We start from the raw sequence: 144,179 nt of genomic DNA, 5'->3' as shown, positions 1-144,179 counted from the left end.
TTGTCATGCAAATTTTGTTTGCCCATCAGCCATACCTTCATAAAAACTGTGAGATTTTAGCTCTGTTGTTTTACATAAAACATTTGCGCATCCAAATAATATTAAAAATCATTCAAACTGACATAAAGGCAATCCAGTCCTTCTATAAATGATAATACCTATAATTGCACTGCATTGTCAATGGACATTCTTCATTTTTCATGAAATGTTGATGCATTAGCCTCTTCAGTGTGTACACACCGTATCTTATCCCACTACCCGAATACAATATACCATCAATAGCCACACCAGCAAAACCGTCCACAAGAATACGAGTCCCATTCGTGCTCGTGTGCAAGCCCTCATACTTGAAGAGTGTTGACGTTGCCCAAAAAGAATACAGGTAACAAAAGTTCACCCTCCAAATCGAGCTCAGCTGTGAAGCATTCTTTTGTGTGTACTTGGATCTAAATACTCTTTTGCTCATAGCACTGGGAATAATCCGGGATTGAAGAACTTTAAATTCTGCCTTATAAAATGTTTCCTAGTATCATATATCCCTGTTTCAGGATCTCATTACTTTTTCATCAAATATATGGGATCACAATATGGACAAAATTCTCTGATTTATTTTCCCCTCAACCCTTCAAAATTACCTGTAGCTGATCAATTCTATCCATAATCCAAGTTGGAGAAATCATGTCTAACGTAGCATAAATGCCAGTCGTGCAACGCAACTTTGAATCCACTTCGTCTATTACATTCCCTCTTATAAAACTGTGATTTAATATTTGTAACTTGGGTGCCACTTGCAGTTTTTTGTGTATACGTTCGCCAGATGAGAATTTGGTTGGCAGACATGTCCTCCCCTTTCTAGGAGACATCCGCAAAGCCATGGTGCTTCCTGCACTGTGTCAGTTGGAATTGATTTGGTTTCATACCCTTTGCTTTCGTTGGTCAGTTCCACTTGTTTGTTGCAGTGGATGATATATTGCATCCAGATAGTCAAATTTATTTTTGGACTCAGCGGATGAGTGTCAGGCTTCCAGGAATTTTCTGTCTGTCCACGGTTTCACTGTTGTGTTGTCCCTGTCGCAACTCTGATCTTGTCAAATGTGTTTCTTGGTATTCTGGATGGCTGCGCATGCCCTTTCCTGACTACTTGATGCTCAGGAATGCAGATGATTATTTCTCTGCCTGTTTATTCTAAATGTTTTTTTCTTGCAGTATCTGAATGGAATGCTTTAAACTTTGTTGTCCTGCACATGAAGGTTACTTTAGTTGTTTTTGGATTGTGAGTGTTGCTATATGTGGTTTCATAAATCAGAATCGTCGGAGGAGTCTGGCTGTCGCTTTGGATACTTTTTTACGATAGGGAAAGTGGTTACTGTGTTGGGTTGTGACAGGTTCTCGTCACGTTGTTTCTCTGCCAAGCATGTGCATATGAAATTGCGGGGATATGCGGTCTTGGAAAATATTTCGAAAAAATTTTCTTGTTTGTCTCTTCACAGATCGGAGGTACTCAAATGTGTTGTAGCCCTTTTGAACAAGGTCCTAATGCAGGTTCCCTTATGCTTGGCGAGGTGATAGCTATTCGAATTCAGAATCTGGTCATGTGCGAACTTTCTCTTCAAACTTTGATTGCACATTCCACGTTCTGTGTTATTTTTATCATCATATCTGGGACATGGGAGTTGGTTGTTAATATCCTCCTCTCTCACAAATGTGATGGTGTTGATAATACGGTGTATACTCACGAACTCTCATCTTTTAATTTTTACAAATATGCCGACCATGTACCTGTTCGAAAGTTTGAGTCTTATTTATAGACTGGCTGTTTGTTCCAGACTTTGCATACTCCTTTTGCCTTGAGATGGTGAGGCCACAGGTATTCCATTAATTAGTTCATTCATCGATCTGTTGTATATGAAGTACACAGTCAAACATAAGTTCAATAATTGAGTATGCAGACATTATTGGTAGCTTCCAATCGTGGCATCTGTTACTTTTGTCCACGTGGTTGACAGACAAACAACTCGACGAGGACATGCCACGATTCAACACACTAACCAGTCTAACTTACAGAAAACAAATCTCGGAACTGTCAGCTAGATTCCTCCGAACACTCAGAGTTGTGACAGCACATAAAAACACAGCCATGCTCATGCACCAGATTATAAGAACTATATTCACATCATGTGCAGGACAAATATGGTGTGCAAGATTCCATGCCAAGACGTCATGGAACACTATTTCGGACAAATAGGCAAACAATTAGCGATCTGCCTTCAGTGACATAAAAAAAATCACTAAATGCCACACATCATTATTATTTAGGGTGTAGGTTTGGTCGCTGAGCTGTAGGTTTGATATCCAGACGTTTCATTACCTAGTTAGGTAACATCATCTGTGGCGAACTCCAAGTGAAGCGAAGCTGTTGTCTCCTGCTTTCTATTTATATCTTTCTCCTGGATGGGGTTCTTGGGGACCCCAGCCAGGTGAAAGATGTAAATAGACAGCAGGAGAAGCTTCGCTTCACTTGGAGTTCGCCACTGATGACGTTACCTAGCCAGGTAATGAAACGTCTGGATATCAAACCTACAGCTCAGCGAGCAAACCTACACCCTAAACCTCAACCTGAGCTACAAACCTTCACAAACCTTGTGAATATCATTAATATCTAAAAAAAAACACTGACGACAAGAAAAACGAAATCGACTGGAAAAGCACAGAATTGATAGGACCGAAGCAATGCAGAGCCAGATAATTCCTCGAAGCATGTGACTCAGCCAAGGTCTCCGTCACTAAACACATTTAACTGGACAAAATATAGATGCCATTGTAATGAACAACCAGAACGGGCAACAGAGAGCAGCTGAAATGAAACTAAATTACCTTCAATGACACAGTACAGCAGTGCTTCGCGGCACTGAGGATGTCACCGAGAAAGGGAACCAAACGACTGCAGCCAAATTCCCATCTCGGTGAGCATACCATCCCTCTGTTTCTGCAATATTCCACGCTTTTTGTCCCTCATTTTCTGCAGCCGTGCTTTTTTTTGCAAACGGAAATGGTGCTTTTATCCAATCATATTGCAATTTTAAAAAAAAATCATTGATAAAGCAATCAAATGATTTAAATGAGGATTAATGTTCAGAAACTTCTATAGATTCCGTTGCAGTCAACTAACTTTGTTTTCTCGTGTTTCAGAACTAGAAAACTTGAAAAAACAGATCAAAGAAGCCCGTGAGAAATGTTACTGATTAATGAACTTAACTCTGTTGCATTTCGTTTCTTGCTTTTTTTTCACATTTCTGTCTCTCCAGTTGTTTTTCAATCACTTAATGTTAATGGCCACTGAAAAGCCGTTTCGCTTTGAACTCTCGTTTCTTTACTGGACATTGTGGGTTTTCTTTTTACCCTTGGGCAAGAACAACCAAAAGGAATTCCACCTGACCCATCTTTCTTCTTTCTTAATACAACTTAAATTGTTCTGTAATAAGTATTGCTAGTCTTTTCTGGATTAACATCTGCGTACATTTATTTATTTTGTTGTGCCTGTCTAGATATTTTAAATTCAACGATGATTCCACTCAATTTTCTCAAAAAAGCTATTATTTATTTTATCCTTCATTGTTATGAATTTCATTTGTGTTTTCCTTCAATGGTAAAATAAACATTTCTTGTTTCCCTTCTACTAATTATGTTGCAAAAAAAAAGTTCCAACACTTTGTATCGTTCAGTCTCACAAATCTTTCTTTCATTTACGTAGTGCATATTAATTGTAAATGAAAAATATCTAATCAACAAATGCACGGAAGTATCTGCATCAAAAATGATTTATATGTAGTTTTTTTTAAAATAAATTCTTGTGAAGGAAAATGACGTGTAAAAAGTTGCCAGGTTTGAAACTGGACTTTGTTGACACAATTATATTTTGACCATCCTTCAGAAGACAGACTCGAAAAATTTGAGAAAGGTAAGAAAGAAGCCTACATTAAAACATTTTTGTTTAAACTCACATGACAAACTGTTTCGAATATTGTTATCAATTTGAATTCTCATTTCTTCATGAAATTAGTTACAACTAATATTCCTTTAAAACATCGGCACCCCTTTGTTCACTCAAAATATGAATGCAAGCACATTTAATAAAACTTGGAGAATCATACCAAAATTAGGCACAGTCCAATTAATAACAATATGCTCAGTTTTCAATCGTTAGCGGGGAGTTACATCTGATTTTTTTTTTAGAAAAAGGCATCACACTATTGTTCCAACCATTTGTTGGATGCATTTGCATGCAACATGAATCATCTGCCACGGCATTATGTTCAATCACATGTATGTCATCCGGTTTGAATTGCGTTTGCACATAAAAAAGTGCTACTTATACATGTTCTCACAAAAAAAGTAAACAATTTTTGCTTGTCTACCTGTAGAACTAACTTTAATATTGTGCTTTTGCAAAGATTACTACAGAGTACCATAAAAGTTTAACAAAACGTAGCTCCAATACACCTTTGTTTTCGTTTGTTTCACGGGTGCTCGAAGCTGATAGACTGATTTGAATGTCTTGGTAATAGGTTGATCACCGAAACATATTGTCTCATTTTAATGCAGACTGCTGCATTTAATAAGTATATCACTAATAATGGAGTTTTCTCTTTGACCACATTTTAGGGACTGCAACATAAGAAATACATGTCTTTCTGATTTGGCTCACAGTTATAAAGCAGCAGAATGTCTAAAGTTTGCAGTATTGGAGTACTACACACATTTAACTGCGATGTTCTAATTAAATGAGAAACGTCTGTACACTCAACAGAATCAATACATCCAATTATCATTGTTCCAAAACTAGAGAGAAGCCATGATTAATAAAATTGACCCATGAACGTTGATGAATCATTGCGTCATTAATTCCTTGCATAATCAGGCACATTTAGCAAGGATGTTTCCATTATGCTACCTTCTGTAAGAATGGTGATAATGCTTCAGTTTTCTTAGTCGCTTGTTATCTTCTTTAAAAAAAGATTACATTTCTGAAAAAAAGAATGTATACCTTTCAAATTATTTAAATATAGTCTGTATCAATTCTAAACTCCTAGTTTATTCTCCAGGTGAAACCCCACCCAAGCTAATATCAGGTAATTCCATGCCATTGTTCTTCACGTTAATATCTCTTCTTACTTACAGTACAAGTAAGTCACGCCCTTCAGCAGAACACTCCCGAAAACCTTTGATGAGGTGCATTCCATATTGCCATGGAATGCATTCTTGATAAAGGGCTTATGCCTGAAGCATCGACTCTCCTGCTCCTCTGATGCTGCCTTCCCTGATGTGTTTTTCCAGTGCCAGAGTTTTCGAAGTCAGATCTCCTGGCATCTGCAGTTCTCAATTTCTCCATAATGTCATGTGGTCGAAAATTTCATCAAGCGATTTCGTTTCATAAGGTGGAGCATATTTTGCACGGATTATGGGATGGAAGTTAGAAGTGAGGCAACAAATAAATGAATAATGTTACGTTTGAAAGTTGATGAAGATTAGAAAACATCCAACAGTAGCGGTTAGGAAAGAAACTCAGTTGTCTTCATGTGAATCAGAAGAAGAGAAAGCGTGTTTAACTTTTAAATCTTCAAATGACTACTCGTGTATCATGCAAATATAATTTAGAACTCAACGTTCTCATTAACATACAATTACAAAGACTTGAAGTACAATGATGTTACTTTCGTACTGAGACTTAGAGATATCTAATATTATGTTCAATTATTGTGTGAATAATGAGAAATGCAGTGGTCACCTATGTTTGTACCATTTAGAAATAAAGCAATAACAAATTATTGATGTTCAGTTTGCTATGCTCCTTCCATCAGAGCAAAGCATTTCTTCTCAGAGCGAAGTGATTACGACATTTGTTGTGAAGTGAATCAAACAAAACGAAATAGAGAATGGGGTTGGTTCGTTCTGGCTAACAGAGACTCCAAGTGAAGTAGAGTGGGAAAACGTACATATGTTTTGTTATTCATCAAACTGATCTGATGTTTCTTTGAAAACGTGCATCAGGCCCAAAATGGCAATTTTCTCAACGGATCAAGGTGATTTATTAACATTGAAAGCAATTGGAGGTGGTAGTCTATCAGATTGAGGAGCACAACAAACTGATCGTCCAATCTCCATTTTATGTCGTCTGCAAACGTGGTAACCACAGATCCTCTTTTCTAATCCAAATCTTTTATATAAATGAAAGAAAGAATTGGACTCAGCAATAATCCAGCGATCTACCTATAGATCTCTAAAGGAGATTGCATTGTTCACAGTATATAAAACAGTTGAGAATTGAAGAAAACACAAAGTACAAAAACATAACTGGGCAGAGAAAAGAACCTCATAGCAAGGCTGGCTTTATATGGAAGCTCAGCAGTTGGGGCAGATTCTAAATGTGTGCTTTGCGTCACTGTTTACAGTGAAGAAGGATATCGAAGCTAGAGAACTTTGGGAAATACATAGTGTTATTTAGAAAATGTCAATATTCTATCAGCAGATTTGCTGAAAGTGTCAAAATGCATAATGTTGTATAAATCACCTGGACCTGACCAGGAATACCATCGATACGAGGAAACAGGGAAAGTAATTGCTGCGCCTATTGCTGAGGATTTTTTCATCATTGCTAGCCACTGGTGGGATTCCATAAGATTTTAGATTGACTAATGTGGTACACTATTATCAATAAATGTGTTAATGTAAAGCCAGTGAACTATATACCATGCTCACTTGTCCCCACACCCATCAGTGTTCACGAAGTTTAAAAAGGAATATTGACTGACAGCATTTACATGTACTTGGAATGGGGAAACTGATTAAGGGTAGTCAATATCGTTTTGTGCATGGTAAACCATTTCCACACATGCTTCATTAAGTTTTGGGAAAAGCAACGAAGAGGAATCTTGAAGATAGAGTGTCAGATTTGATCTCTATGGGCTTCTGTGCAGCTTTCGGGAAGTTTCCTTATGGTAGACTGTATAACAAGGTGATTCCACATGGAATACATTCAAAATTAAACATTTAGATTGGAAAAGCGACAGAGATAAGATGACCAACCTGAAGACACATTTAAGTAATAAAACCAATCGTCAGGGCGTTCTGCCATTTTCACTTTTTTTGCGGCAGTCGAAGTGAGAGGAGCGAGGATGTAAAGCCCTGCGGGAAGTTAAATTTAAAGTACATAAACATACCTCGTGGAAAGATGGTGGGTAAGTTGAGCAGGATCAGATACGAGACTATTGGGTAAGTGAGCCTTCAAACTTGGGCGGTTGGTTTACCCGAAACTCTACTCGGTTAGTGTACCATCCGTCTTCCCCCTTTAATTAAAAATATATTCTGTGCACTATATTGGTAATTGCACTAGTTCTTTTTTTTTCAGTGTTCAGTCATCTCATTGGGAATTTAGAATACTGGGAATGCAGGTTACGTCAGTTGAATGTTCTTCCTGCAGAATATGGGATGTAAGGGTCACCATTAGTGTGCTTGCTGACTGCCTCTGCAGGAAGTGCACCAAATTGCAGCTTATGGAAAACAACGTTCGGGAACTGGAGCTGGATATGTTTCAACTTGGCATCATTGGGGATGGGGAGAAGATACCTAAGAAGACATGCAGGGAGATGGTCACACTTCAGTTGCAAGAAGAATGTAGAAGGGTCGGCAAGGGAACCAACAGGAAATGAAGGGATCCCCTGTGGCCGTTCTCCTCAACACCAATTATACCTTTATGGACACTGTGGGAGGAACCCCTTCCCAGTGGAAAGCAGTGGGGCATATTTGCCTGCAACAGAGTCTATTCTTATTGCTCACAAGGAAATGGTGAATAGGCGAAGAACATTAGTCCTTAGGGAGTCCCATAGTTAGTGGGCAGATAGGAGGTTTAGTGGGAATGAGACAGACTCAGCTGGGTGTGTTACCTCTGAGGATTCCTGATTTATCTGACCATTATTTCGGGATCCTTCAGAGGGAGTGGGAGCAACCCCGAGTCGTGGTTCACATCGGCAATAACAAGATTTGTCAGTAGACAGATGCTAACTTTAGGCAGAATTCAAGGTGCTATGGACCTTGAAGCGTAGAGATGGGACAAACAGATTTATTATATGTGGGTTGTCGCCTGTGCCACGTGCTAACGAGGGGAGGTACAGGGCGACGTTGAACACATGGCTACAGGGACAGTGTAGAAGGCCGGGTTTTGGATTCCTGGATCTTTCAGCCTCTTTCGAGGGTAGATGGACCACTACAAGCAGGGCGGTCTTCACCTGTACCAGAGTATAGCAATGTGTTCGGCGGAAATTTGCTGGTGCACTTTTGGTGAATTTAAACTAATTCATCAGGAGGATATGAATCCACATTGTAATTCGAGTAGAAAGGAAGTTGTGAGTAATGAAGTCTGAAATATATTTTCAACATCGCAAAGGGTACCAGCCCAGTACCAGCAAGCAATATGTCGTTAGGAACTGTGTCTACGTAAATGACAGAAGCGTCCAGAAAATTGTAAAATGGGATGGTATCTGAGACGTCGACGCTGTGTCCATTTCGGAGACATGGGTAGAGAAGGGGCAGGAATGATTGTTGTGGGTTCCAGCATGCGTATGTTTCAGTAAGAACAGAGAAAATGTTAAAAGGGGTGTGGTGCGACATTGTTTGTCAGGAAAGTATTACGGCTGCAGAAAGGATGTTTAATGACACATCTACTGGGGTGGTATGGGCTGAGGCTTTAATCAGGATAAGATATAGGTCAGCCTGTTCTGATTTGTCTACAGACCTAGGAATAATTCCAGAGATTTGGAGGAAAGGATAGCAAAGACGATTCACAATAGAAGCGACTTGTTCCAGGGGAATTTTGATGATACACATATGAATTGAGAACATTATAGTTCAACCAATTTAGATGTCAAACATGTGCAGGTCCGAAAAGGAAAGATATACATAGTGTCGGGAAAGTATTAAACCTGTGGGCTTTTGCCAAATATGCGCAGGACCGTTTTGTGATAAAGTATGTAGACAAGCCAAGTAGGGGTGATATGACATTAGATTTTACTGGATAATGAACCTGTCCCGGTGTTAAATTTGGAGGTCAGTGATGACTTTGATGATATTGACCACAATATGGTTATGTTAACATGATCAATCGAAAGGGATAGATGTATAGAGTAGGGCAAGTGTTAAACCTGGGGGAAGGCAATTATGATGTGATTAGCAAGATTTCGTAAAAATAGGATGGGGAAGAAAACTTCAGGGGATGAGTACACTCGAAATTTGAAGCATATTGAAGGAACAGCTACTATCGGTCTTTGCTCAGTATGTACCTACCAGGCAGGAAAACATTGTTGGACAAGGGTGAGTCAAAAATATCAGGAGGTGACATGAGAAGTCGTTGGCGGATAGGATCAAGTAAAACTCGAAGGCTTTCTCTCGATGTATCAGGAATATGAGATGAATAGAGTAAGATTAGGACAGTTCGATGATAATATTGGGATGTTGTACATGGAGTCAGATAAGATTGAGGAAGCGCTAAATGAATACCTTTTGCCAGTAGTCGCACGAGTAAAAAAGACAATGTTGTCGAAGAGAATACTAAGATGCAATCTACTAGATTAGATAGGAATGAGGTTCACAAGGAGGAAGTGTTGACAATTCTGTGAAGTGTAAAAATAGAAAAGTGCCCTGGGCTGGCTGGGATTTATCTTAGGATTCTCCTGGAAACCAGGGAGAGGATTGTTGAGACTTTGGTTTTGTCTTTTATGTCGTCATTTTCGACAGGAATTATACCAACAGACTGGAGGACAGAAATATCGTTTCCTTGATCAAGAAGGGCCATGGAGACAATCCTGGCAATTATAGACCAGTGAGCCTTATTTTGGTTGTGGTTAAAGCGTTGAAAATGTTTAGCAGAGATAAGATTTATAATCTTCTGAAAAGGAATACATTCATTTGGGATAGTCAACACGGTTATTTGAAAGTTAGGTCATTTTTCACAAACATTTCGGATTTCTTCGATAAAGTGATCAAACAGGTTGATAACGGAAAAGCAGTTGATGTGGGATATATAGATTTCACTAAATTATTTTATAAGATTCTCCACGGTAGATAATTGCATAAAACACGGAGGCATGTGTTTCAGTGTAACTTAGCGGTTCCAATCAGAAATTAACTAGTTAAAATAAGACATAAGGTCCTAGTGCTTGTGGTTTAACATAAGGATCTGCTTTGTTGCACTGCTGTTCGGCATTTTTATAAATTATTTGGCTGAAGACAGAGAAAGGTGGTTTAATAAATTTGTAGATGAGATGAAGGTAGTTAGTGTCGTGGATAATGTGGAAGGGTGTTGCAGGTTACAGAGGCACATAGATAAACGGCAGAGCTGGACGGAGAGGTGACAAATGACTTTTAAAGAGAAAAACATGAGATGATTGACTTTGGAAGGATCATCAGGAAGGCAGAGTACTGGACCATTGGTAAGACAGTGGAGATGAGCACATAGATGCCTATGTACATAAATCCCTGGAAGTTGCCACCATGATTGATAGGATTATTAAGTAGGCATAGGGGTACTATTTCCGTTTAGTAGAGGCATTGAGTTTCGGAACCATGAGATTATACTGCATTTGCACAAAACTCCGGTGCAACCACTCTTGAAGCATTGCATTCAGTACTAGTCACGCCTGGTAGAAAGAAGTTGGCAGCTCTGGAAAGGTATCAGAGGAGATTTACTAGGATGTTAACTGGTATGGAAGGAGGTCATACCACTAAAGGCGGAGGACTTGAGGCTGTTTTTGCTGGAGAGAAGAAGTTTGAGAGATGAACAAATTGAGCCAGAATGATAATCAGAGGGCTAGATTGGGTGGACACTGAAGGCCCTTTTTTTTCTCGTATGGTGATGGCTAGCAGGAACAGGCATCGTTTAAATTGAGGGGTCATAGATATAGGACAGATGTCGGAGGTGGTTTCTCTACTCAGAGAGTAGGAGGATCGTGGAATGGCCGACCCGCAATGGTATTGAACATGCCACATTTAATGGCATTTAAATGTTAATTGCATCATCATATTCACAAAAGTGGAATTCTGGAGGTTCTATGGGCTTGATATTGGTATTGCAAGTCGGTGCAACATCGAGGTTGAAGGTTCTGTAGTGATTTAGATATTGAAATCGCCCAACGGACAGAAACGGAAGGTGATGGTGGATAAATGCTTTATAGACTGTTGGACTGTGACCAGCAGCATGCCACAAAGATTAGTGCTGACTCAACTCCTTTCTGTCACTAATATAACTGATTTGGATGAGACCACAGAAATATGTTTATTAAGTTTATGGCGACATCAATTTGGTGCTGTCGTATACAGGTAAGAAGATTACGTTCGAGCACAATGTCACCATATTCAGACCCGATAATAGAGTGAGGCGATTCAGGTTTAATTTAGTTGAGATAAATGTGAGATACCACATCTTTGAAACGTAAATGAGGGCAGGACTTACACGAAACATGATAAGGTGTGGTGAAGTGGAGTTTTATTGTTGCTTTAGAGTAGATTGGCAAATATACAGGATACGTATGCTTGTCATTATTGATCAGTGCATTTAGTTTAGTATTTGGGAGGTCACCTTGCTTTCAATTCTGGTCCCTGTTTTAGTTATGAAACTTCAAATGGTTATGTAAAGAGTTGCAAGGATGCTATCAGGATTAAAGAATTTGATCTGGTAGCAGAGACTGAATTGGATCGGGCTATTTTCCTGCACCTTTGTAGGTGAAGGCATAATCTTACAGAAGTTCATCAAATCTTGTGGGACATCAGTATGGTAGATGGAAAAAAAAACATATATTCCTCTAGTGTAAAACCAGGAAACAAAGATTTAAGGTGAGAGAGGGAAAAAATTACAAGAGATCTAATGGGAAAACTTTTCTTGTTTGAAATGCACTGCTGGGGAAGTGGTGAAGGCTGGTGCAATTACAGCATTTAAGAGACATCTGGATGCGTTCCTGAATAGGAAGGATTTGGAAAGTTATTGGCCAAACATTGGCAAAAGGGACTAGATTAAAATTCGATAAAATGGATCGAATGATCTATTTCCACGCTGTACATTTCAATAACTCTATAACTGAACATACCCATTCCTCGGCATTCATTGTTTCCGCCCTGTTCAAAATGGTATTTGGCTATATTCTCGTTCAAGTGATTTAAACAAAACATAATGAACGAACTGAGTACATTTAGAATCATAGAATGCTAGAGATGTATAGCATGGAACAAACGCTTTGGTCCAACCCGTCAGTGCCAACCACATATTCCAACCCAGTCTAGTCCCACCTGTCAGCACCCAGGCCATATCCCTCTAAACCCTTCCTATTCAAATACCCATCCAAATGCCTCTTAAATGTTGCAATTCTACCAGCCTCGACCACTTCCTCTGGAAGTTAATTCCATACAAGTAACACCCTCTGCTTGAAAAAGTTGTCCCGTACATCTCTTTTATATCTTTCCCCTCTCACCCTAAACCTATACCATCTAGTTCTGGACTCCACGAACCCAGACAAAATACTTTAACTACTTACTCTATCCGTGCCCCAGATAATTTTGTAAACCTTTATAAGGTCCCCCCTAAGCCTCCAGTCCCAGCCAGTTCAGCCTCGCTCTCTAGCTCAAATCCTTTAACTCTGGCAATATCATTGTAAGTCTTTTCTGAAACCCTTAATAAGACATGTCAGCAGATATTTGGGGCTAAGCGAACTTCTCTCAAGAGAGTTGCAACAGAATCCGTCACATCCAAAGAGTTTTCACATAGCACCATGATTAAGAGTAGAATATGTGACGTGGATCTCCATGGTGCTGCCAGTCGTTCGTTTCTGCTCTACATCCTCGAGTTCCTGCTGCGTCCATAATCTTACTGTGAGAGTCTCCCTTTGCTTTCTACTCTCCTGTGTTGTGCTGCTTGTATTTCACTAAATGAATTGGTTTACTGAACTTTTCCACTTATGTTAGTTCAGCATTCTATGTCAATCTACCAAGCAGCAGGAAACCACTAACGATAAGGAAACAGGTCGATCATAGAACACCTACAAAGTGAATTCAGGCCATTTGGCTATATCAACCCTCTGAAAGCCACCCAGGCACATTCCTGTACCCTACATTTCCCATTGTGAATCTACACAACCTGGATATCACTAGTCAGTATGAACATTCTAGCAGGCCAGTCCACGTTTCCTAGGCACTGTTGGACTGTGGGAATAAACTGGACAACTCAAAGGTAACCCTGCACACCTGTGGAGAATGTTCAAGTTTCACACATACATCACCCGTGACAAGAATCGAACCGGAGCCCATGCCTCTTTGAAGCAGTGAGCAAGTGTGCCACCATTTTCTGAATTTATGTGGCAGAGATGTAGTATCCACATGTCTACTATATGGATATTAAAAGTTGTTTTACTTTCGCCGAGAGATAAACAGTGACTGCTCTATTTGAATAAAAATGCAAGCACCTCACGTAATGTGTATTGAATATTATGAACCCAGAACGCTATTGACGGATATTGTGATTTTTATCTATGTATTATTTCATTTGCCTTGCATTTATTTCGTTATCCCTTTAAGAACTTGATGCTCTTCTTCATGAGTCAGGTAGGAATTGCGTTTTTTAACGTTTCTTCTTAAGAATCATTCAGATATATAATGTTTTACTTAAATTGTGCCTTCTTAATAATTGAATGTGACACTCATCATGGGGAGAAGCAAACAGGAATATCTAGCTGATCTTGCCTCCGCTTTTGTCTGGACACAGGTAGCTTTCTCTCTCTTTGGACTCTATTGCCTCCGGTTGCTTATTTCTTCCTTTTTCTGCAGAAGATTCACTAGATTGGATCCAAAATACTCTGTGTTTGTCCGAAAGGTGCTGACAGATCTTCTGTGATTTCAAATCAAGTAATTTCTGTTTTATGCCACCTGACACATTGAGTATCTCTCACACTCTGTTTTACTCAAGTTTAACCATTTTTTCTTGTTGTATCACAGAAAAAAATAATACACTTTTGTTCAATTCCAAGAAGGGTTATAAGAGCGAAAACTGAAAAAGCAGACACTTCCTTATACAGCTGTTATATCGGCAGGCAGAGAAAAATAACGACGTCTTTATTGTGTTACATGATAGGACTGTTAAAGAGACATTCTATCGTACTTCCAAAAATACACAAAATCAAAATACATCAGAGGTTCTTGTAGTGAAGACATTTGCAATACATCTAATCATAAACACCGCTCTCATGCAAATATTATGCAAATAATTTTTTAACTTGTTCAGATAATCAGGAAGAAATCATTTATACAAATGTTATATAAGTTTCAAAAAATGTTTACAGCGAAGTCAATACTGGCAAAGGAAATAGGTATGTTCATTATTTTATACCATTTGCGCACGGGAGTATAGAATCGCCAAGGCATATGTAATTCATGTTGACATTTTACAAGTTCAGAAAGAAAATTTCAAGTTTTCCATTCAAAATATGAATACAGACAGCTTATTTCTACATGCAGCTAGCCATTTCGTACTGTGTTTTTTTTTTAAACAATGAAACCTCTGACTTAACAGTATCAGGATAGGGAATGAGCTGCAGGTTCTCTGACTTGTGAGTTGAGGAAACACTTTCTTTAAAAACCTCTGTAACTGCTGCTAATTATGCCATTACTCGATTCAATGTTTTGCTTCAAACTCACACCAATTAATCTATCTTTACCAACGATTTAGTATTTGACAGTTTTTGGATGAGTCAATATATATTTTTTTTCATTTTATTTCTTTAACCTTATTGGTGTTAAGCTAAATAGAATGAATCTTGTCGGTTACTGCTATCAGCTCTGAATTTTTGTAATTTGTTTCCTGCGTGGAGTGAACAAATTTGAATACATTGAAGACTGAAACGTTGCATTCAGAGGAAGGCATTCCCTCTTGCTTTTGTGGCAAATAAATGCATTTCCGAAGCCAACAGACCCATACTATTCATTTAACTACTCTATCTCATGTATTCAGAACAGCCATATTATCCTAACGTGGAAATTTGTCAGACTCCCGATACTTGTCAGTTTTAGATGTGTTTCAATCTCCGGAAGAAAAATACTGATTGTTTAATACCAAACATTTTCAGTAAGCTTCTACAAAACTTACTCAATTGCAAATCCAGGTGGAAAATGCTGGGAAAGGATAACACGCTCATCTGAGAAGGACATAATGAGTTTCATTAAGTATCAAAATATCAGGCTGGGGTGAAAATCAACATGAGTTATAATAGAATGTCAATAATTGGAAAATATGGTCCATAGTGGTTGGAGAGTAAATATGTTGAATTGCATAAATATTGAGCCTAATTTTAGCAAAGAATGTAAAGCACTGAAATGACTATTGCTTCATAGAGGTATAACGTGTGAAACTGGCGGTGAGACAAGTTTGGCATAAATTATGCAAATTGAAATCATGCTGTGAGCATTATACTTGGTGAACATTGATAGCTGTAAACCCAATGCAAACTTAGTCGAATTCTTCAATACACAACATCTTGCTGGGCGAGAATTCAAACTGTTATGGAGTATAGCTTTGACACGGCCAAGAAGGCAACGCAAAATAAAATGTGTTTTCTTCTATGCTTCAGTGCAGAAGAAAAGCTATACACAATGGACATGTGGATTTTAATTTGTATGCTGTTTCCATCAATGTTTATATACCCAATTGCCCTAAAATTATTTTTCATCAACAATGTTCAATTTGCCAAACTGCCACTCATTTATTTATTCCAGGGATATTAATTATTGCACAAATGCGTCTTTTTTTTTGCTTTTTAGGGGTATCAGATTATCCAGCCTCCTGAAAAAAAACTGTATAATTTTTGAAATTTTAGCCTGGTTCTACGATCCATACGCTGCAACTTTTCTACAGTTACAATTTTGGGTTTACCTCGTTTGATTTTTTATATTTGTTTATACATATTTAATGTTTACACGTTTCCGTAGATTAGGAAGCTGACAAAGTGCTCAAGTTGCATTTGAAACATCCTAGAAGAATCTTCTGACTTGCTTACTGAGATTACATTCGCAAATTATCATGCTTGCCGATTCCCCAAAATTATCTGCCTTACCGTGTTTCCAGACTTCTTGAACAGCATTTCGCTGTTGGCCTGACTGTGCCAGTTAAATTATTCACCATTTAGAGCTGTTGAACAAATCATTGTATCTCACTACATTCCACTGTTTCGAGGAAATCAGAAAATTGCATGGTACTGCTTGCTTCTGTCTTTCTCACAATTGTTTTCAGCAGCACTTTGAAACATTGTTACCATCCCAAACACATCTTTACTTTAGAATATGAAATATTCAATTCTCCTCTTCCTCCAATCTTATTCACTGTAACCATGATTACACATCGCAATCGTTTCACTATTTGTCAAACGCAGGCAAATCAGAATAATTTCATTTAAGAAACTTATTTGGCATTGACAATTTTGGACCAAAGAGCCTGTTTCTGCACTGCATAAAAATCAATGACTCTCTGACACAACAATTTTCCATCTGCTGCAGCTCGCTTCACGCTAAAGATCGACTCCTCTCAACAACTTGCATTCACCCCCTCTGAAAATTACATCAACATGCATTTTCCCTGAAGATGCATTATATGTGCGTATTTGTATATTTTCATTTTCTAACGTAACGAACATGCCATCGCATTCTGACGACATCAATATTGTGAGAAGCCTTCCATCAATCATGAGTCAATCATTCGAATTGCTACAATTTCACAGAAAAACGCAACTTGCAAGAAGCATGATTCATACTACCATAATTGTACATAGATGCAATGCTTTTGCACTTGTTATTGATACTTCATTCATTTTCGTTGAAACTTTACAAAACATTGCTTTCAAGAGATTGAAATACTGAAACGAAAGCTTGCAGAGACAGGTAAATATGAGTAATTTCTTCTGTAAGTTTGTAATTTAAATCATGGTGGTTGAATTAGAGTCATTTGCAACTGCAGAAAAGCCAAAGGTTTCCTTCTCATTGGGCAGCGTTGAATCAAATGACAAACATTTCGTTATTCTAGGGACATTATTGAAATTCATTTGGTAAGAAAACATTTGAAATGGTTCGCACGATACATGAACATTGTAAATAACATATATAGTTTTGAAGTATATCCTCAAATTCAGGATGAAATTCCTCACATCAAGTTTAATAGTAATAATAGTTGTAAACAAGTACAGCACAAGGAAATTCAGCAGATTTTCGAAAGCTAAATCTTTTTAACTCAAGTGTAATGAGAAGAAAATATTTTGGATTTGAAAACACAACAAAGCAAGGGCTTAACAGAAAATTGGTTACCATCGACGGACACGTTAGATTAAATGATTGTGTCATTGAGACAGAGCAGAAAGTAATAAAGCAACATTACACAAAAGGGAGAATTGGTATTTTCCAGGAAGACATAATGGAATGGCAGATCAATCATTACGGATGAACTCGACTTAAGGTTTGGGTATAATACATTAAAATAATAAATTAATAAATGGAAACACTTTAAGTATGAACACTGAAGGCGGAGTGAAATCATTAATTGGAAGGGAGGAAGGAACACAATTAGATCACAATACCTACAGAAATGGCACTGGGTGAAGTTTTGCAATTGCTGCATTCCATGTGCCAGAAACTATATCTTGATAACCAACAAAAACAGCAAGTGTTCGAAAAGGTCAGCAGGTTTTGCAGTATCTATGGTGTGAAAGCTGAGTTCACGTTTCAGGTCCAGTGACCCAGCTTTAAAAGACAGCTATGTTTTGAAGAAGTGTTAGTGGACCCTTAAAAAAAAACCTCAGTTTTCACTTTTGCAGATAAAGTCATTCGTTGATTGATTTATTGTCATAGCTACTAAGTATAGTGAAAGGTTCTGTTTTGCCAGCAGTGCCGTCATCGGAAATAAGAATACATAGATCATAGGGTGCTTAGACGGACTGAGGAAAACAATGTAAAAACAATGACTGTAGATGCTGGAAAAAAAGATTATGGATTAGTGGTGCTGGAAAAGCACAGCAGTTCAGGCAGCATCTGAGAGCAATAAAATCGAAGTTTCGGGAACAGCCCTTCATTAGGCACACAGGCAGAGTACCTGAGGGATAGGTAGTTAAATGAGAGGAGGGTGGGAGCGGGGAGAATGTAACCTGGAGTACAATAGATGAGTGGGGGAGAAGAGAAAGGTCAGGGAGAAGGGTAGAGTGGATAGGTGTAAAAAAAGATAGGCAGGTTGGAAAAGTCATGGGGACAGTGCTCAGTTAAAAGTTTGGAACTAGGGTGAGTTGGTAGAAGGGGAAATGCTAAAACTGTTGAAGTCCACATTGATGCCCTGAGGATGAAGTGTTCCAAGGCGGAAGATGAGGAGTTCTTTCTCCAGGCGTCGGGTGGTGAGGGAGCGGTGGTGAAGGAGGCCTAGGACCTCCATGTCCTCGGCAGAGTGGGAGGGAGCGTTGAAATGTTGGGCCGCAGGGCAGTGCAGTTGCTTGGTGCGGGTCTCCCAGAGACGTTCCCTAAAGCGCTCTGCCAGGGGTCGTGCAGTCTCGCCAATGGAGAGGAGACCGGATCGAGAGCAATGGATAAAATAAATGATATTGATGGATGTGCAGGTAAAACTTGGATGGATGTGGTATGCTCCTTTCGTACCTAGGATGGAGGTGAGGGAGGAGGTGTTGGCGCAGGTTTTACAATTCCTGCGGTGGCAGGGGAAGGTGCCAGGACGGGAGGGTATGTTGTGGGGGGCATGGACCAGGTAGTCAGAGGTCTCCTCTGTGTTGGGGAGACTGTACGCTTCCTAGCAGAGCATTTTCTGAAACATCTTATGGACACCCGCACCAATCAACCACTCCCGCCCTGTGTCCTAACATTTCAACTCCCCCTCCCACTCCATCGAGGACATGGAGGTCCTGAGCCTCCTTCCCCGCCGCTACCTCACCACCCGACGCCTTGAGGAAAAACTCCTCATCTTCCACCTCGGAACACTTCAACCCCAGGGCATCAATGTGGACTTCAACAGTTTTCTCATTTCCCCCTTCCCACACCTCACCCCAGTTCCAAACTTCCAGCTCCGCACTGTCCCCATGACATGTTTTACCTGCCTATCTCCTTTTCCACGTATCGACTCCACCCTCCACCCTGACCGATCATCTTCATCCCCTCCCCCAGTCACCTATTTTACTCTAAGCTACTTTCTCCCCACCCCCACCCTCCTCTCATTTATCTCTCCACCTTCAGACAATCTGCTTGTATTCCTGAAGAATGGCTTTTGCCAGAAACGTCGATTTTACTGCTCCTCGGATGCTGCCGGAACAGCTGTGCTTTTCCAGCACCACTAATCCAGAATGAGGAAAAAAGGAAACAGCTAAGCAGGAGGTGCAGAAACACAAGATCAACTTTATGTTTGAAACTAGCGAGCTCTGTTCAGTAGCCTGATAACAGTCCAAAGGAAGCGGTTGTTGAAAATGTTCGTTAGTGTTTTCAAGCTTATTAATCTTCTCCAGCACGGAAGTGTTTGTGGAAAAGTATTCGCGGAATGAGAGGGGTGTTTAATGATTTTGGCATGCATTCTGGGGAAATTAAGTGTAAGTAGACACAACTGATAGGATGTCGGCTTTCATGAAGATCTGGGCTGTGCATATAACTTTCTGTAGTAATTTTCAGATCCTGCATTGTCAGCTTTGCTGATCTTGTCCTGCAATCTCTGGTTATATTTTCGATTTCCAGCAATCACAGTTTTTTTTTGTTGTTATCTGGATCTTCAGACTTTGATCGGACTAGCTTTGCTTCGTTAACATTTTTATATGTCATTGCTGTGATTATGAGAGAGCTAGATTAGGTTTTTGTTACGAAATAATTGATAGATGAACAGTAGGTTATTTTCAAAATTAATTTGACATCAGCCACGTTCTTACTAAGTTATCGTGTAGTCTGGAAGCACTGAATCGTTTATTTTTTTCCTGAAAAAGGTATCTATCATAAGATAAGTGGGTATTTGTTCAATTTGTTGCATCAGGGAATGTATCGTTGCTTTCTATCATACGTAAACATTTCAGAAATGACCAATGGGCTTTGGAGAGGATGGTTTATGAACAGAACATCATGATAAAAAGAATAATAACTGCGCACAAACAATGCATCTAAACGATATTTGCTACTGTACAGTGGAATTATTCAGTTTTTCCACAATGATTAGGTCAATTTCATCGAACGTTTTACCATCACATTACTTGAGGCAACAAAGCGTATTAAAATTGACCGAAACATTAATATTACTCCAGAAGATTTGACCGTAGAGGGCAGGTTAGACTGGAAACACACTTGAGATCTAAGTGCAGTCCACGGTTTGTGTGAAAATTGCTGTGATTATGTCAATTTAGATTTATTATTTGAATGTTGAAAGGTTTTTGTTTATCAACTATTAAGTGTTCATAGTCAATATTTGATTGGCAATGCAATCACCCAATGAAGTCAATGATGCAGTTTAAATCGGAAGAATGAGATTTTTTTGTCAGTGGTTAATATCTCGCAGTTTTACATGAGATGCTGCTAAAGCGAGGTTGAAATTTAATCAGAAAAGAATGTTCAGAGTGAATGGTGCTGGCATTAATCAAAAAAGGAGTGGAGCAGGACGCTTAACTCAAACTCGTCCACTGGGATCATTTCCTTCTTCTCCCTCTTTTTGTTCTTCACTTTTCAGCTTGTTCTTCCCCCGGCCATGGACATAAATACTCTAATGCCCAGACAATGACTCCAGACTTCGGACTCAGCATATATCGTTTGATGCAGTACCCTAGCAGAGCATGGCAGTTTCCCACCTTGATGTGCCGGCCTACCTGTCTGGCGGTATGCCAGTTTCCCAGAAGATGTCATGGCCATCCTCCATCCTGGAGAGAAGCCTCGTGGCCAATCAAGGCACCGCACGGTGGACCCTCACTCTTGTGGAGTAGCCCTTTGGCCCAACCTAGCGGATCATGCATCTGGTGTGGGGAACGCCTTTTGGCCAAACTTCTCTCAGCCTGGTATGGCGGTGTTTTGGTGGTATATGGTGATCTCTCAACCCAGTCTGTACTCCCAACGAACTCCTAGTTGCAAGGTAATTCCTAAAAGCCCCACCGTGGATAAGCACATAACAAACACTGAAACGTATTTTCAGCTTTATTTCTTTATTTACTACTTAAAATGGAGAAGATCTTCAAAGTGTAACTTCAGCTTTATTGCGTTTGTTTTGCACTATGTTACAATTGCTTCAATGTTAAATTTTGACGTTGTTCTATCTTTTGATCTTCTTAATATTCTGTGTCTTGCTCCTTTCACCTAAGTTAGCAACAATATTATACACTTATGTCGGTACTCCTGTCCATTTTCTTTCTTACTTGAGTACACATGGAAATAAAATCAAAATCAAGAATGATAAGGTCAGGGATGCAAAATCAAAATCGTCGAACTTTTCAAACAAATGACAATACACATTACTTGGCAGTCATGGCTGAATTAAACAACAGAATGAATTCAAGAAGCATGGATGTCCAATTAAATGTTTGGCTTGCATTTTATTCTATATAATATTTGCCTTACAACCTTATATGCTAAACTTTCATGATAGTATCATAGTTAACAAGCTGCATTATTAAACTTCATCAATGATGTAGCTGTAAATTAAGGCATTTGTTTTACTCGTAAGTCATGTGTGTATATTAAAAAAAAGAATCAATTCGACTGCCTTATAGCGTTGAATGTGGTATAACTTTAAACATGGTGATTGTGGATGGTGCACAAATTGTGTAATACCGAATTGCAGCTATTGATGAGTAATTCCAGTCTCAGAGTTGTTGCCTATTAGATGCAAGTTACAAAATGAAGCAGTGCTCCAGCAAGAGAACTGTTCATATTCCTGTACAATATTTGAAAATAGACCACTTTTCATTACATTTTCTCATTTAATTTCCCAAATGTGCGCACAGTACAAAAGATTGATATCATAGCTCATTGTTTTACATTAGTGTATATTAGCTTTTCCAGAATACAAAAGATTTAGCACTTAGCAAAGTGATGACATTAAGCACTTCATTTTATCATCTTGAAGACTGAATTTTAAAGAAATTCTGTAATGACAATAAGGTGCTTGGTAAATGAACAACATCCATATCCTGCGCTCATGGCATCTGTTCAATTTCAGAACGAATGAAGAGATCAATCACGACAGGTAATCAAAGAAGACTGGCATGTTCTTGTCAAATAGCTCTTGTAAATATTTGTGTGATAGTTCTCATTACCATCACGAGTAGTGGAGCACACCAGTTACTCAATTGCATGAATGTCAAAAAAGCAAAAATTGGAGGATCGTGATGTAATGTGGTTCTGTTTCCTCAAAGATTCATATCGAACAATTTAAGTTCTATTTCATGGAGAATTTGCATCCAATTATTTAAGATTGACAACTGTTACCTTCGTGAGGAGCAAGCCGTGTGTGAAGTTGTTCTATTGACTTATTGCTTGAATTATTGCCAGTGTCATTTATTCCTCCTGATGTTTATTTACATAACTTAGAAATCAATACAAAGGTTGGAGAAGATGGTGAGTCAAGGGAATGGAATTAACTCCACATCGTGGCAATGTTTCCTTCATTTGTAAACATATATGCTTTCATATTAAATTGTTTTGGAAATAAATGAACACTGATTTTCCCAGTTGCACCATTTTTGAAGAACAATGGAAAGTCACTGGAAAGTTATCGTCCATAAACGTCAAAGTATTTTTAAATATTGCCAGCATAACTTCTTTTCTGGTTAAATGCGGGCCAATGTTCAGAAGAAATGCATTCTCATTGAACCTAAAAGAATTGATAGAGTGCAGTGCATTGCAAAAAGATGAAACAAACTGTGATTATCTTTGCAAATAAAAAGTCCCACATTTACTCCACTTGATTAAATTTATCAATGTATTTAATAGAAGCAAGTTGCCTTGGTGAGCATGCTGTGATGCCAGAGAAACATCACTGATCCTGGAAGGAACCATGTTAGATTTTGAGAGACTATTTTTTTTTCTATTGCGAGAGTAGTTAACGACGCATCACTAAGTTTGTTTTTAGTGTGACAGCATTTCAAGAGGAGAATGAGGACTCAATGAACTCTGAGAGAGCAGAAGGAGCAGGTAGATTTTTTTTTTAAAAAATGATTTCATACTGACATTTAACTAAATACATCCTTTTCTGAACGGCGAGTCAAAGTAATAGTGCCAGTAATTAAAAATAGAAGGAAGAAAACAATCACCAAATAATTTATGGCACACTTAAGTACTCTAACAGCTGAACCATATTGCTGAATGTGATGTATCCAGTATAAATTTGTTGAAGAGTCCAATAGTAACGAAAAAAATCAAAATGCTTAAATTTCATAGAAACGTATATTTTTAAAAAATGAGCATTCAGCTCATTCAAGCCTTCTTCAACATACAAAATAATCATGGCTGCTCACCCTACACAGCATCCTGTTCTCACTTTCGACCCATATATTTGCGACTGTCATAAGTTCATCACTCTCTGGATGAGGATTTTTTTTCTTCCTTCATTCCTAATCGACTTTTTCTTACCATTGACAGATCATAATAACGCAATGAGCTATTTGATTGTTCATTTATACTTATGTTGATGAAGGGATGTCCCCCATGCTTTAGCAAACAAGAGTGTATTGTTCTTTTTGTACGCCTGACACAAACAGATAATGAATTTGTTGATTGTTCCATGGGAAATGTAACATTTTTCTGTGATCCAGTTTTGCCACAGTATTGACCCTGTGCTTCCAGAACTATTGCTCACATATTCCTTTAAGAAATTTACTACAAGCTTAAAGACAGGTTTTCATCATCTTACCAGAAACTATGCAATGCTACGAAACTGAACACTAAATGGTTAGACGTTTCATTCATTTCAGAAATGAGTGCATTGAACCGAAAGAGAAGAGACACAGGTTGGTAATACATGCAAACAGTGCATCATTTGTGACAAATACGTATCTAAAAGTTGAAAGAGATTTGCTAAACTTGCATTATGTGAACATGTAAACATATGTGGTGTATTGTTTTATTTTTGTGCTATATTGTCCAAATATTGACATGAGGGTATCAATCAGCTAATTTTAATAGGCAACATTTATTCGAGCATTTTAATCTTCCCTGAGAGGGAATTTCCATAGAAGATCATTGCAAGTAAAGAAAATTTTGAAATAATACATGAGTATCTATGTCCCAACTCCGACCAAAGAATTGTCTGATTGAATTGGGCCAAATGTAATAATTAATTTCTCTATATTCTCTGCTCCCAGTCCTGGTAAAATGAAAAATAGAAATACTTATCAACAAGACCGATGGAAGTTGAGTTATAAACTTAACTGAATGGAAGCCATGTAGCACAAGAAGTTTTATGTGCACATTATAAGCATCCATTTCTTCACCGTTACCGTTTATAGGTTGTTCATTCGTGAATCCATGTCACTTCCTTGATGCTTCCAGTGCTATTAAATATCAGACTTTTTTTGTGTTTTCGTCTCGGTTTCCAGTGCTAAAAATGAATATCTCTATAAGAAACATTGATTGTAACGAACCTTTTTTCCCAGAAATGTGACTTCAACAAATTCCCACACTTTAATAACTGCTTTCTTCACTCAATCAATACTGGTTGATTACAGCAAACTATTCGCTAATATTGTTCAGTATAGAACTTCTCTGCTCATGTTTCCATGACTGAAAATGCATATTTTTAGGATTTTTGTTCTTGCTCTTCTCAGCTGCAATCGCATGAAGAACAACCAAAGAGAAAACAAATTATACAAATTATGAATGGAGTGGTCTCGTTATTTGGCAGATGGATTCTGACTGCCAGAGCGGTGCCCTGCTCTGTTCACTATATAATAACGTTTGGCAGATGGTGGCAGGAATTGAGTATCCCGTGCATTATACCACAAAGCTATAGTCATGATGCGTCAGTTCTTTGCTGTGATATCTGTACGACTAAATGCTGCACCTTCTTTGTTTATTGACTCTCGGGCCAAACATGTAGATTATTGACAATCTACAAGGAAAAAAAGCTCCGTCCATTAATATTGTAAAGGTTTGCATATTCAACTATGCCACCCTGCTAGACACATATGGATAGGGTGTACGTTTACTCACTGAGCTGGCAGGAACGTTTTCAGACGTTTCACCAGCACACTCGTTGAAATGATCAGTGAGCCTCCGCTGAAGTGCTGGTGTTATGTCTCATCTTCTATTTAACTTCTTGAGGTTTCTTTGGATTGGTGGCGTTATTTCAGGTACTGTTGTCATTTCCTGTGTTGATCATACAATTTCCTGCTTTTCTTTTCAAAGCGTGGAAGATAGAGTTTAAGTCGACATGTTTGATGATAGAGTTCTGCTTGAAATGTATTATTTCTAACAATTCTCCAACATCTTGCTGTTTCACTAGTCCTAGTATGGATGTATTGCTGCGATCCATGAGGTATCCATCTACATTTGTATGTAAGCATACTGGCAGTAGTGGCTCATGTCTTTTCGTGACTGATTGAAGTTCATGTATCCTGGTGGCTAATTTTCTGCCTGATTGTCGTTACAGTTCTTACAAGGACTTTTGTAAAAGACATTGGTTTTGCTTGTCTCTATACGGTCTTTTGTATTCATTTGCTGATCTTTTAATGTGTTGCTGGGTGTGTGGGCTACTATGATGGCAACAGTCTCAGTAGTCTGGTAGTCATTTTCGAGTTGATTTTGATGCAGGAGACAGCGGCTAGTGTATGTGGGCGCTTTTTATCTGCTTGTTTTTGCTTGTTGCTCAGAAATCGGTGTATGAGTCCATTGGGTCGCCGTTCTTTGTGAATATGCTGAAAAGAAGATTTTTCTCTGTGCTGCGTAGTCCTTCCGTGCAATAGTCTGTTGTAGATCGTTGAAATATTTCTCTAAAGTAGCTTCCTCTGTGGGTGTTGGGATGATTACTTCTGTAATTCTTTATTTTTTCCCAATGTTTTCTTTTCCTGTAGCCGCTGGTTTGAAGTTCTCTATTGACATTTCGCTCAACATGTGACATTAAGGAATGACAGTTTGTTGTTCATTTCCTCCTCTTCTGTGAATTTCAAGCCAGCAATAACATTACTGATCATCTTAAAGATTTATTGAGTGATGAAAAAGGTGTTATCCATAGAGCGGACCCACAGTTTGAATGTATGGTTTGAGTTGTATATTCGAGGCGCTGCATTACGGCCTCTACTAAGAACACTGATTTCAAAGAGACATGAAAAGGAATCCTACGTTTTGTCTCTTCCTTTCTGTCTGGGAATTCTTCAAGTCTTCAGCAGTTTCATTTGTAAATATTGGAAAAATGTGAAAACGTAAAATGAATATGGATTCAGAAAACTATCTGCAGTCCAGATTATTAGCAAAAAAGTTAACTTGCTCTGCTCTTCGCTATCAATTTTCACTTGTTCCAGATTATGTAAAAACAACAAAAATGCTTTGGACACAAATTTCATATAATGTTCTGCACTCACTATCCATTTCTTTCTTTGTCATCAGAATCATCGAAGATAAGTATCAGGAACAAATGGCCCTGTTGGTCACGAAGATATTCAGATACACCACTCCATCTATCACACTATGTAGTGCCAATCACACCGAATCTGGCTCTCTCAGATTTTGTTGCCTTTTCGCTTGTTTTTATTGATTATAATTTTTGCAACATGTGATATGGCCGCTCCTGGCTAAGGCAGCATTTAAAACAATTACGAGAGCATAGTTAACATGCAAGCTCCTTCATGTCATTGTGAAAATAATAACGCAGGAAGAATGGTCTGAAATGGCAAGGTTCCTATCCCAAAATGCATTAAGCAACTTTATGGCCTTTCAAAATAAACAGTCCTTATTCAGTTGCAAATTTTGATTTGATTTATTGTTTTTCCGTGTATCTGAGTGAAGTGAAAAGTATTTTTGTCGTCTTGCACAATATATCATAAAATGCAATAATATACAGAGAATAGGTTATTAAGACAGACGATATAGGTTGACAGTTGCACTTGAGGTACACGAAAACGTGATCAAAAACTACATTTGAAATTAGTGAGGTCCATTCAACTGTCTATTAACAGCAGGTAAAACGCTGTTCTTGAACCTCATGGTGTGTATTGAAATTATTGTGTAACCTGCCTGACAGAAGAGATTTGAAGAAAGCATTACAGGGGTGGAAGGAAGTTTGACGTCATTGTCAGCTTTTCTGTCAGAACCAGAACTTGCATACAGTCATTGGATGGGAGCTCGGTATTCTTAATGGTCTGGCTTGTGCATACAAATTTCTATAGTTTCTACACGTTCTGTGGAGACCTGTTGTGGTACCAAGGTATTAAGCACACAGACAGAATAGTTTCAATGCTCCAACGGTAAATTTGGTGGTGGTTTCTTAAAGACATTTCGAATTTCCTAAACGTCTGGAGGAAGAAACATTTTTGTCAAGCTTTCTTGACGGCCACATATACGTGGAAGTTCAATAGTAAGTTTGTTTGATAGCGTCATTGCTATGAACTTGACGCTCGCGAATTTCTCATCCTCAGTCCATTGGTGTCGATCAAGGTGTTCCTCCACGTGTCTTCCTGAAGTCGATGATCAGTTTTTTTGTTTTTCTGACATTGACAGAGAGGCTGATATTCGTGCAATATGAAACCAATCTCTCTAATGCATTCTGATATTCTGACCCATTACTGTTCATCAACCAAACGGCAATGTCAGTGTCATCGGTGAACTCGTCTATGGCATTCATACGAACTTTGGCTCCAGAGTCGTGAGTAGACAGGGAATACATTGTCAGCTGAGTACACATCCTTTTGGGGTGCCACGCTTGAGGATTATTGTGGAAGAAGTGTTGTTTGTTCTTGTATTTGATTGCAATCTGTGGGTGAGGGAGTGGTTGTCTCAGAGTTTTGAGATAAGTTTTTGGTGGGATTATAATGTTGAATGCGATGTGATAGTCAATGTATAAACGTCTGATCAACGTTTTTGAAAATGAACCAAGGAATGCCAAATGCCCATATGTAGACCCTGGATGTACATCCTGGGCAAACGCGTTGGAGCAAGTAATCACTATCATATTTAACCTCTCATTGATACAATCTGAATTTATTATCAACTTCAAGAAGACCATCATCATCCCAGTACCAAGAAAACTTATGCTACATCTCTTAACAACTAGCGCTCATTCACTGTAATCTCAGTCAACAGGAAGTGCTTCAAGTCCTAAGTCGTAGCCCACATCAGCTCTAACCTCCCAGCCTTCCACGGTCCCTTAGAGTTTTCTGATCAGCAAAACAGTTCCACAACGAAAGTCATTTTCACAGCCTGACAGCGACGGGTGGAACATCTGGATAATAGGGGTACTTATCAACTACCGCTTCATCTTCAACACTATAATCCTAAGCAAACTAAACTCAACATTCCGAGACCACCAAATCCTCATCCACATTGATGACTGAAGGAAGAGATGCGTCCAAAGCACTACGGGTAGCTAAAACCTAGCTACTGGCATTCTGCTCAAAGCTGCATGAAAAGTATTGAACACATCAGGGAGAAATGTCTTTTATCAACAGTTTCGTTTTGGTTCATTTTCTTATCTGGTGTATCTTGTAAGACATGTTAAATGTGCCAAGCTTTCAATGTGGTTAGTTTGCGTGTCAACCTGGTCCTGTACTGCTTCATGGCATCTCAAATGGTCTTGCAGAGGCAATATCAAAATTTTCTGTAAAGGTTTGAGTCACCTGACGTGAATGCCGCATGCCTGGTCTTCAGTAGGCAGTGGATATTCAGTTTCGAGTTGGGGAACATGCATATTACCTTCTTTGCCGCACAGTCCTATATACACTTGCTAATGTATTCCCAGACGCTGGAGGTGTACTCGTTTAGGTTGTCTCTGAATTCTTGCATATGGCTTAGTTCACCGATTCCAAGAGACCCAGGGAATCTCGTCATTTGCCTCAGACCATCGCTGCACAACCTTCTATTGTTAACACAGCTAAGTATTGCAGACATACATTTGACTCATAATTCACTATTTGTCATGTTATTATTCGAATATATGTCCCCAAAATATCAGCCCGAATTTCTGAATTACTGTTCCGTTCTCAACAAATGTATACCAGTAAATCCACAAAACAAATGCCTTCCACTTCTGGTCCTCAGATTGAAATTTTCTGAGATCTATCAGATTATTCCTCGTGTCCAGCATGATGACCAATTGCTTATAGAATGCATGATTTATCTTAGAGGTTATATCAACTCACATTAATTTCATACCTGGCTGATTGCAATAGTATTTTCCCTTTCTAATATTTTTCTCGCCATTGCTGTGTCTACTATCTTCGTGATTCTTGTTTTTGCTCTTGCATTCCTTTCACTCTCCATTGCCTCATGCCCATCATCTATCTTTACTTGTTAGGATGCTATATTTGTCGCCAGGCATGCAACAACTATTCTTCTTTAGTTCACTACGCGATTTCGTATCATTTCCAGTCTTCTGTGTGCTTGGTGATCACACTTCTGAAAATTTTATCAAGCTTTTTTTTGATGCTGACAGGTTATTTGATTGATATGACCAATTCATAGAAAAGAAGGCTCTGATAAAGTAGATAGAAGAATGACACGTGAAATAAATTAAAAGAGTATAAACAAAACATGATGGACGAATTAAGATGTCTCACCACAAATAGAGACATATCGTTTTAAATACTGTAGTGATTCAATCTTAGTTCATCAGTCACCATTGTATTATATTTTTCATTCAGTTACTATCTTGAGGGATTGCAACTGAAACTTGAAACAATATTGGCATTAAATCTTCCTGACTGGGACAATTGGGAGGACGTGAATATGACGATGTACATGAGTGCAATTGTTTCACCTGCATCAGCAAACAGAATCCGCTAATTTTATGTTCAGACTCCTGACAAGCATCCTTACATTTTTTGCATTCTTTTGTAATAATTGTTTATTTGATTACTAAGTAATCAAAAGTTGTTGCCACTGATATTTCAAATCATTTGGTAAAAATAACATTAGCACATAAACACAAGAAGGTGACTAGTTCTGATAAGATTTCTTTAGAATCCAACTGGTGCATCAGTGCAGGTCGATGTTTTGATTCTTTCATTATTTTTGAAAGAAGGACTCTTGGCACCCCTCTTTGAATGAAATCTATTGGTATTCTTCTCATTTTAGAATAGGCAATTATTCATCGAGACACGGGAAGATTTCTTAAAAATTCCATGAACCTTTATGGGCCTGATACTCATTATATGGTATCTCGAAAGTATCCTACGACAATGTCTAAAATTCAAACCGCAACTAACGATTCACTGCATCGGTGGATCAAGCATACTTTGTCTTCATTTTGGAACAATTCTGTCATCCTATGTAAGTGGAACAGATTCTTGTCAATTTTCCAAACTCAGTGGAAAACATCAACATTTTTATAATGGGTCAAATCACTATTATAGCCTTCATCATCCAGTAAGCAGGCATACAACACAAGTCCATACTTCTTTCTCTGAAATACATTCATAGAATATAAAAGTTTCCACATATGGCATAATATAGATGCAACACTGAATAACACCAATCAGCAGTTAATATCACTTTTTTATGTTGCTCATAAAATTTTGAATTTTATATCAGCAGCTTTATTCCGACAAATGTCCCTTTGAATGCTTTCCCAATCAAATAATACTCTATATTTGTAGCTGTAGATTTATCATCCATTATTCCCAACATCTGTTTTATTCACTTCCAGGATACTGAAATTCACTTGATTTCGTGACGAACATTTCTCAAGCATTAAAATGAGCTTGTAGAGGAAGGGGACATTACTTATACATTATGCTAATTAAATGCATGGATATATATGTTTTCATATGACATGTTTAGTTGTTTTCTCACATTGACGATAATCGAAACATTAAATAATATTTTATTGAGTAAGATGACTGGATTCGTGAAGAAGGAGAATTGTGACACTGTAGCATCTCTAAAGATGTTGAAGGCGTGTCAAAATTTGAAGTGCAAAGGGCACAATAAATGCCACATTTCAACTAACGATAGAACACTGGAACATTTCAAAAGCAAATTGGAGAGTAACCGTGTAAGTCCAACAAAGAAGAAAACAAACCCAGCAGGAAGTCCTACAGTTCTTACAGGAGGAACTTTTGGAGTATTTACAAACGATTCCCACAGACTGACAGGCATTAAAAAATGCCAATACCGTCACCTCCATAATATATATAGATAAGCTAGACACGGATTTACACAAATCAAAGTTGAATTATTCAAGGTGAGAGGAGTGAAGATGTTGCAAAGAAAATTAAACTACATTTACTAAAGTAAAAGATCCCTACATCCGCAATGCATTGCCACAATCAGATATTGAACTCTGTTTTGCTTCTTTAGTGCAGTTTTATTTAGAGTGCTGCTTCAGTCAAAGTAGTTCTCACCTACATTATGTTTTACCTTTATCTTTAGGCATTGAAACACGTCAGCAAAATACAGGTAAAAAGAAAACAACTTTTGCACGTTATCGCCGAAATTAAATCTGGTTTAAGTCTGCATTTTTTTTTCGAGGAGAGGTAATATTCATCAAGGTGACATTGTATATTAAAGGCGTCGGGCATATATGTCATCCAGACAGAAATGTTTCAATAGACATTGAAAAATCATAAAATTGGAACTAACTATTGTTTTTAATCTTAACTGCACTAAATTGCAGGGAAACAGTAAATAGTCTGTAATGTCAACATTTCCGATGTCTTTTTTGGTACAACATTACCTAGATACACAATTGCAGGCACAAAAGCAGACACTCTGAGGAAATATACTTAAAAAATACAATGTTTAATCCATAGTATAAAGTACAAAACTGAAGTTTACAATTCAACATTGCACAATTGAACATTGGTACTTTATAACAAAGTTTTGTTAGCCGTATTGATTGCAAATCATACAGGCCAATTGCCCAAAATGAAACTTGGCAACCAGCCAAGTTGATAACTCCTGAGAAGGGTAGGGCGTCAGTAACATGATAACAGTTAATCAGTGACGTAATCAGACAAAAAAAAGCATCTGAAATGTACAAAGTTGTTCCCTCAGGCTGTTGAAGTTTTATCTGCGAACATTTGTTGTCAGTAATTTGTTGTCAGTATTTTTAGAGCTGCTGAAGCCCTGAGAAATGTATATGGTAAACTTAGGATACACCTTCCATTTAACGAAGTAATTTCACGCCTTTGCACGTTTTGACCTCACATCGTAATGTGCTTGGAATCAGTGAATTTTTATAGATACAGCTTCCCATGTAATGCCTTGTTCAAAATCATTTGATTTCAATTCAGGATCCAAATGCCTGAACTTTTTGATGATCAGAAACAAGTACCAAGAATAAATGCACCGAAAACAAGATAAATTAAGTTCAAAACTATCCATAAGCTGTATATTCACCGTGATTGACACTGAAATATTTCACTCAAGATATTCCGCATACTTGCATGTTCTTGGCATTGTTATTTCAATGATGGATGGCCTTGTTAATTGAGCCTATGGTAAAAATTACAAAATACCCAAGTGTTGTCAAAAGTGTACAATTTCTGTCAAAAGCTAGGATTCGGCTGGTTTCAGGATTTTAAACGACAATCAATATTGAGTAATGTTAGTTTTCATTAGAGTCAGCTGGATAGTATGCTTATGCTTGAATGTAAGCATATCTAAGATCAGCAATTATCATCATGCCATGCTATTTTTGATCAGAATGACACGGAACGTTCCTTTGAAATGGTACATTCTGCAAAAGGAATGCACACTTCGACTTCTGTTAGTCATACACTCCCCACATTCAGGAGTAAAAGAGATTCTATAAATGTAACTGAGGTATGATAATGATAATGGGTTCACATTAGTTGACATTTTTCACCATAAATATTCTATTTAACGCATTGTAAATTATGTGGTTGAAAATTTCTAAACAAAATTACCAATATTCTTTGAAATTGGAACATGCTGTTTGCGTTGTTGCGTCGATTTAGGAACTATTTAAATAACTATAAATACTTCAGGTAATATTTGATTTGATGATTTAATGTCACCTGCAAAGCCTAAGTATTAAAATGACATATTGATATTTAATCAAGAAAATGATGCACATATTCTCCCCGATTCATGGTTAACTTAATAAATAGGTGCAATATCCAGTGATCTCCATACAGGTGACATTAAAATTGAAATAATATAATGGCATTAAACGAAGTCTGTAAAATCTCAACGTCATGGAACATCAGTTTTCAAAGAAAAAACGTCATTATGTGTAGCATATCGAAATGATATTGAAGCACCAATTGACATAGTGTAAGCAATGGAATTGCAGGTCGTTCAGTAGTAAACAACAAAATGCAACCGATTATGGGAAAATCAAATTAGAATAAAAATAGTGCCACAGAAGATTGTCCAGTTATCGATATTCTGAATGCATTCTAAAGGATCAGCATTCTTACAACGTCAGCTATGTTTTTAATAAAAACTTGAAAATTATGCATACGAATAGAAGTAGTGCTGCATGGTACACTTCAGAAACTGATAATTCGAAAACAGCATTTTTACCAGTTTTTTTAATCAAATATATTGTGTTTCGATCATGGAAGTTTATTCAGATGAATTGAACTCCTCGCCCCACTACAAGAAAAATGTTCATCCAAAATCCAAGTCAATGATTAGAACAATAGGAAATTATGAGTTGAATAATAAAGAATTCCGATGGTGTCCACACGTTTAATAACCAAATAATATCAATCCTGAACTGGGTGAAGGGATTGTCATAGGACACAAAGTAAGGCAACCTCCACTACTCCCCTTACACTTTCTACTCATTTTTAGTATGAAATAATCTACCTGAATTACGAGTGCTGAGGTATAATATTCAATTGATCTGAATTGCTCAAGAAAGAGCTAAAAATGCAACATGTATAAAAGTTACAGATCTTTTTTTGCCGTGTTCTGTTAGAGTAAACGTTTTTTGTACGATTGTACACTGCACCAGTGTTTGATTAGAGAGTGAAATTACCCAGCTTTGTTTTCACATTTATTACAAAATTGTAAAGCTATTCAGATATAAGGAAATGGCCATACCGACCAAGGAATCATATGGTCACAAGCAATACGTTGTATGAACGGAATTGGTGACCTATCTACCATTAGCAACCTCGAGTGGGATAGCAATTATTACTGATTACAAAGTTAATGGAATTGGTTATTTTCTTTATTAAGTAGTGTAGAACAGAATTGTTATAGTCAGCCGGGTCTAAAAGACTTCTCATTTCCTTAACACAATCGACAATTTGTTTGCTCATTTCAATAAAGGTCCTGTAGCTTGAAAATGTTTCGGTCAACCAAAAGCCAATATCTGTGAAAACCAAATTCATTACACAATTGGCACATCATGTGCTTTTCATAAGTTCACACCTTCCTGTTGACATATAATGACTAGTATATTTCCGATCTAAAATACACTGCAAAAAGAATGCATTCCATTTTTCACAGCACTTTCCAAACGATGGAATTCTTGGAATTGGCCAGTGAACAGTATTTGGTCAATGAAATATTACAATTGTCAATTTCATTTTTTGCTCCCAGATCTTTCAAATCCCAGATAGTTCCAAACGTGCACACATAGGAGAGATTGGAACTAAATAATAGGAATCATTGGAGAGACTCAAGAAGTCTATCAAAAAAATAAAAATTTAGCTCGAAACCTTAAGTATCTCCACAGATGCTTTCAGACATTCTAAGTTTCTTCAACACTTTCTGCGTTAATTATTAGCTTCCAGGTGGGGAACTATATCACGTTTAGGATATCGTAACTTTGTAAATCTGTGGAAAACCCAAAGAGCTTGATGTTGCAATACACGAGCAAGTATTTCAGGAGAATGCATCGACTTCAAAAACAAGCCAAATTATTTTGCTGAAATGTTCTTAATTTGCTGTTGTGGCACAAATATTTAATTGATAATTCAATATATTTAATCAATTCGTGTGTTCTGAACAATTGGTCATAACCTGTAAAGGTCACTTGAAAATATGACATTTGAGAATTGTTCTTCTTCTCTATCTAATTTGCTTCATGGTTACTGTTTGTGTTGGGCTGGAAATTAAATACCGTACATAACAGGATGCCTGCTTGCCTACCTTTTGGACTGCGAAACTTCAGAAAGAATTGCAACAAATTCATCCTGAAAGCTAATAAGCAGTAATTGCATATGAAGGTCTTGTCTGCAAAGTACAATTTCGTGGAAAAACAATCAACAAGTCATATAAATGTTTGTCGATCATTCTATTCTGCACTATAGACTCTAAATCAAAGCATTTACAAATCCATAAAAAAGGCAGAAAACTCAGGTTGAAATGTGTACACTACCATTAAAATATAATAAAGCTTTAGGTTTAAGGGGCGTGAAGTACAAGACGATATGCACGCTTAAAACGTTTAATTGATGATACTATTTTTTAAACAATCAACATTTTTTTAAGCTACCCAAACCATTTTTTTGCAATGGTTCTTGAATATTATATTGCTGAAAATTTAGCTTACCCGTTTTATCAAACTTGTTCTGAATAATAGTCTATCTGTCACAGAATATTAATTTCAATGAACATATGGCATTAGATAGCATTGTAACCTAACCATTCGTCTCTCTCATTGTTTTGAAAACGCATAAAAGCAGTCAAAGCAAAATGGTTGATTGCAAGGACTAGCACAGGCATATAAAAAGAAAGGCAAATCGCTGGAGAAACCAAATAAGTCTGGCTCCATTGAGAAGAAAATACAGAGTATTCCTTTCGTGTTAATTAAATCTCCTGAACAGCAGTATTTTTTTCTCCTTTGGTTGTGTCAGAACAAATGAAAAATGGGAGCATTCTATTATTGAATCAAATTTACCGGGAGCAGAGTTTACTTGGCTTGAAAGCGAAATGACTGTAGGAAATATAATTGCCGTTATGCATAAGGCAAATGAAACATATGAGATTCAGGACCAAAGAGACCATTCTTAAGATAAAGATTGTAGCATTCTGAAATGGGCAATTATGACATTTCTTGAAGCTTTTCAATTTGTATCTCAATCGACCATGCAAATAACTAAGCTTACCTTTCACACTCACGCCCAACTAAGATAATAGATTTATTCTCTCCTTCTTCTGATGTGTATTCAATGTTTTCGAATTGCTGTTGTCCAAAAGAATGAGGAGATAATTTCGAAATGAAGATAACATATTCTAGAATAAAAAGGTCCCGTGAATCTCAATTCGTCCTTTCTAACAAATGTACTGTCTTTGTACTGAATTTCTGTTTTGAATTAATGCAACGTGCACCAAGTTCATGAAGAACAATAAATTAAAATATTCCAAGTCTCCTCAAATATCAGACAGAACACATAACACTCAAACTACAAAAGAAATATGAAAAAGTCAAAGGAACTAATTGGTCACTTGACAAAAAAAAAGTTATTCTTGTGCGTGCTGTTACTGGCATACACGGATGCAGAATAGGCCACAAATCGGGAATACAAGGCATACCATTGAATTAAGGGTGATTTTTTTTGACTTCTGTTAAATCATGTGATTATTGCAAATTTACAACCTTCAATAGTACAAACTCACAAGCAATCAAGTGGTATAGATATGTTTTTAGATCGAACTGAGTGAAATGTGACATGTTACATATTACATGACAAGACAATTGCCTTGAGGTTATTTGGACAGTACCCGGATCTAAGTGAAACAATCTAGTAGCATTATATTTTGAACCGAACAAGGGAATTTATAACATGCTTCCTATATTTTGCCTTGAGAATTTCCTTCATTGAGTCCATATGCTGTAGCAAATTGCTATCATGAAATAGGTGCTTTTAGAACCCAGCCAGAAGGTACTGATACAGACATGTCTTTAAATAAATTTTTAATAGTTGTTCAAAATAGAATAGGGAATAATTTTAAAGTATTCTGTCAAAATACATCATTAGCCTAATTACAATATATCAAAACACATTGCATGCAATCTTAGACATGCAATATAGAGAGCTTATACAAGACACAATTAACTACAATGAGCTTTTGAATCCTAGGTATGGATTAAAGAAAAGGATGCGGGACATATCTGTGAACACACCACTGTTTGGTGAATAGAGGTCTACGCAAATGATCGTATTAATCTCCATCAGTTTGGTCATTGTGTTCATGAAGATTTGGGGACGCATCACCGAAATAGCTATTCAACTCTCACCACCATGTCATCTATTCACGATGTATAGGTAAAATGAGAACAATTTTGAAGGACTATTGCTTCATGCTTCAAATGGATGACTAGCCACATCGAGAAAATGCATCTTTGAAAATTTTGCACGATTGGAAAATTATGGCAGGAACGAAATATAACAATTGCCCATTACCGTTTCATGCAATTCTACTTTGTGACAGTCGTAGGATGCGTAAAATTAACACAGCTTCGCGATCAGTTCTCATACTGGAACGTAATAGAGATGAAAGCAAGAAAACAAATACTTTTTTAAATTCTTTATAACACTCCTACGGTAAATCATACATTGTCTTGCATTGTGGTGTTCTTACACTTGAAAATGTCAGCATACATGACAAAGAATTTTTAAATCTAAATGTATCCTTTTGGATTTAGCAGTTGTCGAGAGGCAGCTAGATTCATGAGGAAACACACAAATATCTCTGAGAGAAAACTGATAAATAAGATTATATTGGTACAAGTAGTGACAATGTTGGAATAAAACTAACGGAGTAATAGAGAGTACTAGTGCAGTGGTATGAAAGCATGGACTCCTCATAGTCACAGAAGTTGGTTGAGTCTAAATTTAATTCATTAATCTGAAATTCATCAGTATGACAGAAAAAGATCATGAAGTAATATAAGGTGTTAAAAGTATGAAGATATTCAGTTTTTATCTTAACTATCTACAGTTCTTTGGTATACTGATTGACATGTGACAAGGGACCAATTACGTTCTGGTTGAGTCTTGAATGGTCTCTTCCAAGAGGAATGAGTCAATTAGTTCACTACGAAATTAGACCTAAAGGAAACATCAGAACTTGAATGTTGGATTAATGACCACCTCCTATTCACTTATAAAATAAAGTAATGTGAAAGAAATGAAATCAAATTGTTGCAAAAGCAAAACGCTGCTTACGATCTGATTTTTAAGTATATTGAATAAATTAAATCGGTCAAATGACAGATTTGGAAATAGATATCATACGTTGTCTGGCCCATGATTTTGTTCGACCACATGCTTGCTGCTGCTGCCCAAGTTTCGAATGGAAGCTCAATGAAAGTCAACATTTCTATCTTAACTTTCAATTTCATGGTGGAAGCGATTCTGAACAGTGAATGTTTCAGGGTGCCTCACAAGTTGATGGCGTAATGAATGCATACTGCATCCTTTGCTTCATTTTTTAAACTTTTTCTCTGGTATGACTTTTGCTTGAGCTATTGCAAATATAATAATAAAGTACGCATGTTTGTCCTCCAGGCCGAACGGAAAATAGCAATCTGAAATAATTGATTGCTCGCCCATAAAACCATCAACCTTTCATTGAAACCCCAAAGCATCTGTACGTCATCCAATCGGTGTTTAATCCTCTTCCGTCCACAATGCAATCATATCTTATGCAAGTAGTTGTTGCACGATCCTTGCATTGGATATCAGTTTACATGCTTATTAAACGGTGCACCAATCCTTTAAAACTGTTCTTCATTTCATAGTCGATTTTTAAAAAAAAGACACTGTAATTAAAATACGCAAACTTTTCATATTACTTCAATTGAAACTTGTGCCCTGATGTGTTATTTCTACGAGGGTCATAGTACCAAAGTCTTCTCGAGACATTCAAATTAATAATACCGTATGTGATGCTTGTTTTTGCAAAATCACAGTTCATATGATATCACTGGCAAATATGATGATATGCGTGAACTGATTATCATTAAAATCATTGATGATCTTTTCAAGGGGTTAGCTGCTGAAGTTTCCAAACTTCTCGACATATTCAGCACATAAAAATGGCTATATTGACTTAATCTATCATTTGCAGTTATATGCATCTTCTTTACAGGACAATCACAGATATATCAAGTTTCCTGTATTCAGACATATGAAGGATTATTACGCCTCCATTTCCATGTTGTTCAGTTGAAGGTTGTAAATTTAATATTGAATGGGGGTGAGCAACATTCATGAGTGGCCAACAACCAATAACACATTCATTGAAAGTATTAAATTGAACTAGGGAGCAAAATTTTGTTTTAATGATAGCAAGCATTAGCTATTCATTCAGCGTGCCCAATGATTAGTACAATGAACAGGCAATCTGAACGAGACAGAAAGCAAAGTCACACACGCCTTTAATTAAAAGTATGGCAACATAAAATTGCAGACAGCAAACAAATGATATTTTACATCTTCATACTCATGCATGCATATTTTCAGGGTGGCCATTTCATTGCAATAGCATGCAACTACTTTATTTTTCTATGAAGAACGTCTAGCTGTTGGCAAGATGTGTAGCAAAAAAAAAACGTTCAGGTTAGTCAGACTGTCGATTCAGCTTCCTTGTTCAACTTTTTAAATAAAAATTCTACACGGCAGTTGTGCTCTTGTTGCTTGAATATGCAGAAACACATCAATGCAAATTTTGACGATATTCAAGTATTGAACCTCTGCAACCCTGTGAGTGACAGATTTTTAAAAAATGAAAACAACTGTATCAACGTGCAGAATTTCCATAATATCTCAGGAATAAATAGTCGTCTATTGAATCGAACTCTGCATCTATTGGTTGCTCACGCCAGCCAAGGGAGGCATTCTGCGTGCATCAACCCCATAGACACATTTAAGAATGTTACGTCATCAAATATGATTACTTTTACTCCCTCTAATATACCAAAAACTTGCACTCGGGCAATTTTAAATCTTCACACTGGTCAATGATGCCCTCACAATCCTGACTGACCATTTCCCGTTTCTCTTCAGTTATCTATTTTGTACGTTCCACAGAAAAAAGGGCCCAAAACGGCGCTGAACAACCTTACTCCTGTCTCAGCGATGCACAACATGCATATTTCTTTATCACTCTAACGTTTCAATGATTTTGCAATAAGAGCCAATCTGCCATTTCACTTTTTCTTTGACTTCTAACCTGAACATCTATGCATTGCGTCTAACATGCATCTCAATTCATCCCAGTCACTTGCCGTTTATCACTAAACATTTTATTTGGACTTTTAAGTTGATATCACAGTTAAAACAGTATTATCCAATCACTTAACAACCACATCTATTTGAAGTCTATTTTTAGCATCCTCACAACTCTTCTCCAATAATTATTGCATTGACTGGAAAATTGGAAATTCTAACCTAAATCTCTGTTTAGGAATCTTTGATATAAAGTTTGTATAGTTATGACACAGGCATCTAACTTCGTAATCACCAATAATTTACAACATTTTAAGATTAAAACGATGCACGCTGTCCTCTGCTAAATTTTATATTCGTTAACATGTTCTCAATCCATTTTCACATATTCCCTCCTAATATATTTTCTGAGATCAACCTATTCATAAATGTTATTACGTTCTGCTGGAGCCGCTAATTCCTGTAGCTAGGACTACAATTTATGGACACCTACACTGCTCCACAAGAACCTTTCTGTATCCATTCCTATTTTGTTTAACTTTTTTATCCAATCAGTCTGTTCAGTGAAGTTATTATAGATCTTTGAACAAATGTGACTTGAACCCAGGTGCCTTGGTTCAGAGGTGGGGATACTCGCACTGTTCAAGTATTGTATTCACATGGCAGTCGTCTTAGTCCTGATTTTAAGAAAAAAACCCGTTGTAAACATCCTTATACACCACACCATCGTGTCTCTATCTAAGATCATGCACAGGCCTTGCACTGTGTTATAGATCAGGGGAAGCTCGGGCTGCAGGTACATAATTATTTGATGTTTGTGTTACATGTAGGCATGGTGTTTAAAAAAAAAGAGTTTGGCATGCTTGCCTTCTTTGCTCACTGCTTTGAGTTCAAGAGTTTGTAAGTAACTTTGAGGTTGTACAGGATTTTCTTCAAGTTTCACCTGGAATTCTTTGTCCATTTCTGGTCGCCCGGTAGGAGGAGGGGTATTATGAAGCTGAAGAGAATTCAGAAATTATTAGATCAGATGTGCAGAGTATGGAATGTTTGAGATATAAAGAAAGGCTGGATAGGCTGGGACGTTTTTCATTTTAACATAAGACGTTGAAGGCAAGCTTATAGAAATTTGCAAAATAATGAGAGATTTAGGTGGAGTTTCACACAGTTTTTTTCGTTAAGATGGTGAGTTTCACCACTAGGAGGCACATTCTTAAGGTGAGAAGCGAAAGATATTTAAGAGGCATAAGGTTCTTTTTTACAAAGATGGTCTCTGTCATAGTGTTAAAGGTGTAGATGGAGAAGACTTTCTTAAGTGAGGATAAGACAATTTTTCTGATTTAATATGTGGATGTACCTACCAGTGAAGGCGCAAAACTTGACCTACTGTTCGGAAATAAGGCAGGACAGGTGACTGAGGTAACAATGGGGGTGTACTTTGGGGTCAGCGACCACAGTTCTATTCGTTTTAAAATAGTGATAGAAAAGGATAGACCAGATCTAAAAGTTGAAATTCTAAATTGGAGAAAGGCCAATTTTGATGGTATTAAGCAAGAACTTTCGAAAGCTGATTGGAGGCAGATGTTCGCAGGTAAGGGGACGGCTGGGAAATGGGAAGCCTTCAGAAATGAGATAACAAGAATCCAGAGCAAGTATGTTTCTGTCAGGGTGAATATGGAATGCTGGATGACAAAAGAAGTTGAGGTTTGGTTAAGAAAAAGGAGGAAGCATATGTTAGGTATAGACAGTGTAGATCGAGTGAATACTTAGAAGAGTGTAAAGAAAATAGGAGTATACTAAAGAAGGAAATCAGGAAGGCAAAACTGTGACATGGGATAGCTTTGGTAAATAGAATTAAGGAGAATTCAAAGGGTTTTTATAAATATATGACGGACCAAAGGGTGACAAGGGCGAGAATAGGGGCCCTCAATGATCAGCAAGGCGGCCTTTGTGTGGAGCCACACAAAATGTGGCAGATACTAAATGAATATTTTGCATCAGTATTTAATTTGGAAAAGGATATGGAAGATATAGACTGTAGGTAAATAGATACTTGTATCATTGATAGTGACAGGGGAGGTGCCAGAAGACTGGAGATTGGCAAACGTGGTGTCATTGTTTAAGAAGGGGGGGTGGGTAAAGACAAGCCAGGGAACTATAGACCGGTGAGCTGACCTCAGTGGTGGGCAAGTTGTTGGAGGGAATCCTGAGGGACATGATGTACATGCATCTGGAAAGGCTAGGACTGATTCGGGATAGTCAACAGGGCTAAGTGCGTGGGAAATCATGTCTCACAAACTTGATTGTGTTTTTTTTGAAAAAGTAACAAAGACGATTGATGAGGGCAGAGCAGTAGATGTGATCTATATGGACTTCAATAAGGCATTCGACAAGGTTCCATACGGGAGACTCATTAGCAAGGTTAGATACACTTAATGTTAAGGTCCTAGGGAGTGTTGCTGAACAACGTGACCTTGGAGTACAGGTTCATAGCTCTTTGAAATTGTAGTTGCAGGTAGATACGATGGTGAAGAAGGCGTTTGTTATGTTTTTCTTTATTGGTCAGAGTACTGAGTACAGGAGTTGGGAGGTCATGTTGCGGCTATACAGGATATTGGTTAGGCTACTGTTCGAATTTTGCGTGCAATTCTGGACTCCTTCCTATCGGAAAGAAGTTGTGAAACTTGAAAGTGTTCAGAAAAAAAAGTACAAGGATGTTGCCAGGTTTGGAGCATCTGTGCTACAGGGAGAGGCTGAAGAGGCTGGGGCTGTTTTTCCCTGGAGCGTTGGAGGCTGAGGGGTGACCTTATTGAGGTTTAAAAAATTATGTGGGGCATGGATAGCTCAGATAGAAAAAGTCTTTTCCCTGGGTTCGGCGAGTCCAGAACTAGAGGGCATAGGTTTAGGGTGAGAGGGGAAAGACATAAAAGAGACCTAAGGGACAACTTTTTCATGCAGAGGGTGTTACGTGTATGGACTGAGCTGCCAGAGGATGTGGTGGAGGCTGTAAGAATTGCAACATTTGAGAGGCATTTGGATGGGTATATGAAGAGGAAACGTTTGGAGGGATATGGGCCTGGTGCTGGCAGTTTGGACTAGATTGGGTTGGGATATCTGATCGGCATGGACAGGTTGGATAGAAGGGTCTATTTCCATGGTGTACATCTCTATGACTCTATGAAATGTTTGGGATGAACTTACTGAGTAAGTGTTGGATGTGAGCACAATTTCAAGGTTTGAAAGTGTTTTGGACAAGTACATGAAAGGAAAGGCATATCCAAGGCCATGCCGGTGGGACCAGTTTAGTTTAGGATTATGTTTGGCAGGGACTTTTTGGAACTAAGTGTGTGTTTCTGTGCTGTATGACGCTATGATATCCTGATTCGATTTATTACTCCTACCAAGAACTCAAGTATGCCTTTTCAAAACCTGCCACATTATTGAACTGTGCATCAACAATTTCCTCACCTGAGCTAGTGGAAACATTCTCTTTGGATAACACTTCTGGTACATTTAAGAATATTGAATCTTCAAACAAGACATATGTAGACTTAGAACTTCTAATCTTCTGTCAATATGCACCCTGTTTAAATTAATATTTCTCACTGAATTGTCACATCGTCCCAGTCAGGTTCTTTTTGGGGCAACTACACTTTCTCTCCCACAATGTAGTCGATAACTTCCTGTAGAAACTGACAGCATGTTATTGCTTGACATTCTACTTATTGTCAATGTGGCCTGTCGTCATATAGTTTAACATAGCTGCGAGCTTTTTTTTCAGGAGATGACGCAGGGTTAACTTTTCTGTACATACCTAAACATTTTTTTAAAAATGTTTATGGTGTAAAGATATACAATCTTGGAATAAGCGTTCTGAACCCTGCGGTCCTCGTGCGGAATTCTTTCTCTTTGCTTTCTTTCAGTCAGACCATTGACTACTTTCCCTCCAACCTGCTTTTCCATGCAATCCCTGTATTCTTGAGAAGTGTTAAAATAGTTCTAATAATTATAATTTTGCAATTATTTGTGAGCTTATTGGATTGCAAATACAGCTGTAATTCAGTTCTAATTAGAGGCGTTCAAGCACTGCAAAAATGTATTTTGCACAACATAAAAATTCAATCCAGATTGGTCAGAAGTAATATTGCCTGAAATTCCAGCATAATAATTGAGACACAACTATGCTTTTAAAGCTATACACTGTGGTAAGAACAAATCTCAGTGGTTGATTCTTTTCGTTTTTCACTTTTCGACTCTGATGCCTCTTCTTTTCAAAAAACCCAATACCATCAATTTTCATCTTCTGTTAAAGTGTTGTTAAGCAATTACACAAATTTAGTACATTTTTTTTAACGTCAATCTATGTGCTGGAATACCATTTAGATATTTTTGATGTTTTGAATTTTTCTTTCCCTACTCGATCATTATGTTTTCTTTATTCTTGGTTCTGCACATGTATTCACACTTTGCAGGAAGGCATATATTGGTGTATAATTTGCAAAATTTACAACAATGTTAGAATTCAGTTAACCAGCTTGCCCAATCCAGAATATAGTAAGAGAAACAGATATGCATTTCACCAGCACGCTTGGTTAGAATACACAGCCCACTTGAAACTGCTTCAAAAAGGTCAGGACAGAATGTTTATATATTACCTGGTAACTAGTCCATTGCAATCAATTCAGACGTTTACATCAAGTATAATATGATTTTTCATGTTTCTCGTTTGATGATCCTGAAGACTTAACCCTTTTCAGAAGATGTAAATTCGGAAGATTTTCTCCCCCAAGTTAATACGTGAATATTCAGCATACTTGTATTGATAAACAGGAAAATGTATGACACGCCAACTTATGATCAGTTTTAAATTACTTGGTCGTTCAATATTATTCTGGCATTCAAGGGTATTATTATTTGATTTCCTGCATTCCCACGTCCTGACAAGAAAATGTTAACTTGCGTCAAACATTAATGAACTTCTGCCTGAAAAAAACCTCAAAAATCTACTTCCACTATCTGTTCATTACAACAATATCTGCAATCAATACATAATTTCCAATCTCCGCAGTACAGACAAATTCGCCCAATTGAATGGGGTTGGCAAATACATGAGAACCGCACGACCAGGAATCTCCATGTCAAGCTATTCGCATCGTGTATAGAAACATAATACTTGCCTGCAAAGTCGATTGTTCAAAATGCTGAAACTTGTTTTTTTGTCATTGTGATTCTGAATGCACAAAATGGACAACGATTTGCTAAAGAAGGTAGATCAGCCAGATCTTCTCCACCACTTGAAGTAATCAGGAAGAAATGCTAGTTCGTTGTTAATTTCTACATCCCGTGAGCAAGTTTAATACAAACACACGTTCGGCAATATAGTGTAGCGCTTCCATAAGAAAAAAAAACATATGAATTGTCAAATACTCAGGGCACAGGATAACAAAAATTGCTCGATTTGCCATCCAGTTCCCGTGTCATTAAGGCTTCCTGAATTATTTGTTTTGTTCCTATATTTCTATCGACGGGAATCAATACTCTCTGAAGAGCAAGAGTTTTAAAAATCCCCTGGGTAAAAATAACGTCATATGTCTGTCATACATAAGCAAATTATATCCCAATTTCATCATGTCCAGAGAGCTAAAGATATCTCCTATAAAAATAAATTAGTCTCTCACTTTTCCAAACTCCAAGTATATTCAAAAGAAGGCTCAATCATTTTCAAAAATGGAACACTTTAGATTACTTACAGAGTGGAAACAGGCCCTTCGGCCCGACAAGTCCAAACCGACCTGCCACCCACCCAGAGCAATTCCCCTGCACTGAACACTCCGGGCAATTTTAGGGCGGCCTTTTCGCCTAACCTGCACATTTTTGGACTGTGGGAGGAAACTCAAGCAGACACGGGGAGAATGTGCAAACTCCACACAGTCAGTCGCCTGAAGCAAGAATTGAACACAGGTCTCTGGCGCTATGAGGCAGCAGTGCTAACCACTGTGCCGCCCTTGAACACTGGGTCAGCATTGTTTTTATTTTCTCCCAGTGTGCACCTTTCAATGACTTGTTTCCAACTCTAATAAAAGTTTCCCAAAATAAGATGCAGGAAAAAAATCACTTTCTTCTGGTTGAGATCATAGCAAATTGTCACATAAATAAAGTATAAGATCCATAGAAGGTTTATTGATTCGTTATAATGATTTATAGCATTGTCTAAATTTGATAAATAATCGCTTCATATATATATTCATCCTTCAGTTTAATAACTAACATAAGTTGATCCTGCCGCACTCAGGAGCCAAACCCTTTTGATTGATGAAGCATTATTTCTGATTGGAGCGAAAAAGAAAAATCGATTCCATAATTCTCCACATTGCACTCAATTTGTTTGGTAGTTCTAGGATTCAATTGACCTATCGATCTGTCTTTGTCTGTTCCTTCTAACCTCCTCAAAAATTAGTTTTCAACGTCTTTTCCGTATTATCAGTAACCTGCGTGCTTTACCTTAACACAACTTGTTCCAGTCCAACTACAACGCTCATATCTACCTTAAAAAGATTAAAATTGGCCCAGTGTAGTTTGTATACACAAAGAAATTCACCTCCAAACGTGTCAATTTCCGCATCTACTAACAAAATGTAATCATCAGCAGTGCACTGCAATTTCCATGTATAGCTACTGAACTTGAAATGCATCGGCAGAATCTAAACACTCTCATTCATAGCAGGATCAAACCAAGCCAGTCAATTATTTCCTTCAAGTCAAATCCTAATTACAAATAAAACAAAATCTGAATTCCACATATGAAACAAGACTTACTACCCTTGAGCAGCAACCTGCAATTTATTTAGTCTGGCAACAAGGAACCTGAAAAAAAGAAGACGTACAGGGAATCGAAGAAGAACATTTTGCTGTCCGGATTCATACGTGATGCTAAGAAAGATGGTTCTTAAAGTCAGCTGTTCCATGTCGATTTCCATTACATCCATCCATTCTGACAATGCATCTTTGGTTGCTACAAGAACGATCCTTTATCACAATTTCAGAGGAATTATTGTGATGATTCCGTAATGCCCAGTGCCATTGGAGATTCGGAAGACATTTAAATTCAAATGCGGCAAGGACTAGGCATTATCATCATTCTTTGCCAATTCCTTCTGACATCTGTACTTCTCAAGTTGCAAAATTATGTTCAAGGCAATGGAGTTGACGCCAGGAAGAAAATCTATCCAATTTTTGTTTCAGATTTCCATCAATTAATTTTGCGAGGTGTTCCTGTGGACCAGACACAGTACTTACTCACTGTTGTATTCTTATGGTGATAAAACAGTGTCATAGCCTCCAAAACGAACAGAACATGTCTCATCTCATGACTCGCTAAAGCAGGATTGCTAATTGAAATGACTTTGGATATATTATGCTTCAATACTCTGACCAATTACCATTCTAAGTATCAGCATATTAAAGCGTACTCTGCCCAGATATTCTTCCTAAGCTACCTCTCTCATTTTAACCTCTAATCACATGAGCATTCAGTAAATCTGCGTTATCATCCTTTGAACTTAATGCAATGTCCTCCCCGTCGTTTTCTTTTCCATATCGAACACAAACATCTCAAAAGTTCAACGATTTCATTCTCACATCTGCAAAATGATCATGTCAGCATTGTAATGGAGTCTGTTGCCCACACTTGCCTGCGTTCGTCAATATTCACGAATCCCAATAAGATGGAAATCATTTTGACGATGCTGCTAATTGAACAAAGCTATACTGTCCTTGCTTTTTTTTAAAGTGAGTTCGAAAAAATCACCGACATGGAAAAGTCCATCTTGTTTTACAAACAATTTGATTATAGCTAATGGATACTGTCTGACCCAAAACCCTTTCGTATTTAAAAGAAAAACAAATTGTGCAATGAAAGCGGAGTGACCAGTTATCCCAGCTCAACTTAACTCTGGCTTGGTTAGGTTTTAGCATAATAGATTCCAAAAACCTGCTGGACCCAAAAGAAGCTGGTCCACGCTGATCTTTTTCTTTCTCTGGATTCTCTTCTATATGACCCGGTGTGTGTTTGGTTTTTTTTTCATTTTTTTTTGTCAATGGGTGTTTATGGGGATCGTTGCATGGATTGGAGTAACATTAATATTTTGAGACGATGTGTTGGGTTTTCACGTGGGTGACTTTATACGGTATTCTGTTTTCTTTCATTTGTATTTCATTTTGCAATATTGTAAATCAATTCTGTTTTATTTAAGACTAAGTGGATCGATCATCAACATCACTCTTAAAATGTCAGCGTTAAAACTGCTTAAAACAATGAGCAAAGTTAGTATCTTGGCTACTTTATGCACATCATCTAATGAGTCTAGTCTTGTACCAAACACAATGGGGGCCCTGTGCGGGATATGTTGTATTGCTCTGATTTGGGATTAGGCTTTTTGACCTTGAAGGCAACCAGTCGGGGTGTGTGAATGTCTTTTAATGTGTGTGTTGAATTCCGTTTTAACCTGTGCTTGGGATAGCAATGGCTCTTTCAGTCACCAAAAGATTTCTGGGTGTGGAAGAAGGGACTTTGGCATGTTTTTAAAAGGTAATTCAGGCCAATTCACTGCAATTAGCAACACGCTCGATCTGGAGCTACTTCCTTCCTTGAAGAGCAAGAGGTAATTACAGCAAATGACAAGCATTTAATTTAGCTAAAAACGCCATCACGATCTTAAGAGATGGTGAAAATAAATTGAAAAATAGTAAGCCTGTGTTAGAGGCAAAAGACAAGCAATTACGAATAAAGGCAGAGAAATGAGAAAAAATGGAGAGGAGAGAAAAAGAGAGAAATAAGATGGAGAAGGAGAGAGAGAACAGAGAGAAAATGAGATAGAAGAAAGAAAGGGAGGGAAATTGAACTTCAGAAATTGGCAGAAGTTCAAAAATTCACTTTCTGAAGTAGGAATACCTCACGTGAAATTAGGGAGAATTCCAACTGCGAGATTAGTGGTTGATATGGTTGATCATCATGAGAAGATCAAAAAATCAAAGTTTGGCTTTCAAAATCAATTTCAATCCATGTGGGAGAAAAACAATTGTAGTATAGAGAAACCCTCGACCGGAAAGGGAAGGATAGGATCAAGTTCATAGGATTAACATTAAGAGTTGGATAGTGCTCTCAAGGATTCGGAATCAAGGGTTATGGAGATAAGACAGGAACAGGATACTGTTTAAGGAATGCTCAGCCATGATCATATTGAATGGTGGTTCAGGCTCGAAGGGCAGAATGGCCTACTCCTGTATCTATTGTCTATTGTCTATCATAACATACCATAGGGCATAAAGAAACACTTGACGGGGACACAAAGGTTTAAAAAATGCTCTGGTGTTTTCACTGCAATAAACTCGGTCACATGAAGTCACAGTGTTGTTTGATTAGAAGGGCATTCGGAATTCGGATCTAGCAAAACAGGAGAAGACAGTGATTTTTGTTGAAGTGGTAACGGAAAGCCCAGCGGAAGTGAGAAAGTTGCAACACAACGTACAATCTGGTTGGAAGTCTCTTAAGGAAGAAGTCCCAAATTTCTTAAAACATGTCACTGTGCAGGAAAAGTTTACTTGCATCGGCTTGGAGCAGCAGGAAATGAGTTTACAGTGTCAATCGATACAAGATGCTTTCAATCTGTGGTATATCTAGCTGAGGAAATATGCACCTGTAAATAACTACGAGTAGAAAACGAATTCATGGTCTGACTATACACACTCAAATATGTAAAGTGAGATTTAGTACCCAGTGAAGAGTGGAGATTTGACATCACTTTACAAAACTGAGCATTTCTTGTCGCACCATGACTTCTCGTTACTCTTACCTTTCTGGAAAAGTGGAAGCAGTCCTTGAAGAACGTCGAAGTTGTGGTGGTAGTACTGACAAATTCTCAATACCACGAATACAATTTTTCTTTGCTAATGATACAGACGATTCACAGTTAGGAGTTCTGACTACACTGATTGAAAAGCCAGTAGAAACTCTGGCAAATGAAATATTTCAGTATACATATTCTTGGATTTATCTTGATTGTGTGGTAATGAGGTCACAAAGACACAGTTGAAGCAGGAGAGGTCAAAGAGCACAGAGAAGAGAGTTGAAATGGAATTAGCAGAGACCTCATTTGATTAAATGTTTAAGAAAAGTTAGGAGCAGATAAACGACACAGCAGGAATAATTATTTACAGATGAATTAACTGAGTAACAGCAGAAAAGTGAAAATTATATGAAAAGGCATACACACAAAATGAATCTGAATTTATCCTTATTTTTGACTTTCTTTCCCGAGGTATATCAAAATGACCTGAAAGAGTTATTCCTATTACATGGGGGCGGGGGTGGGGGTGGGGAAATAAGCTGGGAAGTGCTAACCTAATTATGAACGATGTGGATTTAGGAGATGCTGTTCCAATTAAACAGCATTCTTCTAGACTTAACACTCGAAAGCAAGGCACATGCTCAAATGGAGATGCAACGCATACGCCAAGGCAACATAATTGAAGTGAGTTACAGTGACTGGTGCTTACCCATACTAATGATGTCAAAACAAAATGTTACCCTCTGGGTATTGCAAAGTAAATGCATTTAAAGCAACTTTTGCACATCTGAATATGCGTTTGAAAGATTGCATTGAAAACGTGGGACCAGCAATTTGTGTTTCGAAATGATCATGCTCAGTGAATACTCGCAGGTAGGTTTGCAGAAAGACTGCAGTTACTTTCGGCTTTCGTAACGCGGAGTGGACTCTTTCAGTTTAAACTCATGTCACTTGGTACAAAAAATATGCTCGCCTTACTTTAGAGACTAACCAATGAGGTCATAGCCGGACTGTGGCTTATATGTTGATGACCTAGTGATTTTTATTTACACATTGAAGGACCGTTTGCAACTTTTATAAGACTTGGTCAATCGAAATCAGAAGTCAGAATTGGTGATGGAAGTTTCGAGTAGTATATTTGTAAAAGCCAAAATTACATTCCTGAACCATGTTATTGGACATGTAAACAATCACCCTGGGATGCAAAAGCAAAGGTGTTTGATGATTTTGCTATACCACACACAAAAACAACAAAGCGACAGTTTCCAGGATTGGTTGGATTTTGTTGAAATGCATAACAGGTCTTAACACTGTCTGCATTGCATAAGAAAATCAAAATATTTAAGTGGATAGAAGACTGAAATCTGTGTTAAGCACAGCTCTATTATTAGCCACACGTAATTACACGAAGAGATTCAAGGTGGCTGTTGATGCAAATGTTGTGGATTTCGGAGCATTGCTCATGCAGGAAGGTGATGAGAAGGAAGAAAGAGATATCGTGTATTTCGCCAGCAATTTGAATGTTCAGCAAAAATATTCAGCAGTTTAGAAAGAGTCATTGAGCTTGGTGTTGATATTACAACATTTCAAAAGTTATATTACCCAGAATGTTTATAAGATAATGTTGCTCATTGCATAGAATCCATGAAGTTTGTGGAGAGACTTAAGAACACAAATGCTGGTCTGTTTGCATCGACATTGTTATTAAGGTAATTCAATGTGAAAATTGTGCATGTTGCAGGATGCAAAAAATATCATTGCTAATGCATTCTCAAGGCTTGAATAAAAAACGAAGGCATTTGTTTGCAGGATTAAGTCAGATTGAAACAGAATGTAGCTGTTCATTGTTGCATGTTCATAATAAATATACCGTAACAATCTTAGGATTTTTTTTTTCATTTTCGTATGGGGACGCTTGATGATACAATTCTGACAAAAAAAAACAAGTGTGTTGTCCTTGTCTTTTCATTTGTTCAGGTATATCGCAAAAGGCACAGACTCCTTGTTTTAGATTACTTACAGTGTGGGAAAAAAGCCCAAAAAGTCCACACCAACCTGCAACCCACACATACCCCTTACCTAACACTGCAGGCCATTTAGCATGGCCAATTCACCTGACCTGCACATCTTTGGACTGTGGAAAGAAACCGCAGCACCCAGAGGAAACCCACGCAGACAACGTGCAAACTCCACACAGTCAGTCGCCTGAGGTGAGAATTGAACGCGGCTCTCTGACTCTGTGAGGCAGCAGTGCTAACCACTGTGCCGCCCACTGTCCTAAAAGTCTAAACTGAACGCCTTCCAGGACAATTGGATTATAGCTAACTGAGGGTACTGCCTGAGGAAAAAAAAAGGTTTTTTTAAATTAAAGAAACTTGCACAATGAAAGGGGAGTGGCCAGTTCTCCCAGTTCAATTTCAAACTTGCTTGGTTTGTTTTTAACCCTATAGAGTTGAAAAAGCTGCTGGCTGATCCTTCTATCTCTGGCATATCGAATGCTCGTCCCGTTGTTTAATTTTAACTTTTGTGCAAGGGACAATTGTGGAGATTGTTGCAAGTATTTGATAATCAGTATTTTTTTCAGGTAGGTTACGATATTTTATATTCTGTTCTATTCTGTTCGTGTTTTATTCGGTAATCTTGTAAATAAATTATATTTTGTTTAAGAGTAATTGGTTTGACCAGTTGCATCACACCTGGAATATTCACGTTACAAATGCTTAAAACAATTAGCAACGTTAAGGTCTGGCATAACTTCTTAAATGTTCTGAGCGGGTTTGGCCTGGTGCATAACACCATTGTTGGGGAAACTAACAGACACAATTATTCTCATAACACGATATGTGGGCCCAATCCACCACTGAAGCAGAACTAGTATCATTATAAATTGTACAAAACTTGTACTGCAGAAATTCAACAAGATTGTTTTGAAAGTTGATTTCAAGCACACCAAACACGACCAGCTAAAAGGACAAGGTCAGCAGATTTATTATAACATCAGGGGCTGTAATCTCTCTCTAAAAACAAGTCAGCTTTCTTCCTCACAGCTGCAATCTGGCATCTTCAACTCGTTCAATATCATAAAACGTTTTCCTGAATGACGTGAACATCTACCTATGCAAAGTTCCTGGTAAAAAGCACTCACTGAACGGCAATAAATTCTTCTTCAGCCAGGGACAAAACATCCAATCAAGGAAGAATATAAGAATCAAATTCAGGAGCATGTTGCGATAATTTAAACAGAATAGTGTACATGAATTGTTTAATTTGCAATCTATTAAAACACATGTGTGTCACTTTTATAATTCGAAGAAATGATCAGGTAATTGGATGAGGGTCATCATTTAATAAGAGTTTGCGTGGGGTTCAGCAAGTTTTCTGATTAGGTGCATCATGGTAAGCTGGTCCAGACGATTAACAACATGGTATTCGTGTAAGATAAGTTGTAGACAAAATTAGCTTTGAGGAGAAAGTGAGGTCTGCAGATGCTGGAGATCAGAGCTGAAAATGTGTTGCTGGAAAAGCGCAGCAGGTCAGGCAGCATCCAAGGAACAGGAAATTCGACGTTTCGGGCATAAGTCCTGATGAAGGGCTTATGCCCGAAACGTCGAATTTCCTGTTCCTTGGATGCTACCTGACCTGCTGCACTTTTCCAGCAACACATTTTCAGACAAAATTAGCTTTGTTATAGACGTCAGAAAGCTGCTGTAGAAGCATGCATTTCTGACTGAAATATGTGAACATTTATGTGCCATACGAGAAAACAATTCGGCTTTGGTTGTTTTTGACTTATATGAATGATCTGCACGAAGTTACACGCAATCTGATTAGTAGGTTTGCAGATGAGGTGGAATAGCTGGAGATTTCGAAGTTCCTAAAGAATGCAGCAGGGCCAAGCCAGTCAGCAAGTAGAGCAGAGAAATGCCTCATGGAGTTTAACCTGGACGTATGAGATGATGTATTTGAGAGGTCATGTAAAGGAGGAAATAACATAGTTGATGGCAGAATATACAGGTATATTGATGCCGAAAGAAATCTCGATTTGTAAATACATGGTTCCCCAAATGTTGCAAAACTAGTAGATGAGTTAGCAAAGAAAGGCATGAGGTGTGTGCGTCTTCATCAGTCGGAAATTCACTTTAAAAGATAGCACATCGTGTCACAGCTGTATAAATTTTTGGGCCATATTTAAAGCATTGTGTATAGTTCTGTTCACAGTAGGAAGAATGTGAAGGTGCGAAAAGAGGATGTTTACAAGTCTGTTTTGGGCATTGTAGTGTATTACCTATAAAGATAGGTTGGACAAACATACATTGTTTTCACTGGAGTGTCGGAAACAGGGAATGATATGATAAAATTGCATATAATCAACTGAGGAATTGGAAGAGTGGATAATTGGATTTTTTTTCCCCGAAGGTGAATATGTCAACTAATAGAGGCATAGACCTAAAGTGAGAAGGGTGAAGTACAAGGTAAATTTGAGAAGCAGGTTTTCTTTTCAAAAGAGGTTAGTATGTACTTTGAGCATGCCTTCAGAATAACTCGTAGAAATGCACACAATAGCAACTTCTAAGAAGCATTTAGACAAACATGTCAACAGACAGAAAATAGGTGGAAGAGAGACTATGGGTAGATTGATGGGATATTTTTAGAATGGCACCATGGTCAGCAGAGACATCGTGATCTGAAAAGCCTGTTCTTGTGCTGTATTCTGCTATGTTCGATTAGTTTGAAAGTGAAGTGACTAGCTGATGGGATGCAAAATATTTGGTTAAATGAATCCAGATCGGAAAAGAGCTCGGAACTATGGTGTCGCGGTCGAGGGATGCGTTTGTAACTTGTTTGACATTCAGAAGAAACTTGAAGTGCATGTCAACTGGGGCCTTAAGGGAGCCGTAAAAATACATACGGTGCTTAGGAAGGCATATGGGATTCTTAACTTTATTAATCAGAGCAGAGCATTTAAGATCTGAGATATTGTCACCCTCGTGTTCATTAAAAACAGCTGTATGCTTCTTAGCATGACTATTGGATGCATTTCTGGTATCCTTAGCATTGGAGAAATGTGATTTCACTGGGAAGAGCTTTCTCAAATGTTGTCCAGGCAGCAGCGTTTTAGTTATGACGGGACATCTGAAAGACTGATGTTGATTTCCTGGAAGCAGAGGAAGATTAAGTAGGCAGAGTAGAGGGGAGATATAAATGTGATTTATAAAATTATGAGGGGTAAACACATTTTAGTTACAGTTCATTGTTCTAACGGTGGAAAATGTCAAATATTTCGTCTGCATGTCTAATGTGAGTGGGCCAAAATATTAGGGAAAATTGAGAAGAAAGTCATATTTGGTAAAGGGTGGCATGCACCTTGAGCACACTTTCAGAGGAACTTGTAGAAGCACACACAGTTGCACACATTAAGTCGCTTTTAGACTGGGACTTCAAATGGCAGAAAATGGGTGGAAAGGAACCGCATGTAAGCTGATTGAATATATTTTGAGTGGCATGATGGTCAGCACAGGCATGGCGATATGGAAAGCCTGTTCGTGTGCTGCACTGTTCTATGTTAGAGAAAATTAATAGCGAAATATCAAGTTTTGCATCCAAAACATTTGGTTTGCATCCAATATATTTTGTTAATTTAAGCAAGAATTGCATCAGGGTGAATCAGAGTGTGATGAGTTTGAGCCTCGTCCTTGAGAAGAACCGTTGACCAGAGGGACATTGTGGGGCATGTCCATTGGTCCTTTAATGTAGACAGAAGGTGGATAAAATGTTGAATAGGGCGAAAGGGTTACTCAACTTTATTGTCTAACTCATATAGTTTAAGTTCAGCGATGTTGTAATCCGCCTGGTTTTGAAACACAAATGTGGCGAACATAGTGTGAGCATTGTATCTGTTTCTGGAATTCACTGGAAAAGATCAATGTGACTACATTGGCGAGTGTAAGACATAGAATTCTCAAGATGGTTTAAATGTGGCAAAGGTTTTATTATGAAGTGACTTTTAGCAAACTACTGTCATTTATTTGGTAGCAGAAAAAAAAGCAATGGGACGTGGGAAGGGAAGATGTAAGTGAGATTAAGAATATTGTGAGGGACAAATACAGGGTACTCAAGAAGAAACGTTTCCTGCTAGTTTAGTAATAAATGGCAAGGGGAACGGATTTTCAAAAAAAAAATGGATTGAGGTATAGTGGGGATGCGAGGCTGATCTTTTTTTAATTCAGAAATTAATGTGAATCTAGAATGTCGTGTTTGTTAAAGTGGTAGAAATGGAAACTCACATAAGACTTAACACATATGTAGGAACATACTTGAGATGCCGAGGCCAAGTGCTGGAAAATGCAAACACAAGTGTTACACGGTTATTTTTGACTTGTGCTTGCTCGATTACCTGAACATAACATTTCTGCATTGAGACCACAGTGACCCTTTGACTCTTCTTATCCAACACATGTATCCTTATAGTGAAATTCAATTTATCCTTACCTGATACGTTTTTATCCAAGCCAAAAAATGATGAGATTTTATTTTTCATAACAGTCTTTGATGTCGGTTGTGATCGTCTTGCTTCTGAAAGTTTAAGCACAGTAATTGATTGAAAACATTATGTTATCAAATGCCTCGAGTATATCGTTTAAGCACGATTTTTCATTCATATAAAAATAGGACAAAGTGAGGACTGCAGATGCTGGAGAGCCAGACTCGAGATGTGTGGCGCTTGAAAAGCACATCAAGTCAGACAGCATCTGAGGAGCTCCGCAATGCTACTTGACTTATTGCACTTTTTCAGCGTTTATTTCATATAAACAAGTGATTTTGCATGATCCAGTAAACGTTGTGCAAATGTCTTTCTAAATTATTGTTCTTGGAAGGTTCAATAATATTCTTTCTGTCAAGATTTGACAAATTTCTTGCTAACGACCCTGTAAGTTTTTTTTTCTGTATGTTGGAGTCCATTTTCCTATGAAGAAGAGCAATATACTACAGTTCCACCGCAATGGAATCTAAGAATTGACGTAAAATGAAGACCAGCGCATCGATTATTAACTGGTGACCTCTGTTCAATAACTTGAAAGGACATCAATAGTGTGCATAATACACTAACCCTGCAGACTGTGACTTATTCCACTCTTGAAACGTTTTAAATCAAACCTTAAAAAGCAACAACGGTACTAGAGTAAGGAAATGGGTTATGCAGAAAGACTAATAAATAAACCTTGAGGTGATGTTCTGAATTCAGCGTTTGGTAATCAGATGTTCTAATGAAGTCTTATTGGCCTTAAATTGTTAATTTTGATTTCTATCCAGAAATGCTGTCAGATCTGCTCATTTTTAAAAGTTCCAACAGTCCGATTTCCATAGGATTTTGTTTACTTTCTTTTAACTATGCCACTTAAGTTCTTGCTGGAAAATTATATTCTGGAATTTATTGACACGCAATGTGTTGAAGACGAACAAAACATGTCAATTGAACACAACCAGCAATGTCTTAGCATCGTTTTTTTTTATAATTACATGAACGTTCACAGAAGCATTTTTGTTTTAGTTCCTTAAGATCTGTACAGAAAGTAATAATGTCGATTGAAATTAAATAGCTATCTATATTATGCACTCTATATTGTTATCCTGTGTTGCTATACTGTCATCCTGCATAAGTACTTGAAGAAATTATCTTTCATTGTTTCATTTATTTCAAATACATCTGACAGCCACATATATTGAATTATATAAAACGTGATAAGTGTATAAAAATGCAGATGTGGGATCTATGCCGTGGCTTTTCTTTTTCATTTGAAATATATCTATTTTGTGTGGACTTTAATTCTCCTTTTTCAGATGCAAAGACAGTTCAATTGGCCTGTTTGTAAATCCAGTTTCAAGTATCCATTAACTTGGTCTGTTTTCCTCCTCTCACAATTGTCCCCACTTAAACTTAGAACTTGGGAAAAAGTCCTTTTCAAACAGATTAATCCTTAATCATGTTGTGGTCTTTGTCTTATCTTCGTTTGTTCCTTGGTTGCAGATAGCAAATGATCAATTTAGAAATTATCAAAAAATGTACGTGCATACATTTTATCGTGGCCAACTTTAAGAACTTGCTTTCCAGTATACATGTAGATTCAAACCGAAAAGGTCTATCACTGTATATTTGTTATACATTGCAATATTTTTATCGTTTTAATTTTCTTCACAAGCAGATGTCATATTTAGATGACTTACACACCACTCCTGAAATGTCATCTTCCATTTTATTTCGTGTCATTACTAAACAGTTTCTTTCCCTGAAACACAAATGAACTCTATTATTTTATGATCTGAATATATAGAATGCATTTTCTCTCATCTTGCAACTAATGTTCTGCAATTTCTGTCAGATCATAATTTTTAATGTTCTTTTATTAATCCGTTAGTCTATTGCAGCGCCCATGATTTCCAACGTAAATTAATTTATTCATAACAGTTTTGGATATTTTCATTAATATTGATTCATGCTCTTGGTTTATCCTTTCTGTTTTAAAAGTAATCTTTCCTGTTTTTGTTAGTTTCCAATTTCTATGACGTTGACTCCATCTGATATATTTTTGCTACATGATCAGTGGCAACATCAGGCGTTTGATCGCGTGCACTGGTTTAAAAGACATGAACATCATTCCTTCTGAGAACATTCACCAATTCACCGCCCATGTGAAGACTATTCAATGGTCTACGTTCCAATTTCAACAATTCAGAGGAATGTGTCCTAATAATTGAGACCCATGACACATTGCTGCCAAAGCGCTTATGCCCCAAACTTCGACATTCCTGCTTCTCAGATGGTGCCTGACCTGCTGTGCTTTTCGAGAGTCACACTTTTTGACTCTGATCTCCAGTATCTGCTGTCATCACTTTCTCAGTGAGTCATAATGTCATACAGCATAGAAACAGAAATTTTGATCCAACAAGTCCGTGCCGAACGTAATCCTAAACTGAACTAATCTAAAATGTCTGTCCCTGGTCCATATACCTCCAAACATTTCCTATAATTTCCCATCAAATTTTTGGTGAATGTATAATTGCACCCACATCCACCAGTTTTTCGCAAAGTTCATTCCACACATGAATACCCCTCTTGGTTAAAAAAATGTCACTTAAGTCTTTTTAAAAATCTCTCTCATCTCATCTAAAGAATGTGTCTCCTCGATTAGAATCCAAAATCCGAGGTGAAATTCAACACACCTTAATTATATCTATTCCTCTCATTAATTTGGAAACATCTGTCATATCGCCCTGAAACTTCAATGCTCCAGTGAGAAATAGTCCCAGCCGTTCCAGCCTTTCTTTTTAACTCAAACCTTCCATACCTGGCAACATTGTTGTAGCTCTCTTGAGAACCCTCTCTAGTTTGACGCTATCTTACCTGCAATTATAACAGGACATTAGTATATATAATTTTATCCTCCAAGGAAACAATTTCCCATGGCTCATGTGGAACTTTATTTTCCAGCTCGTTTTTTTTTGTGTAAGTGAAAAGGAAGCTGCTTATTGTCTCTTGCCAGAACATATTTCTATTTTTAGCGAAGGTGTTGGCATCTACATGAATCATAGTGGATAGATTCTTCCTTTATTAGCAATTCCTCTGTAGCATTGAGCAAACACCTAAATTGCACAAATCAGGAAAGAAAACGAATTGCACACGTGTTCTCCGCTGCAAGTAACTTGGTCTAATTTACTTCCCACTCAACGGCAATACCTTTCTCTCATTTTGCATCACAAAGATATTGTGATCCGAGGTTCTTTAATTATACATCTTGCAACATGCATTCTGAACAAAGTGAAACCGTAAGGTTGCACTAAATACTGAAAATAAAAGACTCATATTTTGCTTACTCACTTGAGGTCGCACCATCTTACCAATACAACATCCATTATCCATTAATAATCATAGTCATAAATTCCAATAGCATACAGACTAGTAGTTTGGCCAATTCTGGTCCATGCAGACCAAACTGCCAATCCACGCTAAGTCCATTTCCCTGCTCTTGGCCAGTATCATTCCAAAACTTTCCTTCCCATGTATTTGTCCAAAGTTTAAAATTTGTTCATGTGCCTGACTCAACCAGTTGGACCAGCAGCTCATTGCATATGCATACCAACCTCTGTTTAAAATGCTGCCTCTCAGGTTCCGTTTTATTCTTTGTTCTATAACCTTAACGTAATGCACTCTAGTCCTTGATTCCACAATCCTGGGGAAAAAATACAGATTATATTCAGCCTATCCATGCCTCTCATGATCTTATGCAATTCTATAATTTCCTCCTCAGTTTTCTGCATTCTAAAGAAAGAAGTCCTCAGTAGTCGAACCTCTCAAGATAATTTAGGCCTTCCAGCCCAGGCAACATTCTTGCAAATTTCATCCAAATTATTTACATTTTAATAACTTCCTTCCTATAGCAAGGTGATCAAAACTGAAGACAATTATCCAAGTGCAGCAATAGCAACATTCTGGACAAGTGAAACTTCCCAACTTCGACACTCTGTGCCCCAACTGATGAAGGCCAGTCCGCGAAAAGCCTTCTTCTCCGCACTGTTAACCTGTGACTGCACTTTGGGTGAATTGATGATTAGACTTACAGTGTGGAAACAGGCCCTTCGGCCCAACAAGTCCACACCAACCCGCCGAAGCGCAACCCACCCATACCCCTACATTTACCCCTTACCTAACACTACGGGCAATTTAGCTTGGCCAATTCACCTGACCCGCACATCTTTGTGACTGTGGGAGGAAACCGGAGCACCCGGAGGAAACCCACGCAGACACGGGGAGAACGTGCAAACTCCACACAGTCAGTCGCCTGAGTCGGGAATTGAACCCGGGTCTACAGGCGCTGTGAGGCAGCAGTGCTAACCACTGTGCCACCGTGCCGCCCACAAATTGTGCAACTTACTCCAAACTCCTTCTGTTGCACAACACTCATAAACGCCCAACCATTCGCATTAAACTCCCATGCTGATTTGACTTTCCAAAATGCAAGACCTAACATTGATCTGCATTAAACTCCGTTTTTCATTTCTTGGCTAAACTTCCCTCTCAATGTCCTGCTCTAACTTTTGAAAACCTTCGTCATTATCCACGATACTATCTATTATATTGTTAAGTGCAAACTTAATATTCATGCCTTGCACATTTTCAAGCAATTCATTGATATGGAAAATAAACAGAAATGGGCCAACCACTGATCGTTGAGTCGCTCCACTCGTCACAGGTCTCCAGTCAGATTAAATAGATGAAGAAAATTAATATACTGTGACCAGATTTGAAAATGGCACAAAACAAAAATAGAAATCTGAATAGTCAGGAAAACCACAGAACTCTGTGAAAGGAGTGAAGTGAAAAAGCAAGCAGACAGAAAAAAATGCAGATATAATATGACGTGCAAAACTGTGATACATCCACTTTGGCAGGGGGACGAGAGGGGCATCATCTTAGACAAATGGTAAAACATTGTAGATGGTACAGATAAAAGGAATCTCGGAGCCCTCATCTATGAGTAACATTTTTTTTTAAAAAGTCTGCATCCAGATTTACAGTGTAATGAGGAATTCAAATGGCAAGGTGATTTTTTTTTTCCAAAAGGAAATAATTTCAAATCGAGGAAAGTGCTGCATGAAATATGCAATGTAAGAGTCAGAACAAATCGGATTGCAATGGGTAGGTTACAGCACCATAATTAAGGAAACCTGCAATGCATTTAGAGATAATAATCAAGTTTACTAACCCACGGTACAAAATTGACCGTTTTATAAGGAGAGATTAATTAAATCAGGTTTATACTCTTGGAATTTACAGCAATCATAAATAAACTTTCTGAAACATTCAAAAACCTTCGTAGACTGAACATAATACATTCAAGGATTTTATTTCCCTTTGGAGCTGGGATAGTTTGAAAAACCAAATTGCATCCCTACTGGAACACGTGGCTCTTGTTTATTAAATAAGAAAATCAGTCACAGTTTGGGCCAGCTCCTTTGCCATGTTTATACGGATTTTGGTTTCTTTCATAAGGGGGGATTATAGGATCATAAACTGTAAACCTATAATAAAGTGTTGTTCTCCGTTTTGTTTCCATATATGTGGGGGGAATTCTTGCCTTGTCGTTCATGAACCTGTTAAAATATATTAGCCTGAAATTTGCGGAGGCTTCTTTAAGACAATCAAGGGTTATTTTAAAAATCTAGACAGTCGATATAGCAGTTAGTAGATCAGACAGCGTCGCATTGAATGTTAATGAATAGACGAGAAGTTGAATTTGCACTTTTGGTCTCCAGTTTTAGGGACTTATGCATAGTTTTTCTCATTACATAGATGTGTTGATCCGCAGGAACAGTGAGGATTCGAGGAAGTATATGCCATGTGACAACACGTTCCATAATCATTATATTCTAATGAACAAAACATAAGCAATTGTTTTTAAAAAAAGGTTCCTATTTTGACAGTTTTTCACCAGTGCTTTACAGCCAAACATATCTGCTGAGCATTGGTCATGATTGGACATTTAAGTAATTGAGAAAAACAAACTATTCAAAATTACTTCAGACGTTCCTGCAAAAAAATTGAAATCTAAAATATTAATATAGAAGCTATTGTAACAAACGGTGAGAGGAACAATGGAAAACAAAGATAACTTTTATTTAGGAGGGACACAAATCCAAAATTGGTTTTCATTGCAATGAACAGCAGTCAAACTTGTCTTTTAGTTTGATTGATTGATTGATATTTGAGAATGTCAAAGCAATACATTAATTACATTACTTTCGACAATATGAAATGGGCTAGTGCTTCTTCAACTTTACTTACACAGAATACATATATCTAATATAATTTGCGATGTAACCTAGTGTCATATTACAAATGTCTGTAAAGATATGGTTGTTTACATTTTCCAGATGACATTGACTTGAAAGTTCTGACGGAGAAGCAAGAGGGCTAAGAATTAGTTTTCAGCAGAAACATCCTCAAACCTACGATAATGTAATTATTAATTCATGTAATCTATAGATTTGAAAATAATTGGCCAAATTAAAAAAAAAATGGGCTCATATCAAATGTCTGGGTGTATGATTAATTACCTGGAGCTAATGTATAATTGCTGAAAGTGACTCGGAGAGAAAAAAAAAACAAACAGTAAATAGTAATACAGGACAAGAAGCAGTTTTAGAGGTACGAGCAACTGTATATAGAATATCTGCAATCACGCTCGTTAGTAGGTAAATGTCCACTCCTCGTTTTTCTCACAAAACAAATCACACAATGCAAGCGTGGATCCGATGCACAATGAAGCTAAATGAGCACCGTAATTGAGGGTTGTAAATAATTACTTTCCCATATAAAGACAAGGCAGTTGAAGTACAATTTCGTAAGATGACAGGGAAGATGATTATTACTTTGTTCATATCACACAACTCAATAGCAGATGAACAGTTGATTCGTCATTATGTCGTATCTGTACCCAAATGAAACTTTGTGTAGACATACTTCGGTGATCGCAAGTAAAAATTATTTTCAACAGCCAGTTGTTGACTCTTCAATTGAAAATTCAATTAAGTTTTAGAAGAATTATTTAGATTGTCTTCTGAAGAAGCTCAAGTAACGAGATCGATAGAAATAATGACACGAATAATATTTGAAAACAGAAAATGTGCATTGTGTGTTTCCCATTAAGACTTAACAGTTCTCAGGGTGTTGGGATGGAATAAACAAGAGATTGAGTGGATGTTCAAAAGCTGACTTCCAGCATCAATAAGTTTATTAAAATTAGAACGTTGGACAAAACCTCTGAAAACCCAGAAAACACTTCTCTGCAGAAAGAAACTCATATATTTCCATACATTTGTTCCATCTCCCCATTAAAATTTGCAAACCAATCATATTGATTAAATACATGTCCAATTAAGGTAATCGTATGACTGGACTGTTAGAGCTGGGCAGAAATGTGGTCAAATCCTGGTTCTCCATACTGTCAGGCTATTTCCCAAACTCTCTTAGCTCATCTTTTTTTTTCCGAATTTTCGCAATTGGAACTGCATTTAAGTGTATTCCCTCCGTGATATTTGCCAGCTGCATCGTGTTAAGTGACATGAAATGCATGTTAGCCTATCACTTAAGAGTCTTTCAAATTTCTTATTAATCTCATCACAGGAAATCCAAAAGAATACTCATTCGTACCAACTGCTGTAATGTGAATTCTGACAAGTTTGTATGATTGTATTCAATGATAAAATTCTTTACCTGTGGAATTGTGATCAGTTTATTCCTCAGCAAGTTTAGTACAAAACACTCTGTATTTATCATACAATGTGTTCATTCAGTCCAATTTGCGATGTCTGATAGTTTCCATACCTGCGATCTAATACTCTTGGCAATGATATGTGTGTTATATTTTACTTTCTAAGATGGTTTGCTCTCATTATTTATTTGAAACGTTTTTTCTGAAAGCTTTTAGTGACTTTTCTCATATGTGTAACTTTATACCTGCTATAGGATAATCTGTTTCCATGCTGTACATCTCTATGACTCTAAGACTGTATTATTTGATGGATTTAATTGTAGCCTCCTGTTACTATTTTAAAAGATTGTTTCAATAATTATACAGGTTTACTAATCAAATGTAGCCTGAAATATTCTTATCTATGTCGTATGTGTAAACAGCTAAAGCTGTGTATTTTATGTTTGTTCTCGTACCTTGGATCCACACAGTTGCTATTTTTCGAACTTGTTCAAGCTACATTAACCTAATACGTTTGTAAACTCCCTAAAACTACAGTTACGTGTACCTGTCATGTTCTATCTTGGGTCATTTTCTGCTGCTGTCTCACGCAGTGTGAAGTGGGTCAAAGCGCGAAAGCCATTTTAAAGTACTGACTAGATATATCAGCCAGTGTGATATTGAATGGTGGAGTAGATTGAGAGGGCTGAATATCCTACTAATCCTCCTACGTTCTATCTTACCATATTTTTTATGTTTTTCTTCTCACTTCATTCTGTGAATTAGGTGATCACTCAGAACCACACCGTCCAAAATACAGTGAAATGAAAAATATCAAACCTTTTGAAACATATCGATTTAGCAAAGTGTAATCTGCAATGTGATTAAAATATTACTGCGGTATTCCTTCAAAATATTTCACGTGATTCCCAAGAGCTATGGGGCTGCTACAAAACACTAATCACCCGAACGTTCACGCATCACAACTGTGGAATATCCACGGACATGAAATGGTGCGATATGCGAATGCATTTTGTCAACATGAATTTCGGGAACATCGTTTTTCATAATCACTTGGCATTTCACAAAAATACCATTTCATGTTGTACTGATCATAGCATGAAAAATAGTAGAGAATACATATTGCCACGTTTTGCATCAACAGCTGATACAAACATAGAACACAGAACAATGCAGTGCAGAACAGGACCTTCGACCACGTGTTTTGCTGACACGTGAACTATTCTCAGTTCGTCCCCCTACATTATCCCACTACCATCCATGTGCTTATTCAAGGATTGCTTAAATCTCCCTAATTTGGCTAACTTATCTATATTATATTCCACGACCTAAACACTCTCTGAGTAAAGAACCTGCCTCTGACATCTGTCTTAAATCTATCACCCCTCAATTCGTAATTATGTCCCCTCCTACAGGCTGATGTTATCATCCTAGGAAAAAGACTTACACTGCCCAGCTTATCTAATCTTCTAAACATCTTTTATGTCTCTACCAAATCCCGTCTTAGCCTTCTTCTTTGCAATGAGAACAGACCTAAGTCTCACAGCCTTTCCTCATAAGACCTTTCCTCCAGACCAGGCAACATCCTCGTTAATTTCCTATGCACCTTTTCCAATGCTCCCACATCCTACCCAAACATGGCGACCAGGACTATACACAATATTCCAAGTGTGGCCACACTAGATTTTTTTTATATTTGTGGCATACCATTGTGGCTCCTGAACTCAGTCACTCTACAAATGAAACCTAGCACACTGTATGCCTTCTTAACAGCTCTATCAACATGGCTGTGAAAAAACTTTCAGGGATCTATGTGCATGAACTCCAAGATCCGTCTGCACATCCACACTACCAAGAAGCTTTCCATTGACCCAGTGCTCTGCCTTCCTGTTATTCTTCCCAAAGTGCATCACCTCTCATTTTTGAATTGAACTCCATTTGCCACGTCTCAGCCGAATCCTGCAGTTTATCTAGGTCCCCCTGCAATCTGTAACATTCTTCCGAACTGTCCACTACGCCACCGACTTCAGTCTTATAGAGACAGGTGAATTGACTTCCGAATAAACCTGTTGGACTATAACCTAGTATTGTCTGATTTTTAAATCTGTTAACACCAGTCCAACACCAATCCTTCCAAATCAGAAAAAAAGTCAAGAACCAGAAGAGATAAATGCCTCAAACATCTAATGAACAGGTATAATGTGTTGCAGGCAGGCTCAAGGTTCCTAAACACTGTAGAAGTTGATTTCACATCGTGGAAATATTGCACCAAGACATCCGAGGTTGCGCAGATGAGCCGAGCCACCCTCCATAATGGAAACCAGCTTGAAAAAAAACGTGTATTCCCATTCTGCTCAACAACATAAATACATATGTAAAATCTACAAACAATGATATTTATGTCCTTATGAAGTCAACCAAGCGAAATGAATTAGAGGGGAAAATAAAAAAAACTTTCAGATTCAAAGAAATTCACACACTTACGTTGTGTTGCCAGGATGCTTGACACAGTTATTAAATAGCTTTTGTAAACGGACTGACATCATGTGCAATATTGTGATGTCAAAGGCAATACATGTGGAATTATTGGCAACGTTTTGCGCCATTCTTTGACATTATCATTGCAAATCAGTGGAGCTCCGATGCAACACAGGATAAATGGGAGTAGAGTTAAGGTAACTGAAAACGTAAAGATAAACTGCCAGATTTTTACCTTAGCCAATGTTGACAACACATGGACATTGAATGACACGGGTATTATATTGATTACATCGTCTTTTCCTTTAACTAGGTACTTCAGCATTCAGCAGCAGTGAAAAATAAAATCTTTTCAAAGTTAAATATAGTCCAACAGATTTAATTATAAGTACCAACTTCGGAGCACTACTCCTTCGTCAAGTTGTTGTTGAATACACATCTTACAAGACTGCCTAACAATTGTGTGCAGCACAAACACCTGATGAAGGAGAAGCGCTGCAAAAGCTAGTGCTTCCAATTAAACTTGCTGGACTATAAACTGTTGTCTTTTGTTTTTTGTTTAACTTTGTCCATCCCAGACCAATACCGGCATCTCCCAATCATAATTTCCTTTTCCAACTTAATATCTGCTTGTTGGTTCTTTAGTGATGGAGAAAAGGAACCCGTGTTCGAGAAGTATGCACAAGTACTAAGTTATCATTATAATAATTGTTGTTCATGCTGCTAACACTTTTTTTGTTGTTGAAAATCACACAACACCATGTTATCGTCCAGCAAAGTTATATGGTGGAACTCGTTTGTGGACACCTGCAACATAGTCAGGGAGCTGGAAACCTGACGAAAAAGCTACCAGAGAAATGAACAGCGCTCAAGAAGCCTGTATTCCAACTCACGCTATTGGACTACAATCTGGTGTTATGCAATTTTTAACTTTGTTCACCCGAAATCAACAGTGGGACATCTTTATCATGACCTTAGTTTTTGGACTGTCTTCGGGACCTGAAAGCAATTGTAAGTCGAATTATGGCTTCGACATTAGGAACATAATGACTTCAACAATTCTATCAAAGATTGAGCAGTGTTTGGATGGCATTTGTTTTTGGAAATACTAGTAAACTGAAGAGTCCAATAGGATATTTTCGAAAAGTCAAGATTATTCATCAAATCATGCAAGAGTAAAGGAAACTATTTCAACCGTGATGCCAGATCTGGATAATGTAAAATCAATTTGGAATCAAGAATTTGATTTTTCTCCATGGCGTTGAAATTTTAGTATCTAAATTGTTGAGAAAGCTTAGAATGAAGTGATTATGAAGGCAGCAATATTCAGAAGGAGGTATTGTGTTCATGTGCCATGTTCTCCATGAAGGCACCCAGTGTAGCAAAAATAAAAACAGAATAATCTTTGGAAATGATAGAGTTTTCATTGAATGAATGAGCCTCCCCATTTAGAGTATACCAGACATAGAAATTTTCGAGAAATTGTGCCAGGCTGGCGAAAGACATTCAACGCTTGCAGCACAAGTTACATTACTTTTTATGTTTTCTTGACCATCTATCTCAATTTAAAGGATTATCAAATGTGATGAATCGCAAGAATCGTATTTTTATCAGAGCAAATCGAAGTGGTATCTGTATAATCTGACGACAGCAAATATGTTAAACAGTTATTCGTATTTTTATCATTATTTAAACATGGAAAGTATGCAAACAATTATGAGCGAAGAAGGTGCGTTAAGAGAGAACGTAAGAGTCTGAAGAGAGAAATTAAACCTAATATGCTCATATCAAAATGGTGAGAAAGCTCTCTTAAATGTTGGCAATTCAGTTTTATTTTAGTACCGTATCAACATAACCTTAAACATGTATGCTTCCACAGATGCTTTGAATGATAAATATCTTTGGCATTTCAGAACTACAGGAATTAAAGAGAACTTTGAAATATACCGGTGAGTAGAATTTATGGATTATTCAAGTCAAAGGAAACATTGACAAAGTGAATATTATTTTAATGTACTGCTTATAAAAGTTATATTCTTCGTAGAACTATCAAGAAATAATGTACTTCAAACGTATTTCAGTTTGAAATGTTAGATTTTCTTCGTGAATCATTTTTCGTGAAAAAGACTTCAGCGTAGGAAACTTTTGCATGAGTAAAGTTGTCCTTTTGCCCTTGAACGATTGCAATGAAGTTGGCATATCTTTAATGGCAGTTACAGATATTATTCAATTTAATTATTGAAACATAATTGTGATGGAATGTCACCTCGTCTCCTCTGTACTAGGTTTCTGTATTCACGCATTGTATTCAGATTAATATAGTGCATTTGAAATATCCCTGCTAATATGTAATTCAATTTCTGAAAACTTTAGAGGAAAAGTTGAGGCAATGTGAAAAAGGTAAACAAAAAGCAAAACTCAATGCAGTTATGGATATTTTGTTAAATGTGACTTCACTTGAGAGAACGACTGTGGTCAGCTTAAATTAATGCATAGTATTTGTGCCGTGCATTTAACAAGACCTGACACCAAAATCTCTGAACTCTTGCAAGGGTGTTCATCGTTAGGCAGGCTACCGAGGTGAACCGAGTAACAAACCTAACCAATCTTTCCCTGTGAAAACATTCAACAATCAACATGATGCTTTCTTCATTTTCAACATCCTGAATTGATATTTTCATCATGTACTTGCATGATGAAAGTTTACAGTTTTCTGTAACAATTACACTATTGTGTTCAGCTAAAGTGAGAAATGCAGATGCTGGAGATTATATGCGAGAGTACAGTGCTGCAAAGCACAGTAGATCAGGCAGCATCCTAGGAGCAGGAAAATTGAAGTTTAGGGCATGAGCCCTTCATCAGGAATGAGGTTTGTGGGCCGGGGATGAGAAATAATTGGGAGGGTGTTCGGGCTGGATAAAGGTAGCTGAGAATGTAATTGCTATACGAAGGTGGTGGAGATGGTGATAAGTCAGAGAAGAAGGTGGAGCGGATAGATGGGAAAGACGATGTGTGGTTGCCATGTTAGAGGCTTGGTGCTAGAATAAGTTGGGGGTAGGTGCAATGAGGGTACTGCTGAAAACTACATTAATACCATGTGGTTGCAGGGTCCCAAGGTAGAAGATGAGGCGTTCTTGCTCCAGACGTCGGGTGGTGAAGTTTTTTTTATTGAGATGGAAAAGGCCCCCGACATGGATGTCCTTGATGGAGTGGCATGGGGAGTTGAAGTTTTCATCCAAGGCGTGGTAGAGTTGGTTGATGGAGGTGTCCCAGGTATGTTCTCTTAAATGATACACAAGGTGATGTCTTGTCTCCCCTATATAGAGGAGACCATATCTGGTTCAATGGATACAGTAGATGATATTTGTAGAGGTAGAGGTAAGTTTCTGTCAGATGTGGAATGAAATTTTGGGGCCTTGGACGGAGGTGGGGGCGAAGGCTTTGCAATTCCTGCGGTGGCAGGGGAATATACTGCGAGTGTGTGAGGGCTGCTGGTGTATAAGGATCTAACAATAGAGTTACCGTGGAAATGGTCTCTTTGAATGCCGATAGTCGTCGGGAGGGAAATATATCCTCAAGTGATGGGGTCTGTTTGAAAACCCACAAGCTCTAGATTTATTCCCCTTACGCCATCCCACTCAGTACACTTCCACTGACGCCCCCATCAGCCTGGGTAAACAGGTTCTCCATCCTTAGCAATGTCTCCTTCCAATCCTCCCACTTCATGTAAAGCAGAAAGGGAGACATGGGCACCCACATGTGCACCAGCTATACCTGCCACTTTGTCGATCTTCCACAGCTACACTGCCACACTACTCCACCTTACCTTCCACTACATTAATGACTGGATCAGCGCTACCTCATGCTTCCATCATGAGGATGAAAAGTTCATCAACTTCACTAATACATTTCACCCAGACCTCAAATTCACCTGGACCATCTCTGACACCTTGTGGCCCTCTCCATCACCATCTCAAGTAACTGTCTAACTGTGGACATCTACTAAAAACCCACATAATTCCACAGCTTCCTGGACTACATCTCTTCGCACACTACCACATCGAAAAATGCCATCCCTTATTCCCAATTCCTCTGCCTCTGCCGCATCTGTTCCCAGAATATCCAATTCCACTGCAGAAAGACTCAGATGGCCTCCATCTTCAAACTCCGTAATTTCCCCTCTCACGTCATCCAGAAAGCACTCCAGCCACTTTTGTCCACTTCTGGCACGTTTGACCTTGAACCCCACCCCTCCCAATGCAACAACGACAGAATATCTTTGTCCGTACTTTCCATCCCACCAATGTCGATGTTCATTGCATCATCGTCCAACATTTCCATTACCTACAAACCGACCGCGCCACTAGTGATCATTCCCTCCACGAGTGTCTGGTCAGATCCACCTCCCATCCACCAGCCTTCGACATATTCATGGAACCTCCTCCTGCCACCATAGGAAATGAAAACTTGTGTACACAAAATCTCTCTCACTTCCATCCAAGGCCCCAAAGGGCTATTTCACATCTGAAAGAAATGTACTAGTACTTCTAAAAGTGTCATCTACAGTATCCATTGCACATGATATGGTCTCCTCTACTTCGAGGAAACAGAACACCAACTTGTGGATCCTCTTAGTGAATATCTCTGGATCATACACATAAACAATTCACCTCCCCATGGCTAAACACTTCACTCGCCATCTCAATGCACCAAGCACATGCAAGTCCTAGGACTCTTTCACCACAAAACTCTGGCAACGCGACTCCTGGAGGAAGAATGCCTCATCTTCCGCCTTGAGACCCTGTAACTAAACGGCATCAATGCAGATTTCATCGGTTTCATCATATCCACTCCCCTACCTTATCCCACCCCAAACCTTCAACTCAGTACCACGCTCTTGACTTGTGGATCGAATTTCCCATCTATGAACTCACCCTCCTCTCCAATTTGTCACCCTTGCTCCCAATTCACCTATTGCATTCCCAGCTACCTTCCCCATAAACCCAACCTCCCTCCATTTAACGCTCAGCCCCTACCCAAACACGTAAGTTCGGAAGAAGGGCTTATGCCTGAAACGTTGATTCTCCAGCTCCTTGGATGCTGCTTGACCCGCTGCGCTTTTCCAGCAACACATTTTTCAGCTGTATTATATATGCAAGCAACAAAATAAAATATGAAATGTAAAGATGCCATTTTGTATCCTTGTTTTGACTGCCAGTTGTATTATATTACCTTATCTCATAAACACAACACCATTCTCTAAATTCAAGTTAGCGAAATTTGAATGTTGCAGTTGCTTTTCTCCAACAATGTCTGCATTTGGCCATCCATTAATAATCATACGCAGATTTTGCTTTTCAGAACGATTCATGGCAACGTTTGATGCCGGTAAAATATTAAGTACAATTGCATTTGATGGTCAAACGAAGTATGAATTGTCGGGTATTTTCGATATGTGATGTCAACGTTATTGTGAAAAATTTCTTTAACCAATAAGAAGATGAGTCATATAACAAAACAAACCCAATCCTTACTGTCAAAAGCACACAGAATCAAATTAAATGAGCTATTACATGCTTCAGCTCGACATATTTGAATGATCGTCGCGAGATAAATTACATTGAGTGATTCACTTTAATTGATCACGCATTATTGCTTTTAAAGAATCATTAACTGTACTGTGCAAAAGTGTTCTTCAACGGATATTCACTCGTTCATGCTTGAGGAGAGCGCACTTTCACTTTTAATCAATTTAAGAAAAGAATAATTAACTTCAAAGAATTGAATCAACAAAATATGTTTAATTGCATTTTATAGCAGATTCACAGATACACCTGATGATTACTTCCTTGGAATACATGTAAACTGTATGCTATTAAATTAACTTTAAATATCCAACGCTGTTTCAATTTATGGCACAAAGTACAGTAGAAGACGATTTTCAAAAAGAAAAACATTTTATAAAAAAAACACAATGCTGCAGTCTGTTTGATTCCCTGTTCATCTCATTTATTTTCAACACAAAGATTGCTTTGCTTAAGAAGCAAAATGCAATACACATCGAAGCATAGCAATTAGGAGCAGATGGAAAGGATTTGAACCACACAACTTCCGTATCATTAATTCGGATAACATTTTAATATATGAATTTGTTGACTCCCATTTTTTCAACTATCTCAGAAAAATATTGAATTCCTTTCCTAACAAACATGGAGTTATCTCCACTATGAATTTTCCAGTCAATGTCCACCACTCCATAAGGCAGAGAATTACAAAGTGATCCACACCTCTGAAAGAAGCAAAACAAACTCCTCTATTGCGCTCTTAAACAAACGACACCGGCTTTCAGAATACTTCTCACTGCAGTATAGGATGAAATTAGCTCATGGGATTTTAAAGTGCCCAGCATTGATTAATAATAGCACAGTACGAAGTTGTTTTTTTGTCTTCTTTTCTTTTCAGGGTATGGTGGCAACCTTTTTGTAAAAGAAAAACGGAAATGTTCAGGAGAAGTCTTTATTTCTACGTGCAAATGGTACTCCACGGGGAACAGACATTGTCGGACATCAGTATGTCAAAAGAAACTTAGGTCAACGCGACAGTGGAAGAATATTTTATTGGTTTTGAGCACAACACAATGAGTTTAAATTTTGTTCTTAGCAAGGAAAACCGTGTTTGGCATAAAAGAGCATTAAGGATCACAGATTTAATTGAAATCGGGAAGGATCTGTCTTAAGTATGTACGAACTGATACTCAAGGTTGAATTAACAGCTGTTCACTGCAGGGGGCGGGAGGAGGAGGATGGGGAGAGTACGGCATTCAAACTGTAAGTAGCGAAAGAACAGGCACAGTACATTTTCTTCGGGTATAAATGTAGGATCAGCAAGCCTAGAAAATCCTGAATATTTAGGTATATCAGAAACTTCACACAGTGGAAACGTGACCTGTATGACAGCTGGAGAAACATCAGTGGAACAGGAGTAGAGTAGAGAATGTGAAGTTGGACTGGAGGATGTTGGTGCATGTATTCGGCTTTATAAAAAGCGGTTATGAGAACAAATAAGGAAATTATTAAAAAAAACACAATGCCACAGAACAGTGTGGAGAATCACAAAGTATTCTGCTGCTATGATAAGGGGAACAGACTAACCAGTGAAAGAATAGGGTTCATTCCAGATCAATCGGGGAAGAACATGTGTGGAGTCAGAGGAGAAAGACAGAATGAAATGTGAGAATTTACCACTTGCATTGACTTTGATAAACGAGGAATTAGTTTTAGGTTTTCGGAAGATGATATTAAATTTACTTCAGCAGCACGATGTCGGAGTGAGGATGCTTTGAGTTTTTTCTGTCAGTCTTAAAACTCGACCAATACTCCCCTGAGAGTAAGTTGAATCAGGAGCGACTCTGAGAGACGTGGAATAAAATCACTGAAGTCCTAACTTTTCTTTTATATCTTCACTGGCCTCAGGGTAGTTTCCAGAGTACTGGAAAGCAGCAAATATTATTCAAATTTTCAACAAATTTCGCAAAGTTTATCTATAGAACCACACAAGCATTGGACTCATGTCAGTTGTAGCGACAGGACAGGGACAATTCTGAACTTGAGAATTTATCTCCATTTATAGAGATTGGGTTTGATTAAGGATAGTCATAATTACATTTGACTAGAGAGATCATATCATTCACAATTGTTGAGTTTTCCGAGAAGATTGGTTAGGCCACTGTTGGAATATTGCGTACAATTCTTGTCTCCTTCCAATGGCAAAGACGTTGTGAAACTTGAAAGGATTCAGAAAAGATTTACAAAGACGCTGCCAGGGTTTGACGGTTTCAGCTTCAGGGAAAGGCTGAACAGGCTGGGGCCGCTTTCCCTGGCGTGTTGAGGGTTGAGGAGTGATTTTATAGAGATTTAAAATTCATGAAGGGCATGGATAGAATAAATAGACAAAGTATTTTCCCTGGAGTCAGGAAGTCTAGAAATAAATGTCATAGGACTAGGGTGAGAGGGGAAATATAAAAGCGATCTCAGTAGTAACTGTTTCACATAGAGGGTGGTACATGTATGAAATGAGCTGTCAGAGGAAGTGGTCGAGGCTGGTACAATTGCAACGTTTAAAATACATTTGGATGGTATATATGGATAGGAAGGGTTTGGAGGAATGTGGGCTGAGTGCTGGCAGGTGGGACTAGATTGGGTTGGGATAGCAGGTCGGCATGGACGAGTTGGACCGAAGGGTCTGTTTCCATGCTGTACATCTCTATGACTCTACGACTGAGATTGGAAATTCAGGTTGTGCAATAGATATAATCTTAATAGTTTTTGAGCAAGGTATCAGACAAGGGCTAGTATTTGAGCCTGACAAAGAAGGGAAAAGACATTTTACATTCTAAAATTGTTGAGTGGCAGGCGACCGAGTCTGGTAATGGAAAGCTGTTTACATTAGCCGAATATGCTGATTTATGGGTTATCGCAAGGATTAATATTTGGGGACCTAATTCTTCACAAGGACGCATTAGGGCCGAACAATGCATTTAGTGATGGCACAAATATTGCCTAGGTAGAAGAAATTGATGGAGAAATTTTACATACCGGGTGGATATATAGCATACTGACATGATAGAAGATCTTTGCTGGATGGCATTACAGTTAGGTGTAGCCAAATTAAATTTGGACGGTGTTACATAACAGAGAGTACTTCATGAACACTAGCACATTTGGAAGCTCAACGGAATAGAGGATTAATCGGTTCTTCAGCACAAATATCTGATGGTAGCAAAAAGACCAACTGGTCAGTTCAGAAGGCATAGAGTTTTAAAATGCTGATCACAAGGTTGATCTGCCTTATTTTCTTTTTCTCGAAGTTGTCATAAAGGAAGACTTTTCCATATGTTTCAACTTGGAACAGATTTTCAGAGCTCTTTTAAAAAAGAATTGTACAATGAAAGTGAAGTGGACATTACTCCCAGTTCAGGGATTGCGTTGACTTAGTTTTAGCAAACTGTTTTGATGGCAGGTGCTGGTCAAGTTTCTGCTGTGGACCACTGGATGCCGTTTTATGTCGAATTTTTCGCTATCCCTCTGTGACATCTCTGCTGTAAGAACCTGTTTTTGATTTTAACTCTTTCTGCTAGCGCGACTTGTATGGGGATGTTGTAAGTATTTGAAAAAGGATCATTGCGTTGTGACCGAGTCGACTGTGTTTTCAAATAGCTATGTCATTTTAAATTCCTTTTACGGTGCGTCAATAAATGTTGTTGTCTTCAAAGCTGTGTGGGTTATGCCTGCTACATCAGTCCACCCCAAACCTGTTTAAATCAATTAGATATGGTAGTGTTTGGGCTACCTTCTTGAAATCTTTAGGGGGTTTGGTCTGTTTCATATCAGATTTCAGGCTCTTCACAGGACTTATTTAATGGTTTCAAACGGATATCAGACGTCGTTTAATCAAGGGTAACGAGTAGGTTGAGTTAAACAGTGTTTGGTGTAGTTATCGGTTTTTCAGTCAATAAGAGTTTTGTCAGAGTGGAAGAAATACAGTCACTTTGTGGCCTTTACAGAAGGTGAACAGGGAAAGTCTCCCAGAAATGCCAAACCAACTGGAGTTGAAGCTGTTTCCTACTGTGAGGAAATGAGAGATACTTACACCAACAGCTTAGCATTTAAAATTGCTTGAAACACGGACAGAATCCTGAGATCGTTAACATTCAATTTAAATTAAAGCAGAATATTTTAGAGCCAAGAGAAAATGAACAGGAGAAAGAAATAAAGTTGTGCGACTTACGATTAAACAGTGAGGAAAGAGAGATATTTTGAATGCCGCTGCAAAATAAAATGAAATGGAAAGAGTCGCTTTTGCAGATCAAAAATAAGGTGTACGAGAAGAGTGACAAAGGGGGGAGAAGGGACAGAAAAGGAGAGAGAGAAAGGTAAAGATCAGAGAGAGTTAGATCTTCGGAAAATGGCACTTAGAACGCGAATCTAACTTCAAAGGATGGAGGTGAAGGGTGAAGGTAAGCTTCGTGATGAAGAGAGTAGAAGTGAACAAAACAACCGTAGCCAAAGACCGACAGGGGATCTGTTAAAATATGTTCAAAACATTATGCCAAAATTTGATTGGTAGGATGTGGAAGCATTTTTAAAGTCGTATGGGAAGGTCAAGTGGCGCTGCTGCTACTGTAACAAGGTTATGATGTCATTGGCTTTTATTTCAAAAAGGTCATAAAAGCAGCGATTGTGAAAGTTCAAGGATGAAGAGTGTTCGGGCCAATATGATTACAGTTAACAGGTATTGCCTGAGACAAAAGGCTTTCATGTTTTCAGAAAACAACTGATAAAAATGAAAGGGCAATGGCAAGTTGTCACAAGTCAGTTTTTTTTTCTCTCGTGTGTTGTGGGTTGACTAAGTCAGCAGAGTTTTCTGAGTCTGCTGATCCAAGAAATAGTTGCATGGAAGAACGTGGTCCATGTTGAATCTCTCTGCCATTTATCTCTCTCTTTCCTTTAGGACGCTGTGTTTGATTTCCTTTTTTTGCCTTGGGCTGTATATGGGGAATGTTGCAAGTATTTTAAACAGCATTATTAAGTTGTGGTAATCTGTTGAGTTTTCAGATAGTTTACATTTTATATATATATGTATGTGTGTGTGTGTGTGTGCATCACTCCTTGAATATCCACTCTACACGTACTTAAAATAACTACAAAGTTAGGGTCTGGACTATTTTCCTGATATGTGCTGAGATTATATGCTCGTCTATGACGGAGTGGAACGTTGGCCAGCATAATGCGAAAGTTCCAATTTGGGTTTAGAATTCATGGGCTCGAAGGCAGTGATGTGATATGTCTTTTTTTTACCGGGCGATGTATTAATTTTGTTTCGACAGTGCTTTGGATACCAATAGCTGTACCAGTCACCAAGACATTTTTGGGAGTACAGGAAATGACTTGTGTTTGTTTTCTCAGGGTGATTAATGATAAAGTGCTGGAAATACTAGACAAGCTGGAGTTGGAGATGCCTACTTCCATGAGGAACGGACAGATAATTATGACAATATCTCATCATCTAAATTCGGTGCAAACACTACGAGAATTTTTGAAGATAGCTAAAGTTCAATCGAAAAAGAAGCAGATTGAGTTAAATGCAAAAGTCAAGGAAAGGGAAAAATAAATTAAATGTTTTGAATAGTATTCAAAAGCAGAGAGAAGAGAGAGATAATAGAGAGAAAAAGGAGAAAGAAAAAAGAGAGAAGAACAAGAAATGGAATGAGAGGAAAGGAAGACAAAGAGGGAGTTTCAACTTCAGAAATTGGCACTGGGACAGGACAGTCAGCTCAACAGGGTGGAAATGAAGTTTGAAAGTACGATTACTGAAGAAGAGATTGATGATGAGCCAAGCCAATGTAATCAAAGGCTGAGTGAGAAACTGTTTAATAAAATGCACGCAATACCTAAGTTTGATGAGGAGGATGTGGAAGTCTTTTTTGATTTAATTCAAAAAGGCAGCTAACAAGTGTATTTCCCAATGACCATATTGGTTTTGTTGACCCAAACAAGACTTTTGAGTACAACTAGTGAGACATTCTCATCACTACCAATGGATGTATCTGCAGTGTACGACGTTATGAAGAAAGGCATCTTACGTGCATTCTTGCTTGTACCAGCCGATTTCAACCAAGCTTTTAGTAACCTAAGGAGGGATCCTGGTGAAATCTATATTTCATTTTAATGAATAAAACAAAATGATTTTGATATGTGGATGAGGGCAATAAGAGAAACAAACTAACTACCACGTTACAGAGACGATTATATTGGATACGTTCAAAAATTCACTTCCTGAATTTGTGAGAACTCGGGTTCAAGAGCAGAGGACTTAAAGATTAGCAGCTGAATGCGCTGATAATTGTGAGTTGGTCCACAAATCAAATTTGACTTGCAACATCAATTTTAGTTCATAAGCGCTAGAAATTCAGGAAATTTTTTTGTGTGGTAACGGAAAGACAGATCTCAGTGAAGATCATAATGGTAACTTACAAGAACATGTAACAAAGCGTTGATGTTTCCACTCCAGTAAAGTCGTCCACAAGAAATCACAATGTTGTCGTGTTCAGAAAAAGCTGAAAAGTCAGATGAAGGAAAACTGGATAAGCCAGTGACCTGTGTTGGACTGGTAACGGAAAGCACTGTGGAAGCTCAAAAGCTGCACCAGAATGCATAGCCTGGTCCCTGGTTAGGTAAGGAGAAAGTGTCAGTTCTTCTTAAACATTTCAAACATAGGGACTGCTCGCATAGATCTGGTGCAGCATGTTATAAAGAAGTTTACAATATTAAGAGATACAGTATCCTTTCAATTTGTGATGCTGAACGATGAGGAGATATGCACCTCTGAAGGACTATTGCTAGAAAAGATATGAGGAACGGGAATTCACAGTGATACAACAAGTACTCATTTATGTGAGTGAAGTTATAATGAAATTTAAAGCAATCTTATCAAAAGACTTGCACAGAAAAAAATAAGTCTTTTCTTGTCGCTTAATGTCACAATCTTATAAAATGAGCCTTAGTGAGGAAATGGAGACAATTACATATTCAAGCAGATGCGAAATGGGCAGGAGTCCATCAAGTACCTTTACCAGTGGGTTACAGTACAGAAGTGTAGCTGGTGGTGCGTGAACTATCAGTTTTGAAGGGGTGTTGAAGTGTCATTTATGGGTCAGAAAAGCTCAAACTAAAATACACAAATCATGTTTACTGGTCTGGAAAGCACAACGATGTATTTTAATTTTGCCAGACAAGCCAAATATATCAGGTAATTGGAAAACGGAGGCAGTAATAAAACCAACAACTTTAATGTATATGTTTTACAAGAGACTTTAATGATATAGTGGTATTGGGACGCAAAACAAAATTTTGGGAACCATTATATTTTAACAATTATGGATGTGGCACAAGTAATGACTGTAGATGCTGAAGATCAGAGTCGGAAACTTTGGCACTGGAAAAGCACATCAGGTCAAGCAAAAATCAAGAAGCAGGAGAATCCACGTTTCGAGCATAAGTCCATGATCAAAAATGTGCCACATTCAGAAAGAAAATTTAACATAATCTTATTGCGTTATGTAAGAGATTTTGGCAGAATTATTCTTTTTTTTCACCACCTACAGGTTAGACACCAAGATAAAATCAGATATAGGAGTGCTGCCTACGGTGGTTGAAAAGCCAGTCGAAACTCAGGCAACAACTGAACTCTTACAGGCAGTATATCTGAGATTTTGCTTGATTGTATGGTAACAATGTCACAAATTCACCAGTTGACAAGGCGAGATCAAAGTGTACAAGAAATTTGAAATGGAAATATTTGATCAAACAGTTTGAGACAAAACAGAAGGAAATGAATAACAAAACAGGCATTTTTAGTTCAGAGACATTAACTGTGTTGCAGCAAAAAGATGAGAAATTAAAGCAATTTTCTCTGAAGGCACACAGGTGGAAAGTATCCAAAAGTATCCATGAACGCTATTATCTTAACAACGATGTCTTAATGAGGAAATGGAGACCATCACGCAACAAGACAGTATAAAAATGGCAGAGGATAATCACGTTATACTACCAATAGGTCATTGAAAGGATATGCTGCACATCGCCCATGTCTGACCTTAGGTGGTCATTTAGGGATAAGTAAAGCTCAAGCTACAATACAAAATCATCAGTAGTTGCTTGGTCTGCAAAAGTACTAAGTAGACGAATTTTGCCAGACTTAACATACGTGGCAGGTAATTGGAACACTGCAGGCAGTGCTAAAACCATCGCCCATAATACCTATTTCAGCATTTGAGGAAACTTTGCCAAGAGTGTTAATTGATTGCTTTGAACTGCTACCTAAAATGAATTGTGGGAATGAGTATTTGTTAACAACAATGGATACATCCACAAAATTTCCACATGCCATTCGGTTATGCTACATCACACCTGACGACGTTGGAGAGGGGTTACTCAACTTTTTAATTTAATATTGACCGGTCCCAAAGATAAAATCAAATGAGGGGTCAAACTTTGCATCAAAATTATTCAAGGAATTTATTCATAGCGTAGGAATAAAACAATTCGAAAAGACTGCATTCTGTACAGAATCATAGGGAGCGCTAGAAAGATGACATGAGATAGTAAAGGCCTGCTTGAGCGCTTTTTGTCAAGCCTATCTAGATAGTTTCGATAAAGGAATTTGGTTTGCACATTTTTCCCATCAGAGATGCATGAAATGAATCGACCAAATTCATTCCATTTGAATGAGATTTTTGCATATGAAGTGAAAGGAACGCTAAAACTGTTTAAGGAGATATATTTAAGTCAGAATTCAGTGATCACATAATTGGATTGTATCAGATTTTAGGGAATGATTAAATAGAGTGATGGTGTACACACAAATTCCAAACTGTTTAGATGGAGCACGTTATTGCATTGATTCAATTGAAAATTGTACATGCAGCAGGACGAGAAAATGTGATAGCCAACACATTGTCGAGCCTTGGGAAAGTCGCGGATATATTCGATCACAGGAATAAATGAAATGAAACATAAAGTAGTAGTGCATGTTTGACAGTTTATAATCCATGCAATGTGTATGTGTGTTCTAATGTAGTAACGATGTAAGGTTAAGAAGTTTTAAAATGAAGCCATCTTTTAATATTGGTGGCTTTCTTTAATTGCGTGTAAACAAATTTTGATTTGTTTAAAATCGAGTATTTGGGCCAGCGTCAATCCTGTAATATCCAAATACACCTGCTTAAAAAAATGGAAACTTGACATCTGGGCTACCTTCTTGAAATGATGTGAGGGTTTTCTGGCCTTTTCAAATACAATGGGCACTCGGGTTTAGAGTACGGAGGTTATCCAGGAGCGGCACAGAACTTTGGTTATCGTGTAGCGAGGATACCACAAACAGTTGTGTTTACCACATGATAAAAAAAGTTGTTACATTGATGTTTTAGACAGTGAGGGATCGGGACTTGCAACGCGATAGTAGAAGGTGTGTTGGGAAACCAGACTGCATTGACCTTGCCTTGGTGGGATGTTTTGTTCTGAAAAAAAAAAGACTCGTTTCTTTTTGTTGCTTTTAACAAAGGAGATTGCTGATTGAATTTACAGAGCTGATAAAGATTTCAAGAGGAGTGGAAATGGTGGATGAAAAGCAACCAATGCACTCAGTTGAACGGTCGATAACAAGCAGGGTAATTTTAGCATGAACAGCAGGAGGTGGAGCAGTATTGAAGTGAAAAATTACGCAGGAATTATTGATGTCCAAAATCAATGCCAAGCTGGACATCAGAGGTATAGCTAACATAAGCATTGAGATAATTTAAATAAAACCAGAAAGAATTACGGATACTGTAAGTCGGTAACAAACACCAAAATTGCAGGAACAGCTCAGAACATCTGGCAGTATCTGTGGAGGGAATTCAGAGTTAAAATTTTGGTTCGATTTTTGTCTGTCCCTGTTCTGTGGAAGGATGATCACACGATCTGATTTTTCTCTGTGAATGCTGCCATGTCTGCTGACCTTTTCCAGCAATTTCTGTTTCTCTTTCACTTTAAAGACAAATGATTGACTACTTTAAATGTCATAATATACATATATATGTTTCTCGTGCTCAATAGTTTGGAGTAGAATAGAGTTATAGCTTCGATGCAGAGTAAGACTTCTTTGTAATATGATTCTATGCTAGATGGCTCAAATATGACGCTCTTCAGCATTATTAAGAAGAAAGAAACAATCATTTTTACCATCCTTCACAGAAACAAATTATATGCTACCATTTGTCATTATTCTGAAATGTTGTTCAGCCATTTTACTTCTGATTTCAATACATTGGCAAGCAGCAGAACGCCTGTTTTGCAAGAATGCTCTATATTCCGAATTCCATAGGATTAATACACCAAATAATTTTGTCTCCATCATCTTCCAGCAGAAATACTTGTTTCTGGAAATTAATGGATACAGCTGGAATAAATTGCCCAACAGCCGTCCAAAATACATTAATCAATGGATTATCCATGTCTGTAGATCAACAATTCAAACTCAGATAAACCAAGCAAGAAAAGACTGCATTATATCGTGTCGTGCACATAAGAAATTCTGTCATGCATTTAGAAACAATTGATGTATATTACTGAGTCAAAGGACGAGTCCACTATCTGTATAATTAGCTTGAATTATCAATCCTTTTAAGCAGGAATCGCATGCAACATTCAGCTGTCACTACATTGGGTGCTATTTATAATTTATTGCCAAGAACGTCTGAGATGATCTGTTCGAATACAGAGCAGAAATGCAATGGGTACTGTGTATTCAGAAGTCTGTTCTGTTGTGTTTAATTCGATTGAAAGCTTGACTGTACTTACATCTGTTTCATTTTTGAAGACCTTGACAAGCTTCTTCAAGATGCTGGTACGTATGTGCACGGAGCACTTATAAAGTCACATTCGCCGTATTTCAGAGCAAGCATAAAGACACAACTTGAATAAAACAACTGATTCCAACATAGGGCAAAAAAAGGTTTTAAGCATGGTTTGTTTGTGGAAAGGCAGACAATTAAAAGGGATAAAAAGACAAACTGAGGATAATTAACCTCGGAGAATGGATGGAGTGCAGATTCAACATTTTACAGATCACGTGTCATGCATGGATAGTTTATCAATAAGAAAGAAGCAAACCGAAACGCTTAAGTGCATATATCTCACATTTGGACGGTGTCACAAGTATACAGAGATAAATGAGATTTTGAGTAAACATAGACAAAGGAAGAATAATCCAATTATTATTGTTTTATCATGAGAAAATCGAGTTTAACAAATAAAAGATATTGTTGGGTGACCTGAAATGTATGGTAGAGGCAAATTTTGGAATGAGCAAGGAATGCATACGAATACACAAAATGTCAGAAAACGAGGTTGGTACTGGTGCACCAGGAGAGGAACAGCAAAGTTTAAATGATTGGGCAATTTTATAAAATTGTGATTCCATGATCTATTAATCATGACACCGTACGATTTGAGATTTTTTAAAATCATTATTATGTTTGCTTATTTTATGTAATGATATGTTTCATCAAGTGCCTTTGTTATTGTATTCGAAATTTGATCGGAAATCACAACTGTTAGTTGTTTAACATTGATAAAGTGTTGTTTTCTTTAAATAAGTAATATAAGCATAATGGTAATTTGAAATCTCTTTATTTTTCAGCAAAGGCAATGATTGAAAAGGACAAAGGTGATTTGTTTTCCTAACTGCAGCACATTTCTAAGTGTGTCCTTGCCTGAAAACAGGATGTATAATGTGCAAGTACAGGTATCATGCAACTCCTTGACAGGATTTGTTGTGTCAGGACAAATGACAACCATTGACAATTGTATCACTCTTTCGTAATGAACAGGCGAATATGATTAGAATCAGAAGAAAAAAATGCAATACAAAACTAATGAAAACTGTGTTCATTTCATTGGTGCAACAGTTCTCTCCCATATATTACTGATTTTTTTTTCTATTCCACTAAAGATCAATAGCATAAATGTAAATAATTGTAGAAAATGAAAGATATGGAAAATCAGCTAGTGATCAAGAATTGGATAACGATTTTCACAACATGCATGCCTGTTATTTGTATGTTGCTGCATCAGAACTTCGATAAGTGTGGCAATGTCTCCAGAGAGGATATGTTGATATTTTGAAACGAGTATGATTTTCTCTCCAACGTGACTCACATTTGATGAACAAATAGGATTAATATTGTGAAGAAAATTTAAACTGTCTCCATCTTTCAAACGACTGTTGCAGATTTGATGAAGTTCTGGAGCAGTACATGCTTTATATTACTCGCACGTAGGTGTGACGAAAAAGTGAATTAGTGTGTCTCCTGTGCCAATGCGAGTGTTATTTATACATTGGGCCTATTTCATAAAAATGTATATGTTACCATGGTACAATAACGTTTTTGTACATAAAACTTTATAATGAAACTATAGCAAATTTGAGATATCCAGTTTTTAACTTTGAAACTAATACATGATTAATTGTGAAATTAAGACGTGCTGTTCAGAAACATCCTCTGCTCAGCATTTGGAAGGATGTTGCTGAAAAATGCGGAAGCAACAAATGGATGCAGCAAGCTTTCAAGGATTCGTTTTATTTTAGAAGCCAGTACACGGGCATACGTTTTGATAGTGATAAATTGATTAAAGTTGAAAGCTACGAACTTCCAGTGAAGTGGTAACATTTTCATTATTCCTTCAGAGATAAACAGATTGAGAAACATTGTAAAATCTTCAGGTAAAATTAAAAGTGAATTTCCTTCCCGTTGTATTGGAGTTTCGACTGGCCAAGGATAACAATTCAGAAGGGCATCTTTAGACGCTGTGGAGTCTCAAAGTAGCCAAAATGGAAAATGGGCATTACAGGCTTTATACAACAGGAAGCAATCTAGACTTTTAGACTGTTTAGATTACTTTAATGAATTAGATTACTTACAGTGTGGAAACAGGCCCTTCAGCCCAACAAGTCCACACCGACCCGTTAAAGCGCAACCCACCCATAGCCCTACATTTACCCCTTACCTAACACTACGAGCAATTTTGCATGGCCAATTCACCTGACCCGCACATCTTTGGACTGTGGGAGGAAACTGGAGCACCCGGAGGAATCCCACGCAGACACAGGGAGAACATGCAAACTCCACACAGTCTGTCGCCTGAGTCGGGAATTGAAACCGGGTCTCAGGCGCTGTGAGGCAGCAGTGCTAAGCAGTTTAAACTATCTCTGGTGGCGTGCATAATCATGCAAAAGAGAGAGAGGTTTCTTTTTGTAAACAAATGACAAAAAAAGTTTTAGTGGAGTTGGTAGTGTTGAGTTTAAACTAAATTGATCGTGCAATAGTCACTTCAATGTTTAAACAGAATAATGGAGTAACACACGAATAGAACTTATTCTAGTTAATATTAATGGTTCATTTCAAAATTGAAAATAAAATATTTAAGAGCATGTCAACAACTGTTGGAGTAAGAGCATAAGGTGGCTAGTAAAGATTTTTAACTTTCAATATTTTGAATATATTATAAATCAATATTACAATTCAAAAATTAACATCCTATTTGATATGCATTAATCGGGAATATTGAAATGTAAGGAGAGGTGGGTACTCTCAAAATCATACAGCAGAAAATATTTGATCTGTAAAGAAATGATCATGGTTTCAAACCAGACGCATGATTCGATCTTCTGCTGTGCATTGAAGAAAACAATACAGTATCTGTTTATGAAGGCACATTAGTCCAGGGCTACAAATTGTCTAAGTTAGAAGTTCTCCTAAATTCAGATATAAACAATACAAGCAGCAATGTCGAACTTCTTAAAACTTAAACATTAAGAAGAGAATTGAGGTACTGCAACCAGTTTACCATCAATGCAAATAATTCACAGGCATAGCAATTTGGAACTAGAAGACATTGTGCTGCCTGATACATGTCATGTGTATCTCAGTGTTTTCTCATTGATGTTAATAGGAAAACAATGAGATTTTTTAATGCTGCTAAATAGAGCAAAGAGAAAGTGTCCATTGTTGATCCTCGGTAAATGGTTGGAACAACTTCAAATGAATCTCTTTCTCACATAAATTAAAGGGGGAATATGGAGGCAACTAAGTAGTTCGAGCAAACAATCGTAGGCACCATCAAAGGAGACTTTCAAAACAATTTGAGGGAAGGAGGTAGGTATGTTATAGTCAGGGTGTGAGTGTGGTGTGCTCTATCTGAAGAGATTTTAAATATCTACGTAAACACCACTACACTAGAATATCGTGCAAGCACTTGCCTGATGGCTTACCAGAGAAGAATATACAAAGCGTACCAATGCAATCAAATGGTGTAGCTAATTAATCTGACAAAATGATGCAATTTCACCGTAGATATAGCATAGAAAATTTCCATACAGGGTAATCGAATAATTTTTCAGGGTTTCAATTGCAAACAAAAGCCATAGACCAGTCAGATTGAAATCAACATTTTTAGTTCTACTTATGATTCGATGGCAACTGCCAACATAGTGAGTTGTCCCAGTAGTTCTTTTGATTTTAAAAATTCTGGAAGCAGCGTATCTGAAGAAAAAAAAAATCGCTGAATTTACATTACAACGAAATTTGTGTTGGAAATTGTGTCTGACGGTTACAAAATGAAAAGGTCACTCCTCCATTAAATATAAACAGGAAGTGTATTCTAATCAATTGTCTAGCTTTGACATTATTACTGGTAAGGAAAATCAACGTGGTTAACCGGAGTTTTTTCTTAAATTGGTTTTGACAGGATGCAGGAAATTAAGGAGGCCTCTAAACTTTAGCTGTATTCATGAAAATATTATTTCATTTTTGAAGGAACTAGTAGTCATGTTTGATACAAAATATACCCTATGCAACTGTGAGAAGAATGATTATCATGAAACCACGCGCGACAAAAGACTCATAAGGTTATTGAGAGATATGAAAGAAATGAATTCTACATCATTGAATTAGGCTCTTAATCCCACAACGTCTCCGCCAATCAGCATGCACAACTGAATTAATAAATTTTCTGCAGTTTTTCTGTTCCCTTCTGGTAATTGACTGTTTAAGGATTCTTCAGACTCGTTAACAAAATAGGAATTTATTAATTGAAAATACCAAGGCATCGTTCGAAGGTAAGGAAATGCAATGATTACAAGCAAGCAGCAGAGAGGCATGTCAAACAAATCATGCATGAAAGACAGACAACACAATTATTCGATGGAAAAAGTATCTTTCTACAAAGTAGAATCTCATGAAGGTTCGAAATTTGCGGAATCTATCATCACAAATGATCCTGGACTTGCAGGTCATTGTCATACAGTCATAGGGACAAGCCATTTAGCCCAAACTGGTAAAGGCTGACCAATCGTTTAATCCACGGTATCCCTATTTCCTTGCGCTTCGCTCAGATCCTTCAAATTACACCTCTGCATGTATTTGTACAACTGTCTTTTAATTGTTGTTCTTGTAGTTGCCTCAACACTTTTGTTGGCATTTCGTGCAAATGTGTACTGCCTAACATGTAAAAATGTAGCCCCTCAGTATCACTTTTATTCTTTCTCCTCAAACAACAAACTCGTCCTTATTTCCACAACCCTGTGTAAAAGAGAGTGCATTCACTCTTTCTATGCCTTTCATGAACTTCTACTCTTCTCAAAGTCCCCACTCAGTCTTTGAGACTCTCATGAAAACAGTCCATATTTGTCCTATGTCACCCTGTAAATCATACCGTTGAGCTCTGACAAAATCCTGTAAATTTCTTCTGTGTTCTTTCTCTTTTAATAACATCCTTCCTAAGACAAGATGACCAATACTGAACACATTACTTAAAAATGTGAACGCAGCAACATTCTGTACAACTGCAAAATAACTTCCCACCTTCCACACGCAATGCCCTGACTCATGAAGGCCATTACAATAAAATAGTCTTCTTAACTGCACTGTCTATCTTTGAATCTATTTCAAAGAGAACCGTGCACCTGAACTCTATGGTCCCTCTGTTGCACTAAACGTCTTCACCATGAAATTGCAGCTTTGAATTGACTTTCCAAAATGCATAACTTCACACATATCTATATTTCCCATTTCCCATTTCTCTGCCAAACTCCAAAATTGATCATACTCCTGCTGCAAACTTTGATAACCTTACTGACTGTCTATGATATTACCTATTTTAGTGTCATTTGCAAAATTTCCAATTTAGGCTTGTGCATTCCCATCCAAAACATTCAGATAAGTAACAACCAGCAATGTACCCAGGACCAATCCCTACACACTCTAATATTCACAGATATACAGTGCGACAAGTATTCTTCTATTATTACAATCTGTTTCCGACCATCAAATCACTTGTATCCAGTTGGACAGCTCCCCTTGGATTTTACGTGATCTAACGATCCAGAACAGTTTACCATGTGGAATCTTAACAAAGGCCTTTATGAAATCCAGACAAACTATGTCTACAATCTTACCATCGTCAATCTTCATATTCACTTCATCAAGGAGCACTAACAAACTTGTGATGTATGGTCTTCCACACACAAAGCCATGTTGACTATTCTTAATCAACTCTGTCTTTCCACATTTATTTCAGAATCTTCTCAAGTAATTTATCTATCATAGGTGTTAGGCTTACTAACAAATAGTTCCCAGGAATTTCATCATAGAACTTCTTGTATATTTTGTTCTTTGAATTTAACAGGATGCTTAACGTGCCAATTGGAAGATCATACAAAACGTTATACCTATACAAAGGGGTTTTACATACAGAAGTAATGTGCAAGTTAATCATAATTCTGTCAACTGGACAGCAAGTGCCCTCAGGTGGAATATGTAAAGGGTGTTGAAAAAGTACTAAGTACTATATAAAACTGTTTCAGGGAAGGACTTGTGATCCAGCTTGAGTTGAGAAAAGGGCAAATGAGAAAAAAGTGCATATTTGATCTTGATTCCGGACATTATTAATTACCTTATGTAAAGGAAGTACAAGGATTCACATCTTCAAGATTCAGCTAAATGATTGTGCGAGGAAGCAAGATTTTAAACACAGGCGTAAATGATCAGCTGACCTCATTGTGAAAGAAGAAGCCAAAAGGGGGAATGTTGAAAAATACAAAAGTTTATTTGAATGTGGAGAGGTGCAACAAAATCCTTCGGACTTATACTGTAGGAAAGGGGAATAATACTGACTGGATTATTCTCTGAGAGGTAGTGTCCCCAGTATTAGCAGAATGACTGCCCAATCTGGCAATCTGCAATTGCACGACGATTCCACAAGTTAATTTTGTCGGTATTTGCTTATTTACAGGATAAGGACAATGATTTAGTTTATCGAAAGTGCTCTTGATAATTCCTGCCCTCGACATATTTCCTTGAACAGTAATAAGGAAGTTATTTCGAATATTTCTTTCCTCAGTTGGCCAACTGTTGATGTTCTACTTTCATCAGTCCCAGGTGCAAGTACATATGTGGGAGAGAAAAAAGGCAACAAATCATTTCATCCTAGGTTCTTACATTTGTATTGGCGGCCAAGGAAATCATTCATTCCTGCACGATTTTCTCATCTTCTCTTCAGTCGCTGGATACCATGCCCTTTAAGCTTGTTTGAGTATTGTTAATTATTAAAACGTGATACAAACGTGATTGTAACAAAACGCTATTATAACAACTATCAACAACAACGACAAGAACAAAACTTTAAAACACCATTACGATTAAAAATAAATTCAGAGATCCAATTAGAATATTTCACTGATTCGACGAACCTATTCTTTTTCTAATGATCGCTATTGTCATGCTTCTTTCTGTTAGCAACTGCCAACCTTGTCACCTGTCAACAGAAATATCAGATACAAAGCTTCTCCAGTCACTTTCCAATTTGCATTGTTAATAGATTTATTCAGAATTTGACGAACAAAAATATGTGTCATTTTTGCCACATTATTTATCACATTTCACATCAAAGCAATGGTTTTATCATCAATTTATTCCTTATTAGATGATTGATATGACAGTGAGCCTACATATTTGCATTAATCAAACAGAGCACAGTGACGCCTGCAGAGAAGAATAAAGTCAAGAAAGCAAAATAAAAAGTTGCGACTTTATAGTTTTACATGTATCCAATTGTAGGTCAAAATATCCTGGATACTAATTTACCATAGATTCACGAGGGAACGAACAAATAAATAACCTCACTAGCTAATAATATGCCAACATACGAAATATTTAAATTCACTTTTGAAGTAAAAGCACTGACGATGTTTCTACTTTAATTCTGCAATCGCTGTTCAGCTCAGATGTCATGGATAACTCATTCGTTTCTAACAAAAGATTATTTTATGTCCCCCTGCACGTAAAACTATTCCCCAATTCACCTGTCGCTCACAAAAAGCCAGGAGCCATGAGGAATTTTGGTCAGTAAAAGGACGACATTCCTATCTATGAAAGGCAGCTGGACATTAATGGCACTTAATACCCATTCCTATTAGATCTATTCTTTAGTCAAGAATTGTTGTGTCATCAGACCGACAGATAAGATTGAATTCTTTCCCTTTCTAAATATAATTAGTGATCAAACGTTTCTTGTTCACGAACAACATTTTTAGACCATAAAAAGTAGGTTTTAGGTGGTACAATCTTTTATCGGATTTAAATTTCCCGAATAGACATTCAGGAATTGAAAAACATGCCTCCAGAACTTTAGTTTGTAATCTGCATCATTATTACCTTTCTCCAATATCAAGCTTGCTACTAATGCTATAAATTTACTTCTTTCATTCTTGCACGTACTATAATCGCCTTTTCTTTGAAACGTGGTACGTGCTTAGAATCTCTCAGAGTCTTAAAACATGTTGTGCACAGATTTAGCCTCAATTAGTTTACTGCAAACTTTAAGCAATCATGATATTACTTGACATTACTTTTAAACACAGGTGTCTGAAAAGGTGCCTTCATATTTTCTTTTAAACTGCCATGGAAACACCCACCATTCAGCTGCATTGTGGGCAACAGATGGTTATCAGGTCAGCATCGAGGTTGTAACAGGACAAAAGAAGTTGGCATTGGCAGAAAATTGAAGCTCAAGCCTTTGCAATCAAATTATCGCCCACCAAGGAATGATGCTTTAGAATTGTCTGCCTATATTATCACTGTGTGTTGTCTGATATGCTAATCAAATTATGTTTATGTATTTCCTCGCGTTTCCCAGGAAATGGTTCGTCTGTCATGACAACAGGTTTGATTCCCTAATTTAAGAAAAGGAATTGCGTTCTTAGCAGACAATGTGCATTGTAGATAATTTTTTTTTCTCTGTGATAACCTCATCTAAGCATTTTGCCAACTGATTTCCTGGAATGTTAAAGTGAATGTCTGCAATGGATTAGCACGATGGTAGTGAACCAAAAAAAAGTGTGTGAATGTGTGTGTGTGTGTGTGTGTGTGTGTGTGTGCCGTGAGGAGTTTTCATCTGCCTGTTTGTGTTACTTTTGGAGGTCATTGTCAAGCTTCTTCACTGCTTTTGTCGCTCAGCAAGCTCATAAGTTGTTTTGTAAAGAGATCATTTCATTCCATAAGAACACTTGGAACGCAAACTGTTCCGCATTTTAACTGGGCAGAATCATTTCAGACAGGGTTTGATACTTCGTCAAAGACTCAAAGGTGCAGAACGGAAGAAAAAAAACTTTTATGTAATAGTCAAGCATTAGTAAAGAATAGATTGGAAATAGATGTGATTGTTGCTTTCTAAATTTTAACAAGGTTACGAGGGAACGATGGGAAGACCCCAAAAAAGGTGTAATTCCTATCAAAGCCGAGACATACGAGAACTTTACTACGTTTCCAGTTTTGTGATCTCACCATACATTGCCCCTTAGGTGAGTATCACACCTGACATATTAGTTTCCAATTCATAAACTGAGTTAGCGGAAGCCATAATTAGGAACCAGATATTAATCATATCAATGATAACTTTGACGATGAAATTTAAATCGAAAGAAGACGTTAAGGAAGCATGTACTCATGAGATATTCTCAAGTGACATATTTTGGTGAAAGCATTTGAAATTACGCCGTATTTAGTATACTATAAAGTCAAATATAAATCAAACATTCAGATATTAATCAGATCACATATTCGTGAATTGATGGTGATAAATCTCTCATGAAAAAATAAATGATGTGTGTGATTGTTGTTGTATTTATGACATATTACTGTTAATTGTTATTTGCAGAGGAGAAATTAAGACAGTGTGAGAAAGGTAAATAAAATGAAAATATGTCCATAAATAGTTAAATTAAATTGTTCCATGGATTTATTTCGTGTTAAATGCATTGTTCAACCAATTTGTGCGTCAATTATCTCACTGAAAACTCACATCACGTTACTGCTGAATATCGTATTCAGTGTAGCAAATTTGTCTAGTAGCACTGTAAAAGAGTCATAGAGTGATAGAGATGTAAGGCATGGAAAGCGACCCTTGGGTCCAACTCATCCGTGCTGACCAGTTATCCCAATCCAATCTAGTCACACCTGCCAGCACCCGGCCCAGATCCCTCCAAACCCTTCCTATTCATATACCCATCCAAATGCCTTTTATATGTTGGAATTGTTCCAACTCCACCACTTCCTCTGGCAGCTAATTCCATACACGACCAGCCTCTGTCTGAAAAACGTTGCCCCATAGGTCTCTTTTATATTTTTATCCTCTCACCCAAAACGTATGCCCTCTAGTTCTGGACTTCACGACTCCAGATAAAAGACTTTGTCTATTTATCCTTTCCATGCCCCTCATAATTTTGTTAACCTGTATAAGGTCACCTCAGCCTCCGGCTTTCCAGGGAAAACAGCCCGAGCCTATTCAGCCCTCCTGATTGCTCAAAATCTCCAATCCTGGCAAGATCCTTGTAAATGTTTTCTGGATCCTTTCAAGATTCACAACATCTTTCCGATAGGAAGGAGTTCATAACTACATGCAATATTCCAAAAGTAGCCTAACCAATGTCCTGTGCAGCAGCAACAGACCTCCCAACTCCTGTACTCAATACTCTGATCAATAAAAGATAGCATACCAAACTGTTGACAAAGATAGCAGGGCAAAATAACAGAACGTGGACAATTACAAATGTCGAAATTTGCAGTATTGTTTCAAAAGAAAACAAAGTTAGAAACATGGGCAAATTATGCAAGTTCTCCATATAATGTAAGTCTGGATGAACATGGGAAATTGTCAAGATCGTGATATCAGGAGAGGCACAATTCTTCTCTACTAGTAAGTCAAATTGTCTGAAGTTTTTTTTTCTGCAGCACTCACTTGGATCTTGCAAATCACTAAGCGTTTTACTGCTATTATTCATGCACAGTCCTTTTTTTTCATTTGCCATATAAAGGAAATACCAGCTTTGAATACTATGTTGCATGTATCTACTACAAATCCGGTGATCAGAAATTTCCTTTGAAATGTGACGACGGGGGTCGGGGTTCGTCTCGTTGAGGTTGGAGTCGTGGGGTTCGACGGCAGAGGATCGGGACGTGAATGAGATGCATTGGATGGCATCTTCAATCATATGGCAGGGGAAGTTGTGGTATTTAAAGAAGGAGACCATCTAGCGTGTTCTGTCGTGGAACTGGTCGTCCTGGGAACGAATGCACTGGTGGTGGAGGAATTGGGAAGATGGGATAGCAATTCATGCAGGAGGTCTAGTGGGAGGAGGTACAATTCAGGTAGCTGTAGTAATCGGTGGGTTTGTAAAAGATGTCAGTGTTGAGTCAGTCATCGATTCTCCACTGGTAGCCTTCCATTGACACTCTTATTCGTTTGGCTGAACTGGACCTCACCCTCAAAAAGTTCACCTTCGAATCCTCCCACCTCCTCCAGGCAAAGGGGTATCCATGGGCCTCAGCTATGTCAGTCGCTTTGCTGGCTGCAAAGACAGTCCGTCTTCTGGAGTTACAATGGTACCATTCCAAATGTTTTCCACGGCTACATTGATGACTGTACCGGCGCCATCTTGTGCTCTCACGAAGATGTCAAACAGTTAATCAGCTTCACCAACACATTCCATCATGACATGAAGTTAACCTGGGCAATCTCTGACACCGCCCTCCCCTTCCTGGATCTCCCCTTCATATTCCACCTGAGGACCTGTCAACCCCTTGGCATCAATGTAAAATTCACCAGTTTCCTCACTTACCGTCCCCTCAACTTACCTCAGTTCCAAATTTACAGCTCAGCATCGTACTCAAGACTTGTCCCACCTGTCAATCTTCCTACCTACCCATTTGATCCACCTTCCTCTCCGACCTATCACCTTCACCCACATCTCCATCCCAGTACTGGACTCTCAGCTAATGTCTTCCCAGCCCTATTCCCCTCCCATTTATCTCTCCACCCATGAGACCCACAGCCTCATTCATGATGAAGAGCTTTTGTGTGAAATGTCGAAATGTTCCTGCTTCTCGGAAGCTGCCTGAACTGTTGTGGGTTTCCAATACATCTCTATTAACTAAACTGTAACCAACTTCAGAAACTCGTCTTACACTTATGGAATAGTTACCCTGGCAATCTATTTTACACACACACACACACACACTTGTCAGCAGCAGCTCAACGATTCATGTTAACTGGATTGGAAAGATAGCCCTCTGAATTGGCATCTCTGGCTAATTATCAATCTCTGTGTTCTCAATGTATGTTTTACTTTCTTAAGGGAGAAATGCAGATATCAGTTTAAAATAAGGAAATTTCTCTTTTTTGCATTGAGTGGAAGATTAAAACAACTGGACAGTGGTCATAAGCTAATTGAAGGCATGTTCTTTGTTTTCACTTTGAGAAAAACATAACACCTGAAATTTCAGAGATCACAAGTCTTCTACGACATTGTTCATGGCCAAATGCTTTTCATCTATTTTGGAAACAATTACATTTCTCGAACTGGCGGGAACACTTTTTCATTGTGAACTGTTCACAGCCCGAATAGCCATTTTATTCCCCATTAAAACTCACGTTGTATGCTCGCAAATTTTCTTTTTAGACAGTCATGCCACAATGCTTGATTAGCAAAAGTTTGTTTTTCATGGATCTATAGGCATTATGCTTGTAAATAAAAGCAATGTATCAGTCTCTTTCGCAATTCATGGGTTTATAAAGAATTATTCCCAATTAACCCACAATAAAATAGTACACGAATATAATAAAACGTGGCTTGTACATACATCCAAATTTTAATGCCGCTCATCACAAAATATGATATGGAGAAACAATAACAATGTGAATCCATTTATCTTTCTTGTATGTTTTAAAGCCAGATACAATGTTTGTTTTGGTTACAAAAATTACCGTTTTGAAAAATGATATAGAACAAATATTCATCCGAAATTCCATTATCATTTTTACATATAACCTTTACATCAAATATGTAAAATAAGTCTCCTTTTGACCAGCACTTTCTTTCAAATATTGCTCTTCATTCTTGATGAAGGCCGATGGATTATGACCAATACAGATTAGTGCTTGTTTGCTAATATGTCATCATTGTCCTCAATGTGTTGAACACACAGTTGTTATCTTAAAGTTTATTTGGCGATGATACCATATTTCTTCTGCTACTGAGTTAATTTCTTGGAGAAGGAGCATACCAGCTTCTCTATTCTTAACTCATCATAGTGTGGGAAAACTAAGTCATACAGTCTCATGGATTGTCAATGTAAAAATTTGTCAAAACAATCAGAGGGAACCAAACATTTTTGCAATTGCTTTTATCTTCTCAAATCAACAAACAGTATAAGCTACGAAATCTAACCATGACTACGATAATTAATCGAATCCTTAATACAATTTCATTGTATGAACAAAGAAATAAAACATAAGAATCGAGGAAATTGCCCAATTTTCGAAAAGTGATTTATTTGGAAAATTTGGAATTTATTGATCGAATTATCACGATTACATTGAACAAGGAAGAGTAGTTTGTTGGTCAGCGTTGTGTAAAAAAAAGGAACGTATGCAAGAAAAAGACCTTAACGATACAGCAACATTAAGATTTGTTTTTCTTTCCTTTTTTTAATAAAGAGGGTTCAGACAGAGGTACAGAACAGTCCACTCAAAGTTAAAAAAATACATGAAGCAACTTAGTTGTTTAAAAAAAAGAATGAATTGAAGCACCCTGAATGTGTATGGTCAAAAACTAAGATTTTTAGCTTAACCTTTAATGGCAGTTATTTTGCTCTTGAAGCTGAATGTGGAAATTATTTTCCTCTCTCTGTCACTGGTAAGAGCTGGGTTTCTTTTTCTCCGTTTGGAATTGCAGGGGAATCAAGTTTGTAAAAATTATTTTGTCTTTGCCGAGGAGATGTCTGAGGCGTGTTACTATGTTGGCATAGATAATGAGTGGTAGATTATCTTGTTTAGTATTCTAATAGATTTATATTTCAGACAGTTTGTTTTTAAATACTGTCTGCATTTTAATTAGAATGAATGAATAACGCATGTTTTCATCCAAACTCAAGAGTTTGTCTAATCGAATTACATCGAGAGCATAACGTTTGGTACTTGCACTTAAGACAAGAAAAAGGCTGGGCCTCGAGTGTCTCGTTAACATATTTGAGGAGGTTTGGTCTGGTCTTTCACATGATGAATAATATTTGAAGTTCTGTCTGTCCCTCCGAGTTAACGCAACAACTCCTAAGCAGAAAATGAGGAATGTAGATGCTGGAGACCAAAGTCAAAATGTACAGCTTTGGAAAACACAGCAGGTCTTGCAGCATCCGAGGAGCACCACAGTCAATTTCTCACAACATTTCAAACGTGATTTTGCCTCAATGAAATTTTCCTCTCTGATATATGTTTAACTTCCATATCAGTAAGTAGTTTATGAAAAATCAGACTTAGGCTAATTAATTGTGAGGCTGTTGTTTCTCGGGAAGACAATTCCATGAAACAGAAACATCCGTGTTTTCGTCCTCTCACTTCAGAATAGCAGTTGTAAATTGCATCTTCTATATTCTGGTAAACATAATGAATACTCTCAAACTGAAATAATTCACGTTGTGCAATAAAAACTTAGCGATAATTATTTGAATGGTGTTCACCTTTTCTGTTAGCGTCCTCTGTTCTCAGGAAAGGCAACACTAAAGTTTTCATTTTTTCAGTCAGGTTATTTAGCAATACTGTCAACAAATGGGAAATACGTGCTAAATTCCATTAACCAAAGATTAAAACACTTTTTCCAATACTTCATAGTTTTCATGATCTCCTTTAACCTTCGTTATATTTGACAATTCACATTTAAGGTTTGTATTGCAGAAAAGGCTCGGTGCCTCTTTGATCCAGGTAACTGTTCAATTTATCTATTTATGCATAGACGATGTCACAATTTGGAAATGACAAGATTTTTTTCAACTTTGTGCAAAAACTCAAGATCACTTGAGCTAATCTCCTGGATTATTCTCAGATAATTGAACAACAAAGTCTCGTCTCCGAATAATAATAATAACAGCAACAATAATAATAACGATAACAACAAATTGTTGTTTTTGTGCCTAGTACTATTACTACGAGCATTTTTATTGTGAATAATATTGTAACAACTCAAAGAGAACAAACTTTGAAAAAAAAAGTAAAATGGATTTGTTTGTTTTTATCTGAAAACAAAAAAAAGCCGAAGGAATTACTTCATGAATTTCAAACAGCGATCTACCCAGTCAAAAAATATCTCTGTGTAACACATGAATGAAATTCTTAAATCTAGTATGAGGTGTAGGAATATACCATTTGGTGTGAAAGGATTTCTTAATTCATATTTGTGAAATGAGATTTCAGCCTGAATCAATTAACTATGCAAGAATGTATTTCAGGCAATTGATCAGCTCTTCAAACAAAAAAGTAGAGGATAACATATCTGCAAAAATCAACTTTTAGTATTGATAGTTTTCCAAAACATGATAGAAAGCTAAGAAATAACATTTCCTTTCACTTTCTCTGCCATTCACTTCTGATCTCAATCCTACTTTGATAAAGATTTAGACAAACTGCTTCAAGATGCTGGTAAGTAATGATAATGAATACACCTTTTTACATTGAAAGCTAATGTATTTACATTCAGGAGCTGGATATCGACTTCCACTGTTACCTTTCTGACAAAAAGCTTCCTAAATATTCATGCACGGTTAAACATTTGATGTGGAACAGACTATGTACTATGTGTACATGAAACGAGAGTTTGCTGGAATTTGCACATGAACTGTTATAAATGCTCGACAGTTCTGGATCCAACTGGTCAGAGAATTGATATTACAGAACACAAACATTATTCAGTTAAGTCAAATGCCACATTTCTATCCAAACCAAAACTATGTAACTGAACAGGATATTTTGTATATTAGTTGAGGTTGTAGGCGGAGGAGAACTTAAAAGTCATATGGAAGGCACAAGTTGTGAAACATTTGTAGAAAATCAATTGGAATAGTGTTAGAAATTAGTTATCGGTTTCAGTAAATACACCCAGTAAGGCCGATGAAGAGTTGTCTTATTTTTTTTTTAACTGTGCAGTACTCTTCATCTATCCTTGTTGTAATTTCTTATTTCGTACACCATATGGAAGTCAGCCTTCGTAGCTTTCTTAGTAGCGATGTAAGAAATGCTTTAGTTATTCTGCATGAGAAGGATTAATGGTAACCATTTGATCTGTATGTTTGTGCACAGCTAAGGCAATGCTGGATAAGGATAAAGGTATGTAAGCCAGTACATCAGGTTCTGAAGACCGAAAACAATGGGATTAATCAGCCTGTCTGCCATTAGACGACTGAATGGTTTCTGTCAGGAAAATGTGCCTTTCCTTCTCCAGTCGTGTGTAATCAGAAGCCAGCACTTCTATGTAATGTCTGAAGTTTAACAATCACTTACATACGTTTTGCATCAGAAATAACGAAGTCAATTATTTAATAAATATTTACATGTGTTTATGATGTTCCAAAATGACCTGTACATAATCGTAAAATGCCTCGCTCCAATGTTGGGGTAAACACAGATACATTTCAAGATATAGATTCCCTGATGAGAAAGTAATTCCAGTCAATCGATGGGTTTTAACGTCATTTGGCTCCACAAACAACTAATGGTTAATATGCCCTTCCAATGAATAACATTGCTGCTAAAATCAGACCTTCAGTAGAGATTCGACAAAGTTTTGCTAAAGCTGTCAAGTCATTTTGTAATCTATGAGCTTGAATAGTAAGAGTGCACAAAACTTTTATAGTATTTAGAAATAACTGACACTAATACAAATAAATTACTAACTCCAAATAAATGCTTTTGATTCCTATTTCAAAAAATTGATTTCCTCCCCTGATTTTGAATATTAGGACGATTATTGTCGTAGCTGAAAATGTGTTGCTGGTTAAAGCACAGCAGATTAGGCAGCATCCAAGGAATAGGAAATTCGACGTTTCGGGCATATGAAGGGCTTATGCCCGAAACGTCGAATTTCCTATTCCTTGGATGCTGCCTAACCTGCTGTGCTTTAACCAGCAACACATTTTCAGCTGTGATCTCCAGCATCTGCAGACCTCATTTTTTACCCGATTATTGTCGTATTCATTCTGAATGCAACGAGAAAGTAGAGGCCAACATTTACATAAATTGCAATTACTGGCTAATTTGCACATGGGTATTAAGGGTGCAGGTGTAATCAGTATTAGATTGAGCAGTACAAATACTCAAGATAACCAGCTTAATTCCACATTGCAGTTGAGTTTGCATGATAGAAATGTTCTATGATATCAGGCAAGTAGCACTATTTAACTAGATGACATGGAATGAAACAACTAGAAGCAGGAGTCGGCCATCTGGACCTGGAACCTGATCCGTCATTCAATAAGATCATGGAGCATCTTTTCATGGCCACAGCTCCACCTACCCGTCCTCACCCAATAATATTTAAGTCCTTTACTGTTAAAAAAATCAATTTTGCCTTTTTTTAAAAAAAAGAAACATTTACTGAGGTAAGCTTGAATAGTTCAGTGAGCTGGTCATTCTATACATTGACAAAGCTCTGGCTGATGAAGATCCTTCTGAATTTAGTGCTGATTCTGCTCCCAGTATTTTTTAGGGTATGCTACCTTAACCTAGTTTCACCCTTCAGTTGCAATAATATCTCAACTTGTACCCTATCCATCCCCTTCATAGTATTATATGTTTCCAAAAGATCATCCCCCATTCTTCTAAAATCCGATGAATATGATATCAGTCTACTCAGTCACTCCTCATTATCCAGCACGCTCGGAATGAATCTGACAAACCTCTTCATTGACCCGTCAAGGATCAATGCTAGCTTTAGCCATTTTTTTTTGTTTTTTTAAAAAAATATCTTTAATGTAAATATACATTCAAACTTTTGCGATGCGTCTTTACATTCTCAGGTTTTATTTTCGTTTCTCACAATCTTTGTTATTTTGCATCTCTTTTTGCGAATTTCTGTTGATCTTAAAAGCTTTCCCAATCTTCGATTTTCCGGCTGAACATGACCATTTTATAGGCCTTCTCTTTCAAATTGAGAACGTCCCTCATATCCTGAGACATACAGAGTAAACTACTACTTTTCCTACAGTTCTTCCTTGCTCTGGTGTATACTTTGGCTGACTACTTTGAAAAAATGCTTTGAAATCCTACACTCTTCGTCTACTGCCTTCCATAAAGTATTTGATTCCAATCGACGTTTGCTAAAGCCTATTGTAATCTCCATTGTTTAAGTAGATGAACCTGATACTGCACTCATCTTGGCATTTTCCAATTGTATTGTAAATTCAACCATGCTGTCGTAGCACCTTCAAACAGGATCCCTAACCATATCATTATTAAATATTCCTGTCTCAGTACACAGGTCCAGATCTAGGATAGCTTACTCCCTCATCGGATCCATTGTGTATTTCTCAAGAAAACAGATAAAGGTTGGTCCCCTGTACGAATTCCACTATCCTGGGGAGCTGTCTTGCTTATCTTTTATAAAATACACCAAATCACTCTTCCGTTCCGCACTTAGTGACTAAAAGAGCCATTACAACTTGGTTTGGGAGATATGTGGAGATAAGCTGGGAAGTGTTGATCTACTTATGCATGTTTTAGATATAGGAGATGCTTTTCCGATTATGGAACATTTGTATATGCTTATCACTCTAAAGTGGCAGAGATTTAATAGGATGTTGAATGTGTGCTCCGCCAAGTCAACATTTTAGTGTGTTACATTGACTGGAATTGTGTGTGGACCACCACAAAGTCAATGAAGTTACAAATACTGATGCATATCAAATCCCACGTTTGGAAGTTTGTGACAGGTAGCTCTGTACAAAACAGTGAAGAAAATGTCGAATCTCTGATCGCTGAATGGACTGTACTAGTTTAAAGGCATGCTGTTTGGTATGAAAAATGTCCCAATCCCATTTCGGAGAGAAATGAACAACTCATTTTCAGAGCACGAAATTGTGTTCGTAATATATATGGCGTGATGAATGTTAGTCACACATGGAAGGAATATTTGCAACATTTCTCTCAATTATGCAATTGACTTCAGGAGGCAGGCTCGGTGATAAACATGACAATTAGTGAATTTTCGAAAGCACAATGTACCTTCCTGGCCCCACGGAATATAGAAACAAAGGAATTTAGAGAGTTTTCCATACCATCGAAGAAAGCTGCAGTGTTATGATTCATGGGATTGAGTGGCTTTAATGCGGAATTCTTACCAAGATTTGGCAGTGTGGTTGTCCCACTTACTGAATTACTAAAAAGAGGCAATGAATTTCAGTGGACAGCGGACTCTCAGAAGGAATTTGACAGCCAACAGACGTGTTAACTACTGCCACAGTGTTAGGTTTACCTTATTATGCAAAGCGTTCCAAAGCATCGACTGTTGCGAGTGATATGGGTGATGGTGTTGTGCATTGATAGTAAGCCGATGAGAACATAGAAATACTTATCGGGAATTTGTCCAGAAAATTAAACATTGATGATTAGAAATTTCATTCTTCACACATTTAGATATCTTTGTATCATTTAATACTTTATCAACCCTGACTTCGCTCCCATCAATTAGATTTCTCTGGAATTTGAGAAAAGTCCATGGCCTTAGCTCAGAAAACTTCAGAGCTCGCTTATCTAAAGCTGTTTATCTATACATTATATATTTTTTTCTCTGACTGCTGTCAATCGTCCTGCATCCTAACATATTTCAATACAGTGTCAAGTTTTTCTGACTTTAATGCACTTTGATGAGCTTTCTTCAAATGTTTCTGATGAATTCAAACTTAGAATGGCTCAAACTCTCTTTGATCTTCATCATGTGTCATGAAAAGGAGGCTTTGAGCTTAGTGGTAGCATTACAACGTTTCAATGCGTATATTATTAGTATTATAACTGAGAGAATCATTTGCACTGATCATGACCAATTGAAGCTTGTGGATAAATGTAACTACAACCTTTCCAGGCTATTGAGGTGGTGCTTGTTCTTGCAGCCATTCAATTAAAAAAATTGTGCATGCTGCAGGGCGTGAAAACGTAATTGCTGTTACATTGTGGAATCTTTGCTGAGAAATGGAGGCATTCAATTACAACCCTAAAAGAACGGAAACAGAAAGTAGGAGCGCATGTTTGCATATTTATGATGAATGCCATTTTTATGTGTGCTGTTGTGTGCTAGCAGTAAAATGAATGGGTTTCGAAATGAAGACATCTTTGAATATTCATGGTTTATTTTTAAAGGGAGTAGATGTGACCATGCCGCTCTTACAAGGTTATAGTGCCCTTTGTTTATAAACAGAAGAGTTGTATGAAGCACAGTTGTCGATTTGCCTGGGTTTGAGAGATTTTAATGAGAGCTAAGACATTGACAGTAGCCAAAAATAAGTAACAGGCTTTCAACCTAATTATTAATGAAATGAAGTACAGCCAAAATCGTGCATTGGAGATTTAAAAACCGTATAAGCAGTTAAGAAGTCGGAGAATCCTTGATATGCAAATTCGTAGCCTATCGGAGCAGGGTCAGCATGGTTTCATTCGGGGAAAATCGTTTTGCTGGTCTGGAAAATGTCTTCTCAATATGTTTTGGGCATTCTTGAAATCAGTTGACGTGTCTTACCGATTTCACAGTCCAATTCACTGCATATTTCTTGACGTAATTCACACTGCCAGTTGAATCCAGATCTAGAGATATTTCACTTGTCGCGGAGTACCTCGGGATTTTGTGGACTTCTGGATTGTCAGCAATGTCCCTTTGGCATCTGCACTTGAACCAATATTTGAGCTCTGCACCTAATTCTAACATGACTGTGGTCAAGGCAATTTTGTTATAATCGAACGTAAATTTCCATATATTAAATCTACTTGCCAAACTGGATGCATAGTAATTGACCAGTGAAGTCATTTGTTAAACTTTACTGCAACGAAACTATTTTTTATAAAAAGAAAACTATGGTTCATCTGATATCTCTCTTATCATTTATATACGTTACAATAAAATCACTACCCAAGAGGAAGAAGCCAACGTTTACAAGTTTAGAATCGAATAAACTAGTCTCAAGATTGTAACTGAGGCATGTGACATAAGGAAAATTTCGAAAAAAAGGATTATATTTCTTACTTGACTAAACTGAATTCTGTGAGCTTAAATCAAAAATAAGACAATATTTAATTTTGCAGTATATGGAACTATTCTGACAAGTGACATAAATTCATTCAATCGATTTTGAAATAGTTTCTCGAATTTATTAATATTCAATTTCCATCCTTTCTTCTATCATGTCAAGGAGGTGCGGTTGGCAACGCCATTTCAAAATTGCGTCTCATTCAAAATTGAACTTTCATTTGCATGGTAATTTCACCAAAGAGTTAAGTGCTGTGTGCCTAAATATCATGTTTATCAGAGGACGTAGGGAACACATACTTATTTCCCTTACATTGTTTTGTACCGTAATGGGTTATTAGATTTGATGTGTCTAATGGTCATCATTACTGAAAAGGCAAGTTCTGTTCGAGAACCATAATGGAACACAAATTCCATTGACTCCACTAGTTGCCCGAGTGAGGTTTAATCAAGTCATTTAAACGAATAGAAATTCTAGTCGAGTTTCATTACCACAATGCAGCCATATCACAAAAAAAAAGACATGGTCTCATTCAGTGAGAAAAAAAGTGCTGAAGTATTATTCAATCTGCCATATGTTCATTGCCCACACACCAGCTGGCCTGAATCGCCAGAAAACATTTGATGTTTATGAAGGCAATTATTACATGTGCACAGCTTATTTGTTTTATGCCTGTTTGCTAAATGTTTTCAGAAATTTATAAGCTCACCAATAAATTGCAACAAGTTGGTAAGTTATATCTCATTATTACTGTTTCATTCTTCTGAATATATTTCACACATTTACTGCAGAATATTCATATAAAAATTCACTAAGGCAGAATTCATGATAAAGTGACGCTTATTATCCGATCAGATTAACTTTCAATTGATAGTAAAGCGGACGTCTGCTCCATTAGATATTTAATTGATAATATTTCAGTTTGTATTTTCTGTTCCTGAATAGATATTTGCAAGGTTCTGCATTGCATCTTTCACATATTCATTCTGTAGTCATATAGGCAGGTGCCCTCTAGAAATATATATTAGTCATATTGATTTCCTGTGTGTCATCTGGCAGCAATCTGAAAACGTTATTGCAATCCAGGTGGTCGTAACAGTGTGATAACAGTAAAGTACATTTGACAATCAAGTAACAAAACTAAGTTGCACGATGTTTTGAATAAGATCAGGAAACCTGCACAGGTGAACGGACAAATAAAGGTGAACAAACTGAATTTAACAACGGAAACAACAAACTAACTAACACCTACGACTTGCTCGTTTTGAGATCTTCAACCCTCATGCCAAATTGGAAGTGTAGAATAGATCTCAAAAAGAGTCTATTCTCTAGTGGATATGGCCAGAGCCCTCAAAATATTTTAAGATGGTCATCCTAATCCTAATAGTTGTTTCTGAAAAATGTAAATGGATATTTCAGGAATGCGGCAGCAGATCAAATCAATGGTCTTCAAGTTAAATGGAATTTGTGTGCATATCACGGAAGGAACACCAACAAAAGAGAACAGAGTTTTCAACATTAATGATTTGAAAACCCAATATGTACGTGGCAGGTACTCGTGTGACTCGGCTGATGTTGTCTATCTCATACGCTGCAGGCAAGTGTGCCCTGAGGCATGGTACATTCGTGAGACCGAGCAGAAGCTATGGAAACGTGTGAATAGAAACTGCACCAAAATCAACAGACAGGAGCGTTCCCTCCCAATTGAAGAAGACTTTAGTGGTTCAGGATAGTCGGCCATGGACCATCGGGTGACCATTAACCACGGCAGACTATGGGACAGTCAACAACATGAAGTGGTCAATCAGAGACAGTCAACAACATGAAGTGGCCTATCAGACGTTGATAGCCAATTTTGGTAATGATGGGAAGGCTTCACCTGAGACCTTGGGTGCCTGTTCCACTGCATGTGACCCCACTGCAACATACTCACACACAGATACACACTTACAGACTGACAAACACACCCAGGCACATAGACACTCCCACAGACACCAACACTCTTATAGACCCATGCACACACACTCTCTCATACACAAGCTGTCTCATACACTCACATATACACTCCCACACTCACACACGCACACTCTTACAGACTTATACCAATCTACAATCACACTCCAACGAATACACACACACACTCTATCTCTCACAGACACTTTTACCCCCAACCCCCAACACACACACACATCCACATGTACACACGCACATATACGTTTGGGTACATTTTTAATGGCAGAATTACATTTTATTTTGCTCAAAAGCTGCATGACTCTGTTTAAGATTTTGTACATCCTTCTTATAGATTGGAACCAATCTGAAGATTGGGGTACACACAGCCTCACACAGGGCACCTCACACTTTCAATGCAATATCTGAGCCAACATGGCACCTATTGTTAAAGTTAACTTGAGAATGTAACTTAAAGGAACTAATGGATTTTACCACATGAAAGAACATAAACCAACGTGCCCATTCTAAAAGATGAAAGACTTAACAGACATTCCACGCATTTTTTTCTTTTTTTTAGTATACAATGTCAGTTACATTGCACTCTAAACGTTTGCTATAAATTTGGTGTCCTACGATTTTACACTCCACAACCACCTGATTAAGGACCAAGTCTCTGAAAACTCGTGCTTCCACATAAACCTGTTGGAGTATAACCTGGTGTTGTGTGCTTTTTAACTTTGTACACACCAGTCCAACACTGGCTGATCTGATTCACGATTAGAAACCTGACCGACATTATATGCCCCGCAAGTTAACAGGAGCTGTTCCGATTTTGAGCAATATTCCATAATCACACCATTTGGCAAAAAAGGTAAACTCAAATTGCTGTCGAGATATCAGATAGAGAGTGAGAGAGCGCGGGGGAGAGAGAGAGAAAGGAAAATCCAAGCATCATTTGCTGAAGCATATAACCACTTTTCGTGCAGCTAATCCTCCAGGTCCCCAGATAAAACGAAACCAAACGAGAAAAATCCCTGAACTCGGAGAACTGGCTGTTTACCTTTCATTTCAACAATATGACCTGTTCAAGCGTATGGACTACACAATGTTATTGTAAAGACTCAAAGCGAAGATTCGAGTTTTTTTAAAATGGCTATTATGTGGCCACTACAATGTTGCGCCGTAACATTGTCTACTTTTTCTTTCACGGCAACTTGTTTTGTTTATTTATTTTTGGATGTCCAGCAGACTTAGTTAGCACAGGACAACATGTCTCAGAAAATGTGATTGCTGGGTTTATTGTTCAATCCGTTTTGCCAAATATTTTGCCTGTGCCATGCTAATTAGTCTAGCAAATCATGTCTAAAACCTTTGATATGATGATGTAAATACACTGCGTTCTGACGTGCCAGAGTCTACTGAAAATTAACTCGGTGAGAGGATGACACAAAATTATGAGCCACCCTGTTTTACCGGTAATTAAAATGTGCGGATCATAATCTCAGTGGGATATGCAACTCCGACACAACATAACAAACAAATGCATTCGGAGTACTTATTTCAAGATAGTGTTGGGAACAACACAAGCATTTCATGTGGAATGGAGACAGATCTTGATGAAGGTGCTTTCTTTTTTATCTGAGATATGTGAACATAACAAATGTTTGCACAGACAATTACTTTACTTCAGCCAAAACGGATAGCTTCATGCTTTCTAAAGAAGCAGTGCACATGAACACCTTTTCCTCATATAGAGTTGTTCTTCCCATGACTGAAAAGTTATGAGTGACATAAGAAAACTATCTTCGGGTTTTAGAGGTCTGTCTTCCAAAACATTTTCAGTTCCATTTTTAGAACAGCAGATTTCCTTGTCAACCACATCCCCATAATGAGTCATTGAGTGCCAAGGCGGCACATGTTTTAAAAAGTAAATTTTCAGAAATGCTTATACTGAAAGACAGGATAGAACATGAATACATATGCTGTGAAAGTTGTGCTGACTTCAATTTGGTATGATTAGTTTTTGAAAGTGCCGTGTAAAGAGTCATTTGATAACCAAGTGCATGCAGACCAATGTGGGACAGGAACGAAACAGACATAACAACCGTTACTTTTGAGCAAATTAAACAAATAAAAGCAGGATTCTTTCGATGACATAAATATATTACATTATGCTCCTCTAATAATATCAGTGCAACAGATTAGTTGGCTGAATGTACTTCAGCATGCCGTGGTAAAAATTGTTTCTAACACCTGAAATTAGAAGAATCTTTCAAATCAGTTTTTGAGAGGCTGCAGGAGGGTAGAAGAAATTATGAATTTTCAGAATTTAGAAAAAATCTGAACTTCATTCCATAGATACATCATTTGGATGTGCAAATGTAAACTTTAAATATCAAAAGTCCAGCAATTGGCTTAGTGTGCACTGAATTTAAATTCATATTAAAAATTCATGTCTACACTGCGGTTCATGGTTGAAATTATTTTAGATCAGAAAGGACACTTTGCGGCTGAAATGTTTTGTTGTGCCTCATTTAAGAAATGCTGAGTAACTGACATAATTGTTTGATTTATTTTGGTGAAGATGATAAACTGGCTACAAAAGACTTAGGTAAAATATTGGTGCTTTCATTTTCCTACTCATGCTGAATTGATCATTGCAAATGTGAATATCACTATTAATGTATTGCGTCAGCCCCTCTTCAACTGATATGAACGAGCCAACAATTAAACTGTTTTGGCATGTAATGTATTCCATATAGCAAGAATGTAGTCTGAAGTTGCTCTTAGCATATTTTGTTCGTTGCTCATTTAAAATATTATATTTGCATCGTTGAACGAAATAGTGTAATGGTCAGCATAGAGTTGATTATATTATATTAGATTAGGTTACATTACATACAGTATGGAAACAGGCCCTTCAGCCTAAGAAGTCCAAACCGATCATCCGAAGAGTAACCCACCCAGACCCATTCCCCTATCCTAACACTATGGGCAATTTAGAATGGCCAATTCACCTTACCTGCACATCTTTGGATTGTGGGAAGAAACCGGATCACCCGGAGGAAACCCATGCAGGGACGGGGAGAATATGCAAACTCCACACAGGCACTCACCCGAGTGCATGCATTTGATATGTCCTGCTCAAATTTCGTTCTGTCTTTCGTTCCTCTTTAATGTGCACACTCAATGATACGATTGTGTGCTTCTTACAAAATTTTGGATCAGTATGAATGCATTCTCACCGTACAACCTGGCACAAAATCATAAGATAATAGAGTCATAGGGATGTGCATCAAGGAAAGTTATTTTTTGGTCCAACTCGTAAAGGCTGACTGGGCATCCTAATACATTTTAATTTTATTTACAAACATTTGACCTATATCTCCAGAAACCCTTCCTATTCATACACACGTTTAGATGCCTTTTAAAAGTTGACATTTTAACAAGCTTGAACATTTTCTCTCATTCCATACGCGCACGATGCTCCATGCTAAAAAGTTGCCCCTTATGCCCATTTTAAAAGTTTCCCTATTCATGTGCTACAGATGCCCTCTAATATTGGATTCCACCACCCCAGCTAAATGACGCTTTCTCTTTACCCAGTCCATGCCGCACATGATTTTATAAAATGTATAAGGGCACCCTTCAGGCTCCTATGCTCCAAAGAAATTAGCATCCACCTATTGAGCCTCTCCATATTTCTAATTCTCCAACCTTGGCATCATCTGTGCAAATCTTTTCTGATATTATTCAAATTTCGCAATGGCATTCCTGTCACTGTAATTGGACACAGTGGTCCAAGGGTGATCGGATCAATGTCCAGTACAGGTGCATGATCTCCCAATCCTTTACTCAGTGCACTAACTATAAAACAAACTCCTCACTACCCACTCTACATGTGACTCCAATTTAAAGGAACTGTAGACCTGCACACCAAAGTCTCTTTGTTCAGCAACACACCACAGGATATTATCAATAACTGTAAGAATACTGTCATAATTTGACTTAATCTAATACTTATTAATATTGCCTATTGCCCCTTATGCACCTATCCAATCATTCCTTGGCTCAATTGATGATCGATCGCCGTTGAATGATGGATTTTTTTTAACTTGTGGTCATGATACATCAGGAAAGAAGGGAAAATGAGAATTTGAGGCATTCATGATGACCGTAGCCGTTGAAAGAAAATTATGGATACTGTTGTCGTAAGTCGATATTGAAAAGCAACTATTCAACCAAGTGAATTACCTAGCACCATTAATGGAACAGATTTGCTGGACCACTTCAGTCGACGTATACTGAAGGGTGTAACCGTGAGGATATTCCAATCTGATTATTTTAATTACTGAAATGGAACAATGTGAACTGGAAGATTTTCTGTGCAGATTAACTTTTGATGATATAAGAATAGTTGGTTCTGCTGATATAATAAGAATTGAGTTTGAATCACAAAATGAAAAGAGACTGAAGAGTATCCTGACAACTGCTTTTTGAAGTAATTCAATTAAGTTCCTTTTTTCAGAATTCCGTATGTCCTTGCAAACAAAGGTTGTGACCACATATATTTCAGCGAAGTGTTTTTTATAACAATCCAGCACCATGATTTGATGTGGCCTAATTTGTTGCAGTGAAAATATCAGAGCCTTTTAACTTCTCATCCTCGAACATGAGTTTCCTGCTTTCCTTATGGTATGTTACATTATATTTCCCTTGCAGTATCAGGATTTGTCCTTGACTCAAATTCTTTATCTCGTAGTGTGAAAATGGTGCAGTATGCCAAAGATTGAAATGTAGCCATATTATAACCAGCTGCTTTTTCAGGTGCTAATCGTGACATTTTAATTCTCTGCTCTTCCCCATGAGTACTCACAACCTGTGAAAGTGAATTTTAGAACTCTTCCAAAATAATCCTCCTTAAGACCGTCATAGATTTTCTCTATTTTTAATATTCTTGTGCAAAATTAAAATTATTTTGTTTGATCCTCTCAAACGCAGTGTAGGTTTGTTCCAGTCCCTCTTTAGATTTCTGGAACGTTGTCTGTCAGCTTTTTGCACACGCTGTTATGCACGTAAGGTAGCTTTCTTCACTTCATCATCAACCTCAGATACCTCCTCTGATAGTGATACAAATACGTCGCCAGCTCTACCTACTAGCTTTGTTTGTATCAAAAAAATAATTTGATGTCTTTAGCCAACTTCTCAAACTTCTCAACTTCTAATCAAAGTTGGACAATGCTTGGGAAAATACATTTAAAAATCCCAGCAGACCTCTGATTAGGAAGTGTTTGCTTGTCTTCACGAAGCTTATTTTCTATCTTCACCTTCACCCTTTTCAGACAACTTTTCTGTTAGAATGACAGTTTCCAAATTTCAAGCTCTCCCACGTTTTGCTTTTATTTCCTTCTCTGCCATTTCTGCCTTTCCACAGTCGTAGCGTCATAGAATCCTACTGCACCGATAGGCCCAAACTGACTAAGCTTACCAAATCGCCATTCCATGGTAATCCTATTTTCCTGCACTTCGCCCACATTCTTCTAATACTTTCTTATATGTAAGTTTGTCCAAATGCCTTTGAAATGTTGTTAATGCGCATATCTAATCCACTTCTGCTGGAAGCTCATTCCATATTCTCTGGCCATTTCAGAGACATGGGTAGAGCAGGGACAGAAATGCTTGTTGCAGGTTCTTGGATTCAGATACTTCAGTAAGAACAGAGGAAACAGTGGAAGGGAGGGGGCGGAAGTGATAATAAAGGACAGTATTACAGTGGCAAAAAGGATGTTTGCGGACACATCTGCTGAGGTAGTATGAACTGAGTTCAGAAACAGGAAAAAAGAAGTCAAACTGGTGGGAGGTTTCCATGGGTCTCCGAAAAGCTCCAGAGATATGGACGAAAGGATAGCAAAGATTATTCTAGATCGGAGCGAGAGAGATTGGGAATTTGTTTTTTTTTACTTACGAAATATTTTCTGCGAATACTATATTTTAAGTACTTTAGGTGGGTCCTTTTATTGTCCAGTATGTGCAGGAATGCTTCCCAAGGCAGAATGCAGACTGGCCAAAAAGGGGGGAAGGCCACATTGGATTTCATATTCGGTAATGAAACCGGCCAGGTGTCAGAATCAGAGTTCGGTAAGCGCTTTGGCGGTAGTGACCACAATTTGGATATATTTACTTTAGCAGTGGAAAGGAATAACTCTATGGCGCAGGGCATGTTCTTATAGCTGGGAGAAAGGCAATTATGATGCAATTAAGCAAGGTTTAGGATGCATAGGATGGGGAAGGAAACTGCAGAATATGGGCACAATTTAATGTGGAGCTTATTCAAGGAACACCTAATGCGTGTTCTTGATAAGTGTACATCTGTCAGGCAGGAAGGAAGTTTTCAAGCGAGAGAGCTGTGGCTTTTAAAGAAGTTGAAGCTCTTGTCAAGAGGAAGAAAAAAGCTTATATTAGGATAAAACGTGAAGGCTTGGTAATGGCACTTGAGAGTTACAAGTTAGCCAGGAAAGACCAAAAGAGAGAGCTAAAAAGAGCTAGGTGGGGCATGAGAAATCGGTGTTGGGTACAATCAAGAAAATCCCTAAGGCTTTCTAGAGGTGTGTCAGGAATTAAAGAACAGGTAGTGTAAGATTAGGGTCAAATATGATCGTAGTGGAAAGTTGTGCGTGGAGTTAGAGAAGATAGGGGATTCGCTAAATGAACATTTTTTGACAGTATTTACACTGGAAAAAGACAATGTTGTGGAGACTACTGAGATACAGACTACTATATTAGATGGTTTCGAGTTTCACAAGGCGGAGGGCATGTTGCCAATTCTGGTAAAAATGAAAATAGATAAATCCCTTGTGCTGGATAGGAGTTCTCCTAGCATTCTCTGGGAAGCCAGGGAGGAGATTGTCGAACCTTTGTCTTTGACTTCTGTGTCGTCCTTGTCCTCAAGAAAAGCGCCAGAAGTTTGAAGGATATCAAATGTTGTGCCTTTGTTTGAGAAGGAGAGTAGAGATAACAGTGAACCTTACTTCGGTTGTAGGAAGTGTTGGGAATGTTTACAAGAGATAGGTTTTATAATCATCTGAAAATGAATAAGTTGGTTAGGTATCGTCAACACGGTATTGTGAAGGGTAGGTCGTGCCGGACAAACCTCATGGAGTTCTTTGAGAAGGGGTCCAAACAGGTAGATAAGTATAAAGCGGTTGATGTGGTGTAATTTAGCCGTTTTAAAGGGTTCCCGACGGTAGGCCATTGCACAACATGTGGAGGCGATTTGAATCAGAAATTGGCGAGATGAAAGAAGACAGAGTATGGTGATTGATGGGAAATGTTCAAGCTCGAGTTGAGTTATTCCTGCTTCACCGCAATGATCTGATTTCGGGAAAGTGCTCTTTGCCTTTTTTTTATATTATCTCGATGAGGCCATGGAAGGATGGGTCAGTAAATTTGGGGATGACACGAATGTTTGCAGAGTTATGAATAGTGCCGAAGGATGGCTTAGGTTACAAAGGGAAAAAGATAAGCTGTAGAGTTGGGCAGAGAGGTACAAAACTGAGTTTAATGAGGAAAAGTGTGAGGTAATTCGTTTTGAAGTAATACCAGGAATGCAGTGTACTGGGCTAATGGTAAGACGCTTGTTAGTTTCGATCAACAGTGGGATATCAGTGCCCATGTACATAGATCCCTGAAAGTTCCAATTCAGATTGATATGGTTGTTGAGAAAACAAGGGTGCGTTATGACTTATTAGGAGAGGGATTGGATTTTGAAGCCATGAAGCGCTGCTGTTACAGAACTCTATTGTTGTTGCACTTGGAGTATTGAGTTAGGTTCTAGTCACTGTATTAGCAGAAAGATGCAGAAGCTTTGGAAGACATTCAAATGAGATTAACTGGAATGTTGCCTGGTATGGAGGGGAGGCCTTATTAGGAAAGATTGAGGAATTGGAGCTTTCTCCGTTCTAGGGAAGAAGGTTGAGAGGTGACTTAATTGAGACATATAAGATAATCACAGGGTTAGATAGGGTATACAGTGAGAGCCTTTTTTCCTCAAATGGTGATGGCCATCACAAAGAGACACAGCTTTAAATTGAATGATGATAGGTATAGGACGGATATCAGAGAAAGTTTCTTTTCCCAGAGCGTGGTAAGGTTGTGAATCGGCCTGCTTGAAACAGTAGTAAACTCGCCAACTTTAAGTGCATTTCAATGGTCATTGGATAGACATATGGAAGAAAATGTAATAGTATAGTTTAGATGGGTTTTGGATTGGTTTCACATGCTGGAGTAACTTCGAGGACTGAAATGGTTTCCATTTTATGTTCATAATGTGTACCAGCCACCATACTGAAAAAATCCCCTCCAGTTCCCTTTTACTCTTTCCTATAAAACCTTGAACTGATGCCCTTTCGTCTTCAATTCCAGAGCCGAAGAATAGGTCTGACTGTATTCTCCGTACACATAACTGTCATGATCTAGCCCACCTCGATAAAGACCTCCTCAGTCTCCTCTGCTCTGAAGAGAAAAAGGCCTGTCCTGACTAACAGGGCGGCACTGTGTCACAGTGGTAAGCACTATTGCGTCACAGCGCCACAGACCCGGGTTCAATTCCCACCTCACGTGACTGACTTGTGGAGTTTGCACATTCTCCCCGTGTCTGTGTGGGTTTCCTCCAGGTGATCGCGTTTCCTCCCACAGTCCAAAAATGTGAAGGTTAGGTGAATTGGTTACGCTAAATTGCCCGGAGCGATAGGTGAAGGGGTGAAATGTAGGGGAATGGGTCTGGCTGTTCTGCGCTTTGTTGGGTCGGTGTGGATTGTTGGGCCGAAGGGCCTGTTTCTACACTGTAAGTCATCTAATTTAATCTTCCAGTTACTCCGACCATTGAGTCTTGGCAGCATCCTTTCTAGTTAAATAGCATCCTTTCTATAACAAGTCGATCAAAACTGAATACAATGCTCTAATTGCCACCTGGACAATGCCCTGTACCACAGCAACATTACTACTCAATGTCGTGAAGTCATCGAGATGTACAGCATGGAAACAGATCTTTCGGTCCAACTCGTCCACGCAACCAGATATCCCAACCCAATCTAGTCGCACCTGCCAGCATCTGAAGGATATCCCTACAAACCCTTCCTAATCATATACCGATGCAGATGTCTTTTAAACGTACTAGCCTCAACCACTTCCTCTGGCAGTTCATTCCATACACGTATCACCCTCTGAGTGAAAAAGTTGGTCCTTAGGTCTTTTTTTTTATATCTTTACTCTTTGATCCTTAACCTATACACTCTCGTTGAGGACTCCGCTACCCCACGGAAAATACTTTGTTTATTTACCCTATCCATGCCCCTCATGATTTTATAAACCTCGATAATGCCACCCCTCAGCCGGAAACACTTTAGGGAGAGCAGCCCATGACTATGCCAACATTTCCTATGGCTCAGATCCTCCAACCCTGGCAACATGCTTGTAAACATTTTCTCAACCCTATCAAGTTTCACAACATCTAAAGCCAGTGTGCCAAAAGCCTGTCCCAATTCCCTGTCTATCAGTGGTGTTGCTTTCAGAGAAATGTGATCTGGAACTTCAAGATCACTCTGCTTCACGAGAATCCTAAGGCGCTATCATTCACCAAGAAACTCCTACCTTGATTTGACTTTCCAAAGTGCAAGATCTCATGTATATTTATTTTAAACTCCATTTGCTATTTCTTGGTCCGATTTTCCAGCTGATCAATGTCCTCCTGCGATTTATGATTACTTTCCACATTGTCCACATTACCACCTATTTCGTGCGATGTGCAAACTTACTAAAGATGCCTTGTACATTCACATCCAAATCATTGATTTAGATAACAAACATTAATGGACCCAGTACCGACCAGTGGAACAATGCACTAGTCACAGGCCTCACATCTGACAAGCATCATTTCACTGTTAACTTATGCTTGCTACCAGCAAGCCAATTTTCTAACCAGTTTGCCACTTCTCCCTCTATTTCATGCGATCTAAATTTTCATAGAAGCTGATAGTGTGGAACCCTAACAAAGGCCTTACTGAACTCCATACAGTTGATGTCTACAACCATGCCCCCGTCAACCTTTCTGGTAATTCACCAATTAACTCAAATAAATTTGTGAGGCATGGTCTCCCACTTGCAAAGCCATGATCACTACTTATAATCAAACTGTGTACTTCCAAATGGATGCATACCTTACCCCACAGAATCTTCTCAGCTAACGTACGCATGACAGATCATAAGCTTAATATCCAGGCTTTTCTTTGCAGCCCAATTTGAATAATGGCACGAAAGTCCTGACTCTTGTCTCCTCTGGTCTCACCCGTGGCAAATGATGATACAAAATATCACCAAGGCTCGCCACAATTTCTTCACGAGCTTGTTGTAGTGCCTTTGGATATATCTGGTCAGGACCCGGAAATTTGTCCAAATTCATGCAATCTTATGCATCCAGCACCTCCTCACCTTTGATAGGGCTGTCCTCCAGAGATCACCAACTACTCGCCCAGTTGCCAAGCCTTCATATCTTTCTCCTTGGGAAACACAGAGGAGAAATATTCTTTGGAAAATTCACCTACGTACCGTGACTCTACACATACATGCCCATTTTGTTCCTTTAGGGGCCCTCTTCTCTCCCTGTTTATTCTTTTTGTCGTTATCATTCGTGAAGGTTATATTCAACCTATTCTTACCCAAGGTTATGTCACGCCCCCTTTTTACCCTCATGATTTTCTTCTTCAGTATAACTTCTGTATTTACTATTTCCTTCCAGATATTGCCTTGATCCCGGCTGTCCACGACAGAGCCACGTCTCCACTTTTTTCTCCTCATCAAAGTATCAATATACCTTGTTATCCAGTGTTCCCTATTCCTACCAACCTTGCCCTTCACTACCATAGGAAATATAGACCTTGAACTCCATCTGTTTCGATTTCAAAGATCTCCCATTTACCTGATGGCTCTTTCCCTCCAAAAAAAAAGATTCCAATCAACCCCTGCAAGTTCCTGTGTAATTCCATCAAAATGATATTTCTTCAGCTTATAATCGTAATTCAAACAGTTTCATTTCATTTCATTTCTTTTGGTTTTGCATCTAACTCAAGCTACTTCATATTCAAATGTGATTTATTCACGTCCATAGATTATGATTGTGGTTCCAGTTAAATTTAAATGCTATACTGATCTATTGCTCTAATAACCACGTTAGGTATTTTAGAGGGACACAGACAATTTCAACTGCAACTGGTTTGCCAATTACACCACATTTTCCTTGTTCACCTTTTTGTAAAACATCCAAATTCTCTCACCCCCAGAAAACTCTTAATGACTGAATGAGTTATTATTAAAGGAGGCACCATTTAAAATAAATTAATGCAATACCGGAAACAACAAAAAATAGAACACACTATTCGCTGCCTCTGAGTTTCGCAACGCTAATTTCATATTTGAACTATCAGATAAATCCTGCAAGTATACTCAATCTATTATGGATCTCACCAGACTCCACAAAACAATTTAAAAGGTAGCACAGATCCCGGTTTTTATCTTTGTTTCAGGCAGATATAAAGTGGATATCATAGATGTGATGCAGCTGATCAACATACTTGACTTCAAGCAAAACATAATTTATTTAATCACCACTGAAGGAAACGCAAAGAAAGAAAAATTGCCGTTACAATGGCAATGATTTGATACACCGCCCCCCACCCCTACCCGACCCCTGTAAGTTTATGAAGAGTTGTTCTGATTTTCTGTAACATCCCATAAACACACACCCAGTGGCAGAAAACAAAGTATCAATTCAAATAAGGCTCCTTACAGGAGAAACGTCAGACGGAGAGAGGAAAATCCGGGGAACATTTGCTGATGCATAGACTCTCTCTCCACTGCAGCTCTTTCTTCAGGTAAAACTAAACCAAACCATAAGTAACGTGGGAGAACTTGCCACTCATGTTTCATTGCACAACTGCTAAAAAAAACCCTCAACACCGCTTAACTGATTGCTACTTGCGGCAGTATCTGATTTCACAAGCAAAGTGGCCTAATCCAAGATAAAACGGAAACTTTGCCTCCTACATCCGATTTTTGATTTGAAAAACCAACGGCAACGTAACCTTTTCAATGGAGTAGCATCGTCATATTTTCCGACTGAGAACTTCAAATTGATACCTGTATTCACAAGCTCAAATAAAATATGTCAAAATATGTAACTAAATTCCTTGAAGAGGCGAGGGTCAAGTGGAGACCTGACAGGTGTTAACATCAATAAGGTAGTAATGCAAGATTAAGGGAATGGAATTCACCTCTTCGAAGTGTGGTAGGTTGTCATTCAACAAATATTGACAAGAGTGCGGGGTTATTACATAAGTGCAAGGAATGTGTAGAGTTATGTAGGCTGAGGAATAATGCTGGTGGGAGGCAGAAAATTCTCTCATTTGCATGTTAGTACTCTCCACCAAAAACCATCATGCTTAAAGTAATAATGTCTCGCATTTGTTTGGATAGTTGTTGCGGGATAATGGCTCAAGTTTGGGCTGTCATAACTGTTGACCTGATCAAACACAATGATGTTGTTGTAATATTGATGATGTAAAAATATAAGATTTTATTCTACTGACAACATTGGTGGAAAGGATGAGTTTGCAATGTATATTTCTTTATTCCATGACAATAATTGCTTCTAACTGCTGAAATATCAAACCTGATCATAATACAAGCAGGTCTTTGAGGTTTTTGAGAGGCTGCAAGTGGGCGGAGAAAATTTTGAATGTGCAAAATAAAACATAAATCTGCAATTGAGTCTGCCAGTGTATCCATAATTGGAGAAACTCATGTTTATAACGCGATTCATAGTCGAAGCTATTTTAGGCCAGACACAATACTTTTCAGTTGAAGTTTATTGCTGTGTCTTATGTCAAAAAAAGTATTTTTGTTTGTTTTTTTTTGTTGCAGACGATAAACTCAATAAAAAAGACTTAGGTAAAATATTGGTATTTTTCCGTTCCTACTCACGCATTATGACAGCTGTAAACGTGAATAGCACTTAATTTAGTACATCAGCTCCTCTTCAACGAATGTGAATGAGCCGAAATTAAAGTTGTCGACTACTATGTTGCCCTGTTTTATATCCGATACTGATATAATATCATCCAAAGTCAGACTTGGTATGTTTTGATTTTTGCTTAGTTATGAAATATATTTGCATCCCTGAAAGAACCGTGGAATTGAGTCCAATTTGCATATTTGAAATTGTTATGACATGGAGTTAGCCCTTCTACAATTTTGATCCAAACACACAGAAAAGCTCACAATACCTCATAATCTGTTAAAGTATGAGTGTTATACTGCTAACTAAATTCCACTATTTAAAAATAAAAACCAATTCATTATTAAACTTCAAAAGAGAACATTAAACAAGAACTATATGCAACTATAAGTCTCTCATGTTTTAACCATTTATCTACCTTCCACTCTGTAGCAATACTGATTCGGTAAAGCCCCTATAAAATTTTCAGAAAGTCAATTTTTTAAAAGCAGTTGTCGTCTTCGTGTGCAAAACTTCCTCTGTCTGTAGATTTCCCTTGTGTTGTCTTCTTTCTTCTGCTGCAAAGATGTTCGATGTGAAAAAGTTACTTTTTAGAGAGGGTGTCTTGCGGTAGCTCGAGATGGCAGTAAGTATTCCTTGGCTCCGGCTAACTGTTCAAAATGTCTACTTTACTAAAGCAAAGCTTAAGATTTTCGCATTTGGTTGCTGTTGTCAAAATAGTAAAATTAGTATTTGATTGGATTTTGGAATCTTGAGGCAGAATAAGTAAGGTTGAGAAATCAACTCATTACCTGAGTATCAAATGAAATGTTACATCTTCCATTTGTCCAGTACATTCTAGTGCTTGCACTCAGTCACATGCCAGATGCTTGCCAGCTTTTCAACTTGCACTCCCCCTTGATGGCATAGTAAAAACCTTCGACTCCACAAGAAAATATTTTGCTCTAATTTCTTCCTGCCTTTCTTTTGTGTTTAATGTCTAAAATCAACATTACAATTGGTTGCTACTTACCCCAATTTTGGATCCGTATGAATGCATTTTCAGCGTGCAAACTGGAACAAAATCCAATTGATAATAGAGTCGGTGATGCATAGAAATCTACAGCAAGGAAACAGACCCGTCCAACCAACTCGTCCAGTTCGTCCCATTTGCCATTATTTGGCCCATAACCATCTCCAAAATTCTTATTCATGTCAACATTCCGAAATCGTTAAAATGTTGTAATTTTACCAAACACTACCACTTCCTCTGGTAACTCATTCCAGACATGCACCATGTACTGTGTGAAAATGTTGCCCTTTAGTTCCATTTTCAATCTTACGTTGTTCGCCAGAAACCTATGCCCTCTAGTTTTGGAGTCCATTATCACAGATGAAAAACAACTCTATTTACACTATTTCTCTCAGTATTTTACATACGTCCATAACTTGATCCTTCAACTGCTGATGGCCCAGCAAAAATAGACCCAGCCTATTCAGCACCGCTTTATAGTTCGAAAACCCACACTCTGGCAACGTTCATGTAAATATTTTCTGAGCCGTTTCAAGTTTCACAAAGGCCTTCCTATGACATGGAGACCATAATTGCACATAGTGTTCCAATGGTGGCCCAAAGAAAATCTGGTACATGCACAACTTGACCTTCTCACTCCTAAACTCAATGCTCAACGAATGAATGACAATGCTTCAAATATCTTCTTCACTACCCTATCTACATTTGACTCCAATTTCAAGAATCTGTGAACCCGCGCTACAAGTTCTATTTCATCTAGAACCTTACCAAACCTGTCTACCTTATGATTATGAATATTATTTAATGCGCTTTCTCCACATCTCCAATTATTCCTCAAAGCAGTCTTTGCTATATTACTGTGGGAGCACTGGTGGTAGTTTAAACTGAAGTCACTACACAATCACTATAATCTCCACTCATTAGGAACAAAGGGAGAATGAGAAGTCGAAGCATTAATGCTGACATCAGTTATTGCTAGAAAACTCTATGATGTTGTAATTAGTCAACACTGCAAACAAGCTGACCAACCAACTGAGGTAACCAGTCCCTTTATGAGTACAGTATTATTGCATAATGCAGCGAATCATTCGGGGAAAATCCAACATGATTAAATTGTTACATTCTGCGATGGAACAGTGTAAACAAGACGATTTGTTGTGCTGATAATTTTCTGGTGATTTAAGAATATTTAATTCTACTAATGTAATTAGAATTGGATTCGAATCATGAAACGAAAAGACAGACCACTTATTCTTGAAATTATCCATTTGAGTATTTATAATTACACCTTTGTGCAATGCCCACTACGTCACGTGTCCACATACGTCTCAGCATCAGGATTTATAATTGAAGAGACAAACAAAATGTCATGAACACTAGAAGTAAGTGCAAACGAAAGACATGTAGTGATTGTATTTCAAAACAGAGCTGCAATGATAAATATAGACGCAGTCTTGGTTCTTTCTGCTACCATTCAATTTAAAAGATTTTAGTTCTATGTAACAAGCTCGACCTTGATTGAGATGATCTTTATATTCCCGTTCACAAATAAATAAGACAATTTTATTCCATTCCAGAAGTGGAGACATTGAGAGAACTGCTCAGAGACGCAGGTGAGAGATTGTCTCCAAGTTCAGAGCAGTTAGATCAATTATAACAATGTTACAGGTTGAAAAATATTAGTAGTTGTCAATGGACCTGCATTTCAGCACGATTTTCATGGATTTATAAATGATAAAAATTTATTGCAACACACCGCGTCCAGATCATGATGGACAGCTTGCATCAAGTCTCCAACACGACTTCTCCTCTCCAAAGAAAATCGTTTCAATCTCTGGTATATTTCGAGCTATACTTTCAGCATGCACCTGCCTGTAGATGACAATCTGAAAATCTGAAATTGGTAGCAACACTTGATAGAATTTTAGCCAGCCAGAACTTTTCATCATAACAAAATAAGTGCTGCATGTATCCAAAAATGCAATAGGACGTGAAATTTAGTCCACATACTTAGACAGAAACGTGAATGCTTCGTTTTGAAGACGGAAAACAAGCAATTTAAAGTAATTGATCTGATTGACAGCGATTGCATAATCAGCAGAATACACAGCGAATGTGTTCAAAGCATTAAAGCTGCAAGACTTTTTTTCTTCCCCAAGTATTCAAAAGAGAAATGGTTTTATTCAATACAAACGAAGCGACAAATAAGATGAGCAATTACAACAAATATTTTAAGCATCATCATTTACAATAGGAGAATCACGACAGATGATCATTACAGCAAATAGTGTTGCATGATATAAATAGAAAATGGAAAACAATTACGTGCAACGACATTCAGCAGTTGCTGTTCTTTTATGACATTACTTGTATTCTTTCACCATCCTCGTCAAAAGCCAGCCATGAGGGAACATATGATTAAGATTCGCTAAACCCGAATTAAAATTTTCAACTTTTATAATCGACAACATGTTTATTGGTTGTAGAACTAATAGTTCAATGTAAATTTCCTGAAGACAACTTTGTTTAAGAAAACCGTGTGTCTTTGCAATACCGCATCACATTTTAAATGGCATTCAGAGTCATATTTAAGCATTGCACATATTGTTTTAATATCCTGCACTCACATCTCAGTCTTAATGCTCTCAACTCAAACTACAGGAACTTAAACAAAAAACAAATGTGAGTAGATGGACTACAATAGTTTCCTGCACTCCCACCACCAGCCATGTATGCATGAACTGCCAGGCAAATATACTGTTCCAACAAACAAAAACCTGAAATATCATAACAGCACTTCATCTTTTGCCTGAAATGTGTAAGATTAATGGGGATCTATTAATTTCAAATATACTATTACACTTCCACCCATCTGTCTTCCAATGGCCATTCCTGCTTAAAAACAACGCTTGTGAACATAGCACTAGGAACCAAAGTTATTAATTTACCAAGCAGAAGAAGACTAGTTCATCTGGGACATTTTCACAACTTTGCTCCTCTTCATTGATTCTCTGGAATATCCTTTCTATTCTTCACGAAGATGGGTGTAACAACCGAAATTTCAGTATCAGCAGAAAAACAATCTGCTCAACTAATTTTATGAAATGTGTGGTTTCCTCACATTGACAATGTTTTGAAACTTTGCACAGCATGACAAACGGTCAGTGTCAGTTCATGAGAGAAGCAAGTGACAGTATGTACGAGGCTACTTGGTAGGTCCTCTTCAAGTTATTCAACATCACGGCTTGAAACTATGAAGCTGTCAGCTAGTTTTCCTGTAATACATAAATGAAGGCCATTGTGTGTCAATACACCAATGTGGCCTGCAGTAGCACAAGAAGGCAACTCACTCTCTTTTTCTCAGTGGCAAATAAGTAATTAATGCTAGGGACCACGCGTTGCTCACCTACCACCTTAACTCAATGCAAGCATTTTTTTAAAGCAACTAATAAGTATGTATTCATAAACCTGGACTTTCAAGACTGAAGAAGGGTTAGACGCAAAACGTTGACTTACCCAATTCTGATGCTGCCTGGCTTGGTGCATTTTCCCAACATCCTGCTTGTCTGCTTTTGATTCTACCATGTGCAGCTTTTTTTGTCTCTATTGCTTTGTCCAACTCGTCCATGCCAACCAGATATCTAAAATTAATCTCGTCTCACTTGCAGCACTTGGCCAATATCCCTCTGAGGTCTTCCTGATCATACATACGTCCGTATGCCTTTTAAATGATGTGACTGCAATCGCCTCCAACATTTCCCCTGCGAGTCTATTCCATACACGCACCACTATCTGAGTGAAAATGTTGACACTTATGTCCTTCCAAAATCTTTCCCTCTCACCCTAAACCTAAGGCCTCGCTTTAATTGCTAGCCTGCACTGCATCTGAAATCGACCTTTATTCTACTAATGTGATTTTGGTATCAACAAATACCATTATCTCACAATGTTGATCTTCATCATGTTTCGGCCAGCAAAATGAAATAAGCGCTGTGTGCCCAGATCTTTTAACATTTTCTTAACGACATTCATAACTTTGTTTTCCAAACTTAATACTAAGACCCAAATCCATACATGCTTCTTAATTTTTGTGCTACTGGTGCAGAAAATTCAAGCAGATACACTAAACATAACCTTGCATGCAATTCTGTTTTCACTAGAAATGTCCAAAATCTGGTTATGTAAGGAATCTCATTCCATTGATACCTAAATCTTTCCTTTTTTCCCCCTCATTTCCTGTAAAGTTTTTCTGTTTAACGTTTTCATCATCAATGGCCTTTGAGATACATTGGATGATCTAACGCCCTGAAGCCTTCTATTATCATTTAACTTACTGAAAGTTTTCAGTTTTCTTTCTTTCAGTTTTCTTGTCCTTTGAGAAATATTAATTAAACTAACACAGTCTAATTTAATATTAAAATGACAAAAATAAATATGAACATTATTAAGTGTTCAGCCTGTCGAGAATGCTCGACATGGAATAGTATCAAGACACTCTTCACGTCCACTTAACTCTGTTCCTCTTGACTTCTGGTTAGCTCTTGTACAAAAAACATCCTATCTATTTGAGTGTTAAATATACAAAGGAATTTGAGTGCAATGCTCTCCATGGCAAGCTGTTCGAGAGACTCAACTCCCTTTCATTGTAGAAATTCTTCCTGATGGCAAACTAATATTGGCACTCCTTAATTTTGATTCCAAGGGTCTCCGTTAATTTTAATCAGCCTGCAAACATTTACTCTACCGAATGTTTAACAATTCTCCAAAAACTGTAAGTCGATGGTGACACCTGTAAGTCCATCTTTATATTAGCATATAGACTTTGCAATTAACAAAAAACGCCTCTCATCAGCAGCGTTTCTGTGCAGTGATCAAATTGTAATATTATCGTCAGTGATTTCATCTTGACAATTCGTTGTCTGCCGCTGCCATTTTTGCATGCTTGTATCCCATTGTCTTATAATGACTTGCTTGTACAAGTCGGCTTAAGAATGTCTTAATTTGAAGTTTACATCCACAATAGCTAATGACTTGCAGTTTCATATCCAAGCACGGATTGCTCTTCATTTCTTTGTGCAATGAGAGATTCATTATCCGTTCTTTTATGCCCTCTTTTACATGCTGGTAACAGCTGCTTATAACTAATCCTTGACTGGTCTAGGATACATTCACATACAGAAATTGGGATCGCTGATATTAAGATGCAAGTGTTATGAAACGCAAGAGAACCAACTCTCTTAGAATTGGTCAAAATATAAGATCAATTACGTTTTCCTTTCACACATTAATATCTTTAGAAAGCAGTCGGTCTGCCCTCCAAATATTGACATTTATTAAGTAGGATACAAGGAGTAGTTTTTGTGTTGTTACAATTGAAGTACTGCAGTTTAATTTACTAGTTTTTTTTTCAATTAGTCCTCTCTGACAAGATACATGACATTTCTACATATGCATGTTAGCTAAGATTACTGCATTATGAACCCCTAATTTCTATTCAGTAAACATCCTTTATTGCATTCATTAAATAGCATGCTTTATAAAGAGCATAGAATTCCTTTCATAATATGCTGAATGAAAGTAGTGGTATTTCCTTTTCCCCTTTCCTCTGGTTCTTACCATTTAGTATTTACCCATTTACAGTTTGCTAATTACATTTCAGAGAGGCAAAGCCTTTATTTTTTTTCTCGCCTTGGGCCAAAGGTGGAAGCTTCAATTCACTAGGACATTCAGTTGGGTGCAGTTATGGACCAGACCAGACACCCTCAAAAATATTTCAAGAACGTAGGTTATACCTGAATGTCTTTTTTCTTATGTTATTTGCAAGATAAAGCATTGCATTTCAGTGGTGATTCAACTGATCAAACTACTCGGCGTCCGGCAAGTTATGATTTATTGGAAAAATACAGTTAAAACAAGAATAAGAAAGAAGAACCAACTCTCTTGGAAATCTTCACAGAATAATGGATACAGTAACTATTACAAATTATCTGTTCCAAATTTGAAACATCGCGTAACTCTTCCCTTTGTCAAAAACGATAATTCATAAATCAGACTTTGTCACGTGCAATGCCAACAGTAGGAAGATAAGCACCAGATGCTAACTGTAACTGGACAGATTACTACTATTGTTCCACATTCAAGAAAAGCTGATCCACGATCTGTATGGTGCCACTGACTACTCGTCGCCTTCGCTTCATTGTCTCCCTTAAAAAAAATACCAGGGCAAAATTTAAAGGCACAGCATCTTCATATCTCCATGCTTACAATCAATCACCGTATACTTATAAGCACGGTTTCATTTTTAAACTACGGTCTTGCATTCTTTGTAACGCACAATAAACAAGCATAACATTGACTCTAACTATGTGAACATTTACGACTGCATTGTATTTCCATTAATTTATTTCTGCCATCGAACGCCCCCATTTTTCTTCATCAAACTCACAAAGATGTATCAACAGAAGTCTTCTCTCGTCACGATACGCATATAACCCTCAAATTCAATGGTAAGCTCCAATTAAGCAATGTGAAATGTTATCCTTATATTCCTCCAACACGCTTTAGGGCTTGTGATTGCTCTATACGACTGTCTCAGAAACATTTTTGTCAATGGAAATGTTGAAAAGTCGCAATGCCCACAGCAAGGCCAAGGTTTCCTTCTCGAATGTGGAAGCTCCTATTAATGATTATGCAATATTCTGCGGGGATATGTACTCAATAGTTCTTTGTATCTTCTCATTGTCTTCTTTTAGGATTACACCACTGGCATGCACATCACTCGCATTTATAGCAATCTTGTTGATTTTGCATGGTTTTGCGTACTGAAGTGTGTCTAACTCTGCAACATTTGTTAACACAACTTTCAGGCTGTCACGTGACTTATGACAGTCCGCTATATGCTGAGATTTTCGTCGCATCTTCAATAATTTAGTTAGTGAAGCAACCATGCTATTAAATCGTCGTCCAAACTTTCAATGAAAGAAGTCAACCCCAGCAATCTTAGTACTGATCTTTACATTGATAGTATGCTTTCACATCCCATAAGACCTTCTGTCCATTTCCAATAAAATGGTTAAGGAATGTGACTTGGACTTGTGCAAACTCACTATTAAGCAGATTGGCAACAAGCCCGCCTACTAACGTTAGCGAAATAATCACGATTGGTGCCACAATTGTTCCTTCCATGTACACCACACAATTATGTGGCACATCAATGACTGCATTGGTTAGTTTTGGAAATGAGAATGGCATATTTTCAAACTAAATGGATTGGTTTTAGATGCTATATTTGTATCAGGGTCAGGACAGTAGAAATGCCTTTGTCTTTTTGAAAAAAGAAACTTGTATTTATCCTCTGAGTAGACCAACATAGAAATATAAGTTTCTTAGCCCAAGTTCTCCTTTGAATCTTCCAAGCATAATAATGAATAAGACATTGTAATCGCATTGACGTTGCGATAGTACACTCACAATCGTTGGCCAACATCTGGTTTTGACACCCCTGTGGTGTATGGAACATGACTCATTGTAACTGTCATTTAGCATTTGTTCAATCTCTGTTTGAACCTGCGCCAAATATAGAGCATTAAGTCAGCAAGGATATTACTTAATTGTTACAGTACTTTACTTTCTCTCTCTCTCTCTTTCTCATGCGTAGTGAGATTTGTGCTTCCCAACGTATTCGGATGTATCTCCCCAGGTGAATATAACAAATCTATCAGGTCGTGTTGATTTTTCTCTGGAAGTTAACTCAATAATTTATCCTTTTTTTGACAATGTTCTCATTGCTCAATTTAATTTGTCGAATCTCCAATTTAGCTTCAGATCACCTTGGTTCTTCACTTTGTATTATACAATTTTACGCGCTGTCCTTTTGTTTCCTTCTCTCTCAAAATCTATTTTAAGCATATTCACATAAATAGATTTTGAGATTTGCTTTGTATCCGGAATCGCTATTATCTAAGCTAACTCATTCAATTTCATTTCCATTTGATATGGCCCACTGAATCTTGTTTTAAGAGGTCCACCTACTTCTGGAAGTAGCATGTTGTCTCCAGTAATAAATTTGCAACTTTCTAATATTTCATCACATGTAATCTAGCCAAATCATCCACTCTATTTAAACTTTCCTTAAACTGCATCGCATAGTCTAAGGGTGTAGTTTCTGAATTCTGACTCAATATCTACTCATGAATTAACTTAAGGTAACCTGCCACCTCATGCCCAAAAATTATCTCGAATGGATTGACTTGGTTGATTCATTTTGGGCATCCCTAATTGTAAAACGTACAACTGGAATTCGTTTATCCCAATCATCTGGATAGGGCTGAATATAAGCTCTCAACGTGATGGTTATATTCTGATGTTCTCTGTGATTCTGGGTGGTATGCAATTATTTTGATTTATTCATTCCTAAACTATGCAAATCTTCCTTTAATTATTGTCATGTAAAATACGAGCGTGGTTCTATTTGCAAACGGTGTGTAGTCAAGGCCTAGCTGAGAAAAATAAGTAAGTCTGAAACAACTTTTTTTAATTGTGATATTTTTAATGGCATGAAAACCCCTTGAAGTCAAGTAGACGAGTCAAATTTCATAAGTAAATATTGCTGGCTACTTTTTCTGTTTCAGGAACAGGTCATACCTAATTAATGATGGCCCTTTTAAAAGGTGCCCCAAATTTGAGAGTGGGCATTCAGACAGATGGATTTATGAATTGCTGAGGTTTGCCAAAAACCTGACACGTATGACATAGCCAGCAAAATTCAACCAAATTCTTATGTTATCAAGGCCAATAACAGATTTTGTACTTTGTCTTGAGTTTTCCAGATTCATAAATTACATTTATCGAATTTATCATTTCTATAACCTAGCAGTTCAACAACTTGTTGAGAGTCTGCCTATTTCTCGTTTGTCCGAGTATGTCATGGGTTGCAATTTCTCATCAAAATGACATTTTAAGATAATAACATTGAGATTAATTTTCGTAGCACACTTTTTGATATTAGTACTAAAGTAAACCCTCTTTACGTTGTTATTCGGTTAAATTATTTGTCTTCCAGCTGTTGGTATTTCTTATTGTCAAACATTTGATCAACAAGACTGTGTTGTGAACGAACTGAAATTCCAACATCGTTATTCCTTTTTTTTCCTGCTTCAGACTGTGGCTTAGTAAGATTTTTGCCATACAGTCAGGAAATAAAAAACGAGAATATTCTTCATGAAATATCTCAGTTCCAAATTTTGAATTGTCTTATCATTTGCAAATTTGCAGCACGTAGCCCATAGTTATCATTACAAAAGACAGACTGTATTACCGAAGCTAGCAGTTCCTCGACTATTCTCCACATATCACCTAAATCTCCAACCTCACTTTATGTAAAGGAACACTTATGGCCTCAGGATGACTTCCACATATTGCCACTTTTCCTGGAAATACTCCTTCTGAAACACATATGACTTCATTTCTCACCATCAAATTTCAACAAGGACCCATACCTCTGGAAAATTTAATTCTTCTTATCTACTCTTCCGGCACAGAGGAGTAAATCTTATCCTTGCACGAAAATGCGTTAATGAAACTTGGTAAGTTATTTTATATTATGAACTGATGTGGAACCTTTGAAGTGAGGATGAGGCTTGACGAAGCAAAGCAGTAGACATGATCTTCAAGAACTTCAGTAAGGCGTTCAACAAGGTTGGACATGGTAGCCTGGTTCGCAACTTGAGATCAAATGGAATACTGCAAGAACTAGCAACTTTGATGCGGAAATGGCTGGAACCTAGGAAACAGAGGGCATGCAAGATTCTTTATCAGACTGGAGGCCTGTGATCTGTTGTGTGTCACAAGGATCAGGGCTAGCTTCGCTGCTTTATGTCACCTATGTGAAATATTTGAATGCCGGCATGGGTGATATGCATAGCTATTTTGCAGACGACACTAAAGTTGGTAATGTCGAGGACAACGAAAAGGTTTACCTCAGAGCACAATGAGAACTTGATCAGATAGGGCACTGGGCCTAGAGTGGAATATGGTCTCTGGTTTAGACAAATGTGAGGTGCTGCATTTTAGAAAGGCAAATCAGAGCAGCACATGCGCACTAAACGATAAGTTGTTCTGGAGTGTTGCTCAACAAAGTGAGCTTGGAGTAGAGGCTCAGATTTGCACAGATGTGGAGTCGTTGGTCGATAGAAATGTGAAGAAACTGGTTGGATGCTTACCTTTACTAATGCATTGAGTATCGGAGTTGAGAGGTCTTGTTGCAGCTGTCCAGGACATGTTTAGGCCATATTTTGAACAGTGTATTTAATTCTTTTCTCCCACGATAGGAATGATGTGGTGAAACTAGAAACGGTTCAGAACATACCTACAAGAATGTTGCCATGTTTGGAGGTTTTCGCCTACAGAGAGAGGCTAAGTAGGCTTATGCTTTTCTTTCGCCTGGCGCATCAGAGCCTGAAGAATGAATTAGTAAGATTTATAAAATTATGAGGGTCATGGAGAGGATGAGTAGCCAAGATCTTTTTCCCCGCATATGGGGGTAGTGGGTCCAAACCAAACGGAATAGGGTTAACGTGAGAGCGAATAGATTTAAAAGGGACCGAAAAACCACTGTTTTCTCACAGAGGATGGGCGTTAATGAAAGGGCTTCTAGAGTAAGAGGTGCAGTCTGGTGCAGTCTGGCAGAAATACGACATAATAAAGGCATCTAGATTAGTATTGCAACAGAAAGAGTTTGGAGCGATATAAAGAAAATATTGGCAAATGGGACAAGATTAATTAAAGCCAACTGTTTGGCATAAGGAATTTGACTGGAAGGTCTTATTCTCTGCTGTGCAGCTCTCTGACTTTATGACTCAAATAAGAGGTTGTACATTCTGCTGTAGTGCTTTACCTTCCACGGTGTTTTGCTTTATAACTTCAGCAAAACTCATGGGCGTTTCCTGTTTTCCCTCATCCAACTTCCAAATACGTTTTCCTAATACACCACCTCTGCGACAGCGTTTCATTTCAAAGACAACAAATGATATGTTTTCCTCATTTTCAATCATCATGAATTTCTTTAAACTTTTTACTAAATTTCCTTTCCCACTTCGACTGAGATTTTCTTTTCTCTTCCCCAGTTTCTATCTCTCACAGATTAAAATTGATGTTTGGAGCCAAACATTGATTTAAAAATCAGTTCGTACTCATCTGACGTTTCCACTCTAAGTTTAGCAGTTCAACTCTGTATTCTTCCAAATGAGTTCTAATTACTTCAGAAAGAAACGTTTTGAACACCCCTATAAGTTTGATCAATTTTCAATGCCATTACCATATATCAACAAAAAAAAATCTGTTTCAGAAAGCTCGCCAGTAATATAAGGGAAGACTGTAAGAGTTCCTTCACCTTTATAAATGGTATAAGAGATGCAAAGGCGGACATTGTGCTGCAGGAAAATAACGTGAAAATATATTCATGGCAAACAATGAAATGGCTGAGAAATTGAATAAGTAACTTGTGTCAGTCTTCACAGTTGAAGATATGAACAATATTGCCAAACTGCAAGACAATCAGTGGACAGTACTGAGAATGGTTGCCATCAATATCTAAAAGGTATTAGAAAAGTCGAATGGCCTGAAGGAGGGAAAATCACCTGGACCACATCGTCTACACCCCAGAGATCCAAAGGAGATAACTGATCAGATAGTGGAGGCCTGAGAGGTGATCTTTCGAGAATCGCTAGAGTCAGGGTGAGTCTCAGAGTACTGAAATATTTCAGACATGCTTCCCCTACTTAAAAAAGAGTAAGGCAAAAGATGAAAAATTACAGGCTTATTATATTAACTTCCTTTGTGCATATGCTTTTCGCTGAGATTTCTAAATACTTGGAAGTATATGTTAATAAGGGACATAGTCAGCATGTTTCGTCAAAGGGGGTGTCATGCCTGATAATTCCGCTCCAATCCTTGAGGAAGCAACGAGCATATTAGACCAAGGAGAAGCAATGTATGTTATCCATCTGCAGGTCAAGAAAGCTGCTGAGGAAGATATTGTACCATGATTTTGAAGGCATTTCTGCGAGTCGTGGACAGAAAGTTGGCTGTCAGGAAGAAAATACAAAATATAGATAACGGCCTTTTTTTCCAGGATGGCAGCTGGTGAGAAGTAGTTTGCGGCAAGGATCAGTCTTAGGACCACTTTTCACTTTATACTTTCATGATCTAGGTGAAGGAACTTGAGGAATTCTGATAACGTTTGCAGATGATAAAAAGATAGTTAAATGAATGGGCAGGTTCAGAGTTGTAAAATGACAAGGGACCCAGGAATGAAAAGCTGAACATTTGGGGAAGGTTTGAGGACCCTGGTTCTAGACGCATAAATTAGAAGGATGGGCGTGTATGTAACGAGCTTTAGAGGATGATGGTGTTGGGGGACCTATAGAAAACTGAGTCTGAAAGGAAGCGTTGTTCACAAGATCTTTCCATTAATGGGAGAAAGTAGAACTACAGAGCTTCGCCTCAAAGCAAAGACAAAGCCTTTTTATAATGAAGATAACGAAAAACTTTTAAAGACATGGAATGTTGAATGTATGGAATTCACTGCGACAGAATGTTGCGGAGATCACGTTATTATCTATATTTAAGACAGAGATAAATATGGTTTTTACTGCTAAGGAGATGACGGGTTATGGAGAGAATGTGAGAGGATGTGAATGAGAAACGTCTCAGCCATAAGTGAATGGCAGGGCTGACTCAATGGACTGAAATTCCTAATTTCTGCTTCTATGTCTTATGGTCTTATGGTTTTATGAAAATATCTTTGACCAAGATCTCCCCTCAGATTCCTGTGACTTTTACTGTAGGCTTCTGGTACCAGGTCAGATTTACTTAAAACTGCGTTTTTCTCACCATTATCCCTGGATATCTTCTCTGACAGTGATGAAATGCTTCATCCGATCTAACTATCTAATATTTTTCTATTAATAATACACATATGGTCATCGAACATTCACTTGTTTTGCTCTGATCACAAATTGAATGAGAGAGTTTTCTCCATCCTTCTCTTCAAGTTAGGTAACACTTCATTATATTCAAGAATATTCCCAACCATTCTTTGTCGATGCTGGTTTTGTTCTCCATAATTATCCACCTCACTGAGTCTACCATCTACTTTCGCCTGCAATCATTTGTTTTGACTCTGCCCTCTAATTCTGAACTTCTATAATTGATTCTCTCTTAGCTATTCTTCTGCTTGCGGTATATACACTCCTTCTCTTTGTATTCTCCTTGGTCTTTCTTTTGCATCTGATGCAATTGAATACTCACCATTTCTGAAGACCCAGATGGCATTTCTGACAATCATAATTGTCGAGCTTTTCTTCTGCAATTTCTAGGCCTTTTTGCACAAATGCAATCCTAACATCAGCTGAATTTGCCAATTCCAAATTTTTGTATTTCTCCTTTTCTCTAAAACTCCCTACGTGATTTCTTTCAGATCCAGGATACTCTTAGTGACTTATAGAGCCATTGCAACATAAAGAGAACGTGCCATATTCACAAAAAACACACTCAACACTTAATAAGCATTTACACTTAACCCCTCGCTATATTTGAATCCGATAATCCGAAAGCCAGCCTGGTACTGGATCCCTCAATTTGTTACGGACAAGAATAGACAGCCCCCCCACCCCCACCCCGCCTTATTTTATAAAGGTAGAATAGAATGCATATGTTTTCTTGTTTTAAATGAGGTCAAAAGTACAGTGTTGAAGATACAATTTGAATATTCAGATTTTCTCACATGCAAAGTACATTTTAAGAGGAGAAATGTCATCTTATAGGTGTAACTGAGAAAGGGGGAAAACATTTCTACAATTTCAAGAATCCAGCAGTTTCAGTCGACTCAAAAGTAAAAAAAAACAACGTAAAGGACAAGGTGTCCAACAAATGTCTCCATAAATTCAGGCTAATTTCATTTTTACATTTGTCTCAGATTTAAAGAAAACCTCACAATCCGTTGTCAGTACCAACGATTGCTCAGGAATTTTCGTTCAATATTTCTCTGAAATGAAACCAAGACAATGTACACTACTTAAAGCCAAACATCGGAATGCAGTCATCTAGCTTGAAATTGAATAATCCAGGACAGATTCTGAATTCAGGAGTTATTACAACGAAGATAATAAATTACTGAATTGAATAAATTTATGCTGTCCTACATTGTCCTACATCAAGTTCGAAAAAAAAACTGACTTAAAACTAAACCGAACAGAATCTCAGCAAGGATACGCCACGCAATTACAGCCAAAATATAAATCAGTTTACGTTTATCAGTGTTGCAAATATTTATGAAAAATCAACTGTTTTATGCTTAAAAAAATCTTATGCTGGGTACCTTATGGATCGATTGATTAAGAATTAAATTGGAAGATCTTTTGAACGTATCATTATTTTAGTAAAGCTAAACATTGCATGATCGAATAACCTTTTCTTTAAAGAAGGACATTTAATTTACAAAATTATGTGCAGAGTCATCTGACGTCACGACTTTGCACGATTCACTTCACTTTCACGAATAATGTGATCTGATGTACCTTCTCCCATATTGATTCCATTTGATGTGTGAATAGCATTTCCCTAATTTCTCATATCTGCATAATAATCAAATTTGATCTGCAACACATAGTCAATTTCCTGTTCATTCGCCATAAATAATCATAATTCCTGTAGTTATTAACTACAGTCTTCGGTGATTTTTCACAATTTATTACGATGCGATTGTCACAGCTCAGATGACAACTCTCATTAATTAACATTAATCATTGAGTACCACTGCACTTCCTAAACATGTATTCTAAACTGAACGTTATAGTAAGAGTTGGAGATGATCTATTCCTTGAAATGTGAATATCTGGGACATTAAGCGTGAACAAACTGCTCAAGATACTAATAAGTTAATTGAAAATTATACATTAAATGCTTAAGGAGGATTATTTCACGAAGTTATTGAATTTGTCAGTTAAGAACAGAGCTTTTTTTTATATCTTGTCGTTGAGACTACTCTGTGGGGCAAAATATGAAAGTTGTGGAGTGGTTTAAACTGTCTGTTGATATTGTAAACTCAGCACATCTATCATTGCCCTTTGCAAACTGAAAGCTGTCCTTCTCTTGATATCGAAATATTTGAACATATTTGGTTCAGCCTTGAGTTAAAAAAAAGCCTTAGACTGCATACACCAAAAATGTTCTGAACTGTCACGAATGAAGATTTCATGTGAATGTGAATTTCTAAGAAACAGTTACAGGGTCTTTTAGGAATCACAGAATTATATGAAGATTTACATAAATCATCAACTGTTCAGAGAACACAATGAGTTTACACAATGTTTATTTTCATTTTGAATTGTACACAAGACAGATTTTTCTATATTGCGAATATTGCATAGAAGAATTGCATAATCAATAAATGCTTCAATTATTATTATTTCTATTAATAATACTAACACTAATATTTAAATCAGTTTTATACAAGTTATGCAATGAACGAATTTCAGAAAGAACGACAATTGGTGAACATTCAAATCAAACTTATCAACAGAATTTTGATCGATGAGAAATCTGTAAAATTGAAGCAGAAAAATTCTATGAACACGAGCAATAGAGGAGTTGTTCTGTATTGTTTATTACGCATTGATGCAAATTAATATTTTGGTTTTCAGATAAAAATAAAGAGATAATAGTCAACATCTACGCGTACGATGCAGGAACATGCTTGCCTAATCTCATGATATTGCAATCAGATTTCACTGAAGAGTCACACAGATATGTCAGGAATTTAAGAGAGAGAGAGAGAGATAGCAAACTATTCAGCACAATTACGCATAAAGTAAGTGATCTGATGGTGCATGTGATGAAAGACTCATTTATTTAGACATAAATGAAATGCTCTGACTATCAGTGTAATAACGTATAATTCTGTAAATGCAACATCGTAACAATAAAGACAAGTTGGCTACAACAACATCCATCGATCTTTTCACTTTAACAACAGGCAAAAAATTGAACAAAAAGGACAAGGGTGAGTATACATATATTCATACCATCAGGTGATCTATAAATTGTATGTTCATGAAATTCAAAATTTCTTGATGGAATAAGAATGTTTTCTCTTTGATTTGCAAAAGACGTTCTTACTTATCAGTTATCTATCCTACATAATGTGTCGTGCATGTTAATTTAACTCGGCATAATCCAAAGTACGTCAAAAGTGCACTCCTGCATACTTTATACTTCGTGGTTTCCGATACTGAGCTGTTCTGCAACCTTGGTGTGTGCATGGATAAATTCACTCGCTTCATAATGGTTCTAAGAACTGTCATTCCTCAAAGCTGGAATTGATATACAGGAAGGCTAGCAAACAATTTGAGTAGGGATACTGTTTCAAGACAATTCACAAAAAGAAATGAAAAGACGGTCTGATGTAAAGTCACCAACAAAAACGGGAATTGCTGGAAAATACAAGCAAGTCTGTTAGCAACTCTTCAGAAAATCAGAGATAGTGTCTCGGATCAAGTAACCCTCCTTCAGAACTATTTCAGATTTCACAATTTATACCAGAGCAGATATGTTCTGATTGAGTAAAATGTAATTGTACCTATATATCGGTGGGAAAGATGGAACTGGAAAAGGTCATTCTGACTCAGAAGTAGAGATACTGCAACAGCATTATCAGAAATCTTGCTTTTCAGAGTAATGACCTAAACCCAAACAGTTTCACCTACTAAAGCGACGAACATCGTTCTTTGATATCAGAAGTTCAGAGGTTTGATGATTGCCAACGTTCAGCATTGTTTGTGATACCTTGCTTAATTAAGCTGTCGATGCCTACACACAGCAACTGTTGTATAATATCGACTTTTGGCCTACTGTGTGCAGTGGTACATTTATAATACAATTTCCAGGTATGACCAACAAGAGAATGTTATCATCAGATCACTGAATTTCAATTATGTGACCGTTGTTAAAACATATACATTATCTTGAAGTTTATCACTAATCGATTTTTTTTAAAAAACAAAGGCAAGGTATTACACTGTGAACCGTTAAAATGGACCAATGATTTTAAAAAAAAGAGGGTTCTTGCTGTGCATATCCACATTTCCCAAATAAGGTAGGTGAACTTGCAGCGTGGGTTGGTACCTGGGACTTCGATGTTGTGGCCATTACAGAGACGTGGAGAGAACAGGGACAGGAATGGCTATTGCAGGTTCCAGGGTTTAAATGTTTAGTAGGGTCAGAGGTGGGGGTAAAAGAGGGGGAGGTGTGGCATTGCTTGTCAAGGATAGTATTACAGCGGTGGAAAGGACGATGGAGGAAGACTTGCCATCTGAGGTAGTTTGGGCTGAGGTTATAAATAGGAAAGGTGAGGTCACCCTGTTAGGAGTTTTCTACAGGCCTCCTAATAGTCCGAGAGACATAGTAGAAAGTATTGCAAGGATGATTCAGGAGAAGAGTGAAAGTAGTAGGGTGGTTGTTATGGGGGACTTTAACTTCCAAGACATTGACTGGGAAAGCTATAGCTCGAGTTCGTTAGATGGCTCGGTGTTTGTCCAATGTGTGTAGGAGGTTTTCCTGACACAATATGTTGACAGGCCAACAAGAGGTGAGGCCATACTGGATTTAGTTCTAGGTAATGAACCAGGCCAGGCGTTAGACTTGGAGGTAGCTGAGCACTTCGGGACAGTGACCACAACTCAGTGACTTTTACTCTAGTGATGGAGAGGGATAAGTGTGCGCTGCAGTGCAGGGGTTATAGCTGGGGGCAGGGAAATTATGATGCGGTGAGGCATGACTTAGGATGTGTGGATTGGAAAAATAGGTTTCAAGGGAAGGACACAAATGATATGTGGAGCTTATTCAAGGAGCAGCTATTGGGTGTCCTTGATAAGTATGTACCAGTCAGGCAGGGAGGAAAGGGTCTTGTGATGGAGCCGTGGTTTAATAAGGAATTGGAATCCCTTGTGAAAGGGAAGAGAATGGCCTATGTAAAGATGAGGTGTGAAGGTTCAGTTGGGGCGACTGAGAGTTATAAGGTAGCCAGGAAGGATCTAAAGAAAGAGCTAAGAGCAGCGAGAAGGGGACATAAAATGTCCTTGGTTTTTAGGATTAGGGAAAACCCAAAGGCTTTCTATAGGTATGTCAGGAATAAAAGGATGACTTGGGTAGGTATCAGTCCAGTCAGGAATAGTAGTGGGAAGTTGTGCGTGGAGGCAGAGGAGATTGGAGAGACACTAAATCAATACTTTTAGTCAGTATTCACTCAGGAACAGGACATTGTTGCTGATGTGAATATTGAGTCACAATTGATTAGAATGGAAGGCATTGAGGTATGTAGGGAAGAGGTCCGGGGAATACTGGAAAGGGTGAAAATAGATAAGTCCCCTGGGCCTGATGACATTTATCCTAGGATCCTCTGGGAAGCTAGGGAGGAGATAGCGGAGCCATTGGCCTTGATTTTTATGTCGTCGTTGTCTACAGGAATAGTGCCAGAAGACTGGAGGATAGCGAATGTGGTCCCCTTGTTGAAGAAGGGGAATAGGGACAACCCTAGTAACTATAGGCCAGTGAGTCTCACTTCTTTTGTGGGCAAAGTCTTAGAGAGAATTGTAAGGGATAGGATTTATGAACATCTGGATAAGAATAATGTGATCAAGGATAGTCAGCATGGTTTTGTGAAGGGCAGGTCGTGCCTCACAAACCTTATTGAGTTCTTTGAGAAGGTTACCAAGGAAATGGACGAGGGTAAAGCAGTAGATGTGGTATATATGGATTTTAGCAAGGCGTTCGATAAGGTACCCCATGGTAGGCTACTGCAAAAAATACGCAGTTATGGCTTTGAGGGTGCATTAGAGGTTTGGATTAGGAATTGGCTGGCTGGAAGGGGACAGAGGGTAGTAGTTGGTGTTAAAGTTCATCTTGGAGTGCAGTTACTAGCGGTGTTCCACAAGTATCTGTTTTGGAACCATTGCTGTTTGTCATTTTTTAAAAATGACATGGAGGAGGGGCTTGAAGGCTGGGTGAGCAAGTTTGCGGATGATACGAAAGTCAGTGGAGTGGTGGACAGCGAAGAAGGATGGGGCAGGTGACAGCGGGATATAGATAAGTTGCACAGCTGGGCAGAAAGGTGGGCAATGGAGTTCAATGTAGCTAAGTGTGAAGTCATTCAATTTGATGGGAGTAACAAGAAGATGGATTACTGGGCTAATGAGAGGCTACTTGGTAGTGTGGATGAGCAGAGAGATATTGGTGTCCATGTACACAGATCTCTGAAAGTTGCCACCCAGGTAAATAGTGCAGTGAAGAAGGCATATGGCGTACTGGCTTTTATTGGTAGAAGAATTGAGTTCCGGAGTCCTGAGGTCATGTTGCAGTTGTATAAGTCTCTGGTGCGGCCTTATCTGGAGTACTGTGTGCAGTTTTGGTCGCCATACGATAGGAAGGATGTGGAGATACTGGAACGGGTGCTGAGGAGGTTTACCAGGATGTTGCCTGGCATGATAGGAAGATCGTATGAGGAAAGGCTGAGGCACTTGGGGCTGTTCTCATTGGAGAAAAGTAGGTTTAAGGGAGATTTGCTAGAGGTGTACAAGATGATTAGCGGTTTAGATAGGGTTGACAGTGAGAACCTTTTTCCGTGTATGGAGTCAGCTGTTACTAGGGGACACAGCTTTAAATTAAGGGGGTTTGGTACAGGACAGATGTTAGGGGTAGATTATTTACTCAGCGGGTTGTGAGTTCATGGAATGCCCTGCCAGTGGTGGACTCTCCCTCTTTATGGTCATTCAAGCGGGCATTGGATAAGCAGATAGAGGTTATTGGGCTAGTGTAGTTTAGGTCGGCTTCGGTCGGCACAACATCGAGGGCCGAAGGGCCTGTACTGCGCTGTATTTTTCAATGTTGCTATGTTGCTATGAATCATTCAATGTTTAGTGTGATCCTCAGTATCTGATAATTACACATATGAGTGGTCTGTAATTTGAGTCATAATCTGCACAAAGAAGTTAATTATGACAGAGAGAATGTTTGGGGAAGGCTGGTGTGTGAGGAGAATCAATGGTGTGCAACTACATACGTATAAAATAGTAGTATATAATGGTACACAGCTTGTTCAAAAAAATAAACAATTTTGAGTCATAAAGTGTGGCACTAAACGTGAAGTATTTAGATATTCGTATGAATGGCCGTACCATGGAGGGTTACAGTTTCAAAATCTGAAAGAAATAGATTGTTTAAATCAAACCTTAGTTTACAGACACAGTAATAATGGGCCTACTCATTTCAATCTATGGTGTATTGGTCCTTTCGCCCAAGAGTAAAAAGGTGCATTTGTACAACAGTAAAACTTGAAGTTGCTGATTCTCTATGGTGTACCATAAAAATAATGCACACTGATTTCCTGGAGGTGCATGGGGTGAGTTTGATTTGATGCTGTACACAAGGAACAAAGAAAAATAATTCAGGATGTTCAGGTCTTATAGTAAACCTTCAGGAAACAGATAAATAACAAACAAGGAACATGTGGGAATTAAACGACAAGTATTGCATGTTTGTGATGCTAACAAAAAAAAATAAAGTTGGAAGCTATTGTGACCGCACTGTCTTTAATAAGCGTTTTATGAAGAGGGATTTTCACAGTAATGCCGTGTGGTCTGTCTCAAGCTAATTACGTAAACAGCTGTAGAATCTATCGTTAGAAAGATTGGAGCAAAATTAAGTGGGGAGTAAAGCTCCACATAAACACAATTACGGCTGGATTTTTAGTAGTTGATGAGATTTGAAAGCTGACACACTTCTCCTTCTGCTGAAGCAAAAAAAATGACGTCTCTCCCCCTCAGTAAAGTGTCAATCACATTCACCTGTGTCTGGAGTGGCATATAAGTTGGACCAGGTAATGATGAGATTTCCTTTTCCTGATGGACATTAGTGAACCTGATGGATTTTCCAACAATCGACAATATGTTGTTGGTAACCATTAAAATGTTAATTAATTCCAGTTTCTTTTTTTAAAATGAATTCAAACTCATCCATTTTCCTTCACGAATATGTTGTTGCATATGCACAGCAGCTAGGCAGTATCCGAGGGCAAGGAGAATCGATGTTCCGGGCATAAGCCGATCATCAGCACTGATGTTTGTGGGCCAGGGTTGAAAGATAAATATGAGGGGGGGGTGGGGTTTGGGGGAAGGTAGCTGAGAAAGTGGATGAGGGAGAACGTGATATGTCAGAAAGGAGAGTGATGGCAAGGTCCTGAGCTGAGTGCCGTGTTGGAGGCTTGGACTGGCATAATGTAGGGGTAGAGAAATGAGTAAGCTGATGAAATACACATGTATCACATGTGGTTGCAGGGTCCCAAGGCAGAATATGATTCCGCCGTACCGCTATTAGTGTCCTGGAGGAAATATCATTCTCTCAGCTACTCCCTCATCAGGTCCATGCCCCCAACAGCCCATATCCCACTCCTGGCATCTTCCTCTGCCACCCCAGGAAGAGCAAAACCTGCGCCCCCACCACTCCACTCGCCTCCATACAAGACCCCAAGGGAACCTTCCACATCCTTCAGAAATTTCATTGTACCTCTACCAATGTCATCTATTACATCGGTTGCACTCAATGTGGTTGCAGGACACATTTTTGCAGATCGTTTCAGAGAACATCTTTGGAATACACGCACCCACCAACCCCACAACCCAGTGGCTGAACACTTCAACTCCCCCTCCCATTCCTTAAAGGACATGCACGTTCTGGGCCTTCTCCACCACAAAACCATTACCGTCCAATGTCTGAATGAAGGACGCCTCATATACTAACTTGGTACCCTATTAAAACACGGGACAAGTGTGGATTTCAACTGTTTCTTCACATATCACCTTCTTCCTAACCTTCATCCACCTCTCGCTTTCTCAGCTACCTCCCCCCACCCCCCCCAAACCCACCCCTTTCCATTTACATCTTAGCCCTGGTTCACAAGCCTCATTCCTTCAAGGCTTATTCGTAAAGTAGAGATTCTTCTACACCTCGGATTTTGCTTGATCTGCTGTGCTTTCCCAGCAACACACTCTCAAGTCTGATCTCCAGCATCTGCACTTCTTACTTTCTCCTATCTCTCCAGTGGCAGGATTTGAAACTATGCCCACAGAGCATTATCGAGTTTTCAGGATTTAGAGTCGAACAACAATACTGAGAGATAATCACATCACAATTGAATAGCAAGTGTTGGCATTCTTTTTGCTATAAGAAGGGTGTGTCTTGTGTCGTAAATGTCTTTCATGGGATATGAAAACAATGGTTATTGCTGAGTTTCCCATACTATATATGAAAAGAGAATTATCAACAATCGTGGAACTATGTTTTTTTAATCGAAAGTTCGTATCAAATTCCGTGCTATTTTTTCTCTTCTGTCTGACCTGATGAAGAATTTCGCACAATTCTGTGAACAGTAAAATATCAGAAGCCATTTAACAGCCTGAAATTTTGTGGCGACTGTTTTGGTTTTGGCGATATCTAATGAGACAACGCCTTCCAGGTGATGTGGTTTTTGGTACTGTGCTCTTGCGAAACAACGGTGAAAAGATGGACAGACCTAACTGGTATCTTTACAACCAACATAAATATATCCACAGTTGTGATAGAGAAATTGAGCTTTGTGTTGGCATTGCAATGCTTTAGCGCTTGTATTACTGGTAAAGTGATTGAGGTAATCCTAGATACTGAGTATAAATCTTTAATGATTTTAACGAAAAGTGTAAAACGTCTGGATTATTTAGACGTAGCTAATTATTGCAGCATAGCAGAACGAGAGATGGTGTTGTTGCCTTCTCGACATTGTGACAAAGGAAGACAAAGGTATTTTCTGGCAGAATAAATTGATAAACTGAATTTTATTATGGAATGCTTGCATGTTTAAATCAATGTTTTGCAGATGTAAGGTAATGTGCTAATAACGTGTGACTATTTTTTTTACATAACTGAAGTCATCTTTATACATTGATGCCTACCTTTGTTTTTGAAAAAGGGGAGAGACGAATGCATTGCTTTAAGAGACGTACTTGCTTTTTTTAAAAAAAAATGAAGACATATTGTGACCGAGCTGCAGACTGGCCTATTCGAAGTCAAAAATGTAAAGACCAACTGAAGCTTCCACAGAACCAAGGTTTTACTTTAGCCCTCCTTTGTTGGAGTTTTGGAGTTGGCAGTGCAAGCTGGTACACATCTCTCCACGTCAGCAAAAAAGGAAAACTGAACTTCTGTCTCTGCCAGATGTTTCTTTTGGGCTCTTTTACTCCAGTATTGCAGAAACATTGCAGGAGTACAATCTATTCTTCTAAGCTTGCATTCCTGGGACGGTACCATATTGGAGAAGTTGCTGCTCAGTCGTTAAGTAATCCATTGTTCAATAGCGCTCTCCAGTAAAGTATATTATACTAATTGTTCTTTCCTTTCTATTAATTTAACTGGAGTGTAGGAATAGTGTGCAATGTGCTTAAAGTCCAGTGGTGTGACCTTTAAAAGGATATGTGCAACACTGCCTTACACTTGGCTGCAATCACGATGAAAGTAAAACTTTAGACTACCTCTTTGAATAACAACAAATGTATAAAAGAAAATTGTACAAAAACACACAGAGAAGAAGCATCCGAAAGTATTTCAGAATGGCACTATCTTCAAATGAAGTCTTAATGAGGAAATGAAGAGTTCGAGATATTCAGGCATAAAACCAAATGATGAGAACACATCAACTTACATTACTGGTTAGTTACAGAAAGGAGGTATTGTGGTGGGCATATGAGGTACGAGCATGAGATTATTTGGGAATAAGGAAAACTCAAGTCAATATATGAAAAAAGAATAGTCTGGACCGTTAACACCTATACTAATATCAGCAGAAATATTTACATCACTCTTAATTGAACATGGTCAGCCACATCGGAAAGTAAAATGTGGAAGTCATCAGTGACCATAATGTGTCCGTTAGGCTTCCAAAGGCC

The sequence above is a fragment of the Hemiscyllium ocellatum genome, chromosome 38 (assembly GCF_020745735.1).
Source record: "Hemiscyllium ocellatum isolate sHemOce1 chromosome 38, sHemOce1.pat.X.cur, whole genome shotgun sequence".
Taxonomy (NCBI): domain Eukaryota; kingdom Metazoa; phylum Chordata; class Chondrichthyes; order Orectolobiformes; family Hemiscylliidae; genus Hemiscyllium; species Hemiscyllium ocellatum.
Note: the sequence above shows the minus strand (reverse complement) of the source record.